At 41.0% G+C, this 144,179-nt stretch overlaps 2 protein-coding genes across 2 annotated transcripts in view; both read left to right on the forward strand.

The window, feature by feature from the left end:
* The first annotated feature begins 54,501 nt into the window (after positions 1-54,501).
* On the forward strand, positions 54,502-115,030 carry mmp2 (matrix metallopeptidase 2). Its single transcript, XM_034186324.1, has 13 exons — positions 54,502-54,809; positions 57,296-57,522; positions 61,434-61,582; positions 63,170-63,298; positions 65,886-66,059; positions 73,115-73,288; positions 75,782-75,955; positions 86,226-86,381; positions 86,537-86,663; positions 101,942-102,078; positions 107,114-107,273; positions 107,536-107,645; positions 114,063-115,030. The coding sequence occupies exons 1-13, from the start codon at positions 54,660-54,662 to the stop codon at positions 114,164-114,166; spliced, it is 1,971 nt and encodes a 656-aa protein (XP_034042215.1). The 5' UTR covers positions 54,502-54,659; the 3' UTR covers positions 114,167-115,030.
* Positions 115,031-126,177: 11,147 nt separating this feature from the next.
* Positions 126,178-144,179, forward strand: part of lpcat2 (lysophosphatidylcholine acyltransferase 2) — a 28,010-nt gene continuing 10,008 nt past the window's right edge. The window contains exons 1-4 of the mRNA XM_034186334.1: positions 126,178-126,393; positions 126,512-126,654; positions 141,841-142,058; positions 142,285-142,397. Of these exons, the coding sequence (XP_034042225.1) occupies positions 126,283-126,393; positions 126,512-126,654; positions 141,841-142,058; positions 142,285-142,397 (585 nt within the window). The 5' untranslated portion in view covers positions 126,178-126,282. The remainder of the gene's footprint in view (positions 126,394-126,511; positions 126,655-141,840; positions 142,059-142,284; positions 142,398-144,179) is intronic.

Below are 144,179 nucleotides of genomic sequence, written 5' to 3' on the forward strand. Positions count from 1 at the left end.
TCAAAACAATCTTTTTTTTTTTTTTTTTTTTTTTTTTTAGGAGAAGAAGAAAAAACTGTTTTTTGCAAACTTAGATACTCCGAGTCCTCACTATGCTTTTCAGTACAATCAGGACGTACACTGATTCCGCAAAGATCATAGCATCATCTATGTTTCCTTTTCCTTTTTAAGAGGAAATATGTCCTAAATCAATGGGGTTTGAACATAAACTCTACCCTTAGCTACACCTGTGCTTTAATAGCTCATATTAGCTAATTAGCCTCCACACATCAAAGCAGTCTACTCTGTCATTGAAGTAATTGCGGTCATTAGCTATTCATGTTTTTAATAACAAATTTGAAGGGGCTTAGTGTGATTACATTGTTGTGCTATGGTCCTTTGAAGACACAAATCCACTGCAGCTTTAAGCCTTGTACAACAAATATAGCAATCAAATTCCAGGTACAGGATGATGAAGAGTGGCTGAATGGTAAAAGGGGATAGTAAATCCATCTGCCAGGTTCCTTTTCATTTCTGTTCTTGTGGTATTTGAAGCATGGTGGTGGTGCACTGCTGTGCCTTTCATCAGTTGACGGAGACAATGCAGCTCTCCTCAGCACCATGGCACGGGGTTTACCTGCTGCTAAGTCAGGTATCACAGTCGGAGACCTGGCACCTTAAAGAGGCTTTCACCCTTCTCTCGATCAGCCTGACTGATTCATGCGGGCTGGGTGTGGATTTGAGTCCCTGCTGTGGCACAGCGTCTTTCATGTCGGGCTGTTTATGAGAATATGGAGATGGGTTTTGCGTGCTTGCGGGTGTTCCTTAAAGCATCGACACGACCTCAGGCAGGGCTTGATCCCTGACGAGTCAGAACCCACCTCTCGATGAATCTCTTGTAGCACACTTAATACCTGTAAGAACATGGTGCACGAGGTCCCACATCTTGGTAACATAAAGGAATTTGAAAGCAGATTAATATTATGAACAGTAATATTCCCCCGGCGGCATCTGCATGCGCCTGGGATTACAGGGCTCTGGGGTGATTACCGGCAGGGGAAGAGGGGTTACAAGTCCAAAAAAAAAAAGTTTTCATCTTTACTCAAGGCATCAGAGCATGCACACAGACAGACACAAAAATATAATGTCGGTATGTGTGTACATATGTGTGTACATCATGTTATGTTTGTCCCAACTTCTGCAACAATCTGCATGATTCACAATACCTTTGCACGGTTTTTTAAGAATATTTTGGAATACAGAAATTGATTTTTGTACATAAAACAAACCACAGATGCTGATTTCCATCACCTTATCAACCATTTATCACTGTTATTCACAATATGAACTAGAAGGGACATTCAGAGAAGGCAATATTTGAGCCTTACATGTCTGACACATACAAATTTATTCTTTGGGACCCTGTTACATCATAATGGCCTTGATATTTAATCATTTCTGTCCAAAACCAATTTATCCTTAACTAACGCACAATCATAGACATCAAAATGACTGAAGGGGACAAAAACATATTCCAGAGATACTTTTGTCTGCCATTTTGGGAGCGGGTTACCTAGTAACTAGAAGTAAATACAGCATAAGCAAACACTGTGCAGTTCACGTAGCTTCTCTATCAGCCACATTTGTCAGTGTTTTGGGGGTATAAATCAATTATCATTCATGTTTGATTGATTGATTTGATTTTGCCAAGACACACACACACACACAAAAGAAACTGTAAAAATGCCACATAATGATCCAATGAATTTCGGGTCATTGTGTGGCTGGAGTCAATGAATTAATACAATTGAATTTTACTTCATATTTGTAATAGACTACTGTACATGAACAAACTGTTTCATGAATCAATAAAAAAAAAACTATCAGTGGCAAAGGTTAGCAAGACTAATCTCCTAGTGGACAGCATCAGAAATCCCTCAAGGTTCCATGTCTGGCCCACTGCGGATATCGGTTTTCAATGAGACATGAGGGCATGACGGGCTTAAGACCCTGCTCATGCTTAGCCTCATTATTCCCCTCGCTACCAGGCTGACGCCAGGCCACGCGTGCAAACCAAGCATAGGAAATCTCCTTCAAGACTTGCCTTTTGACAAAACACTCAGCAATTTCCTCAGCACCTTTTGCGTGAGGCTAACTCATAGTCCACTTTGGCCATGTGCAACCAATAAGTCAGTCTAATGAAGACCAGGCTGTGCAGGAGAAGAGAGGACTGAAACGGGCCTCTCATGTGTCTGAAATGATCCACAGGAAAGTGGTCTGACACGCTGTTCTGCTGCTATGTGGCGGCGTGAAAGAAAAGAAACAACACTGTTTCCATTTAGAGTTAAGTCGGAATCACAGAGCGCCAGAGATTGCACACATTAGTGAGGGGAAAGCAGCAGGCTATTTCCCTTCTTTAAACTACAGTGTTGACTTTGTAGATTCCATGGGGTCTTGGGGATTGAGCGGAAGAAGGAAGGCAAGGGGCACTGCAGTATGCCGCCATGCCAAGGCTGAGTTTGTCAGCAGCATATAAGCCTGAAATTCAAAGAGCAAGCTGAGAGAAAAGCTGTCTTGGCAGCGGTTCCCTTCCATGTGTTTACTTGCAGACTGATTCCATCAGATTGCACCCAGTAGTCATCAATTAGAAAACTGAAAGATGCCATCCACACACAAGCTCAGCTACTGTTTGGATATTTGCTGTGAAGGGAGAGTTTACACAAAGGGCTACACAACCGACTCACAGCAATACTATATCATACATGGAGCTGCATTATCGACAAAAATATCTTCACTGCTTTTGTTGATTCATAATTGTGCTCTGACAAAACACCACCTGTAAAATATGACTAAATTAAAAAATAATAAAAAATGCTATATAGTTTTGATATGTAGCTTTGGCCTTATAATTTAAAGGAAAGCAGGGCTGTCCTCAGACATTTACAGCATGATGGTGCAGTATGTCTGGGAAGGGTGCAAAGAACCCATTGTGGTGTGTTAAAAAAAAATAAATAAAAAATTCAAAGTAATGATTAAAAATAGCACATTTATTCTTGTTCTGTGACTTTCCTCTCAGTGATCATCATTCAGTTTCTTAATAGTAGTTTTATTTTCAAAATGTTTTTTAATAGTGACTGTAATATTACACTTTGTGTTTTTAACAGCTTTTTTTTTTTTTACTTAATTCAAAAATAGAAAAGAAGCACTCATTTTTAAAAATCAGAATAGCTCAGATTATGACATGATGGCACTGCGCCATCACTCTGTTGTTTGGGTGGAGCCTGGGAAAAGAATGGGTGGACTTCATAGTCTTATACATTGATAATAATTTTTAAGTTGCAAAAATTAAAATAGCTTTTTTAAATTGGCCCTTTCAGCTGAAAATGAAAAAGTCTGCATGATTTTATATATATATATATATATATATATATATATATATATATATAACAATTGTTTTAAAAAGTTTAAATCTAAGTTTTTTATTAAATACAGAATAATTTGTTGCTCATACTAGCTGTGCCTCATACCAACAGATGCCCATACATTTAGATCATCATCAATTTGATTTCCAAATACATCTAATATTGTATACACTGTATGCAAATTATAAATGTCATCTTAACAGAATAGTCCATACTGTAATTTATTTATTTATTTATTCATTCATTCATTTATCAACATAGAACTCATAGCAGTTGGGAATTTAATTATGTTCATTTTTTTATTTTTTTCTGCGTTAAGGTTGATGAACATTGTAGCATCTTAAGAATATACTTTTTTCAGTAGTTTGTTGCTGCTGTTGTTTGCCTGTTTGTTTTTTTGTTTGTTTGTTTTTGTTTTTCCCCCTTGTTTTTGTTATTGTTTTATGAACAAAGCCTATTCTGGTTTGATTTTACACCCAAATTAAATGTGGAAGGTTTGACAGTTCTCAACGTGAGATACAAAAATTAAATATTGGTTCTGCTGTTTCACGTTATTTTAAAGACAATAGCCCTGGAACTGGAGATGTGGCTGGAGAATGTGGATGGCATTAAAAGACAAATATAGCTGTGAGAGCAGTGATGCTGCAGAAATCAATACAATGATGCATTTGCATTGCTTTGATCACATAAAGCAGCACGATAAGATTAAGTAATACAGATTCAGTTTGACAGGCCGATCATTAACACCACTTTGCAAACTGTGCATCCACTCATCCTGTCTTACTCCTTTGGAAAGACAAGTGTTCTACATAAGTGAATTTAGGAGAGCACATGTAAGGCCATGGCTATAACAAGCCCGACAGCATGCTGGATGAGTCTTGTCTGTGCAAATTATCACCTGACTTAAATCAACCCTAATCTAGGTTTGCTTAAATAAAGACAGCAGTGAGATAACACACTGCAATTTTCTGGGGAAGTAAGAATTGGCTCATTGTAGAGGAGGATGGATGAAATTTGGGAGAACAGTGACCAAAGGGCATGATCACTTTCCCCACATCCCCTCTGCAATAGGCTTTTGTGCTTAAATGGTATTAGCACATTTCTCCAAAGATACAAAATACAATTTCCTACAATACTGATATTGCTCAACATAGTATGACTTTCATGGCAGTTATCTCCCTCTCATTTTGGCACATATGCATGTGCATGCAATTATACTGTAAAATAAATCAAATCTCAACATGACCCAGTTGTGCAAATCACAGTGCCTGATCCATTACAAAAACATCAAATACAATGTGTTGGATTATGTCCTCATATCAGCTGTTATGTGTGTTTGGGAAAACCACCTGCCCTCTATCCCATCAGGATCAGCAGATTAATCTTGGTAAAATGTAACACACAGATGGTTGGAGTGGAAAAATAAATAAAAAAATGCAATATGAATATATTTGTCTTGCATAATATCAGGCAATATTCATCTGTCGCAAAGATAATAGCATGATGCATTGGTGTACTTAGCGCAGAGACAAAGTTAATTTCTTTAAAGGCCACATTCCTGCCAAGATCCCCCTGTAATAAAATGATTCTTTGGGGAATAATATATAAATTAAATTGCAGCCATCTATCTAGTTTGCATGGTAACATTGGTTCATTCCACATTTCATAGTTGCAAACAATGCGGTTAAGATGATATGTTACTCCCTCCCTTGTGTTCTACAGTATATTATTTTATACAGCAATGCATGCAGTCTGGTAGAAATCCAACCTGTGGCTCAGAGGCTACCCATCTTTTATGGCTGGTTTTAAGATTTAAAGCACATCAAAAGTCTCCAGATCCATGCGTCACCCACTAGACTGTACGGTTTGGGTGTTACCTGCAGTCAGAAAGGTGATACGGTAAAATGGAGCAGCATGATCACTGTTCCCCCGACTGCCCGTGGGCCTCTGTTTCCTGACAAAGGTCTTTTTCAATATCCTGAAGATATATGGAGCTGGTTGGCAGTGGTGTGAGGTCTTTCCTGTGCATTAAACACAGGGGGCTTCAGATGCAGCCGTGCAACACAACTCAGATCACAGGTAAAAGCAATCGGAGGAAGCGTGGCTTCCATGGGCGGAACACTGGCTCACGCATTGACACGCTTTTGCTGCCACATTGCTCAACAATGTTGTTTTCATCCACTGGAGTCTAGACAGTGCCATAACAGAAATACAAGTCATGTTTTAGTGAGTGAAATGATATCAGTCATGAAAGCTGTTTTTTTTTTTTGTTTTTTTTTGTACGTTTTCAGTTTGTTGTGAATGTTCAGCTGTTGTAGTATTGCATGTATGAAAACTGACCTAATTCCAAATTACACAATCAAAATCTGCAGATATGTAAAAAAAAAAAAAAAATACTATTAGGTCTTTCATGAATGTGTAGCGAAAGGGGTGGATTTTTAGTTTAAACAACCCCTGAAAATGGTGCCTTTAGCTCAGCAACCTTGACCTAATGACTACATCCCTACAGTGAAGCATGGTGGTGGCAGCATCATGCTGTGGGAATGTTTTTCAGATGCAGGAACTGGGAGACTTTTCAGGAGTGAGGGAAGATGACTGCTGCAATATACAGAGACATCCTGGATGTAAACCTGCTCCACAGCTCCCTTGACCTCAGACTGGGGTGACAGCTCCTCTTTCAGCCAGACAATGACCCAAAGCACACAGCCAGGATATCAAAGGAGTGGCTTCAGGACAACTCTGTGAATGTCCTTGACTGGCTCAGCCAGAGCCCAGACCTGAATCTGATTGAACATCTCTGGAGAGATCTGAAAATGGCTGTGCACCAACACTCCCAATACAACCTGATGAAGCTTGAGTGGTGCTGCAAAGAGGAATGGGCAGAACTACCCAAATATAGGTGCACCAAGCTTGTGGCATCATATTCAAAAAGACCTCAGGCTGTAATTGCTGCTAAAGGTGCATCAACAAAGCATTGAGCAAAGGGTGTGAATACTTACATACGGGTGATTTCTTAGGTCATTCACTCATCTTCAACCGCTTATCCAGGACAGGGTCACGGGGGCAACGGCTCCAGCAGGGGACCCCAAACTTTCCTTTCCCGTGCCACATTGACCACCTCTGACTGGTGGATCCCGAGGCTTTCCCAGGCCAGTGTGGAGATATAATCTTTCCACCTAGTCCTGGATCTTCCCCAGAGTCTCCTCCCAGCTGGACAAGCCCTGAACACCACCCACGGGTGGCACCCAGTGGGCATTTTTACGAGATGCCCGTACCACATCAGTAGGCTCCTTTAAACATGAAGGAGCAGCGACTCTACTCAGACCTCGTCACGAATCGCCGAGCTTCTCATCTTATCTCTATGGGAGACACCAGCCACGTTCCTGAGGAAGCCCATTTTGGCCATTTGTACCCATGATCTTTCGGTCATGACCCAACACTCATGACCATAGGTGAGAGTAGGAATGAAGATTGACCAGTAGATTGAGAGCTTTGCCTTTTGGCTCAGCTCCCTTTTCGTCACAAAAGTACAGCAGAGCGAATGCAACACCGCCCCTGCTGCACTGATTGTCCGGCCAGTATCACGCTCCATTGTCCCCTCACTCATGAACAAGACCGCAAGGTACTTATACTCCTTCCCTTGGGGCAAGACCGTATTCCCCACCCAGAGTAGGCAATCCATTGGTTTCCTGCTGAGAACCATGGCCTCAGATTTAGAGGTGCTGATCCTCATCCCAGCCGCTTCACACTCGGCTGTGAACCGATCCAGTGAGTGCTGGAGGCCACAGGCTGATGAAGCCAACAGGACCACATCCTCTGCAAAAAGAAGTGATAAGACCCTGAGCCCAAGAAACTGAAGACCATTCTCCCCTCGACCATGCCTTGATATCATGTCTATGAATATCACAAACAGGATTGGTGACAAGACGCAGCCCTGGCGGAGGCCAACCCCTACCGGAAACGAATCAGACCTACTGCCGAGAACCCAAACACAGCTGTCACTTTGTGAGTACAGAGATTGGATGGCCATGAGAAGGGACCCCTTCACTTCATGCTCCCACAGTATCTCCCGGGGTACCCGATCATATGCCTTCTCCAAGTCCACAAAACACTGGATGGGTAAACTCCCAGGCACCCTCCAGGATCCTTGTGAGCGTGAAGAGCTGGTCGATTGTTCCATGGCACCAGGGAGGCTGAGTAGTGTGATGCCCCTGTAACTGGTACACACTCTCTGAGCCCCCTTTTTAAATATAGGGACCACCACCCCAGTTTGCCACTCCTTAGGCACTGTCCCAGACCTCCACGTAATGTTGAAGAGACGTCTCATCCAAGACAGTCCCTCCAAAAAAAGAGTTTTTCATGTTGTCTTTATGGGATGCTGTGAGTAGAATTTTGAGGGCAAAAATTAATTTATTCCATTTTCTAATAAGGCTGTAACATAACAAAATGTAGAAAAAGTGAAGCACTTTGAATACTTTCTGGATCCACTGTACGTACGTGAGCATTTCTAAGTTGTAAGATGTACTGTAACGTGAGTTTTGGTGCTGAAGAATTTGGTGATTCTTAACTTGATTTTGTCACCTGCACCCTTAACCTTAGATCTTCATTTACAAACTCATCCGAAATCTCATGCCGGGGTACACAGAACCAAAGTTTTATGCAATTGCTTCAGAAAATGAGATGTTTTATTTCAAACACACTACAGTGATTTGGTAACATGAAGTGGTTTTGTAACTGACGCATAACCTGTTCAACCCCTGAAGTGAAGAGTTTGATCTGGCTGAGGATCTGGTGGGTTGCCTTGAGTTACTAAATCCCCAACAGCTCCAGTGCTATGTGAAAAGGGACTCCCTGGAAAAGAGACTAAAATCTTCCCTGAATGCATAAAAATGATTAAATAAAAACACTAAATGGATCAAATACTTCAGAAAATGAGTTTGTTTTTGAAATACGTGACACACTCAAAGGAACAATTGCTTCATAAAATGATTTAATGTGTCAAAATGTTCCAAACATGAGCCAAAGCAATTATTTCAGAAAATAATTTTATGTTTGGAAATGCTGTTAACACAAAATAATTGCTTCCAAATGTTACCAAATTCATTTCAAAAGTGTAAGCACTTAATGAAGCACTTATCACCAAATGATTAATAGTTTGGATACTGGTAACTCCAAATAAAACAAATGTGTGTGTGTGTATATATACACTCAACAAAAATATAAACGCAACACTTTTGGTTTTGCTCCCATTTTGTATGAGATGGACTCAAAGATCTAAAACTTTTTCCACATACACAATATCACCATTTCTCTCAAATATTGTTCACGAACCAGTCTAAATCTGTGATAGTGAGCACTTCTCCTTTGCTGAGATAATCCATCTCACCTCACAGGTGTGCCATACCAAGATGCTGATTAGACACCATGATTAGTGCACAGGTGTGCCTTAGACTGCCCACAATAAAAGGCCACTCTGAAAGGTGCAGTTTTATCACACAGCACAATGCCACAGATGTCGCAAGATTTGAGGGAGCGTGCAATTGGCATGCTGACAGCAGGAATGTCAACCAGAGTTGTTGCTTGTGTATTGAATGTTCATGTCTCTACCATAAGCCGTCTCCAAAGTCGTTTCAGAGAATTTGGCAGTACATCCAACCAGCCTCACAACCGCAGACCACGTGTAACCACACCAGCCCAGGACCTCCACATCCAGCATGTTCACCTCCAAGATCGTCTGAGACCAGCCAGTCGGACAGCTGCTGAAACAATCGGTTTGCATAACCAAAGAATTTCTGCACAAACTGTCAGAAACCGTCTCAGGGAAGCTCATCTGCATGCTCGTCGTCCTCATCGGGGTCTCGACCTGACTCCAGTTCGTCGTCGTAACCGACTTGAGTGGGCAAATGCTCACATTCGCTGGTGTTGGCACGTTGGAGAGGTGTTCTCTTCACGGATGATGCGAAGGAGATGTGTTGCACTGCATGAGGCAAATGGTGGTCACACCAGATACTGACTGGTATCCCCCCCAATAAAACAAAACTGCACCTTTCAGAGTGGCCTTTTATTGTGGGCAGTCTAAGGCACACCTGTGCACTAATCATGGTGTCTAATCAGCATCTTGGTATGGCACACCTGTGAGGTGGGATGGATTATCTCAGCAAAGGAGAAGTGCTCACTATCACAGATTTCGACTGGTTTGTGAACAATATTTGAGAGAAATGGTGATATTGTGTATGTGGAAAAAGTTTTAGATCTTTGAGTTCATCTCATACAAAATGGGAGCAAAACCAAAAGTGTTGCATTTATATTTTTGTTGAGTATATATATAATATGAAATTCCAACAGCACTAAATGACTAAATGAATCAATGATTCAGTGTTTCAAATGAAACAGACATCAGAAATGATTCATTATTTTACAGCAGTGAAAACAAAATAACCCACTTACTTCAGGAATTGTCCAGTGTTTTAAAACTCTCAGAACACTATGTTGGTGACATCTAGTGGACAGTAGGACCCCAGCAAACACTATTCCTGGCTCCGCCCCTGGTCTGGTGTGAATTTAAACAGGCCTTCAAGCCTTTGCTGTGGGGGAAAAATTCAGACCTGTTCCAAGCAAGATAATGTGCATCAAACTGAAAAAAAAAAGAAAAAGAAGTTCAAAGTTCTCAATTATAAAAAGTTACACAAGCAAGTGAAATGAAATTAAGGGGACAAGCCATAATAATGACAAATTGAGATTTAAAGACATGACTTATCCTTTCCAGGAAACAGCTTCAGTTAGGTGACCGTGAGGTTTTGGTTAAATTGCTTCAAATATGGGGGGTAGAGCAAAGCAGAAACTGAGAAGAAATGAAGTCCAGCTGTTAAAATTAGCTGTTTGATGTAAAGTCGGCATGCTGATAGATATAGATCAAATTAAATTCAACCTGTTAGCCTCTTTGCGTCCTTGAATCAGATTACGTATTACACATTTTCAGGATGCAAACCTTCTGGCTCTGATGAACCTCGCCTGATTCTTCGGCGCCCAAATTTGATAGTGTTCTTGCATGGCAAGTCACAAAATACAGTGTGACAAACAATACAAGGAGCAACACATTGGTGCTAGTGCTTTTGTCATTTTCGAAACTTGGTTATTCCAGTTAAGGGTCGTGGGGATGCGGGAGCCTATACCAACAGCCACTGGGCAAGAGGTGGGGTACACCCTGAACAGGCAAGTACTTGACCAGATAGACCACAGTAATTCTGAGTTCTAGCCAAAAATATACAGTAATCAGCTTCATCAAACACAGCACTCAAATCTAATGCCAGTACACTGAAGTGGAGTCTGCATCTACAGCCAATAAGAAACAAGTTCAAAAACATCATTCAATGACAAATATTGAAGAATTTGACGAGAGATGACTTTCGAGAATTTTTGATCAGACAGTAAATGAGAATCCGGGCTATGATTTGGCATTACTGCAAGATTGAAGGTTTCTTAAGAAGTGCTTAAGCATTGGTCTTGAGACAAGAGGATCCTCGGTTCAAACCCCAGCCTGACTGGAAGTTGCTCCCTGTGTGTAATGAGCGCCTTGCATGGCAGCACCCTGACATCGGTGTGTGAGTGTGTTTGTGTGAATGTGAGGCATAATTATAAAGTGCTTTGAGCATCTGATGCAGGTGGAAAAGTGCTATATAAATGCAGTCCATTTACCATTTAAAAGATCTTTCAAGGTCCAGCCTTGAAATAGCTCCTAGTGGCATTATTCTAAGAAAAATCTTTCAAATTCCTCAAATTCTTAGACATTTCTTAAAATTTTCCCTTGGTAAAATGAAGGTTGTCTGCAAAGCACCTTGGGCCTTAAGAGAGCTCCTAAGGTGCCAAACTGGTAAGAGTAGGGAGGAGGACTTTTAAGAAGCCTCAGAGTATCTTAAGCAGAGAAGATGTCGGAAAAGACAGAGAGGAAGCAGATATTCTTCGTATGCAGGATGACAGTGAGTCAATAACATGCTACCAGCTTGATCTGCTTGATCAATCTTAATGTATCTATAAGTTATTTAGGTTTTTGATATCATATACACAATGTTAATATTATCATTATTTTTATTGTTGTTGGTGCTATTAACATTGTTATTTTCTTTTATTATCAATTCTATTTTGTCATTTGATTTTAAATGAACCACAATGGAGTGTCATGCATGGATTTTTAATGTATTTACAATTAAGTTACATATTCACAATGAACGTACTACATCTCACGCTTTTAACAGATAGATATCTGGCTTGTGAATAAGGTATGTTCAAACATTTTCAAGCTGTGTGGCAATTAATTTAATTTTGCTGGGTTTCATCATCATAATAAAGTTATGTAGTCCTCACGATTACACGTCTTAATGCAGTTCAGGTTATATGATCGGTTGATTTCACTGTCCATTCATAACAAGGAGGGCGGAGCTCTTGGAGGACTGAGTCATACCTAGCAATGGGGTCAACCCCGCCTCATCACAAAGATAGGAGTTTCTGTCCCCTCCTTGCGCAGACGTGCTCTCAGGCACCTACTGGCTCACTCTTAGGCTGAGATTCCTTGCCAGGAAATTTTAGGCTAAGTTAGGAGCTCTTTGAGTTGGTTCGCAGTTACAGGCCCTGGTTTTCTTAAAATGAGTTCTTTGGAGGTTCAGAGTTTCTTAAGACAAGGTCATTCAAGGTTCAGTGTTTCTTAAGATGAAGTATTTCAAGGGTCAAGCTTTCTAAAGAAGAGGTCTTTCAAGGTTCAAGGTTTCTCAAGATGAGTTCTTTTGAGGTTTCCTAAGAAGAGGTCTTTCCACAGCAGTTCTAAGAAAGTAAGAACAGCTCCAGTGGTGAGTTATAAATTAATCTAATTTAATATAAAACCTCCCAGTCATGACCACAGAGCTTGAAGGAGCCAAAGTGGCAAAGAATCAAGAATAGAAATAGTATATTTAACATCCATAAACAAGTTTGATATGTTTGAAGGAAAATCGTGTCAAATTCAGACACATATCCTAAAGAATTTCCAAGCATGAATAAGGAATTCTGGGATATTTTGTTTGTAATATTCTTGAGCATACTTTTAAAAAAATTGTTTTTTTGTAAAGACCAAAAATTATTAGCAGAATTTGACATGTTTGACAGTTCCTTCTGAGAGACTTCTTTTCAGAAAAGTTGGAGACTTTGTGGATGTTTGTTTTATTTTGTTTTGTCTGGCTAAAATAACGATTATTGTCAGTGGTGTCACAGAAACAGCAGCACTTTATTAATCCTTTCACTCACATTATGCAGTATTTTATTTTCAGGCCATAAATCTCAGCAAGGCTATATTTACAGTTAAGTCAGATCATTCCTGAAAAATTCATTCTGCACACTACAAGAAAGACATCACTCCAAAACTCCATTTTCAATATGTCAAATTTACTAAAAGCAATTCATGGTAACTATTCTGATTTTGTTCACGTGTTCTCCAATAATTCAAAACATGTTTGGGAGCAGGAGTGATACCAAAGGGGGTCAGAGGATGGGCAGTAAAATTTTAGAAAAAAAAACTTTTTTCATGTTGTCATTATGGGGTGTTGTGAGTACAATTTTGAGGGAAAAATGAAGAGTGTCAGCTGCCATCTGATTTAAAAGCCAGAGTGGCAGGGGTGTTATCAAGGGGAAAAACTCTGCACACCCAATGAAAACTCAAGATAAAGTGATTTAGTACTATTTGACAGCAAACATACAATATCCCATGTGATTCACAGCTGGAGGTAGACAGCCATTCAGAGAGAGGTTTACGTATGCTTCTTCTACTGTATCTAGCACGATCTGTGATTGGTGGATTCCTGTTACCAGTCTATTCTGATGTGAAACTACCCAATGGGCACACTCAAATTACTAGGGACCATCCCAATCGTAGTTTGACTGCTGTCTTCTCACTGGTGTTGTTGCAACAATAATTCTGGATAATAAGCACATTTCAGTATTTCATACATCTGTATCATAAACACTTCAAAGATTTACCAAGTTATACCAAAAGAAATGCATAGGTGGCTCATTAAAAAACCAACCTGGTCTTACAGCAAGTCGTGATTCAACAGCATGAAATATACATTAATCTATTGGTTCGTGATATTGTGACGAAAAACGCCTCATTTTCGTCACAGCAGCGCAAATTCATTCTCATTCATTCCGTGATGGCTGCATGAAATTAAAAGTGAAGCGAGGGGGTCAGGGTGGTTATGGTTAGCGTGGGGGGAAACAGTAAGATTACGTTATGGTTAAGGTTAGGGTCGGGTGTAGGAGTAGGGTTAGTAATAGTGAGTTTAAAAAAACCCTGTCTCGAAAATTTGACTCATTTCGTCACGGGAACACGAAAAAAAAAAAAAAACATGAGATTGGGCTGTAAAAAAACAAGCAGCTCCCACAAGTACTGTCTCTACCAGCAGCCCTGCAACCACAGAGTGTTGCATCCATGCCAGGGTTCGAGACTGCCTGTGATCACCAGCAGATGCACCATGCTCCAGCAGCTCTGCTAGGGGATCAAAACATCTGTGCTCCCCATGTTCAGGGCCCCGGCTCTGCTATGTTCACTCTTCCAGACTTAAATATGGTTCGCCCATTTTAAGTGGTTAATCTAAGCGGCCATTTGGGTAAATTCAGAGGTGTTTTAACACAGCAAGGTATGCAACTCGACCATGGCTTGAATATTCAGTATTGCGCGATGCCAGCTTCTGACTGGCTTGTCGCTAATTTAGTTCTAATTCTTATCGTGAGGACATATTTACTCAGTGTGGCTACACTAATAGGAAAAAAAAACACTCTATAAAGACCATGGCTTTTACAAACACGCAGCAAGCATCTCACCCTCCAGGGCCATGGTCGCATGGCAGTGCCGGTCAGAAACAGGGGAAAATATTGTCCATCTGCGGGGTCATACTTCAGTAGAAAAGAACAGATACTACATTAAAAGCATGGGTGAGGTCATTCAGTTTCTCACTGTTAGTGAACTCGCTCTGTGTGGGCACAATCCCAGGGATATGGATGAGGAGAGACTGTTTACTCGGCTCACTGATTACACTGTCAAAAAGATTCTAAACTCACAGATATCACAAATTTCATCCAGAAAAATAGCAAATATGCTCATTTTCCACACTGACCTGCATGCTTATCCCTCTCTGCAGATCAATGCTGCATCCAAGGAAGGGAGATGTAGTCATTTTGGCCCATAAAAAAGACATAACAAAAATTGCCTTGAGTTTGCCAAGGCTAGCCACAGACTAGCCCTATTTGCTCACCTCTATTTGGGAGTAATTTGTCTCTGATGTGAGAAACATCCATATTTCAATTTGTCACATCACTTAAGCCTCTCTTACAGCTTACTGTATGTGCTGCTACAGGCAGTCTATGGGTGAAAAAATGGCAAAACCTTGCATGAGGCATGAGTGTCACTTGTGTGTACTCAGCACCATAGAAGGTTGCACCATAGAGAGCTTCACTGCTGCACATGCAAATTCTACAGGTCTTGTGAAAGTTCAAGAACTCACACAGCATGGATGGGACTCGTACTACTATCTTATGCCATATCCAAGTCAGGAGCATGGCTAGTATGGGCCGTGTGATGACAGTAACCCGCACGGACTTTGCACAGGTGTCATGTGTCAGACGTACTCCACAACTGCTATTTGTATGGCCCACAAGACAGAAGTACATCTCACGCTCTACTAGGGATGGGTATTGAAAACCGGTTCTGCTGCGTACAGCGCTGTGACCCCGCTGGTCCTCTGTTTTGCTGCTTTTCAGAAGTGGCAGGTCCACAGTTTCTTCACTAACCCCCCTCAAAGCCATTTAAAGATGTCAATCGTGACTCACCTTTGTGCTGATTAAAGTTACTAACTGGGACTCTCGTCTTGTTGCGGGCAAGAAACGACAATCGTTCTTCGTTCCTCATTAATTTTTCATGGGGCAGCACACGCACTAGTTCTCTGGCGTGAGCTGGACCCACTTCACCAGTTCATAAACTGAAGTTGCTCCCCCTCAGGTAAAGGAAATAATAATAATTATAATATCATCTGTGTTGTGGGACTAGCTGCATGGCTCCAAACGTTTATGTGCATATCGCTAGTTCTTCCATCATGAAGACGTCCAGGATATCTGGCATCAACCACGAGGCCTCACAGGCGGCATTCTACCAGACGGTGGTTGACAGGATGATGCAGGTGACAGGAGACCACCATCTGACTCTTTGATGCTGAGTCGAGCAGTTCTCAGTCTGGTAACGTGGACAGCCTTGTTACCTCGGATAAAATAGTATTTAGAGTAAAACAGAAATCATCAGTATTTACAGAATTGATTGAGTTAATTTTGTAAAATCAATATAAACACAGAAAGGTGAATATATCAATGATACACAGATGACACAATAAAACAAACCTTTATTTCCATTGTGGTCCATGTGAGGCTAAAACTTGACAACACTTGATTAAACGTAAAGATTACAAAGACATTATAATCTCATCACTTAATGTAAGTCGCAGTAAGTGTGTAGTTTATACACTCAACAAAAATATAAACGCAACACTTTTGGTTTTGCTCCCATTTTGTATGAGATGAACTCAAAGATCTAAAACTTTTTCCACATACACAATATCACCATTTCCCTCAAATATTGTTCACAAACCAGTCTAAATCTGTGATAGTGAGCACTTCTCCTTTGCTGAGATGATCCATCCCACCTCACAGGTGTGCCATATCAAGATGCTGATTAGACACCATGATTAGTGCACATGTGTGCCTTAGACTGCCCACAATAAAAGGCCACTCTGAAAGGTGCAGTTTTATCACACAGCACAATGCCACAGATGTCGCAAGATTTGAGGGAGCGTGCAATTGGCATGCTGACAGCAGGAATGTCAACCAGAGCTGTTGCTCGTGTATTGAATGTTCATGTCTCTACCATAAGCCGTCTCCAAAGGCATTTCAGAGAATTTGGCAGTACATCCAACCAGCCTCACAACAGACCACGTGTAACCACACCAGCCCAGGACCTCCACATCCAGCATGTTCACCTCCAAGATTGTCTGAGACCAGCCACTCGGACAGCTGCTGAAACAATCGGTTTGCATAACCAAAGAATTTCTGCACAAACTGTCAGAAACCGTCTCAGGGAAGCTCATCTGCATGCTCGCCGTCCTCATCGGGGTCTCGACCTGACTCCAGTTCGTCGTCATAACCGACTTGAGTGGGCAAATGCTCACATTCGCTGGCGTTTGGCACGTTGGAGAGGTGTTCTCTTCACGGATGATGCGAAGGAGATGTGTTGCACTGCATGAGGCAAATGGTGGTCACACCAGATACTGACTGGTATCCCCCCCAATAAAACAAAACTGCACCTTTCAGAGTGGCCTTTTATTGTGGGCAGTCTAAGGCACACCTGTGCACTAATCATGGTGTCTAATCAGCATCTTGATATGGCACACCTGTGAGGTGGGATGGATTATCTCAGCAAAGGAGAAGTGCTCACTATCACAGATTTAGACTGGTTTGTGAACAATATTTGAGGGAAATGGTGATATTGTGTATGTGGAAAAAGTTTTAGATCTTTGAGTTCATCTCATACAAAATGGGAGCAAAACCAAAAGTGTTGCGTTTATATTTTTGTTGAGTATATATATGTATACAATTTAAATAAAATAAGTAGGTGAACCCTGGGCACAGTGGATCAGAAATGTTGTTTCGTGGCAGCATAAACACATTATGCATACGTTTAGGTCATTCTATTGTGGATTTAATACAGCAAGTTATTGTTTATAAGACTGTGTTATTTATTTCTCTCCAAGTGTAATTTACAGGTGTTTAAAATCAATTTTAAAATTTTTGATTCACTGTGCCCATTCATGGGGCAAGGTGAATCAGTGTCTGGGACACAGTGAATCAACTTAGAATATAATGAAAAAAACACATGATTTTAAAGATTTCTTGAAAATTATTAAATTATTAAATATATGCTGATGCATATTCAAACTGTAATCCAGCAAACCAGCTATGTAATGTGTGAGTGTCTTATATAGTGATATAAGTCCTTTAGAAACTACTATAAATACAACTTTCATCATTTCTGTTCAAATGTGAAAACAGTTCTTTATATACACAAATTCTAGAAATAATTCATGGAAAAATAAATATATAAGATTCAACAAGTAATATTTGTCATCCACTTGATACTGGGGCTTAGTAAATCACCTTCTAGACTGATTCACCGTGCCCCGAGTGCATGTGACACACATGAGTCATGTTATCAAATAGGAGAAGACATAACACATGCTCATCCATTGGATGGGGTAGTCTTCTAACTAATAACAATTTTTGGGCCACCTTTCCTCTGTTGTGAGAAATAAATACAAAGACACTGACATACACAAAAATTTACTTTTGACAGGAAAAAACTGATTTCACTTGCCACTTAGTTTTACCCTTAATGTATCCAAAAACAAAACACTAATTTATAAGGGGATGTCTTTATTCGCCCTATTGACATATCCCATAATCCCTTGCACTCCAGAGAGTCGCTGCAGTCATATCAACATAGAGAATCCACATGATGACAATTGTAAATGAATATTATACTACAAAAATGTAATTTTTTTATGCTTTTCGTCACGTTAATAAGAGGCTGCATGCATGATACTCTGAAAACTTGCTAAAACAATTATAACAAATAATCCGTATCTGCTACGTTTAATCTGCGTGGAATTTAATAAACGCAAACCGAATTTCAGACATATTATATATATTAGTCTGGAACAAAGAGGACAAACAGTGTTGTAAAGAACAATAATCAAGACGTTAAAGAGCAAATGTCACTTTCCCAGAACGACATGAACAGGAAGTGAGCATAGCTCACAGCAGCTCCCATTGAAAATAACAGAGAGACAGCCTGTGATTCTCACGTTTACATAAAACAAATGCAACAACAATGTCTATAAACCCAGAGAATATATTCATGAGAGTTTTAGGCACAATATAAAATAGTTTTATGTTAATGGTGTTGTCTGTGTGCAGCAGTTACAGTGGAGCCCGATCAGAGCATCTCAATGCAGTTCTCAATGTTACTGAGATCTCGCAGCGCGGTGAACTCTTCGAAGTTTTGCGGGATTTGAAATGTCAATAGGGCGAATGCATAAAAATATGGCATAACGGCTGCAAATATATATGTAGTTTTGCAGATATAGCTACTGATTCACTGTGCCCCGTGATTCACGTGCCCCAGTTTCCCCTACAAATTGAGCAGAGAACAGTAAGATCTCAATAAATTAAACAGCAACTGTATCCCTGTAGTGTAGACAACAAATTTAGCACCACATTTTGGACAAAAAAATAATGGACTAGAAGAAAAGCTCATCTTTTGGACCAGAAATCACATTAAAAAATAAAAATGGTGGCATGATCCTCTTCCCTTAGCTGACTGAACTTAACTTTAACTGTCTTTTAAAACTTGCCTTGTTGCTAATCGACTGCAAGATCTATATTTATTTTTATATTTTATATAAGATATATTTTATCTGAATAGTTCCTGATGTGTGGGATACGTGGGTTATATCTTGATCTTTCAACCTAACCGGTTTTTTGCAAACCTTCGCAGCAATAACAGTTCGGCACCAACGAAGCATTTTCATTCTGAGAGCAGACTTTGTGAGCGATAATCGGGGCAACGACAAAATGTAAGGCTCGGTAAATTATTCAGATTAATTTATCAAAACCTTTAACCTTATTTTGTGATGTTTGATATCATCAATTGCCAGCAGAATATTGGAGTTTATAATACCTGTGAACGAAGCACTGGCTGCAGAGCGAAAGACCAGAAATGAAGAACCCAAACTCCTCTCACGCATATGTGGCACAACCTCAGACCCCGAGATCAGAAGTTGATGTTCCATCTCTCTACTTCTATGGTTTGCACAACGTGTTTAAACACTGAGATCCTGGTCTCAAGGAAGGAATGCTCAGCTCATATTTGGTGTGCCAGTGGTTTGGAAAGAACCAAAAAACCACTTAGATGATTGCTACTTCTGCCTTGTAAATGTCAAGGGATTTAATAAGAAAAACAAACAGCACTTTCAATACCCCAGCGTACCATCTGCTATACGACCGGTTCTCCACAGTGATGAAATCTGTACTGAAGCTCCAAGACATTGATGACAACAAGTTTACTTTTTCCACATCTTCATCCACTTATGATGATGAAGAAGAAGAGGATATACTGTAGCACATGAGACATGGGATGCAGATTGAGCTTCTCTGTATAGCCAGTCCTACTACTGATTGTTTTAAAGTGACAGCGTTACTTTTTCATTGATTTTGGTTTAAAATTGCAAATTTAATTATGTGAGACACACAAAACTAAGAAAAAAGTAGCTTTGCAGTGGTGCCTTACCTGTGATGAGCATAATGCTCCAGATTGTATTTTTTCAATATATTTCACTTATTTAGTACGTATTTGTATACTGTGGTCAATAATGCTACATTAATGCAATAAACGTAGCTCTGGAAATGCATTCTTGAAGGAGTAGATGCCATCCATTGTAAATATTATTCCATATATGGGTGCTGAAATGCAGTGTCAATTTTTTTTTTTTTTTTTACTTTTGGCAAAAAAATATATATATATATATATATATATATATATATATATATATATATATATATATATATATATATATATATATAAAATTTGTTTTCATATCTCAGAATCAGTTTTCATATCCTCGACCCAACTCCAGATAAAGTGGAAGAAAATGGATGGATGGATGGATGGATCTCAGAAATGTGATGTGACTGGCAAAAAACTAACACCAGATTTGGATTCAGTGCCCCCAAATTACCCAAAATCCACTGAAAAATATGCAAAAAAAAATCGTGTTGACCAGTTGAAATTTGATATGAAACATGCCCCAAGTACTATGGTATAGTAGTACTATGATCATGTCACTTCGGAACAAAAAGGGTTTTATTTTACAGGTTTGTTTATTTATTATTAATTACAACAGTTTTATACAATAAGATTTACATTCTAAACGTATTAAAGGTATTTTATTTATTGATTGGTTTAGAGTTATTCTGGCTACCACAGCTGCCAGCTTGCTTGTTTGTCTTTCTGTTTGTTTGTTTCATAAAACAACTGATTTCTTTTTTACAGATGTTTATGGAAAACTGCTGTCTTTGTTGGCAAGGAAGGTTTCATGCTCTTTTATCAAACTTTAAAAATCCAAGCTAAATGGAGTTGATGTTAAATGTCTTATTAATGCTTCACATCCCCTCTGTGCCTCAGTGTTATTTCGATCTCCAAAGTGAAGCCTGGTTCACATGGCAAGATAATTAGGCCAATATCAGACCCGATCTGTGACAAAGTTAATCTTATCAGATATTCCTGCTGTGTGTGCTGTGTTAAGAATGCTCTGATCTGCTCGAAAGTACATCAGGGGTGCTCCGATCGCAAATCGGGGATATTCAATTTGTTGGATTGTCTTGGCCCAAAATCACAGTGTGTGTTGTGTCCTCCGACCACAATGAGCACGTAGCCTGCTGAATGTGACGTGTAGCCAATCAGAAAGTGAGGTGACGGATGCACAGAGTGGAAAATAAAATCAAAACAGCTGTTATGGCTTACCAGAATGTCCGGTGGTTGCACTGTCTCCAATCCTTTTAAAGAACGCCTTTTCTTTTTCTTTTTGTATCGTTTTTTTATCCCTCTGTTTTAAATAGTCCACAAACTATCTCTGTCTGCTTACTCTGAAGTCTGTCTGACCTGGGAATGTTCATGTGTAAAATCTGTTCATGTGTGGTGTGTTGACTTCACCATGTGGCTGAACACCACACACTGTACGACCAAGCCTGTTAGATCTATGATTTTTTTTATCTCCACGTGTGTGGTCTCTCAGGTATTAGAAACCTACAGACAATTTTAAAATCCTGCCATGTGAACCAGGCATTAGCTAACTGAAAGGAAGCCTCAGTGAGTGATTTAACACTGCAACATCACTTTATGGGAATTGTACCTATATTGGGCCAGTGTTGCCGACTGAATGGTCCCCCCCTAAAAATTGGTCCATCCTGCCTTCACTGTGCATACATCATTTGGGACCACAGCAGCACGTCTGAGATGGATTCTCTTCACCCAAAGCAATCAAATGGATTAATGGGATTATTAACCATCAGATGGCAACGTAAAACGTCTTAAATCATTTTCAAGTCAGTTTTGAGCAGAAACAAGGCCGTTTTAAGCAGAAATGAGGCAATAATCTGAGTTGTTACTGACGCTCTGAAATGATGTAGGCACCACGGCAGCTGCTGTGCATTCTGATCGGCCTGCCGACTTTTATTACAACCCCAATTCCAATGAAGTTGGGACGTTGTGTGAAATGTAAATAAAAACAGAATACAATGATTTGCAAATCCTCTTCAATCTATATTCAATTGAATACACCACAAAGACAAGATATTTAATGTTCAAACTAATAAACTTTATTGTTTTTGTGCAAATATTTGCTCATTTTGAAATGGATGCCTGCAACATGTTTCAAAAAAGGTGGGACAGTGGTATGTTTACCACTGTGTTACATCACCTTTCCTTCTAACAACACTCAATAAGCATTTGGGAACTGAGTACATTAATTGTGAGTGTCATGACTGGGTATAAAAGCTAAGATAATCAGTGAATCGCTGGTAAGGCTCAGAAATGATGCCGCAAATGGTTTGGACCTGGACAGCTCTCAGACAAAGGCAGTATTTTTGACAGTGGTTAGATGACAGACACATACTTTGCAGTGAAATTTATGTGAACCAAAGAAACTAGCCAAATGTGAGTTGAAAGATTTGTTTGACTTATTAAGGAAACATTTTGTTCCAAAGACTAACCACATTGCCGAACATTTTCAATTTCACACCAGAAAGCAAAAGACAGATGAATTAGTGATTTTTTTTTTTTCTGGCAAGTTTGTGGAAATTGGCAACAACGTGTCAATTTGGATCTTTTTGAGTGAAGCTTTAAGAGACAGATTCATTTGTGGTTTGAGAAGTAAGAAATTATGTGAACATTTGTTAACTGCTGCTCAAACTAAGGACTTAACCCTTGTAGAAGCTAATGAAATAAGCTTGACTTTTGAGATGTTGGAGAAAAAAGCAATGAATTTTGAAGACAAAATTGGCAATGCTAAAGCTGTTTTTAAGGAAGGAAAACAGAGCCAGCCATGCTTCAGATGTAAACGAAGTGGACATACACCAGAAAATTGTCATTTTAAAAATACACAATGCTGAAAATGTCTGAAAATGGCCATATTGAGCCATAAATGACAACCAGAAAAGGTGGAACTTCAGTGGAAAAGAAGGGCGGGGCCAGAGTGAATGCAAATTATCTGACAAGAATGGAGACCGAAAGCCCGCCAGAGGAAGAATCTGCACATGGTGACAGCCCACGAAGGGAGGGAGGAACTGCACAACCCGATAGTTTCAGAGGAGTCATCTGATGACAAAAGCGCTGCAGACAGGTGTGACTTCAACACTGCAAGGAGAAAAAGGAGAGGAGACACCCAGCGAGAGGTGGAGCTGCCAAAGACGCAACGCAAGGACGTCAGCAACTTCCCATGACATCTACAGTCATCAAAGGCACCAAAGGTCCAGGTTAAAGTGAATTCAGACTTAAGGGTTAAACCACAGAAAGGTAGAAAGAGCAGTGATATGAATTTTTTTGAAGTAAAGACACATGGTGAAACAAAACCATACTTTGCGTATCTGGATGCAAGTGGTCAGAAGCTTAAAATGGAGCTTGATACAGGTGTATCTGTTTCCATAATGTCTGAAAAGATGTACAAGTACAGGTTTTCAAAGTTTAAACTGGTACCAACTAACTGTGAATTGGAGACATACAGTAATGAACCATTGGTGGTTAAAGGGCTCCTTCAAGTGGCAGTGAAGTGTAAAGGTAACACTCATTCATTGATCTTGTATGCTGCGAAAGGAGTTAATGGTCCAGCTCTTTTGGGAAGGGACTAGCTTAAAAGATTACAGTTAACCCTCTGGGGCCGACGCTGTCGTATACGACGGCGAAGACCAAGCTTTACTAAATTATAAATAACTTTTTAATGATATGAGATAGAAATTTACTTTTTTTTTTTTTTGCTTAAAAGTTAACTGTGGACTTTCGAGCCAGCCATCGGCCATCTTTGTACTCCTCATAGAAGCTGTGTGATGACAGGCGCAATGTGAGTGTCCAATCGGAATTGGTTCACCGTCACATGGTTTTCCAAAATCCAATCGTAGGGCAGATTTACCTCACATGAAAAGCCAAAGATCGTTTTCAGGAGTGATATGTTACTAGTTGGCCCATTTGAATAGCCCCCTGGGTGCTCCAATGAGTACATACTATTAGGCGCCAGTGCGCCCTGCGCCATTACGCACAGTGATCAGTGAAAGCAGACGGAGAGCCTCTGATGACAATCTCACATGCTCAAACAAAGAGTGTGTAACTATCAGGAATGCTCCACTAGTTTACATGTGAATGTTACTGGATAGCTCTGTTGCTTTCTCAGCATAAAGCGCTGTTTACCATATCAATGGAGCGAGGGGGAGGGCCGCTCCTCAGACTGTAAGGAGCCAAAGTGTGAATGAAAGCTGCTTTAGGAGCAGCACAGAACACTCCAAAACACAGTAGAAGTTTGTGATGTAACCTTTGTGTAATAGCAGACAGAAATTGCTTTGAGATGAAGACAACAAAATGCATAGACCATTTTGTATATACTGTTGAAAATGTGCATTTGTGTTTATTGTAGAGAAGCTCGAATCTTCGACTGAACTGGGTTGATTGACGCGAGGACATTTCACTTCAAATCGCAGAAGATGAAGTGAAACTGTGAACTCTGAAGTGAACTGAAGTGAAACGTCCTTGCGTCAATCAACCCAGTCCAGTCGAAGATTCAAGCTTCTCTGCTATGGAAACCACCTGGACAACTGAGAGCCTACACAGAAACATTTGTGTTTATTGTTTGAACCTTTTTGTTGTACAGTCTTTCACACAAGACCTCAAATTACCTTTATAAAGTGTCAAAACAGTTGTTTATTATAATTTGCTGTGTTTATTTTCCGCTTTACTTTTTCCTTTCTTATTTCTGATTGTAAACCTTTATCACACTTATAAAACACAACAAAAGCATATAGATTATGAAAGCACAGGTTGTCCTGAAAAAGGAGACATAAAACTTGATTGTGGGATGCAGGGAGAGCTGTTAACGGCAATAATAAAACATTTATGCCAGGCGAGTAAGTAAGTCCCTTCAGCTGCTCCCTTGTTTGCACTCGGGGTCGACACAGCAAATCCAAGGTGGATCTGTTATGCCAGGTGAGTGAACTGTCCAAAAAATGCCCTCGGACCCCAGAGGGTTAAACTGTTTTTTGTAAAAAGAGTGGCAACTGAAAGTGTTGAGGAACTGTGTGGGAGGTACTCAGCGGTGTTTGATAAGAACTTGGGGAAAGTGAGTGGCATCAAAGCCAAACTCCAGTTACACCTGGGGCCATTCCAAAGTTTTGCAAACCTCAATGTGTGCCTTATGTTTTGAAGGATGCTGTGGAAGCCCAGTTCAATAAAATGGAAAAAGACAGTGTTATAACCACAATAAATTACAGTGAGTGGGCCTCGACCACAGTTAACATTCCCAAGGTGGATAATTCTGTCTGGATTTTTGGTGATGATAAAGTCTCCATAAATCCATGGTTAGAAGTACTCTATCAATACCCAATACCAAAACCACAGGATTTGTTCACAAAACTGGCAGGTAGTGACAGATTTACAAAACTGGGCCTGTCCCAATCTATTCAGCAAGTTGAGCTGGATGAGGATTCGAAAAGTTCCTGACAATTAACACACATAAGGTTTGTACAAAGTAAATAGACTCCCTCATGGAGTGGTCAGCGCACCTGCCATATTTCAAAAGCTGATGGAAGTGTTGCAAGGGTTAGGCAGTGTCATATGTTACTTGGATGGCATATTGATTACAGGAAAGGGCCATGAACACCACATGCGAAATTTGGAAGAAGTGCTGAAAACATTGAAAACTCACAATCTTACAGCAAACAGTGACAAATGTGACTTTTTCCAGCACAGTGTGTCATATTTGGGGCACGTGATCAATGCAATTCACCCTCTGAAAGACAAATACAAATGTGAGGCTATTTCTCAAGTGAAAACTCCAAGTACTGTGACAGAGTCAAGGTCTTTCCTGTCGTCGTTGAATTACTATGGGAGGTTCATACAAAATTTGTCAACAGTGATAGCACTGATGACTGGATTTCTACAGAAAGATGCCAAATGGGACTGGTCAGGGTCGTGTGACAGGGCTTTTGAAAAAGCTAATAAACAACTCATTTCAAACAGAGATTTAGTTCACTACAACACTGATCTACCGCTGATTCTGGCATGTGATGCATCACCTGCGGAGGTGGGTGCAGTAATTTCTCATAAAATGTCAGTGAGAAACCTATTGCTTTTGCTTCACGAATGCTAACAAAAGCCGAGAAAAACTATTCACAAATTGGAAAGCTCAGGATTAGTTTTTGAAGCACTGAAATTCAATGACTGTTTGGATGCAAATTCACGTTGATCACAAGCCTTTGTTGAAGATCTTAGGTCTAAAAACAGGAGTTCCACCATTGGCAGATGCTAGAATGCAGAGATAGTCTTTAATTTTAGCAGCCTATTTGTATGAGATAAGGTACAAACCTTCTGAACAGCATGGAAATGTAGACACATTGTCTAGATCACCAATTGTGGATGATGACTTTCCAAGGTTAAATACAATGCTTTGAGTTTCTTATTTAGACACTCTGCCAATCACAGCTCAGCAGATTGCCAGTGAAACTGCAAAAGATCCTACATTGGCCAAAGTAAAGCAGTTTGTTTTGTCAGGATGGCCAAAACATGTGTCAGATGAAAACATTCAGCTGTATTTGAGGAAAAAATTTGATCTAACCGTAGAAAATGAGTGTTTACTCTCAGGATTTCGAGTAATCATCCAAGATAGTCTAAAAGATAGGTTATTGGCAGAGCTACATGACAGCCACTGGAGAATGGTGAAAATAAAGTCTCTGCCTAGGAGCTTAATGTGGTGGCTTTCCTTGAATGAGGACATTGAAACGGAAGTAATGTGAAGTCTGCAAATATCAGTGTCGTGCGCCTGATAAAGCACCAGTGCATACTTGGAAATGGGCATCAGGCCCATGAGGACTAATACACTTGGATTTTGCAGAATCAAAGTGTCAGATGTTTCTGGTATTGATTCATGTATCTGCAAGATGGCCAGAAATTTTCCCTATGACGACTACTACCACGTGTAAAACCATCGAAGTTTTGAGAAACTTGTTTGCAGCTTAAGGGTGACATAAAGAGGTGGTAACTGATAATGGACCTCACTTAATTTCAAGTGAATTTGAGACATTCCTAAAATTGAATGCAGTCAAACATTTCAAAATTCAAGCATACCATCCAGCATCAAGAGGTCTTTGGCAAAAAGCAAAGCACTTGGTGGTCAGTCCCTGTAACACTGTGTTGCAATTTTTTTGTTTGGTCAGAGAAATGTACCACATGTGACAATTGGGGAAAACTCCAGCTGAAATGTTTTTGAAAAGATAGGTTCGAACAAGGTTGTCTTTGGTAAAACCAAATTTCTCTGAAATGGTCCAAGATTGATGGGCACAGAAAGAGTCCAAGAGTAAGGGCAGACTCAGGAACGTCACTGTAGGACAAGCGGTTCTTGTTAAAAACTACAAGGGAGGAGAGAAACTGGTGATTGGAGAGATTACCCAAGTTCTGGGTCCGGTGACTGATTTAGTGTCTGTGAATGGGCCATGTATAAAAAGACATGTAAACCAGCTTTTAGAAAACAAAAACAAACAAAATGTGAATGAGGGAAGTACCGTAATGTAAAAAAAATGATGCTTCTGAAGTTGAGTTTGTTTTTGATTTTGGACTGACTGAGAAAAACGCATCTCAGGACACGGAATCTGAGAACTGTGGGACAGTAACAGTGGAACCAGTTCCTACAGCACATACTGCTGGAAGACCAAAAAGGGTGATTAAGCCTCCAGAGAGACTGAACTTATGAGAAAAAGGGATTACTGCACCAACTGTTTAAAAAAAAAAAGTTTTGTGTAAGGTGCAGTAACAGGTTTTCAGGGGAGGACTGTGGTATCCAGAAGGAACCAGTAGGGGGCCTCAGGCCTATATAAGGCTGGGTTTTGCTGCACTGCGGAGACGGTGTTGGTGACGGGATATGAGAGCAGCAGGAGAAACACCACAAGAGTGTTCTGTACTGTATTTGTAATAAAGTTGGCATTCTTTTCCTTAAGACACAGTCTTGCTTGCTTCCTGGAGACTTAAAGACGTGCTGTTAAACACAACAATTATGTCATCATGACTTCAAAATACCATGCAATGAGGGATTTCATATGCTTATGTTGTTGATATTTTAAAGTCACAGTGATGCAATAGCCTTATATGGAATTGAGAAAACCGGTGTACCGGCATGGGTGGCCGAGGTCGAGCCAATTCCACGCCTCGATGGGCCAGGCCTGTTTTGGTGGAAAAAGGGGGAGCCATATCAGATTAGGTAGGTGGCCGCAACGTTATGGCTCATCTGTGAGTTACACTAATCAAGCACAAAAATTTTACTGATCAATATGTGAGTTTGATCAAATCTCTCACCACATTGGTAGTGGAGATATTATGGTAGAGGTGGGTTTTTTTGGACTATGTTTTACGTCTTCTTGATCTTTGAACAATTTGGTCCAAAAGTTAAACATCTGGTCTGGAAACACTAAGGGCCCCTTCACACATACCACGAAAGATGTATAAACCGGAAGAAACCAGCGAACCAAACACGAAATGGGGAACCACGAACCATCTGCCTGCTATTGTGAGGGACGCATGGTCGCACAGGCGTGCACGACATATCAGCAACTGTTTTTTGTGCACGCGCACGAAAGGGAACACAGTGTGAGCAGCTGGAATGTGTTGCACCACATCACGCTGCTGATAATTGCTGTATAATTAGTGAGAATCACTGGGTTGATATCAATAACAAATAAAAGGGGATGCAATACAGAACCCTGAGGTTAGATAACCCTGGTTAAATAAAAAATAAATGCCATTCGCGTGATTTGAAACGGCAGTTTACAAAAGCTCAGATCACCAGATGGAAACTTTACCACTGTGCTACAATCACTGTCTTATAACAGGAGTGGAAAATGACTAACATCAACAAGGAGATAAATGTATTTTTTTTAAAGAGAAAAAAGTGCCGTAATAACTGTCAAAACAGCAATTGTTATGCCGTATATTTAGTGATACATGACTGAAAGTAGCATATTTGTTGTTATGTGCCGACGCGGGTTGAGGAGCAGACCTGCGTCTGACTGAACCCAGCGCTAAATAACCAGAAAGCGGTTCCAAAAACAAAACACTTTTATTTCCCCTTTTGTGCAATACTTGGTGTACAACATAAAAGTGCGTTTGGCTTGGCTGGTGGAGTGAAGGACGGCGCACTCTCCAGCGCCCAAAGGGATCGAAGCCCGGCGCTTCTGGACTCACATTCACCGCCAAACACCCCCAGGTGGACACGACAAACTGACTCTGTGAAGGATAGAAGAGGTGAGGTAAGTCAACAGCTACAACTAATATCCTTCAAAGGCACACACTATCAGCAACACATTCAGGTCTGAATTTAAGCTTTATGTAAATGAGCAGCTTCTCACAACAAGTGGAGGATCATCATTCCGCACGCCACGGCAGTGAGAAGCGAGCTGCACAATTCTCATCAATGTTCAAATATACTGCGTAACAAAATACCAAATTACTGTGAACATTTATTCAGACAATCACCTCTGATGTGTGCTGACAGCATGTGTCCCTCACCCGTCCTCCTTCACAGGCACGATGTGTCAAACCCAGGCGCGGTCCTCAGCGTCTCACAAACGAATGTCACAAGGTCGAGTTCCCGGCAATTCTGCTTGAATCACTCATGGCTTAAATGCAGAACGCCATCTCATTATCTGCTTCAGCTGAAAGTCTTTAAGTCTGCACGTGAGCATCATCCACAGGTGCTGCGAGTCATTAGGCCTGCACATGAACATCCTCCACAAGTGCAGCCAATAATGTTGATGAGGGTGAAGGATTCTTCTGCCAGCACCGTCTCCACAGACAAAAACCAGTTTGCATACCACCTGGAGAGCAAAGAAAAGAAAACAACACAAAAACATCCAGCCAAACCCCCCAACACACAACAGTACCCCCCCATCAACAGGAAGCCTCCCGGCGACCGAACAGACCAGGCCCGAGAACAGCACCTCCCTCCGGGGTCCATGACAGCAAGCAGACGGCGTAACGCTCCCAAGGTCCACAGCAGACAGCAGGACAGGGCACCGCGGCTGGAAGGCCGGCTGGCATCAACAAAACCCCAAAAAAGTCCCATATACAACCCAACATACAAGAAAAACACAAAACCCACCCAAAACCTCCCCAGGGGACCGTCCCATCCAACCCCGGGAAGAAAAGAAAAACTCCCAAATGCAAAAACCCAACACAGCCCCAACAACACAATACAAACACAAATTCACAAAGAAAAATAACAAACAACCCCCCCCAGAACGATATGCAGAGCCAAACCCCCCCCCCCCCCCCCCAGAAGACCTTTACCGCCAGTTCCAGGAGAGACAACCAAAACCGGAATCCCACAGAGGTCCCCAGGTTTACATGGAGGAGCAGCGCCCCCCAGAGGACCGTACCATCAACCCCAGGAGGCCCCCTCCCCACAACCCAGGAACCCCAGACCCGGCCACACTTGGTTAGTCAGCCCCACAATCAATTCCCCCCCCAGAGGACCGTCCCATCAACCCTGGAGGTGGAACCTGGAAGGAAGCATAAAAACACAAAAATCCAACCCCCGGCGGACTTCATTAAAACACCCCGGGGGCAAATAAAACAACTGGAAAACCCAGTTACCTCCCCCAGCACCCCGAAAGACCCCAGATCACTCCCAGAGCCAGTCGTTAGCTCCATTTTGGCGAACGGCACAAAATTACTAAGCCGGGGAAGGAAACAGGAAAAACTAACCCGGTCCCAACCCCGAAGCGCAGCGGAAAACCGGAAATACGTCCGGTGCCCCTACCCAACCATACCACCAGCCTATCGGGAGGGGTGGAACTACCGAAATGGCGAACGGCAACAGATCGGCCCACCCCTCCGACTGAGGTATGTTCCCGCTGCACCACACCCCGGTAACACCAATGACGAATGGTCAAAGGCCCACCGAGGCTGGAGTGGAACCGGGCCCTAACCAAACCCAAAAAAATGCCCCTGACAACCCCCCCAGGTGCAGAGGACTTCTGAGAAACACTCAGCGTGACCAACCTGCACCAACCCACAACCCACAAGAAAAACAGTCTTAGGGCAAGTGAGGTTGGGGTTAGGGAAGCAGGGAAATAAAAACAACAAAACAAAATGACCCAATCCCAAACAGAAAATACCTAAGTTCAAATGATAAAAACCAACGATTGGCTGAGTCCAGCCGAGCTCCGAACCGCCAGTCGTTCACTCCACCAGAACCGCCTCTAAACACCCAAATAATTTATAACCCCTTACAAAAAAACAAAAACAGCCCACATAACTAGTTTTTTTTTTTTTCTCTTTTTTTTCCCCATTATTGTGCCTGTCCAAGAATACCTGGAGATATCCTTGAAGGGTCCTAACAATGGAGAGTCATTACTCCACAACGCAGTGACGCAAGTTAAGGCGTCACGTCGGAGCAAATTTGTCACATATGAGACACGGCTACCATCAGAAGAGAAGGAAGCCGGTCGCTGAGCAAAAACCAGAGAACATTGCATCAAAAATGGAGCACAGGCTTCAACGTTTCCCGCATAAGGCTCCGGATGACAAATAATTGGTTCGGAAGCCGAATCTCTGGGTGACGGAGTTATCTGCACCGGTATCGATGGTGCCGCAGCTGGAGCAGCAGGAAGCGGAACGGCTTGCGCTGCAAGCTCCGTAACGCGGGCATCTGTTTGTTTAATTTGGTTTGCGAGATGCTGTAATTGCTCCCATATTTTCTTCAAGTGTTCTTGAACTCTTTCGGCAAATGGAACCGCTTCTGCCGCTGGGTCCATTTTAGAATGGCCGGGAACTACTGTTATGTGCCGACGCGGGTTGAGGAGCAGACCTGCGTCTGACTGAACCCAGCGCTAAATAACCAGAAAGCGGTTCCAAAAACAAAACACGTTTATTTCCCCTCTTGTGCAATACTTGGTGTACAACATAAAAGTGCGTTTGTCTGGCGGAGTGAAGGACGGCGCACTCTCCAGCGCCCAAAGAGATCGAAGCCCGGCGCTTCACCACCAAACACCCCCCAGGTGGACACGACAAACTGACTCTGTGAAGGATAGAAGAGGTAAGTCAACAGCTACAACTAATATCCTTCAAAGGCACACACTATCAGCAACACATTCAGGTCTGAATTTAAGCTTTATGTAAATGAGCAGCTTCTCACAACAAGTGGAGGATCATCATTCCGCACGCCACGGCAGTGAGAAGCGAGCTGCACAATTCTCATCAATGTTCAAATATACTGCGTAACAAAATACCAAATTACTGTTAACACTTATTCAGACAATCAATCACCTCTGATGTGTGCTGACAGCATGTGTCCCTCACCTGTCCTCCTTCACAGGCACGATGTGTCAAACCCAGGCGCGGTCCTCAGCGTCTCACAAACGAACGTCACAAGGTCGAGTTCCCGGCAATTCTGCTTGAATCACTCATGGCTTAAATGCAGAACGCCATCTCATTATCTGCTTCAGCTGAAAGTCTTTAAGTCTGCACGTGAGCATCATCCACAGGTGCTGCGAGTCATTAGGCCTGCACATGAACATCCTCCACAAGTGCAGCCAATAATGTTGATGAGGGTGAAGGATTCTTCTGCCAGCACCATCTCCACAGACAAAAACCAGTTTGCATACCACCTGGAGAGCAAAGAAAAGAAAACAACACAAAAACATCCAGCCAAACCCCCCAACACACAACATTTGTGGCACTATTGACTTGTCATATTGTCATAGTTCTGCGATGCTCGTGTTCTGCCGGACACGTGTGTTCGGCCAGACACACGTAACAATCATATCGCTTGTTGCGTGATCTGACGGTCCATTTCATATGCAGCAGTCTGCCGAGGTGTGCTGTGTGCGGCCGCTGCAGCCTGGCTGTGTGCACTCAGATGTGCCTGTCTGGCCCCCATGTGATCATGTCTGTAAATTGGGGGTACGTACTTCAGTTCTGAGGTTACGGTTCGGTTCATTTTCGGTACAATATGGGAACAAAATGCAAAACCTAAATTTGCTTGTTGTTTAAACCAACAATTTATTGTAACATTATACAAACAGGAAAATTAAATAATTGCAAAGTGCTGTCTGGTAATAAGTTAAATAAAATGTTCTCAAATAAACGACAAATGTATGAAATATTATAAAAAAATAAACTAGAAAAGTAAAGAACAGCACAATTGTTCCAACATGAATCCCTGTTCAGTTTTATTCAATCTTTATATTTTTTGCCAGAAAAATTAACTTGTCCAAAACTGTCACACTCCATAAGGGATTTTTTTTAAAGTGAATTAATGTTAAAGAATCCCTTTACTTTTTTACAATTTACAACCACCTTAAAATATTTAGAACCACAAATAAACTTGATTCTTGGTTTGTTTATTTATTTTGCCAATAAAATTGGCTATCACTTATTAAAATAAAATAACTTCTCAAGGCCAGGGCTTCTCAAACTCTGGGGACTATTTAATCACAGTGCAGCAAACGAGGTCAGTAGGGTGAGCGAGTACGAGTGATGAGGATTGTAGATATCCCTCCGCTCAGTGCTTTACGGCTGCAGCAGGTTGCGGAGGAGGAGGGGAAGACCCGCTGCCACTCGGTGACAACAGAGACTTTCACTTTCAGTCACCAAACATCAGAAAAGTCTCTGGTAATGCCAGAAAAAGTAGCTAGATTTGTCGCTAGTCGCTTTTGAGAAAAAACATCATCAAGAGGGTTTGGAAAGTTGCCAGATTTAGCGAGAAAGTCACTAAGTTGGCAACACTGAATGTAAACACATGCGATGCGAACTCACCCGTGAACAGCCCTGTACAGAACCGAACGTCCTGTACCAAAATGGTTCAATACAAATACATGTACTGTTACACCATTACTGTAAATACATATCAGCATGTCATGCAAGTGTGCTCTCCCCCTGCATGCCACATGTGCTGGGGAAGCGTGAAACACGCACATGCCACATGTTGGGGGAGTGGGGGGGGGGGTGCAAAACACACACACCACATGTTGGGGGGGGTGTGACACACGCACACGTGTGATACACATGCACGTGACGTGTGTTGCTTTTTGCAATGCCATACTCATGGGGGCACTTAGACAAATTTCAGATCCAGCTCAAAAGTGATTGCTCACTATTTTCATGCTGACAGCACGAATGGCCACACATGTGTCCAGCGAGTGGTGTTGCATGTTTATGTGTGTCACCTGGAATTTGGCCGACACCTGCCGTGAGAGGGATCGAATGGGCTCTAACAGGGCACTCCCTGTCTTTCAGCCAATGGTGTGCGTGAATAGTTGTAGCGTTGCAGCTCCAGTTTTTCACAAATGGCATGCAATTCCTCCTTCGTACGCTAGTTGGCTTCAATCGGGTTATGTATGAAGGGGCCCTAACACAAGTAATGTTCCCACCTAGTTGGATGAAAATCTGAAAATCAGCCCTCTTTACCCTGCGAACAGACAAAGTGGAAAAGCAGGGTATTGTAATTGGTTCTGTGTGTGTGTCTGGATGTGAACAAGATAACTTAAAAAATTTAAAAAATTTAAAAAAAAAACAGGTAGACAGATTTTCACCAAACTTGGTGGAAATATTCATTTGCCAGATATCTTGAGATATTTAACTTTTGGTGAGGCTCGAATAAAGGTCAAGGTCAACAATAAGGTGGTGCGAAAAACATATTTTCTGCTATATCTTGACAACCAGTAGGGCAGAGATGATATGAAGTTTATATTAATCTGCAAAATATTTATGATTGATTGGTAACATGATATTGGACATAACTATATTCCAGTGTGCAGACTGTGCAGGGTTTGCATCAGCGCGCTGATGCCTTTCATTTAGTTATTTTGCTCACACACACACGCACACACAGAAGAGTGATTGCAATACCCTCCTTCTCTGTGCACGCAGGGTAAAACAAACAGAAATGAAGAGCTGAAAAAGAATGAAAGCATAGAAACTGAAATGTGAGAGAGAGGTGGAGAAGTGCTGCAGAGGGGTCAGCCCTCCCCTCTCAGTTATTTCCTTGTTGTTGTTGCCAGCCTCCTCCACAGAGTGGTGTTGGCACTGCCGTCTTGGAGTGAGGCACGGCCAGCCCCGTGTCCTATAAACACACACAAATCATTTACATGCTGTACTCATCAAAGGAAACTCTTCCTCAATCCCCGCTGAGATTTGCTGATGATCTGAGCTTCCAATATTGCATCTCAGTGTTGCGGCTAACCTTTGCAACTGCCAAGAATGTAATTAATTTTTTAAATACAGCTGTTGACCTATTATTGAGAGCCACTGGAGACACTCCTCTCCTCTGTATAATGGAACGCGTTATTGCATGGGTGTTTACAAGGCTTGCTTAAAGAGAAACAGAACGAGGGAGAAAACCTTAAATAAAGCAATTTGCCTAATGTTGCTCTGGGCTTTGTGCGTGTCAGTCAAAGCTCGCCGTTCCTTGATTCATTGTGGTTTGTGCTGGCAGTTGCATGTGAGAGGAGAAGTGGTGACACGGTGTGGAACAATAATTACCCAGCAGTGTTAAAGTCCTCCGGTGTCTTGGCGCGCTCATAAATAAAATATGTCTGAGATAATGGATTTATGTTCAATAATTCATCATTGGAATGTTTCAAACCAAGTGATATAATATGTGTCGCAGTGTTCTGTAACACAGTGCTTAGCCAAATGAGGTTATCTTGAAACGGATTTATTGACAGGGCTGTTGCTGCATACGTCTTCTCAGAAACCATTGCTTAATTACTTCCTGCAAAGTACATCAAGCAAACAGAGTGATTTTAAACCACTAACTGTCAGTATTAACTATGCAGATGAGCTCACTGCGCATTCAGGCTGGACCAGACGGACCTGAACGTTACACGCTCTGTCCTCCAAAGGGGCCAAACTTGCACCTCTGAGTCTGATCAAGATAGTAGTCATTCATGATCCTGGTGCCCATCCCGCTTGGTCGGGGGTTTGGTTTGATGTCCCATCAGAGAACCTGGTCTCATTGAAGCAAGAGGACCAGGTTGTGGGAAGAAGGTGACATCCAGGGTTGCGGTCTGTTCAGCTGGACCAGGGTCAATCAGAGGGCCTGACGAGCCAGAGCCAGTTGGACAGCTATAAGACTGGCCTTCGTGTCCAGAATGTCCCCCTTGTAGTCACAGGAGGAGGCCAGGCTGGCTGGCTCACTCCTCCTCATAATTAATGACATGGGTTTGTGCAAATAGGCATGTTGCATTAAGTGACATTTACATTGCACATGTAAATCCCTGCAAGTAATTCAGACTATAGCATTGCTTGTGAAATCTGAGATCTTTTACGTAATTGTTAATATAAGTCGACTGTCAAAGTTTGTATCTTAAAGTACAACATAGACACAAGTGATCCATCTTAAAAGCAAGATGACACTCAGAAAGCATGTATCTACACCAAAGTCCCACCGTATCTGGCACTGGGGGTCACAGCCTTGGCCTTGACAACAACACCTTCATTTTAACCTAATCTTCAATCTAACCTTAACCTTACATTAACCCCTAACCTGAACTTTTACATTCAATTAACTTTTAAATTTCAACCTAACCTCCAACTTTAATCTAATTTTAACTTTACATTAACCCCTACCTTTAATCTAAGGCTAACCTTAATCTAACCGTAACGTTAAAAGAATCCCATGTAACCTTAAATATTTCTTGCATCTGTTTTATAAAAATGGGCCCTGGTTGTTTGTGTCTTTTTTTTTTTTTTTTTTCCAGTAAAAATGCCAAATTCTGCTTTTGTGGCTTTATTTTGAAAATACTACAATACAATAAATTGAGGTTGCAGAACTAAAATCCACAATGTGTGAGCTATAATCCCATATACCAACCAGATCAACTAAGATGTAAAGCAAACTGTGAGGATTGTCACCTTAAGATGAAATTTTAACTTGGTATATCTTTGACCATTGACATTCTGCAGTAATCACTGACAGCCTGACTTACAAATATCAATTACATGGGCAATCCAAAAGTGCACGTTGAGGTGGACACAGGTTTGCTGGTGTTTTACGAACATCAACTGCACAGTTGATAGTGGGCAGCGATGTAGACAGCATCATGTAAATGAGAATTTTGCTCAGGTTAATGGCCATAATCGTAAACCGAATTTAAATAAGCCCCTTATGTAAGTATCTTTTACGTTGTTATGCACAAACTCTGACACATAACTGAGTTCACATGCTGGCAATTAAAAAAAGAATCTCGTAATTCAGATATTTAATTGCTGTTCTGCCTCTGTGTGTGTATGGCTTCGATCACAGAGAAACTGGGGAAAGCTGATGTATGCTTATGAATTTTGGGTCAAGGATGAACACTAAAAATGGAAAGTTGATAGGAGTAATATTTTTTGGAGAAATTAGCGATATTAGCTAACAGTGAACAATGGACATTGTGCTGAAATGCACCATGGGAGTTTGGGGTTTTAAATATTGTTATTGTGGTTCATGTTAGGGTTACTGATTTACTGTGTTTTGGTAGGTTAATTGGTTCAATCAGTTCAGTTAAGTGTCATGTTACTGTGACCATGAGTGAAAACTCTACTGCATTTGATGTCTTCCGTCACTGTCTCCATTTGTGAATGTGTAAAAATAGAAGCACCTGCTTGAGGCAAAATGCAGAAAAGACAAAAAGCTCTCCGTGCATGCTTGCATATAACTTCGATCATGGACAAACTGGGGAGAGCTAACATTTGCCATTTGGTATGCTGATGTATTTTTGGTCAAGAATGAAGGCTGCCAAAATGGAATGTTTAAAGGACTCATATTTTTGGAGAAACTACAGATATTAGCTAACAACAGTGAACAGTAACTACAGATATTAGCTAACAACAGCGAACAATGTGATAATTGTATTTAGTACTCAGGCGTGTCGTCACTCTCTCAGAGCTGCGTGTCGTCAGAGCAAGCTGCAAAAAGTTTGTACCTGAGTTTTCTGAGGTGGTGTTTGTAGTTGCCATCTGCCACGCCGGTGTTTGCCAACCCGGACAGTGGGAATACCACCTCAACCGGCAACTTAGCCCCGCGACTGGACAGCAACAACGTCTCCATTTTTTCCAGTTTGTATAATAAACACTGTCCATTTGTTGACAAAATATATAGAAATCAATATAGCAACAAACCATGGATAACTAAGGGGCTTCAGAGGGCATGTAAAAAGAAAAACGTACTATATAAACAATTCATAAAACTACGAACTAAGGAAGCTGAAAGTAAGTATAAAACATATAAGAATAAGTTAATCAATATCATGAGACTCAGTAAAAAAATATATTATAATGAGTTACTTGTCAAAAATAGAAATAACATCAAAAACACATGGAACATATTAAATGAAATAGTAAAAAAGAATACAGTAACTAGAGATTATCCTTCATTTTTTCAGAGTAACAACTACATCATGATTGATAACGACAAGTCTATTGCTGAACACTTTAATGAATACTTCGTTAATGTGGGTAAAAATCTTGCCAGTAAAATTGACTCATCAACTAATAACTTCTGGGTAAATAATTCAACGTTTAACAAATCTGTTTCAATGTTCATTGGTGGTACTCATGAAAGGGAAATACTTGATCTGGTTCATGGTTCAAAAAGTAAGAAATCGACTGATTTTAATAATTTGGATATGGCTTTATTAAAAAAGTTATTGATTGTATAGTAAAACCGTTCAATTATATTTGCAATATGTCACTAAGTACTGGTAAATTTCCTTCTCAAATGAAAATAGCCAAAGTAATTCCTCTGTTTAAAACTGGTGACAAACACACATTTTCTAATTATAGACCTATGTCACTCCTGCCACAATTTTCCAAAATTTTGGAAAAAATATTTGCTAAAAGATTAAATGATTATTTACTGAAGCATAACATCATTTGTGAAGAACAATAAGGATTCAGAAGGTCTCGAACTACATCACATGCTTTGATGGACTTTGTGGAAAGTACAGCAACTGCAATTGACAATAAACAATACACAATAGGTTTTTTTTTTATTTACAGAAAGCGTTTGACACAATTAACCATGGAATACTATTAATTAAACTGCAGAAATATGGAATCAGAGGTCTGGCATATGAATGGATAGCTAGTTATTTACAAGGCAGATTTCAGTATGTTCAATTCAATAATACAAATTCTGAACTCAGGGATGTCACATGTGGGGTGCCGCAGGGCTCAGTGCTGGGTCCTTTGTTGTTTATAATCTATATAAATGATATAAGTTGGGTGTCGAGTTCACTGAGATGTGTCCTTTTTGTGGATGATACAACTGTGTTCTGTAGCGGTGAAAATCTTGAACAGCTTCTGGACATAGTGGAGAAAGAACTGGAAAAATTTAAGGTTTGGTTTGACGCTAATAAGTTGTCACTCAACCTTGGGAAAACTAAATGTATTATATTTGGAAATAAACAGGCACCCAAATGTAAAAATTTAACTATAAACAATAAGGAAATTGAGTTAGTAACAGAGAATAAATTTTTAGGTGTTATAATTGATAATAAACTTAGCTGGAAACCACATATAAATTATGTGAAATCAAAATTGTCAAAAACTATAGCCATTTTGTATAAAGCCAAAGACCTACTGCCGCAAGAAGGGTTACTTACTTTATATCATTCTCTGATGGTACCATATATGACATATTGTGTTGAGTCATGGGGAAACACTTACAAATCAAATACCAATCCAATATTCCTTTTGCAAAAACAAGCCATACGAATCATCTGCAATAAACAATATCGTGAACCAACTCATTCTCTATTTGTGTCTTTAAATTTATTAAAATTCATAGATTTGGTCGATTACATTACAATTCATACTTTATTTCGAGCGAAAAACCAAGCCTTACCGAGACATGTCCAGAGTCTGTTCTGATTGAAGGAATCCAGATATAGTTTAAGAGGTTGTGCAATTTTTATGAAACCACCAGTAAGAACAAATGTAAAGGGTTTTTGTGTGTCTGTGGTTGGGGTGAGGAAATGGAACAAATGTTCAACAGAGGTTAGAATGAGTAGTACCTTAGTAAGATTTAAGAAACTACTCAAAAAGAACATTATGTCTAAGTATCATAAAGAAGCAAATATAATTTGATTTATATGGAATGTTCAATTTATAAGTGGGACTTATTGTATATTTGAATGTGTGGGTATGTATATGCGTATGTAGATATATAGATATGGGTAGGTGTATATGTATATAAGTGACTGTGTATATGTATGTATATATTTATGTTTGTAAAGTATATACGTATGTATATAGGTATATATGGCACAGCCCAAGCAGAGGGTCACCCCCAAGAGCCTGGTCTGCTTGAGGTTTCTTCCTTATAGGGAGTTTTTCCTCACCCTAGCTGCCTAGTGCTTGCTCTGGGGGTTGGTAAGGTTAGTCCTTATTGGCATAAAGTGCCTTGATTCGATTTTCTTGTGATCTGGTACTATATAAATATAATTATAAGTGAATAGTATATTGATGTGTATGTCTGTGTGTCGACATGTAGTAGTGAATTTGTATTTATGTAAATATGACTGATTAGAATTGTTGGACTTTACTAGCAGGGGTGGGCGCTAATAAGCTTTGCTTCAGCCCACACCCTTTCGGACTCACTAGTTTTGTCTGTGTTTGTTTGTGGAATTGTTCTTTTTTTCTATTTGAATATTTTGTGTGCCGAATAAAAAAAAAAAAAAAAAATTACATTCTGAACTCACACGCCATTCCAGCAGGGGGGTGGTAAATCACCTTTACGCCTGTGTGTGCTTTTATTTAGTAAGTTCAATGTAAGCACATAATATAATTGAAAATATGTTTAAAAAAAATACATGGATAACATGAGAAACTGAAAACACTTATTTCCATTGTGGTCTATTTAAAAATCAAATGACAATAGTAATAATAAAATGATGATGATAACAGGGTGTATATAACAAGAACCTAAAAATGTATAAATGGATTAAGACAGTAAATTAACATTAAAAAGCACAATTAACAGGATATAAAAGGGTTGAGTTCTTCCTCTATAAACTGTTGAGATCTAAAGTTTTAAAACATTCTGGACTTACACACCATTCCAACTCATTAGAGAAATTTTGAATAATTTTTTACCACCCTTGAAAAATGTCAGGCACCTCTTTTTTAAACACTACCCAATCTAGAACCCATGGGAAATGTGCTAGTATTGTATAATTTCACCAAAATTGATCTTCAGATTAGGTGCACCCCTGCAGTGTCCCTCTGAGGGGCGCCAAACTGTCTCAACAAGCCACATGCACAAGACTGTAAATGTTTTCACCGATACTTATTGATCATGTGAACACCGCTCAAAAGGCTATGCCACAGATCAAATAGGAGGTCAGATATGTGATTATGTAACAGATTATCCCATAGCAGTCTAAAGCCAGATGTTTCGGGCTAAATGTTGTTTGGAGCAGGAGAGCTTCTAAATGCACAAACAGAACTTTGATGTTCAACATGAAACCCCAAATATGTTGGAGTGTAAAAGGTAGGGGGAAGAAAAACTATTTTGCACAATACAGCCCCTTTAACTCACCAGCAACCAGACACAAATGGAAGAGATGCAACGACAATGTTTTTCATCAAAATACACAGAGCAAGGTGCTTCAATCTAGAGGATGCCAAAGCACTCAACAGACAAAATAAGAAAATAATTTACATGCAAATCAAGAGGTATCACTTCAATCACTTTTTGCATGTAAAATCGTATTCATATTCACAAAGCCATTCAATTACTGTAGCTGTGACTCAAATTTTCCCATCTTGGTGTTTGGTGTTTGGAGAAGCTGGCCCGTGTACATTTAATAGGGAGCAATTCTTTTGTGTGGCTCTGAGAGATCACCGTGCGTGTGTCAGTCGGAGAAGATGGCAGCATGCATCAGTGCATGAAATAAAGCTCCTGCTGCAAAGTGACAGGCTCTGGGTACTGTTGGCAAATGGATATTAAATTCACTCTGCAAACACCAACAGCAGCTCCGGCGATGGAAAAATTAACTAGGGAAGGGAAATGGAGTTGCGAGATATACCGCAAAATCCTGTTTGTGATCTGTCCGTCTGTCAAATCTCTATCAGAAAAAAAATGAAATTGTTCAGGTTTCTTTTTTAAAGAAGAGTCTACTGTCATATACTGTTCAAAGAAATCCATAAACAAAGGGATGTCAAAGAGAGTTAGGAAAATCTATGCACTCAGTGAAGATCAGCAGCTCCCGGACCTTCATAGCGGACAGACATGCAATGCAAAAGATAAGCCGCTAGAGGGGGTCATGTTTTTAACAATATTTCAAGCACAACTTGTGTGTGCATGTTGTGTGTCAAAAGTGCCTATTTTCATTATTACAGAAGAAATTGTTTATCTCTCTATCTATATCTGTTCAGAGTGCATATGTTGATTTGCAGTAGTTCATGAAGCTCATAAAATTATTGGAGGAATTACATTTACATTTCTGAACATCCTATTATGTACTTAGACCTCTGATCAAAAATCATACTTTCAAAATCCAAATGTGTGTGAAATTCTATTTAATAAGCAAGAACAATCAGAGATTTCTGACGTCCGCCAGTCCGGATCCAGATCACCTCCAAAATTCAGTGGAGTCTTCCATGCCCTAATATCTATCTGTGGTGTAAATTTGGTGATAATCCGTGAAGTAGTTTTGATGTAATCCTTTAAAGCCTATATAAAGTGGAATCTTGATCCAGAATCTGGAGTCAGATCCAGATCACCAACATAATTTAATGGAGTCTTCCATGCCCTAATATGTATCTGTGGTGAAAATTTCATCAAAGTCCATGCAGTCAAAATCCCTGCAGTAGTTTGATGTAATCCTTCAAAGCCTATATAAAGAGAAATCTTGATCCAGAATCCAGATCTAGATCCGGATCACCTCCAAAATTTAATGGAGACTTCCATGACCTAATATCCATCTGTGGTGAAACTTTTTTCAACATCTGTGCAGTAGTTTTGACGTAATCCTGCTAACAATCAGGCAGAGATATAAATAAATAAATTAATGCCCATGAATTTATTACGTCCTTGGCGGACATAATAACAAGACAGAAAAAACATTCAGTAGTGATAGCACTACTTTTATCCTTATTATTACTAATCTTTGATTGTAGACGTTTGATTTTATTCATTTTGGTCCTGATTATTTTTGGGGTTCGGTTCGGTTGAGGTGTTTTTGGTGTTCTTTTTATGTGGTTCCTGTTTCCATGTCCTTTTATGTCTCTGGTCACCTGTCCTGTCTCTCCGGGTTCTGTGGGTGTAAGTGTGGGCATGGGTTGTCTGTCCTCGGTGTTCTCCTCCTGTCGGTCATGCGAACAGAATATTTGGGAACAGAACTCCCAAATGTAATTGAATTTGTTGTAATTTGTGTCTGATTGAGATAACTTGGTGACAAATTAACTAACTAATAGACAGAGACAAATGGCAAAAACAACAACCTTGGTGCAATAACATTATTATTATTAGTAGTAGTAGTATCACTCACTCATCTTCAACCACTTACTCCAATTAAGGGTCCCAGGGGGGCTGCAGCATATACCAGCATTCATTCATAGGGTGTAATGCGGGTTACACCATGTACAGGATGCCAGTCTGTCACAGGGCATTGTTATTATTATTATTGTTATTATTATTACTTTATGTGGGTAACTTTATTGGACTTTTCCTACATATGTAACTTCCTACATTGACCACCAGATGTCAGTACAACACCTTGAATATATTCTTTGTCTGCAGCTGGATGAAGCTGGCCTACACTGCTCCAAAAAATAAAGGAAAACTTTTCAGAACACATCAGATTTTAATGGGGAAAAAAAAAAAAAAAAAATCATGCCGGATATCTTTTCTGATATGTATTGGCTGGGTAATGTGTTAGGAATGAAAGAATGACACATTGATTGATGTAAATGAAAATTGTGAACTTACAGAGGAGCTGAATTCAAAATCCAAAAATTAAAGCAAAAAAATTATGCAGCAGGGTGGAATATTTTGCAAAAATTTTATTGCAACAACTCAAAATGATCCCCAGTAGTTTGTGTGGCCCCCACGTGTGTATACATGCCTGACAATGTTGGTACATGCCCATAATGAGACGACGGATCCTGCGGGATCTCCTCCCAGATCTGGACCAGGGCATCACTTAGCTCCTGCTGGACAGTCTGAGGTGCAACCTGGCAGCGTCCAATAGACTGAAATATAATGTCCCAGAGGTGTTCTGTTGGATTTAGGTCAGGTGAGTGTGGGGGCCAGTCAACAGTATCAATTCCTTCATCTTCCACGAGCAACTATCTACTATCTCCACATAAGGCTGGGCATTGTCGTGCACCAGGAGGAAACCAGGACCCGCTGCACCAGCATAGGGTCTGACAATAAGTCCAAGGATTTCATCCTGATACCAAGAGCAGGCAGGACGCCATTGTCTAGCCTGTAGAGGTCTGTGTGTCCTTCCAGGGATATGCCTCCCCAGACCATTACTGACCCACCAACAAACCAGTCATGCTGAATGATTTTGGATGCAGCACAATATTCTCCACGGCATCTTCAGACCTGTTCACATCTTGTCACAGGTGCTCGGGTTGAACCTGATCTCATCTGTGAAAAGCACAGGGCACCAGGGGCGGACCTGCCAATTCTGGTGTTCTATGGAAAATGTCAATCCAGCTCCACAGTGCCGGCCAGTGAGTACAGGGCTCGCTACAGAATGTCGGGTCGTCAGGCCACCCTCATGAAGTCTCTTTCTGATTGTTTGGTTAGAGACATTCACACTAGTAGCCTGCTAGAGGTCATTTTGTAGGGCTCTGGCTGTACTCATCCTGTCCCTCCTTGCACAAAAGAGCAGATACCAGTCCTGTTGATGGGCTAAGGACCTTCTATGGCCCTGTCCAGCTCTCCTAGAATAACTGCCTGTCAATCTCCTCCATGCTCTTGAGACTGTGTTGGGAGAGACTGCAAACCTGGTAATGGCATGTGCTCTATACATGTGCCATCTTGGAGGAGTTAGGCTACCTGTGCAACCTCTGTAACATCCAGGTACAGTGCCAATGCTTCCAGTAGTGACACTGACCCTAGGCCAGTGGTGTCCAAAGTATTCCAGAAAGGCCCGAGAGGTTGCAGGTTTTCTTTGCAGCCACTGACTCCAGCAGGTGATTTCACTGATTGTCACTTTGAGCAGTTAGGATGAGTTCATCAATCAAATCACCTGCTGGAGTCAGTGGCTACAAAGAAAACCTGCACCCTCTCGGCCCTTTCTGGAATACTTTGGACACCACTGCCCTCGGCAAATGCAAAACTAGTGAAAATCAGTCAGAAAAGATGAGGGGGAAAAATGTCATTGGCCTCCGCTTGTAAAACCGTTCCTGTTTTGGGTGTTGTCTCATTGTTGCCTTCCTAGTGCAGCTGTTCTTAATTTCATTAACACCAAAGCAACTGAAACTGATTAATAACCCCCTCTGCTACTTAACTGACCAGATCAATATCCCAGAAGTTGAATTCTAATCCAATTACATTTGTTTTCATGAATCTGATTGGTTCAGCGTGTGAGATTTCAGACCATATAATATCTGGGTAACGGTGACAAAATATTCGACCGTTTCACATTTGGATGTATTACTCTGCGCCCTGACCGGTGTTCTGACGAGATGTCATTCCTGTCGAATGTCATTCCTGTCCTCCTCGCAACTGCTCATTCGCAATACTGTCGGGACACGGAACTGTCGATTTAAGCGACGAGACACACAATTCAACAGAACATTGGCTGCACGTGTTGTTAGCTGTTAGTGCTGTTAGCTGAGACAGAGAAAGTCGTGTACAGATGCTGCTGCCGAAATGGGTGAATTTCAGCTACCATACGAAAGTATTGATGTGGATTATGATACAGAATTACCGTTTCACATTTGATAGATTTTCACGTTTGATGGATTACTCTGCGCCCTGACCGCTGTTGTAACAACGCTGCCTCGGCTCAACAGTAAGCCTCACCGGCTGAATTACCTACAGAAAAATAAACCGTGCAAACGATGGAATTGGATTAGAATGGGAATAACCCCCTTGTGTCTGATGATTTGCGGACATTCATGCTGTTATATGATCACAAATACCATTTTGGTAAAGCTCAATTTGTGACCGTATAACAGCATGAACATCTGCAAATGATCAGACACAACAGGTTTATTCCCTAATTGACTTGTTGCTATAATCTGATTAAAAAGTGTTCCTTTACTTTTTTTGAGTGGTGTATTTACATTCAATAACCAAAGAGACATTAAAGTGTTGCATGTGCTGATAACTATATTTGTTAGCATTCTTTGTGTTTGCTAGTGTTTTTATCAATTTGCAGTTGATTTTTAATGCAACTACCTCTCACTGAATTGATGCAGATGTATTTTTTGGATTTGTAAGCATTTCTGCATTTGCTGGTGCTGTCTTAATTCGGAAGTGCTGTGGCCTTCCCACCATGCATACCTACAAGCTACAAGTAAACAAAATCTCATATCTGATCCCAGTGTAATTTACCACTGGGTTGGCAGGAAGAGATTTTATCAGGTTATCTGACATTAAAATGGTATCAGATTCACACAGGAAAAACAAATAGTCCCAAACTTGAAGAAAAAGGCCACACTGAGGAACAGACAAGAGTGAAGAAGCAAATAACTAACTACAGTACCAACAACATATCTTACAAACAATGCCCTCCAAAAGTCTTGGAACACTTGGTATTTCACACATTTTAATTTGTTTCTGCAATTTCAACTACCAAAAAAAAAAAAAAATACATACATTATCTTCCTTAAAAAACTGAAAGCAAAGCTCTACAACTTGATATAAATGAATTAAAAATATGAAAACCAAGATGATGGGTTGCATAAGTAATGGAACACTTTGGTATAATACCTGTATAATCCGCTTTATTGCCAGTTTTCTTCAGACAAGTCAGGGGATGGATACATGAACATTTCCAAGTCACTGAATATGTCTTGGACTTTATTTACATCAGTTACAAAGAAATACAAACAGTATGGCACTCTATAGTAAATCTGTATGGAGTAGACAGTTCTCAAAAACTGAGTGGCTGTGCAAGAAGAGTGAGGAAAGCCATCAAGAGGCACAGGCCAGTCAGAAGAAGTTACAGGCCTCTGTGACTTTGATTGGAGAAATTGTGCACAGTGCATGTTTTGCATTTTGTATCAACAGTTATACAGCTTCATGATGAAGTGGTACAGAGGAGGATTTTCTTAAAAAAGAAGACCTGAAAGTTCACCGACATTTTGCCAGAACATACATCTGAGATGTAAGCGTAGATTTGATGTTTTGGTGAAAGAAAATCCTCATTTATACCACTTCATCATGAAGCTGTATACAGTGTGACCAAAAAGTATTTAGTCAGTCCCTGATTGTGCAAGTTCTCCTACTTAGAAAGATGAAAGAGGTATGTAATTTTCATCATAGGTACACTTCAACTGTGAGAGACAAAATGAGAAAAAATAATCCAGGAAATCACATTGTAGGATTTTTAAAGAATTTATTCGTAAATTATGGTGGAAAATAAGTATTTGGTCATTAACAAAAGTTCAACTCAATACTTTATAACATAATTTTTGTTGGCAATGACAGACATCAAACATTTCCTGTAAGTCTTCACCAGGTTTGCACCAGGTCTCCTCTAGAGCAGTGATGTTTTGGGGCTGTCGCTGGGCATCATGGACTTTCAACTCCCTCCACAAATTTTCTATGGGGTTGAGGTCTGGAGACTGGCTTGGTCACTCCAGGACCTTGAAAGGCTTTTTACGGAGCCACTCCTTCATTGCCCGAGCGGTGTGTTTGGGATCATTGTCATGCTGGAAGACCCAGCCACGTTGCATCTTCAATGGTCTCACTGATGGAAGGAAGTTTTGGCTTAAAATCTCACAATACATGGCCATGTTGATTTTTCCCTTAAAATGGATCAGTCGTCCTGTCTCCTTTGCAGAAAAACAGCCCCAAAGCATGATGTTTCCACCCCCATGCTTCACAGTAGATATGGTGTTCCTGGAATGCAACTCTATATTCTTCTTCCTCCAAACACGACGAGTTGAGTTTTTACCAAAATGTTCTATTTTGGGTTCATCTGACCACATGATTTTCTTCCAGTCCTCTTCTGGATCATCAACATGCTCACTGGCAAACTTCAGACTGGCCTGGACATGTACTGACTTAAGCAGGGGGACACGCCTGGCACTGCAGGATTTGAGTCCCTCTCTGCGTAGTGTGTAGCCTTTGTTACTTTGGTCCCAGCTCTCTGCAGGTCATTCATCAGGTCCCTCCATGTAGTTCTGGGATTTTTGTTCACCGTTCTCATGATCATTTTGACCTCACGGGATGAGATCTTGCGTGGAGCCCCAGATCAAGGGAGATTATCAATGGACTTGTATGTCTTCCATTTTCTTACAATTGCTCCCACATTTGATTTATTCACACCAACCTGCTTGACTATTGTAGATTCACTCTTCCCAGCCTGGTGCACATCTACAATTTTCTTCCTGGTGTCCTTCAACAGCTCTTTGGTCTTGGCCATGGTTGAGCTTGGAGTCTGACTGTTTGAGGCTGTGGATAGATGTCTTTTATACAGGTAACGAGTTCAAACAGGTGCCATTAATGCAGGTAACAGGTGGAGAACAGAAGAGCTTCTTAAAGAAGAAGTTACAGGTCTGTGAGAGCCAGAAGTCTTGCTTGTTTGTGGGTGACCATAACTTATTTTCCACCATAATTTATTTCACTGGGGTGGTGTCTCAAGGGTACAGCAATGGTACCCTTTGTTGTGTGGGCCGCTGAAGAGGAGGTACTGCTGGCCCACCACCACAAGATGGTGCCCTGCTTGAAGTGCGGGCTTCAAGCACGAGAGGGCGTCGGAGCGACCGGGAGTGACAGCTGTCACTCATCATCCGTACCAGCTGTCACTCATCCACTACTCATCACCACCACCATAAAGGCCGGACTGCAACTCCACCTCCCCGCCGAGAAATCAGCTACCATTCAGGTAATTTTCTCTGCTGAACAAAACATTGAGTAATAGTCTGAACTTCCTTGCAGCCGTTTTCCTGTGGTGTGTCCTTATCTGTGGGATTGGTGTTTGGTGTGATCAGCGACAGCTTCGCCTCACACCCCAAACCAGATAAGTGGTTAAACAGGAGCTGCACAAGTGTGTGATTGGAGGTGGAGGTGCTCCCTCCTAACTAAACACTGACTGTGGGATTACTGAGTGTGCAAACTCACACTCATCAGGACTGTCTCTGTTCTCTGCCAGCAGTACCGGTTCCGACTGCTGAAGACAGCGGCCACCTGGGGCGCAGGGCTTGGCAGCTCCGGTGTTCTTCAGCTCCGTTGGTGGTGGAAGCTGTGTGGGATCCGGCTCTTCTCTCGCCAGGCGTCTTCTATCGTCGAGCCTGCCCACACGTCACCTGGTGTATAATTGACATTCCACCATATTGTTATTGTCTGTACGTCGTTGTGCGATTCACAACATTAAATTGTTACTTTTGGCTTATCCATTGTCCGTTCATTAACGCCCCCTGTTGTGGGTCTGTGTCACGACACTTTCACAACACCCTTACCATAGGTACACAGTTGTACCCTTTTATACTGTACCTTTTAAGAGACAATTTTGTACCTTAGCAATACATTTGTACCTTAATCCACTGGTACAAAAAGGTACCCCATTAGATGGTACAAATTTGTTCTTGTTAGGGGTACCACCCTAGCGATGATGCCATTGTACCTATAAAGTGGCAAAAAATGTCCTTGTTAAATAGAAAGGAATGAGAGCAAATGAAAGCAATGTTTTGTTTTCCCCACAATCAATTATTTAAAAGAAGTACAAATTTAAATACTGGGAAGTAAGTAATTTCCGAACACCACAATCTTCATTTACAATAAACTTTAATTAATGAATAAAGTTTTTACATTTAAATCCCAGGGGAAACAATTTAAAATGCTTAAACTCATCTGTTTATAAAGTAGAAAGAGGCAACATCAAAAGATTAGTCAATACACAAGTACTAAAATATTTGTACAATGTGAATGTCATTTTTAACTTCTTACATGGTATTTCAATGCCACAAAGACATAAAAAGGACATTTCAACTGTTCTTACACACAAAATTTCATTACCACAAAGACATCACCATCAACTGCATATACGAGTACTGCATATATATCGTATATCAAGAGCATTAAAATCTAGCTCTGCTCCAGGCTGTATCACAGTCCATTCCTGTTCAAATCTGACTGAATAGGCATAAAAGTTCTGGCTAAAATACTTTGGAAATATCAGTTTTCCACAAAGAATCCACGTAGTGTCCACATTAAAAAATGTATTTCACTTGGAAAAAAGAGGAATTCTCTCACCATGCAGCACATCCACAACAAAAACATCGTGTGGGGCATACTTGACATTGTTAACGGTTACTTCTGAAACACGTTGAATAACTTTATCTTCACTAAAAGAAACATCAGTAAAATATTGTTCTAGACTCTAGAGCACACTGGAGTGTAAATAGTAAGAAACAAAATGGAGTGCTAGTACTGCTTCTTGGTACCTTCTCAAAATCATCAAAGAAATTATTTGAAGAAAACTCTCAACATTGTTTAACTGGTACCAGTTGCTCACAGTGGAAGCTATAAAAATTACGACAATTACTTGCAACATTCTTAAAATACTGGTGTTTGGCTTCAAACCTCATGCACCAACGAAGAGGGCCAAACATTGACGTCAATGACATTCAGAATAATGAATTAAATAATGGCACTTTGGTGGAATAACATCTCCAAATACAGCGTTCCACTCAGTCAAAAATTCCTGCACAAGTACTCATACATCTAAAAGAGGAAGGTTCTCTCTTCTCACTGTGGGAGCTAGGACAATATCTACAATTTCTCGGCACACCAGGTATACACGGCAATATTGACACTCAGGAGGAATACGATGTGTGATCAAAAAAGGAAAAAGTCGAAAAAGGCACCATTTCTGAGATGCCGAGCCCACAATGCCTCCTCTTTGTAATAGTCTTTCAGACAACTGTACTGGCTTATTTGCGCTATCATTTTGACCTATTGTCATTCTCTGTAGTTCTTCGTTTACTTCTTGTATGCTGATATGTTTCTGTTTATGAGCTTGGCACAGGACATGCTTCAAAACTAAAGGTACGACACCCTCTAACAGATCATGCATTACGTCTGGAGGTAAGGACTTAGTAACATCAAAATAGGGAAGCACATTAAACGGACAACTACACTGTACCCCATAAGTTGCTCTACTGTCAGGATTTTGCTGGATACATTCCAGGTGATACTGGTGAACATCGGATGTTCTTAAGACATAACTATCTTCCTGAAATTTCTCTTTTATATCTGTATATGTTCCCATACAATGTCTACAAACTCTTCCTGAGTTAAATGACATATTGAATCCACCAATCATGTGAGCTGAAAGGTTATCCCCTGAAAAGGTAACTAGGGCTGCATGAACGTTCTGCTCAACCCCTCCAACAGTGAGGGTGAACCCATCTGTTGAGAGCACTTTAAGATCATCTAGCAGTGGTTTTAGGATAACTTCTAAGCCACACTCCTTTAAATGGGAATAAGCACACCAGTAATGCTAAATGAATATGCTTCACTTGAGACCTGTACCTTCCATGTACATTACCTACAGTATAGTAGAAGGGCACAGTTTGTGTTTTGTTTTCTTTGAACCCAAAGGGTTCACTACCTCAAATTCATCCTCACAGAAATGCAGTCGTAAGGCATTTGGATATTCTTTAAAGAAAGGATGCTCCTTATAGTACAATCCATCACAAAAGTCAGTCAAAACCTGTTCATCTTCAGTATTTACAGAGACTATATCATCCCACACATCCTCATGGGAACAATATTTTTTCAAAACATCAGAAATGGGAACATAGGAGAAGCTACCTATTTTATGTCCTGTAGACCCTCTTAAAGTGTATTGAACTGGTTCGGTCAAGTCTAACCTCGACTTGCAATATTCTTTCAGTTTGAACTGAGAAGAGCTTCCTCTTGATGCTTCCTCAAAAAAATCATTAGACTGTAAAACCTGCTGAAGTTCAAGACATCCTTAGACATCAAAACCATTTTCTTTAAGATGGTAAGATATACTGTAAATTCATCGTAATTCTGTTTTTTGTTTGTTTTTTTTTTAAACAAAATAGAAAGTTTACATCACTAAGTATTTCTTGCTGAACAGATTCTGGTAAATTGTTTTTCCCCCTGCATTTTAGGATGAAGCTACAAAGATTATTTTTAAAGTTATATAAAATTGTATCCATACAAGGAGGGGGATGGACATCTGCATCATCACACATAACCCGCTCATGTTCATCTTCAGAAGCAGGCTCCTCACTAGCAGGATCATCAGTAGGTAAAATGCAAGATCTTTGTTTTGAATAAACGTGACATCTGAAAGATGGGTAATTGGAAAAAGTGGATTGGCAGTCATTGAGTCCACATGTGATCGAGAAGCCTGCCTCAAGGGCATGAACCAACTTCATGAGAGTGAAAGTTTTTCTTTGGCACTTGGGGCATTGGTGTACACGAGGCATTTAGAAAAAAAAGATTTAGTAGATGAGGTTTATCACTCTGGTTACAGTCGTTGGCAGAAGCCGGTCTCCCTTCACATTAATTTTCACAATACATCACTGGAGGAAGGTCAGAGTGTTCTTATTTTTGGGTTGGTATTCAAGATTGAAAACACTGGATCAATGAAGACATTCACTGTACAAATTCAATATAATATTCAATTTGTTTTTAACAAATGATACAATCAGCAAGCACCACATCTGCTGTTCTGTGTAAATAAATACACTTCCACGGGTTGAACCTAACAACATTTGAACATTATCATATTCCAACATTGTTGCCATAGACATTGTGACAGCTAAAGATTCTGAAAAAAATTTAGTCAAAACACAATACACCAAAAAGCAACGCTGATTCAGAAAACAGAAACATATTTTTTTTTAATACACGACACATTTGTAGAATGTTTATGTTGCTGTTGACTTGCTTTGGAGCTGTGTATCCAGTCAATCTAAGACAGGAAAATAAAATTAAGAAACTCTGCTCAACTGAGATTTTTTTAAGCATTTCATTAATTGTATTTTTATCTATTCATTTGTGATGACAAATGTATAGATTTCAGTTCATTGTTGATGAGCTGTAATGTGTCCACTCCCTCCAAGACAGATAGGGAAATACAGTCTTTAAAAAAATAAAAAATTAAATGTTTTTATTTAATTATAATGGCAAATTTGTAGGATATTTTCATTTATTGTTAACTCACTCAGGAGCTGTATTGTCTCCACTCCCTCCGAGACAGACAGTGAAAATACAAGTATGAGAAACTCTGTGAAACTGAAATATTTTTATTCCCCCGGGCTACTTAGAGTGCCTTTATTAGAGAGAGTGGTGACATGATGAGTCGAAAAAATTGGTCACGTGACTCATGGTGCCATCTTGGGGCAAAAATAGCGTTGGCTGTAAATGTGTCTGCATGTAAATCTGGCTATTTTATTTATTTATTCACTGAAAATACCGGGTTGCTGTGCATTTGGATGCCAAATAGTCACAGCAAGGGCTTCAAGATTTACAAATTCCCTTCACATCCAAACAGAAGAAAAATTTGGGAAAATAAAGTCAGCCATGTGGGATGGAAGCCGACATCATTGTTATTTATTGTTCAGTCCCACGTACAGTAAAACTCACCTAAACCGTTGTATAAACCAGATATTCGCAGTCACCGGACAAAAAAGTCCCAAAGTTTTTGTATTGTTTTCCATGTAATAAACACCGCATATAACGGATTTTGTACAGCAGATTTTTCACTCACATCAGATAAAATGACCCATCCGATCTTAATGTATTTCCATTAAGAACTCCGAGCAGTCCGGACGTGCACCCTAATAACGGTACAAATTAAAGTTCAGCTCTGACACTCCCCGATTTGTGGAAAGTGGGACCAGAGTCATTTCTGTGATTAAAAATCCGACTGTTTATTTTTTTCAGTGTTCAGACTCAGACCTGTTAAATCAAACACAAAAAGCTGTGATTTGATACTTACTTTTCTGCTTTTAATCCTTCGTCTGCCATCATATTATAAGTTTTTATAGCGCGCAAGCTGATAAATGGATCAGAAAAGTCCACACATTTACAGCATGAAGTCAGTAAAAGAGGAAAATGTACAGCTTACCTTGAATTTGGAGGTGAAGATTGTAGAAAGAAAAGCTTGCTGAGGGTCAAATTAGTTCAGAATAAAGCATAATCGAGAGACGGATAACTTTAAAACTGTCTCGCACGTCATTGCATGACTCGGAGTTAAAGAACAGCAGCTGCATGAAACAGACTTTAAAGTAATGAAATAAATCATCATAAATTGTAAATTTGATAGCTTAACTATTTTAACATTTATTTTGATGGCACCTGTACCTGGGTGTGTTGCTGTATGTGGTTAAATGATTTTAAAAAATATTGAAAACATTAAAGGTTCATTCAGTAGTTCAGCGCAGTTGGAACCAAAATGGCGCCATGTTCTGAGATGACGTCACTCTCTCGATCAAGGCACTCGAGTTCCTCCACTCTGCTCCCGCCTCCTAAATTGGGGGCTCCGCAGAAAGCGTGAGGGAAAAGTGCGTGTGTAAGCAGAAAATGAAAAAGTTTATGGAGCCGAGGAGGTGCAGAGTGTCCTGTTGAAGAGAGAGAGAGTGAGAGAGAAAGAGAAAACTGCAGAGGAGCTCAAACCCGCCGCCACCGACAATCACTCCGCTTCAGATTTTGTTCACCTCTGGGAGAAAAAATGGGTTTTCCGACATGTAGTTGTCGAATTGTTGTCAAAGTGTTTCTGCTTCATTGTTTCGTCGCCATTCAGCAAATCTCCGCGGCTCCTTCTCCCATTATCAGGTTTCCCGGAGACGATACCCCAAAAACAGACAAAGAAGTTGCTCTGGTGAGTTTATTCACTTATTTATTCTTGAAGCAGGAGGTCGTGATACTGAGCTGGGAAATAGTAACAGCTTTTTTTCTCCACCCTTAAAAACAAAGAACCCACTGTGGGTTTTGATTAGTTTTATTACTGTTTTTTTTAAAAGCAACAAATAAAAAACAATTATGCTCTTAATTGGGTTAAAACCTATATATCCTCATCAAAATTAAAGATTTAAAACAAAAAACTGCATTGCATAAGTATTCAACATACAGTATAAGTACTTACCCATGATCACTTTTACAGCAAATTGGCTTTATTGACATTGAGATCATCTAGAGCACCCTTTTTATATTTACAAAATCCTGCGGCACACCACCAACCAAAATAATATTATAATGCTATTACCTCTGGTTTTGCGCAAAACCCAAATATCATTATTATTATTATTAATAGAAAATCAATACAGAAAACACCACATTTCGAAAATCCTCAAGCATTTTGCGCTCTTATCTCAAGTAGGGCTGTCACGATTAGGAATTTCTGGAGACGATTGTCAAATAATTGCGATTGACGAATATATTGTATTTTTTTTTTCTTTTTTTCCCCTTCTTTATATTCTACTATTGTAGTATAATTACACAACTCTGGAAGAACGTTTGGCTTCTGTGAGTGGAGAAACTGGGAATGGTGCAACATTTTTATTTTTATCTTCATTTTACATACAGTCCCAACTTTTTCTGATTTGTGGTTGTTTCTGTTGCATTTCTGAAATTGTTTCTCCTCATCAGTCACGTTTTGTGCTTAAACACTGCATTAAGCTCAAGACTGAACAAATAAATACCTTTAGAAAATAACAGCTGTTAAAGTTCAGAGTTCTCACCTGCTTTTTGTGATCTGTGCGTCTGAACATTTTTTTTTTTTTTTTTTTTTGTGGCTCAGTTCATTCATATATTCTCATTTTTTAAATATGTTTTTAAAGATATTTGACCGTTTATTTCATCTCATGATCTCATAAATTCAGCATACGACGCGCACATGGTGTGAACAGGATGGTAACGGCAGAATCACACCTTTAGAAAAAGTTCAGAGAGAAGTAAAGGCAGCTTCACGTTTCCGTTTTAACGTTCACTCGGGTTAAAATCCTCTCTCTGCTCCGCGCTCGCTGCGCACTGAACGTGTCGCGCCTTCATTCAGGAATCTCCCTCACCCACCCCCTCCCCTCCCTCGCAGTCTGCAGCCTGTTAACTCCGCGCGCGCGCACACAGGCACAGACACACACACACCGACAGCTCCGCATTTTAGACGGCTTTTGAAGGAGACGGCACTGTTTTAATCGGCCGTCAGCCTCCTTGTTATTGTCCCGCCTTAAGACGAGAGCGAGGCTGCAGCACGTTTGACATCAGATTCTGTCGTTTTATGCTTTGTGGATAAAATAAATAATTCACGGTAATCGCGAATATGAAAAATAATCGCGAATATGAAAAATACCCACGGCACCCCTGACGATCGATCACCCCGGTTGAGAATCACTGATGTAGGGTATCTCAGGGGTTTCATTTTAGCATTTTTCAAATTTTAATGAGGCAGTCTTGTGAAATACTGAAAGTTTAACATTCAGAGTGACTGAAAAGCACAAGTCAGGGGAAATCATCCGTGCCATTGAAGATCCATTGCATTGTTGTTCATGAATATATTCATGTTTTTATGACCCAATCATACAACTGTAAAGTTTTAAAGAAGATTCAGCATCCACCTTCACAGTGATAGAGAGAAAGAGAGCGATACAGTGATTAGTTTGGTTCATTTCTAAGACAGGGACAGGGTTGATATAAACCAGTCAATTTGAAAACAATACAGGATAAATCCCAAATCTGCCTCAGATCACCAGATTTCAGAAAATGTTCCCCACTGACCATTGCCAAGAAATGTTTCATACTTTCATAAAATAATGTTATTATTCCCAGTAAACACCGTACAAAACTTCAGCGTTATATCTTTATGGGTTTTTGAGATACTGGGGTTTTAAAAATGGGGTGTGACAGATTTTACTGCAAAACTGAGTGGTACAGAAAAAGTTACCCATTTAAATAAGTCATTATCTATTCTTGCTACATTCATGAAATTTTCAGGAGTTGTTCTTGCTTATAAGATGTCTTTAACCACTATAAAAGAAGATCCACAGTTGAATATTTGCCTGTGTTTAGCTTGCAGAAATCTGTAAAAAAAAAAAAATCAAGCTATTAACTGATGAACTGCAACTGTGTATCCTCTTTTGTAGCCTTTAAAGAGATCTAGTATCCAAGAACAACACCTGAAAATGTCATGCAGCTAGCATGAATAGTTCAAAAGTAATGACTTACTGAACTTTGCATCTTTTTTTGCAGTAAAATCTCTGTTAGTAAGACATTACCTTGTAGGCGTGAATACTTCAGTTGAGTATTTTATGTTTTGAGTTATACAAATTCTTACTGCATAACATTATTTGATTTTTCACTCGCCTCTTTCAGCACTACCTGAATAAGTTTTATGGATGCCCACAAGACAGATGCAACCTTATGGTGCTCAAGGACACTCTCAAGAAAATGCAGAAATTCTTTGCACTGCAAGAAACTGGGGAGATTGATGCCAAAACTGTGGAGATCATGAAAAAGCCCCGCTGTGGCGTGCCAGATGTGGCCAATTACAACTTCTTCCACAGGAAACCCATGTGGCAAACGAAAGACATCACCTACAGGTTAGAGAAATACTTTGAGACTCTGCTGGAGGTGTACGAGGTCTGTCAATAAAGTAACGGTCCTTTTTATTTTTTTCAAAAACTATATGGATTTCATTCATATGTTTTTACGTCAGACATGCTTGAACCCTCGTGCGCATGCGTGAGTTTTTTTTCACACCTGTCTGTGACGTCATTCGCCTGTGAGCACGCCTTGGGAAGGAGTGGTCCCGCCCCCTCGTCGGATTTTCATTGTCTGGAAATGGCGGAATGAAAAGGACTTTTTTTCCATCAGAATTTTTTCAGAAGCTGTTAGAGACAGGCACCTGGAAACCATTCGAAAAATTTATCTGGCTTTCGGTGAAAATTTTATGGGCTTCACAGAGAATAAGGTCTGTTACTACAGCTTTAAGGACCCCTTTAAGGACGCTCGGCGCACCGCGCTCCGAGCTGCGATGACGCGGCACAAGCCACCGGACCATTTCTAAACGGATGGCTCTGTGGATACGAGACCATCGTGTGCTCTTTCTCTGGTTATCACAAGAGCTGGACATCAGCCATTTTCCGGCAGATTTCACTTTTAACAAGAGATTTTGTCATGGAAAGCCACGCGGAGGCTTCGCGCGTAAAGACAGATTCGCTTTGGAAGCGAGACAAAGAAACACCTCTGTTTCGGCGTGTCAGAGGACAAGTTTGGACATGTTCAGCTCTCCACAATTTCTCTGATACTTACTGGACTGGTAAGCATTGAAAGCCGAGATAGGCATGTGAAAATCCGACGAGGGGGCGGGACCACTCCTTCCCAAGGAGTGCTCACAGGTGAATGACGTAACCGACAGGTGTGGAAAAACTCACGCATGCGCACGAGGGTTCAAGCATGTCTGACGTAAAAACATATGAATGAAATCCATATAGTTTTTGAAAAAATTAAAAGGACCGTTACTTTATTGACAGACCTCGTACACTCTTGTGATTGTCTTGGTTTGTATGTATGTAACTAAAGGGTGGATATTTTAAGAATGCCTAGTGATTTTCATTAAGCTTGGCGGGTAGATTGAGCTTATTTCTGGGAAGAAGTTTGATCATTGATCAAGGCTAGATGTCAAAGTCAAATTTACCGTTGATAAGTCTGATGTATACGAGGTCTATTAGAAAAGTATCCGACCTTATTATTTTTTTCAAAAACCATATGGATTTGAATCATGTGTGATTACATCAGACATGCTTGAACCCTTGTGGGCATGCGAGAGTTTTTTCACGCCTGTCGGTTACGTCATTCGCCTGTGGGCAGTCTGTGAGTGAGGAGTGGCCCACCCTCTTGTCGTTTTTTTCATTGTTTAGGAATGGCTCAGAGACTGCTGCTTTGTTTGATCAAAATTTTTTCAAAACTCTAAGGCACAACTGAGTGGACACCAATCGATAAATTCAGCTGGTTTTCGGTAAAAATTTTAACGGCTGATGAGAGATTTTGGTCTGTAAGTGTCGCTTTAAGGACGGCCCACGGCGCCTGACAGCGATCTGCGCTTCGAGGCGGCAGCGTCTCGCCGTTTCAAGTTGAAAACTTCCACATTTCAGGCTCTGTTGACCCAGGAAGTCGTCAGAGAACAGAGAACTTTCAGAAGAAGTCGGCATGAGGAGTTTATTCGGACATTCCATTGTTAACGGACATTTCGTAATGAAAGAACGTGCGGGCAGAGTCGCATGTCGGGCCGGACCCGACCGCGGGGGGTCGCGACAGGAAAAACACCTCCGTTGGAAACCTTAACGGGCAAGTTGGAACATGCCCAAGCTGTTAAACAATTTCTCAGTTACTCACTTGTTGAAAGCCATCAAAAGCCGACTGAATTTTACAAATGGTTTTCAACACGGAGGTGTTTTTCCTGTCGCGGCGCACACAGATTCGCCAAGTCGTCACGGAAACGACTCAGCGAATTTGCGCGCACGTCTTTCATTAAAAAATGTCCTTAAACAGTGGAATGTCCGCATAAAGTCCCCATGCCGGCCTCTTCTGAATCTTCTCTGTTCTCTCACGACGTCCTGGGTGAATTAAGCCTTAAATTAGGATCTTTTCAGGTCGAAACAGGCCGACGACGGCGCCTGGAAGCGCTGCAGGACGTCCTGCTCTGTGGGAAGTCCTTAAAGCGACAGAAATACCCCATAATCTCTCATCAGCCGTTAAACTTTTCACCGAAAACCAGCTTAATTTCTCGAATAGTATCCACTCGGATATTCCTCACAGGTCCAGAAAAAATTTTGATAAAGCAACGCACGCCGTCTCGAGCAGCGTGTGAAACAAAGGAATTCAGCCGAGAGGGCGGGACCACATCTCACTCAAGGCCTGCCCACAGGGAAATGACGTCACCGACACGTGTGAAAAAACTCACGCATGCGCACGAGGGTTCAAGCATGATTGGTGGAATCGCACGTCATTGAAATCCATATAGTAAAAAAAATAAAATAAAAGGTTCGGTTTATTGTCTAATAGACCTCGTACATAGGGCTTCCTAGCTGGGAATCATCCCTAGATTCTTTTTTACGAAGCAGCTGAGAGTTTTGTCTGCTATGAGTTTGTGAAAATTTGATGTGCACATGTTAACTAAAGTCAAAATACCACAATGCATGCATGTGTACAGGGTGGTGGAGATCAGCCTTTCTTAGACAGTAGTATGGAAAAAAAAGTATGGAAAAAATTAGAAGCCACTGGCCTAACACATCGCACCAAATAGAATTATAATTATTTTACCCTGATTTGGTGCATGTCATGCATGTATCACACATCCAGATTATCAACCATATGGTAATGTGTTGCAACCCACCAGCTGCCTCAGTGATTGAGATCAAACCATAAACATATTTCTTTGGCTCACAGTGTAAAATTTCTGAGTGTGTATTTCATTCCAAAAAGCTCACTTTGTTGAATGCAGGAAAGTAGAAATACAAAGCTGGAGTTTGTTTGCTTTTTTTTGTGAGATAGACCTCGTCTTTGCCCTGCCTAACCTCCCCCGCAGCGCGTGCACACACACACATGCACTGTGATCTGAAGTACTCGCGTCTTGTATCCTGCTAACAGCAGCATTCCTCAGCAGCATGCGTTAGGTCTTTTATTTTGGCTCTGTTTGAGGTCTACAGCGATGTGAAATTGGTTTATTTACATCAGCGACTTTGTGCGTCTTGATCATTCCTGTTCGTCTCCCCGTGTGTTTGTCATGAAGCCAAAGACCATAAGAGCGAGAAGATGTTAGACTGTTTAGAGAGAGGAATGTGTAGACTTGGTTATAAGAGGATTTGCGGCTGAAGTACATTTTCAAGAGATGATTCACATTCTGCTGCTGGATGGCTTTTGGCTGGATTCTGTTCCATGATCTCAAATAGAGAAAAGAGACTGGAAAAAAAAGAAGAAGAAATAAGGGAGTACGCATGACACAAGGTCATTCGAGGTAACACTTGACCTGTAAGTGCTCGTGCGTAGGAGTTCAACATCAGAATTTTGGTATGTCAGAGGAAATGGGAAAAAAAGAAGGAGACTGAAGGTCCACGGAAAGGAGGAGGAGCTGGTTGCATGAACTTTGGCAGCAAAGCAGCTAAACGCCGTCCGAGTTAGTGACCAAACTCTAGCGGATTACAACAAGAGGCCCGGGCCGGGCCTCTTGTTGTAATCCGCTAGAGTTAAACACAGAGAAGTACCGCATCCTGCGAGCACAAAGCCCAGCCCGTGCCTTGCAGTCGCAGGATGCGGTACTTCTCTGTGTTCCCAGGGTGAAGAAGAAGTCAGCAGGTCAAAGAGCATTTTCGTATCGTGCTGGGTTGAAACACTGAAGTGACCATTTGTCTCACTATGCATGTTCCATGTGTTGATTTCACCTGGTGTTTTAGGTTTTTTTTTTAATATTTTGTATTCATCTTTGTGCTAACTCAGCTGTTGTTAACTTCAGAATCCTGGGACACACTCCTGATCTGGATGAGGAAGTCATAAATGATGCTTTCTTCAGAGCCTTCAAAGTATGGAGTGACGTCACCCCACTCTCTTTCACCCGTATTATGGACGGAGAGGCCGACATCATGATTAATTTTGGCCGCAATGGTATGGTGTGGTATAATACTTAACATACACCAATTATAAAAAAATTATGCACTCTTATCTTAATGTGAAAAAAAATCTTTACAACTTGATGAAAACTCAGATGAATGGATTGCATAAATACGCACCCTCAGCACACCGTCATCAGCAACCAGAGGAGCCTCTTCAGCCACAGTCTGCTCCTTCCCAAGTGCAGGACCAACAGACTGAGAAACTCCTTTGTCCCTCAGGCCATCAGACTGTATAACTCCTCACTCAGGAGGAGGAGGAGTAACAGGAAGACAGATGACGGGAAGAAGAAGAACAGAAGTAGCCAGTAAACCAGTAGCGAGCAGTATTTCCAGTATTCATATTTGTGTATTTACATTTATATTTGCAAATTGTTTTTTGCTTTCACTTTTGATGCTCTGTGTGCTTCTTACCCTGTGTGCTGCTATACAATGCTGCTGGAACCTCAGTTTCCCTGAGGGAGTCTTCCCGAGGGATCAATAAAGTTCTGTCTAATCTAATCTAATGGATTGCATAAGTATGCACTCCACTTTTACATCCATACATCCATGTCATTTTTTGAAGCACTTTAGTTAATTTAATTCAGTCATTAATAAATAGCAACAGTATATTAATCTAAGCTAAATCAGTTTGGAGCAGGCCATTCTCAAAAACAGGAAGATTGCACTAGAAGCAGCCTAGTGAGGCAAGCCACCAAGATGCCGGCGGTGTTATATAGGCTTCAGTGGCTGAGTGGAGACAGTGTGCACAGAGCAACTTTTGCGAGTGATTTTTAGCCCTCACAGGTAGCCCTCCATGGTAGGCAAGCATAGAGAAGGTCTTTGTTTAAAAGAAGACATAACAAATCTGGGCTAACATTTCCCTTGTGCCTCCTGGAGAAATAGCTAATGACCCTTCCAAATAACCGACAACACTGAAAACAAGCAAACCAAAAAAAGTTTAGTAAACAATTGTGCGATAATTGAGTCACAAGTGCAGGGTTTTTGCAGAATTTTTGAAATTCAAAATGCATTGATAAACTGCAATCTATTTTGCACGCTAATGCTAACAGCCACACACTGTAAGTGCCTAATGGTAGTAAAGGCAAAAAAGCAAAAAATAAATAAATAAGATGACAAAGGCAACAGCATAAGTATGACATTGACCACAAACATAAAATATTAGAATCACATTGCAATTTTGCATTAGATTAGATTAGGTTAGACAGAACTTTTTCAATCCCTTGGGAAAATTCCCTCAGGGAAATTGAGGTTCCAGCAGCATTGTATAGCAGCACACAGAGTATCAAAAGTGAAAGTAAAAATAAAAAAATACATATATAAAATATACATATAAATAACTATCATATCAGTTTTGCCGCACATACCAGAGAAACACAAGGTTTGTCAAATGTCAACAAATCATATTAATCCCGATTTTGCAGAATTCCTAGAAGTTTCAGGTAAACGTCATGTGCAAGGTGTAAACTGCATAGTTGTTTAAGAGGCACCACTTGTTAAACTGCCAGGATTTGTTTTTAAAATGGCAGGTTTTTTTTCTGCTTTGTCCTGATGTATGAATGTTGAATGTTGTTATGAACAGAACATGGAGATGGCTATCCCTTCGATGGCAAAGATGGCTTGTTGGCTCATGCTTTTGCTCCTGGGCCAGGAATCGGGGGAGACTCACACTTTGATGATGATGAGCAGTGGACGCTGGGAGAGGGCCAAGGTACTGCAAACAGATGAAGCAACACAACAGAGACACAAGTAGCTTTATTCCATAGTGGTTTTTTACCCAGGCAGTAAACTCTGGCTCTGCAGAAAGAAGAAATGCATAAGTGCCAAAATCTGCAGTTCCTTCAATGGCCACTTGAGGCTGGATCCAAAAGTAGGTCAATCTCCATTGAAGCCAATGTTGCAATGCAAAAGTTACAGGAGAAATAAACATTTTTACAGCTAAGCACAAACTATTTTGGTCTCTATTGCTAGTTAACCCATTTGTGACAACTGTATTGATGGTTTTAGAGTATCTCAGAATCCTTTGCACGCTGGGGAGGGAGGCTTGAGAATGGTTCAGCTTAATGCTAACTTTAACATTGAAAATGCCATAGACAACCTACCATCCCTAGTTCTCGAGACCAGGCACCTAAGTGGCTCTACGCTATTCTTTTCTACTCTCCTATTTTACTCTTCCTTTTTAGATATTTAGATATACCTTTGTATACTGGCATAGTTCCACCTTAGAATTGGAATATAAAATATAACATATACCTTACTGAATTTTCATGCTAATGCATTAGCATCAGTCCCATTTTTAAGTTATAAAATACATCTATCAACTGTTTCAGAAGACCATAACAGGTCAGTTTAACATAAAAAAGGTAAATATTACTCACAGACATATGCTTTTTAGGGTTTTAGCGGGGAAAAATTAAGATAAAGCGAAATAAAACAAAGAACCTACAAAGCAGCTGATCGAAGCACTGCTTTACTGGTTCAAGGTTCAAAGCAAAGCCGCGCTGCAGAAACGCATTATTACAGACCCGCTGCAGGGTCTGAAATCAATGTAGAGAAATGATAATTTTCCTGACAAACACCCCCAAAAAGAACGGCCGCTCTGAAGGACTGATAAGGGAATTGTTAAGCAAAAAGACACACAACCCTAACAGCAACATGCTTTTTTTAAATTTATTTTTATAAAACTCACATTAAAGACTCATGATTATCTTAGTTAAACATCTAAATACATATTTTGGTTGAACTCATCTCCATAACTACGCAATGTTGCAAACAAGTGCCGCAAACGCTTGTTTACGCTGACAGTGAAATCTCAGCCTCCCCAGCGCGAACGTGATTATGCGCAAGATTTGACACCATAAAGGCATCAATAGAGTTAGAGGACTTAGCCAAGGATATGGACATGTGGTCTACTGCCACCATGATTCAGACCTAAATAAGCAGCAGAAAATGATTGAATGAATCACCAGTTCAAGATATTTTAAGCCACAAAGGTATGAATAGTGTATGTGCCAAATGTGCCAAATCCAGCAGCTAGCAGAACTTACTACTAATTGTGACTAGCTGCTTTGGACACAGTCATGCTTGTTCTTTCTCTATTAATTTAATACAAATTTCTAAGATAACATGGCAAACCCATACAATTAATCATATGAACAGGCTTACTGTACAGTTAATCATATGAACAGACTATCTAAGAAGTCTGAGTTAAATTTTAGCATTATTTAATTTCATGTTAGCATCATTAGCACAAATTAGCAGGTATCAGTAACTTGGTGAAGTTAGCTAAACTGGTGTTGCCCAGACTCAGTCACTTGTGATAAGAACCAATGATCAGTCCTCAAAAATATGTGTAATCAGCCACCCATATCGAAGGTGACCTATCCTGTTAGCCTTAGCTAGGTTGGTAACTTAGGTGGGTGGGTGTGTACGGTCTTCATTTGCCAGGCCAGTCTTGCCCACACTCCACATCTTTATCAATTTATGGGTTAGCCTAGATCAGCCTTACTTAGAGACTGGTCCATTCACAGCTGATGGTATGTGAGCGACCCCTAGTGGTACATACGTATATTGGCAAAATATCACATTTTAAATTACTGCTTAAATAGTTATTTGTTATTTTATGCAGCATTAGCATGTATTTATTATTATTTTAAATATGTTTAAAGTGCCACATACATGACATTTGCAGTTACACACATAACGTATGAAAGTATTTAACAAAAGCAATTCACGAGGACTGCCCAGGAACGAATGATATCAGTTTAATTAAATGTTGTTGGTCTTAACTTTGTCTTAAATTTCTGGTGTTCAGTTTTGCGAACTGCAGCCATCTGAATTCTGAATAAACAAAATTATACTAGTTTTAATATTTTGTGCACACATTCCTTGTCCCTGATACAGCAGTTCTGTGTATTTCCCATTTACAAATAAATCACACACTTCCAGTTCTGAGTGTACTTGCTTTCTAAATGCTTTTCCCACATTTAAAACACCCTCGTCAAAATATGAACATCCGATAATGTATCTGTGTAGGCTCTCAGTTGTCCAGGTGGTCTCCATAGTAGAGAAGCTTGAATCTTTGACTGGAGTGGGTTGCTTGAAGTGAAACGTCCAGTCGAAGATTCAGGCTTCTCTACTATCTGATAATGTAGTTCATTCCTGTGCTGGTGGGAAGTTTAGACATCTGTCTCGTCCCACATTTGTCAGCTGCCAGTTTTCCTGTGCAGGCTGGCTTTCATGCTGTACTCCTCAGGATGTTGGGCCGCACTTCACTGGAGACTTTGTCTTTTTCACAGTGGTGAAGGTGAAATTTGGCAACGCTGATGGAGAGTTCTGTAAATTCCCCTTCCTCTTTATGGGCACTGAGTACAAGAGCTGCACATCGCAGGGTCGCGATGACGGCTTCTTGTGGTGCTCCACTACGTACAACTTTGATGAAGATGGCAAATACGGCTTCTGTCCACATGAGTGTAAGTTCAACCGTGGCCTTTGTATGATTTGTGTCCTAAATCTGTTCTTTCTGAATCTTTGTGAACCACAGAAATATGAACTGGTTTGGTAAAATAAAGCAGTTTCTTCTTGGTATTAGCCAAGTAGTACTTCAAAACCAATTCTGTATTCCAAGCTGCTGTTGATTTTGGATGGAAGGGAAGTGGGCTGGGAAGTAGGCCAGAAAGAGTGTTGTTTTGTTTGGAATGATGACAGAATGCTTCCTTTCTAAGTTGTTGCCCCACTTTAACATACTGGGCATTGTCAAACACTTTTGTTTATCTCTTCAGAGTTGGTGTCCTTGGTAGTAATATGCTAATTATAACTACTGAAGTACACATGCAAGATGTTTTCTGTGGAGGGAACATACGAGTTAAGTGTGGCTAGTTGTTGCTGGAAAGATATTTTGTGAAAGTGCCTACATTTTCACATTTAGACTACTTTTCATAGATATTAGGAACATTTTTAATGAGAGATGTGACAGATTCCAAGCCCATGGTTCAGCTCGGCTATGGTGTTTTGTTTTTTTTAAGCCACAGATCAGATCATTTTTGGATAAACCAAAAAACAAAACACAAATATGAACTGACTTGCAAAGCTGATCTGAGTTCAAAACTTCAAATTCTTATTTATTTATTTATTTATTTATTTATATTACAAGGGATTTTTCAGATTAATTCATTAGTCCTACCTTCTGATCCAAATTCATTCAGGTCAGTTGTCCTGGAGAGCAGACGCTCAGAAAAGGTCAAGAATACTTATTATTTTCTGGAGCTGTGAAATTTTAGCAAGCTCAGTTGTGTGTACAAGCACAAGGCTGGTTTTAACAGGCTACATTCATGATTGCATGACATGCACACGTAGCTGCTTTAACCTCCACTCAGACAGTGATTTTACCATGACTTTATCAAAACTAATGGAGTTATCTTTTTAAAAACAAGTCCCCATAAAAATCACACTTACGTAAACTTTGCAATTAATCTGCAGTTCACATTCTTGCTGAAATGTGGGGGGATGGTCCGTACAGATCAGTTAAGCCTAGTCTACACTAGCAAACATTTGTTTGCAAACACCACCAAACTTCATGTTTGGTGGTGTTTGCCATGAAAAGTTTGCCCGAGTTTGGTAGTGTGGACGTATTGCCAAACACCACCAAACTAGTTTGCAAATGTTTGGACATGTTCATTCTTGAAAACATGTTTGGTGAAGTTTGCCAACAAACAATCAGAGAAGAGCTGGTGATCATGTGAATTATTAGTTGGACAAAATGGCAGCCTCCAAGAAGGAAAGAGTGTGGGGATTGAAGAGATACAAAATTTAATTGAGGAATATGAGAAACATCCATGCCTATACAACACCATAATCAAGTGTGTGTCTTGCTTTTGTATCAGTGGCTCCACCTTCTGAAGGAGTTCCTCGAAAGCTGCCTCATCCATCCTCAGAAAGTTCTTATAACTTGGTTTGTCTGAGGACTGTATTTCTTTAAGAAGGCAATTGTAGGCCCCATACTTGTGTCTTTTCTTAATCCAGGATTTGCACCACAAGCGAGGTTTGTGTTGTTTTTGGCGGCGGCGGCGACGTTCCACAGCAATTACACATATTACTGCTGCAGATGCCCTGATGACTGTTATATGGCTGGGGGGGGCCTGGCTGCCGGTTTGTTTGTCTGTTTGTTTTCCTCCCAGGTGGCGTGCATTTGGGACTGAGTGGCTGTGTTGCTGAGGCTGTCAGGACCTCACCCTGATCACCTGCGACTCGTCAGGATTCACAGCTGAGGTGCATCTGGATGGATTGGAGCATGTTGGCATTTAAGACTGGAGTGCACAGTGTGTATTTGCCAGAGACTCGACCTTGTGACCAGACGGGTGAGATCGTCGTCTCGGGAGCCATCTCATCAGCAGCGGATGCTGAGAAACGTCCAGGTTTGATGCACAGTCTGTGAAAGAGGAGGGGGTGAGGTCTCACGCTCGTCAGCACACTTCCTGAGGTACGTTAGATTTTGTGACTAACAGTTATACAGTCAGTAAATGTGGTGTCCCTCACACCTTATTGTATTGAGCTGTTTGTTAGTCATGTATCAGCTTCCACTGCAGTGGAGTTTTGTGAACGGGAGGTTCCATGCCTGCAGGTTGGGAAGCTGATCAGCAATCAAGCCAGGAAGTGTTTGCTGTTTGTACACCTTTAAGTGTTCTGTGTGTAGAGTGTGGACTCACATAATGGTTCCTTCTTTCACAGACTCGGTTGTTGCGGCCACCTGGGGGGTGTCGGCGGGGTCCTTGGGTCCGAAACAGCTTCTGGCTCCGGACCGTTAGCGCTGCTGGGAGCGCACCACGCCAGACCGCACCTTTCTTTATTATCACTGTTATGTATTAAATTCAGTTAGCCTTTGTACCGTGCTCTGCTTATTTCATACTGGGTCCTTCAAACGCTGGTCGGTTCTCCGAGCTGCGTCCGACACATAACAATGACTTCTCTCTTGAATTTTGCCATTGTTTCTGATCATTTTTAGAGGGAAAGTACAAAACATTGGAAAACGTTACCAAACATTTGTTTGGTAATGTTTGGTACTGTTTCATAGTATGGATGCCCAAGCCAAACATAAGCAAACGCGGTGTTTGGTAATGTTTGCAAACAAAAGTTTGGTCAAGTTTGCCAGTGCAGACTAGGCATTATGATCCACTTCACCACTAATTTTAGCATATGTATAACTGTTATCACCAAAAGCTCTTTTGATTTCTCCAAATTGTTTTTCTTACAACCTGCATTACACAATAATGAAAACTGAGTGAAATACAAAAACAAAAACTTAGAAGGTCCTGTCGGAGAGTGCAGCAGTTACATGAAAATTAATTATTTGTGATTCGGTGACACAATAATAACCGGCTCTGTGTGGCCTTAAAAGCCAATTAATTCTGTCCAAAACTTAGCGACATATAACCCTTCAACTGTGTTTAATCCATATTGGCTACAGACTGTTAGAGTTGAACACTTGCTTTTATTAATTTGCAGATAAATTTCCTTCTTGTGGCCTTGCTGTCACAGCCATGGACACATTCTTTTCTCTTGGTAGATCTCTGGTTTATAGGATGATGACTGAGAGAAATATGACACCCGGAGGAAAATGGATGTAGAGAGGCTTAGCTGCAAAGCTGCGTTATCATTAAACTAATTATACACCCATGCGACTTCAAATTGTAGTGTCATTCAGCAAACAGTCTGAACTGTGGAAGTAGGATCCCAAAGTGCTGAAACAGATCCTTGCTTTAGAAGAAATTTTAATTAAATATGAGACAGTGCCACATGACAGTGCATCTGGAAAGTATTTAACGCTTCACTTTTTCCACACTTTGGTACAGCCTTATTCCAAAATGGAGTAAATTCATTTTTCACCTTAAAATTCTCTTCGCAACACCCCATAATGACAACACGATTTTTTTATTTTTGCAAATTTATTAAAAATAAAAAATGAAGAAATCACATGTACATAGGTATTCACAGCCTTTGCTCATTTTTGTTGATGCACCTTTGGCAACAATTACAACCTCGAGTCTTCTTGACAGGGTTCCCGCGGGGTCTAAAAAAGTCTTAAAAAGTCTTAAATTCAGAAACTAAAATTTTAGGCCTTTAAATGTCTTAAAAACACCCACATTTTCACCGCAGGTCTAAAATTTAATTTACTCAAGTCTTGAAAAATTACATTCGCTCCGTCCATTCCGAGAAGTGTCTGTAGAACAGAAAAATGAAACGCTTTCCAACGCGTCGTGACGTCAGACGCGTCGCTTCGGAAGCGGCAAGGGGGCGGAGATTGCGGCCATGTCACACTCTGGCTGTTTCACAACCTGAAAAAAGTTCAGCGATCGCTATCTTGAATTTACGTCGCCTGAACCACAAAAAAGCTTTAAAAAAACAGCAGTAGAACGATTCTCCCATCACCCTGCTGGGAGAAGCTTTTTTTCAGCTACTTTTCAGAGGGACGTCGACCGAGGGAGGACTGATGACTTGGTGGGATATGGATCGAACTGCGACAGCGGGCCGACCCACACGGAGAAGCCGGCCTTCAGGCATCATTCCTGGGCAGACCGAGGCAGGCAGCCGGCGGGATGGAGCAGACCCCTCAGTCCGAAATCTCCCACTTTTTGGATATAGGCGAAGTCCCAGTTTGCCCAACGGAATTTACTTCTGCAGCTTTATCGAGGTGAGAATAATGTAAAAATAAAACGTAACGTTTACTGAACTGCTGTAAAGGTTTAATGATCGGCTAACGTTAGCGTAGCCTTTTAGCACAGTTGATCTGAGTGAATGCGTTAATTTCTAAATGGTTCAGTCTTTTTTATTTTTTACCAAATAAAGCTACAGCTTTTTTCAGACACCACAAAAGCTCAACTTTAAATAACTTATTTTTTCGGGCGTTTTTTCTCGTTTTTTCCCTTTTTTATATATAAACTGTTTAGTGTTTCTTTATATTTAAAAGAATATTTTTATTTGTCCCAATCAGGAACATTTGCTGTGCAGACAACCAAACTTCCATTGATGAGCTGAACACCACAAAGTCCAGTCGAAAGAAAACATCTCTGCTTTTCAGCAACACCACCAGAGGTCAAAGCTGCAGAAGAGACCTTCATCTGGTCCCGGGAATCCAGCAGAACATCACCTGCTTCTAAATAAAAGGCTCTTTGAACAGCAACTATTTCATTATTTTTTAAAAAGCTGTTTCATTTTATATTTTAACAATAAGTGAACGGATCATTAAAAATGTCCACAAATCAAAGTCAAAAGACATTTGCACAGGTAGAAGCTCTCCACTTATTGTGCTCAAATTCATATTTTAGAAATGACTCTGTCCTGATAACAACATTAAAGCCAATGACATATTTTGACGAAATTACAAGTTTAAATGACTATAGATAAAAAAATTCATCATGAGGTTTATGTCACAGAAATCCTACTTTACAATCACACTGCAGTCATTGTTAAATTATTTCCTGTTGCATTTATAATAAACATTTGTATTTATTTAGTGTCTTTTTCTGGTTGAAATGAGATACAAAAAAATCTACCAGACTTTAAAAAATGTACAAGTTTACATGTTTTATTTGTCTAAAAATAAATGTCCAAGGTTCCTTATGTTAAACAAGAAATTATCTAATCTGAAATAACAGGTGGTTTTAGTTTACAGATGAAAGGTTTCTAAATAACCATTTATTGATTTTAGCTATTTTAATTACAAGTGTTCTAAACTTTTTTTTAACAGTAATCAGAAATTTTGAGGTAACAACAAAAAACATTTCCAATGATTTTTCTTCAGAAAACTGCTCTATAAATGAGCAGTCCTGTCACACGTTAATGTTTTGTACAGATCAGTCGTTTCCACCGATCTATTTTGTAGAGATCAGTGATTTCTGAAGAGAGCTGGCTCAAAGATGGCTCAGCTGCTTTCGAAGTCGAATGCTCTGAGAAGAGCACACAAAGTCGCTGAAGTGAAAGCCCTTGAGGCTGAGATTAGCGCAAAAGGAGATGAGCTGAGATATATGGTTGTATAGCGCCTTTTGAAAATTTAACTTTTTTCCGGTTGGTCAATGTTGTGTATTATCACTCAATCTTGTTTTCTGCTTTCGGTGTACTTTGACATGTTTGAAACCAATACAAAATGACATGGTTTTGAGAATCAAATGTGATTGTCCTTTTTTTTTTGGGGGGGGGGGGGGGGGGGGGGTGTCTTGAGGTTGGTCTAAAATTTTTCTCATAATGGTCTAAAAAGGTCTAAAAAAGGTCTAAAATTTAACTTGGTGATTCCTGCAAGAACCCTGTCTTGAATATGATGCCACAACTTTGGTGCATCTATCTTTGGGCAGTTTTGTCCATTCCTCTTTGCAGGACCTCTCAAGCTTCATCAGGTTGGATGGGAATTGTCGGTGCACAGCCATTTTCAGATCTCTACACAAATGTTCAATCGGATTCAGGTCTGGGGTCTGACTAGGACACTCAAGGACATTCACAGAGTTGTCCTGAAGCCAGTCCTTTGATATCTTGGCTGTGTGTTTAGGGTCATTGTCCTGCTTGAAAGATGAGCCATCACCCCACTCTGAGGTCAAGAGCACTCTGGAGCAGGTTTTCATCCAGGATTTCTCTGTACATTGCTGCATTCATCGTTCCTCAACCCTGACTAGTCTTCCAGTTCCTGCCACTGCAAAACATCCCCATAGCATGATGCTGCCACCATTATGCTTCACTGTAGTATGGGTGCCTGGTTTCCTCCAAATTTCACCCAATTTATTTTCTCCCTTCAAGGAACCAAAAAATGAAGAAGCATCTTGAAATAGTTGAAGTTTGTTTTTAAGGACCACCCTAACCATACAGGCCTGATTGGTGGATTGCTGCAGAGATGGTTGACTTCTGGAAGGTTCGCCTCTCTCCGCAGAGGAATGCTGGAGCTCTGACAGAGTGACCATCGAGTTCTTGGGCACCTCCCTGACTAAGGCCTTCACCCCATGTGATTTCTTAGTTTGTTTTTATGATGATGATTGTTATTCAGAATAATAATAATACATTTGCAAAAATCTAAAAGCCTTTCTCACATTGTCATTATGGGGTATTGTATGTAAAATTTTGAGGGGGAAAAAAAATCAACCATTTTGGAATAAGTCTGTTACATAAAAAAAAAAAAAAAAAAAAGTGGAATAAGTTCAGTGCTGTGAATACTTTCCAGATGCACGGTATTTGCCATTTCAGACTTGTTTGCTTTTGATGCTGAAATTTCTAAATTTTAAATCACTCAGGAACACAAATTAACTGAAATTCAACATGATGATTGCTCGGAAGCGTTTTGTTTTCCTGATTTTCTTGATTCCAGGACTTTAAACCTTTTTATTAAACTGGTGACATTTTGGCATAACAACACACTACCACAGCTGTGGGCTGGTTGCTGACAATAATGAGTGTTTGAGCTGATGTTGAAAAACATGGAAATATTTTTAAGTACTATATGTAGTGTTGATATTTTGTCATTTGACACTTTTGTGTCTTTCGTGTGTTGCAGTGCTGTTCACTGTGGGTGGAAATGGCAACGGGGCTCCATGTAAATTCCCCTTCAACTTCCAAGGGGAGAAATATGATGGCTGCACCACTCAGGGCAGAGATGACGGTTATCGCTGGTGTGCCACCACTGAAGACTACGACCGTGACAAATCGTACGGTTTCTGCCCTGAAACCGGTAAATCAAAAGCTACAGTATGGAGGACTAAGGAGAAATTGAATCTAGCCTTCTTGACTGTCTGTTCATTTGTGTATGATTACTTGCATCAATGAATTGATGTGTTTTCATGAACTTACGAGGGCAGGCTGAAAAGTTCTAAGGCTCACTATGATGCTGTTAATGCATTAACTGTATCATAGTGAGCCTTAGAACTTTTCAGCCTACCCTCGTATAATGAGGACGTCACATCTACATAAGAGCAGGACCCTCATCGAGGCCACCATGTTGATACCGTAACACAGAAGGGACATGCTTACTTCATCTTTAACATTTTCCAGCAACTGAAGGAAGACTGAAAGAAAAAAAAGAGGAATCAGTGGTTGCCCCAGGTTGCTAGCGCAGGGTAACAAGTTTGAGAGCTCTCATATTTTTGTTGAGGATCATACTTATTGCTTTTTACAAAAGAAGGAAAGGGAGCATGAATCCCTGTCACCAAAGAAGCAAAAACATGGCCAGTGACAGCATAATGCAGTCTCCAGCCTCACCACTAAACTTTTTCTAAAATGGGTGACATATCAGAATCGGAATTGAATTTATTGCCAAGAGGCATTATTGTAAAACGCTTTGAGCGTCTGATGCAGATGGAAAAACGCTATGTCAATGCAGTCCACTTGCCATTTGATCTGGTGTCATTGGTGCATAAACAACAACAAAATACAATATTTCTGTAAGACGTAATAGGTACATAAACAATAAAAAGAAAATACTTCTGTAAGAAGTAATAGGTGCATAAACAACAATAAAAAGAAAATAATTCTGTAAGAAGTAATAGGTGCATAAACAACAATAAAAAGAAAATACTTCTGTAAGAAGTAACAAGTGCATAAAGAACAATAAAAAGAAAATACTTCTGTAAGAAGTAACAGGTGCATAAACAACAATAAAAATGAAAATACTTCTGTAAGAAGTAACAGGTGCATAAACAACAATAAAAATGAAAATACTTCTGTAAGAAGTAACAGGTGCATAAACAACAATAAAAAGGTGCATAAACAACAATAAAAATGAAAATACTTATGTAAGAAGTAATAGGAGCATAAACAACAATAAAAAGAAAATACTTCTGTAAGAAGTAACAGGTGCATAAACAACAATAAAAAGAAAATACTTCTGTAAGAAGTAATAGGTGCATAAACAGCAATAAAAAGAAAAGCAGGCCTGATAGTACATATAATTTACATTTTTTTGAATGCATTGGTGATGTACTAAAACCCCATTTAACATGGCTCGAGATGTCTTCCTTTCCATTATAACTAGCCCAAACAGGTTTTGAAAAGTTACAGAGCAGTGTTTCAGGTTATTTGCAACTGTTACTGCAAATTAGTATTTTGGCACCATCCACAATCACACATTCTATCAGTTCACTAATGTTGGGTTTACTTTCCTGTTCTGTTGTATATTTTGTGCCAAATTATGGATGAAATCCAGGGCAGAATTAGGTTTCTCCCTGTGGTTGCCAGCTTGTTAGCTGGGTGGAGCCGACAGAGCACAAGTGTTCAGTGTTTTGCACTACATGCATGTTCAACCACAGCTCTTCAGAATTTTTGACAATTTATCCAGCATCTTCAAAAAACCCAGTAGGTGGCAGTCAGGTCTATGGGATATTACATTGGCGAAACAAATTTGATTTGATGTTTGAAAGTTTACTAGCTCTAGTTGGGTTCTCCTCATTATCCTCATATGTTCTTTACAAGACGATAGCATTTATAGTTTATGAGTTAGTCTACGCAGGATGGCTTTGTTGGACCTGTTCTCACTCACTCATCCTTTCATCTGAATTTTTGATGTCCAAGCCCTGCACTGTTACCATGACAGGGAATAAAAGATTACCCTGACTGTTGTGCAGACATTGGTATTTTGTTTCCCTCTGCTTGTCTGCACGGGGTATGTGCTTGTTTAGATAAGCCTTTTGTGGCTGTGTTTGTTTGTATGGGAGCTATATGACGCCCTGCTGTGTGTTGTTCCAGAAGAATGCTCCATTTGGGTTTTTAATCTTTCCTGTGGTCTACTAAAGGACTGTAAAAGCATTTTAATAATGTGCAATGGCAAATTTTCTTTTCCATTCAGTCAGTGCGACTGGTTTTAGAGTTGAACTGGCATTGGATAGAAGTAGGATTTTATCTGGATCTATTTGCCTTTATGTAATACCTCGATCTGAGTAAGACATAATTTTGTGCTAGACTGAAAAATGATCTGTCTTTGAAAGTAAATCATTTTGGGTGGATTTTGCACCTGATATATTCTTGATTGATGTTAGGTGTATGGTGCCAGTTGATCCTGTTTCATCATTAGTTGCACTCATTTCATAGATATATATATATATAATGGTTACCAGATTATTTCAAAGGAATAGTTTGATATTTGAGTGCATTAGGTATGTCCTAAACCCTGCATTTTACTTTAGCAAATTTTGCTTCATCTTTGACACGTATTATTTGGTGCACCCCCCAGCCATGTCAACAGTGGGAGGTAATGCTGAGGGAAGCCCCTGTGTTTTCCCCTTCACATTCCTGGGGAACACGTATGAAACTTGCACATCATCTGGACGCAGTGATGGAAAGATGTGGTGTGCCACAACCAAGAGCTATGACGACGACCGCAAATGGGGTTTCTGTCCCGATCAAGGTATGAAGCACTGTTCTTACACACAGAGTGGTGCATTTGAGGTGGTGTCTTATTCAAAGTCCAGGACGTGTTAACAGGATTCATAAAACTTTAAAAATTTTTCCCATTTTTCTTCTTCTGCATGTCCATCAAGTTCTCATGAAATAAACAGAGCAGGTAGCTCAATGGATAGAAGTTGGTCTACAAATCTAGATCATTGCCGTCACACTACCTATCTGTGTTCATGGACAAGACACTGAATCTGCATTGTCCCAGGCCACCCAGGTGGAAATGTGAACCAGCTTTGGCTGGGGCAGTAGACTGCGATGGACTGGTGTCCCATCCAAAGGGAGTTGCAGGCTCTCATCCACTTCACACTATCAAATCTGGGTATAAGCACCAAAGCCATTGGGCCCCAGGGCCTATATAGGACTTACTTCTTCTTTTTCATGAAATAATGCATGAGCCTCAATATTTAAAAAAAAAAAGGGCCTTTTTCACTTTTCATGTCTATAAACATTCACATTTTTGTGCCAGTCTGGAAAGTGGTGTAGATTCAATGTAGACGAGTGAAACTTAGTTAGTTATGGGTAATCTGTAGTTTTAGACGTCAAAAGATTGTAATATGTCTTGGGGTCAATATGATTGGAAGACCTGTTGTCAGAGGTCTTGACCAAAGAGAAAATAATTCCTGAATCCGCCCTGAATCTGGATCCAAAGCAAAACTTTACCAAATCTTTCTTGGTCCATGCTCCATTTCTCCACTGAGCTTTATGAAAATTCAATCCATAAGATTTTGAGTAAACCTGCAGACAATGACACAACCAGTAGGCATTGGTCACAACATAATGGCACATTTCCCCCAATATACATGATAAATTATTAATCCTTGAACACACAATGCACAAACAATGATGTACACTAATGAATAAATATCCACATTATGTAAACAGTGTAACCTCCACAGTAGATTTACTGTTAGCATAAAGTACCGCATACTTCAGTCAGCTGTAACATTGTGGCCACTTGCCTAATATTGTGTAGGTTGTAGGTTGACTCAGTTGTATAGCTATTACAGTTGACCCCATTTCAAAGCCATTCCAGAGGTAGAGAAATCCACTGGTCCGAAGACACGGACCACTAATGTTTGACCTATGGCTAGTTGATATTTTCCCCTGATAGACCAATGTCTAGTTAAATATCTTGTCGGTATAGTGATTACAAATTTTCGACAAGACCAATGAATTTTTTTTTTTCAATCTTGCGCCTTAAATAACTGAGCTGTTTGCAGATTACAGTGACCCGTGCTGTGTCGCTCAGTCACACCACTGACTTCATGAATGACACTGAGTCAACAAAGGAGAATCGTGTAAAAGTATGCGGTGTCCACACGCTACTTTTAGTTTAAATGGAACATCTTTAACTGGAGCAGCACACAGAAAAAGTAGCAGAGCAGAGTTGGTCCAGACAGACTCAGCAAGAGTTACCATAGCAGCACTACATGCCCATACATGGCACACATAAAAAAGTTAATGTAGATCAGCTGATGTATTTTGTTGCAAAATCTGAATGTGATATGAAATTTTAACATGATTTTCTTAAACAATCCATAAAATTTTAATCATACTCCTCTGAGAAGCAATAGATATAATTGTTGCCCCCCAAAATCAGAGATATTATGGAGCTTACACAGCTGTTTGGGCTGCATAAGATGAGCACAAGGCCAGAATTACAGAGCGAAGTATAAGGTGCGCAGTACAGTCACATGAAAGCAGAGGATCATACAAGCAAATGTTTTAGTTTACACACATTTAACCAAAAATGAAAACATTCTATCATGTTATATAGATTTACAAATACAATATTAATTTAATACATGCACGATGTGATGAATAATGCTACGCTGAGGCTCACCAACGCGCCGTCAGAGGCTCTGAGCTTCCAAATACCTGGGGCCACTACCTTGGACCAGGAGGACCAATAACAAAATTGGTCCTACTGGTCCTGAGCAGTTGGCTCAAAAAATATTTCTCCAACCCTGCATGCAAATCTTTATGCTCTTCCATATGTCCTGTTTTCCACACATCAACTTTAAGGACACAGTGTTAACTTGCTGCCTGACATGCTTTTAACTTTTAACCCACTGACAGGTGCCACTGTAATGAGTTATTCAATTCACCTGTCAGTGTTCACAATGTTATGGCTGGTGGGTGTATAAGCACACACACACCAGTGGCGGATGCTGGTCTTTCAAGGAGGGGAAGCTCAGTTTCAGCCTACATCATAAAATGTGTCGGTTTATTTATACGTAAATTCTACCCTCCGTTCCTTTTCAAGAAAATGATCTGTGACCCTGTCGTACCAACAAGGCGTCTTTTCCAGGGACTTGACTAGTGTTCTCTCAGTGGCCAGCAGAGCTAGACTGCTTAAACGGCCTTGGCCCATGGTGTTGCGGGTGTAAAGCTGCGTTCACACCGGGCACGACACAAGCGACTGCAGCCACAGGTTGCCATGTAATTCCAAAGTAATGACACGTTTTGGCTCCAAACCACGCAGCACGACGCGATGGACGCGATGGACGCGAGTGAAGCGACGCGAGTGAAGTGATTTTGAGCGTTTTGCGCATTTGTAGCGCGATATTGCGTTGCGTCACGTCATGTTGCCCTCCTCCCCAACTTGAAAAATATGAACTTTTTCATCTCTTCGCGCCGCGATGACCAATCAGGGACTGAATATGTAGTGACGTGGAGATGTCTGGAGTTTGACTGAAGATGTGAACATGTCCAGTATCTGGTAGCAGCCTGTGAGCAGGACTTTTGTCTCTTTTGTCCTTTATTTCACAATTATGAGAGAGTTTTTGAGCACCACAGCAGGGGGAGCGGAGTTTCTTTTTGTTTTTATTTTACGTGCGCGCGCGAGGGAATCATCCATGGAGATTATTTTACTTATTAACTAAACAGATGTATAATAAAGCAAATGGTGACTGGTTTCTAAAGACAATTATGACAGAGTTTTTTTGGGAAAGAGCGAGGAGCAGCCTCACAGCAAACAGTGGAGTTTCTTTCTTTCTTTTTTTTTTTACGTGCGCGCGAGTGAATCGTCTGTGGAGAATATTTTATTAATTAACTACACAGATGTATAATAAAACAAATTGTGACTGGTTTCTAAACACAGTTATGACAGAGTTTTTTGGGGGAAGAGCGAGCTGCAGCAAGCAGCGGAGTTTTTTTTTGTTTGTTTGTTTTTTTTTATTGTTTACATGTGCGCGCATGAATGGGACAGTTGGTCCTCAAACTGGGTCCCGCAGAGGCGGAAGGACCGCTGAAAGCGGCCGTCATCCAGACGCAGCTCCTGCAGCAAATAATGATACTCTCTGTATTGGGAGCTTTTCACAACAACTCGCTCCGTGTGATCAAGGTCCGTCATGATGACTTGACGCTGAGCGGAATGGAAGCTCTTCCTATTTGATGATGATTTGATGATTTGATTTGGCACATTTTCGCAGCGAAAGTCCATCCAAGCAGTTCGACACACCGGGCGAAGGAGGCGCGTCCGTCGCCAACCCCTGCGAATTTGTAGCGTCTGATCGCGCCCGGTGTGAACGCAGCAGAAGACTTGAGCCACTTTAAACAGGAGAAGCTCCTCTCTACACCTGCAGATGTAGCTCCAATCATTGCCACTAATGACAATAGTTTGTACACCTGAGGCATTGCACTGTCCAACTCCATGTCTTTCAGAAACAGCAAGAAATCACATAGCTTTCCCCTGTTGCCCTGCAAGTCCTGGTTTGAATATAGGACTTGAAGTTCAGACCTCAGTCTCCCTGAATCAAAGAACTGGCCAAAACTTTTCAGGATACTCTGAAATGCCTCCTCTGGAAACACTTGTCTCATCTCATCAAATTTCCCTGGATTGACCAATTCCAAGAAGCGCAGTCTTTCCAAATTTGCAAAATGCCGAGGTAGCTGCTCTGTGAGATTGTCTAGGATGGCCATGTACAGATTTCTGTAGCGCTCCTTGGTATCCTGTAGTTGTGACAGACAGCGTTTTCTCAAACACCACATCAGTCTCAGAGAAGATTTGTTCACATGTGTACAACATGAACACAAACTCAAAATCAGTTCAATTTCAATTTATTTTCATTTATATAGCGCCAAATCACAACAGAGTTGCCTCAAAGCGCTTCACACAGGTAAGGTCTAACCTTAACAACCCCCAGAGCAACAGTGGTAAGGAAAAACTCCCTCTGAGGAAGAAACCTCAAGCAGACCAGACTCAAAGGGGTGACCCTCTGCTTGGGCCATGCTACAAAACATAAATTACAGAACAATTCAAGGACAAATATACAAGAAATACTATTGGCGCACAGGACAGGAGGATCGCCAACACAACCACAACTCCCATCTCTGGATGGAGCTGCACCTTAAACAGAGAGAAAAAACAGAATCAGCCATCAGAAAGACAAGAAATACTGTATAATTTGTCAGCATTAAACAACAAGAAAAACAGAGAAATACTAAGGTCATCGCTGGCCACTAGCCCTAAACTTCACTAAAAGACCCAGAATTTAGGTAAAGTTGAGGCTGTGGCCCGCTCCAATTACTAATAAAATGAATTAAAAGAGTAAAAAGCGTAAAACAAACTGTACCAGTATCCTAGCCATATGAAAGGGAAAATAAGTGCGTCTTAAGTCTGGACTTGAAAGTCTCCACAGAATTTGACTGTTTTATTGACGCAGGGAGATCATTCCACAGAACAGGGGCACGATAAGAGAAAGCTCTGTGTCCCGCAGACTTCTTATTCACCTTAGGGACACAAAGTAGTCCTGTACCCTGAGAACATAAAGCCCGGGCCGGTACGTAAGGCTTAATTAGGTCAGCTAGGTAGGAGGATGCCAGTCCATGAATAATTTTATAGGTTAGTAGCAGAGAACCTTAAAATCTGATCTCACTGGAACAGGAAGCCAGTGAAGGGATGCCAAAATGGTTGTAATGTGGTCGAACTTTCTGCTTCGTGTCAAACGTCTGGCTGCAGAATTTTGAACCAATTGGAGACCTCTAATGCTAGGCTGCGGGAAACCAGAAAATAGAACATTGCAGTAGTCCAATCCAGAAGAGATAAATGGCATGGATCAGGGTCTCAGCATCAACCATAGACAGGATGGGACGAATCTTTGCTATATTTCACAGGTGGAAGAAAGCAGTCCTAGTAATATTTCTAATGTGAAAATTACCCCAAGGTTCCTCACTTTGTCAGTGTGATGTATGACACACGAGCCGAGGCTGAGCATTAACTGGTCAAATTGATGCCGATGTCTCACTGGACCAAGAACCATCATTTCAGTCTTATCAGAGTTTAAAAGTAGGAAGTTTCTAGACATCCAACTTCTCACTGCTGCAAGGCAATCTTCTAAGGATTTTATGTGAACGAGATTACCAGCAGTTATTGGCATGTATAACTGAGTTTCATCTGCATAGCAGTGAAAGGTAATCCCAAAACGCCGCAATATGTGCCCAAGGGGTGCTATATAAAGGGAGAAAAGCAGGGGGCCTAAGACAGACCCCTGCGGAAACCCAAATTTCATGTCACTAAGGTTAGAGGTAGTGTTACTGTACAAAACACAGTGAGAACGACTGGTCAAGTATGACGTCAGCCATGCAAGGGCACTCCCAGTAATCCCAAAATGATTTTCCAGCCTATCAAGTAGAATATGATGATCCACTGTATCAAATGCAGCACTGAGATCTAACAGCAACAGAACCGTAGTGGTGTCCGAATCCATTGTAAGCAGAAGATCATTCACCACTTTAGTGAGAGCCGTCTCTGTGGAATGATATTTTCTAAAAGCAGACTGCAGTGGTTCAAAGAGATTATTCTCAGTAAGATAGTCTACGAGCTGCCGTGACACCACTTTTTCCAGAATTTTAGAGAAAAATGATAGATTTGATATCGGCTGATAGTTTGTCAATACACTAGGGTCAAGATTAGGTTTCTTAAGTAATGGTTTAATCACTGCAGATTTGAAACATTTAGGAACAGATCCAGAAGTTAAAGAAAGATTAATCATTTCTAGCACAGTCGGCCCAAGAGTGGGCCACAGGTCCTTAAACGGTTTTGTTGGTATAGGATCAAATAAACAGGTTGTGCTTTTTGTTGACATTACGAGTTTTGTCAGCATGCCTAGTGAGATACTGTCAAATTCTGTAAATCTAGGTAATACCTCAGTAGTGGCGCCCACATCAGTATCAGGGTGTGGTGGCTGGATTAAGGCATGCCGGGATATGTTTAACCTGATGTCTTCTATTTTCTTCCCAAAGTAATCCAGGAAATCTTGTGCTGTAAAAGGAGAGCGAACTACAGGTGGTTGTCCATGCAAAAGTGTTGCCACCGTGTCGAACAAGAACTTTGAATTATGCTTGTTTTTGTTGATCAAATCAGAGTAGTAAGTCCGCTTTGTAGCCAATAATGCATGCTTATAGTCTAAGATAGCATCACGCCACGCAAGGTGAAATACTTCTAATTTTGATTGACGCCATTTCCATTCTAGACCTCTTGCTTTATGCTTGAGGTCACGCAGATAATCATTGAACCAAAGTGACTGTGATTTGGGGGAGCGCGGTTTTAACACTGGTGGTGCAATCATGTCGAGTGTAGTTTTGAGCACTGAGTTTAAACTATCCACAAGTCTGTCTACTGACTGGGTATTTGTCAAATGTGAAGCTAAGACATCAGGCAGTCTAGCTTCGAGTTCAGTCTTAGTTGAGGAGTTGATGCATCGCCGTAAAGATATATAAGGTTGTTGTTCCACTAAACACGGCAGCGAAACTGTAAACTTAATAAGTGAGTGATCAGACACCACTGATGTAAGAGGCATGATGTCAATATTCGTGACAGCAATACCATGTGCGAGAACCAGATCCAGGGTATTTCCACTAATGTGCGTCAAATCCCGAATGCATTGCCGAAATCCTAATGCATCCACAATTTCCATAAATGATTTGCAGAGGGGATCAGAAGGCTTATTTATATGAATGTTAAAGTCACCAATGATCAGAATGTTATCTACACTAGTTGACAAGTTAGAGATGAATGCACCAAATTCATCTAAGAATTCAGAATATGGGCCAGGAGGCCTATATACAGTGACAAAGTAATACGACTGATTTTTATTCTTCTGACCTTGGCAATGTGTAATATCCTGAGCAGAGCAGAGAATCAGATGCTCAAATGAGTGATATTTGTAATCCCCAACAGCTAATAAGCTAAACCTAGATTTATAAATAAGAGCAACACCCCCGCCTTGCTTCGCATCACGAGGGACGTGACTAAATATATATGCTGGTGGGCAGGCCTCATTTAAGGGGAGGACAGCTGTAGGTTTAAGCCAGGTTTCACATAGCCCAAATCATATCTAAGTGATGATCAATAATTAGATCATTGATCAACAGTGATTTTGAGGACAGTGATCTTATGTTAATGACACCCAGTCTAAGGACCTCCAGTGGGGTTGACAGTTGAACTGTTTGGGTTTAGGGGTGGTTCCAGAGTAGCATATATAAGATGCCTAGAAGTAGGTTTGGGTTTAAGACATTCCACACGCGTTGTAGGTAGCAGACACAAAATCGTTGTTATTGCTGGAACAACCACTGGGCCATCCTCAACTTCAACATCATTCAATATAGTAATGGGTATTAAGTTCGGAAAGCATATCCCTCTATGATTTTTATGGACACGACTACTGAAGCAGGCCACAGTCTCAACTTGTTGAAATTTCCTTCCTGGCAAATAAACTGCACTATCACCATAGTGGATTTTCTGCACTAAATTTCCCGCTAAGCTAATGGATTCCACACCCACATTTGTCATAATCCTTGCAGGTCTCTAAAATCCACCAGTTTCATCAGAAGTCCTTTGGCACAGTCTAATGTGTCATCATCCATGGACTTATATGCAATGATCATCTCAAAGGTTTGCAGGAGGGCATCATAATTGTTTGCCACAGTGCTCACTATCCGTGATGTGAAATTCCATTGAGTAGGAGCATTTCTGGGCAACCTTGAGCAGCCTGCAGACTCAAGAAAAGACATCCTCTTTGTGGATTTTGAGAAAAATGTGGCAAACCCAGAGAGTGATGCAAAAAATATTCTGCACTCAGATAAGCATTTAGCCCCCTGAGACAGAACCAGATTCAGTCTGTGTGCATAGTAATGCACAAACATTGCACTGGGGGCTATTGCTTTAACTTTGGCCTGCAAACCATTGAGAGCTGAAGCCATGACAGCAGCCCCATCATAGATTTGCACCACAAGTTTCTCCCTGAAATTGTAGCCCTGCATGTTCTCATTCAAGACTTCAAAAACAGACTGAGCATCTCTTCCCCCAGAAACATCAAAAAATCCAATAAAGCGCTCCTGAATTTTACCTGCCCTATCCACATAGCGAACAATGACAGAGAGTTGAGCATAGCAAGCTATATCAGTTGTTTCATCCACCTGCCAAGCAAAAAAGGGAGCAGCCTGGATTTCATCGTTGATCTCATCAGAAACAGTGGCTGAAAGAGCAGAGATCAAGTCATTTTGGATTGCATGGGACATACCAGAAAACACAGCTGATGACTGGAATTGTGTGGCCAGGACAGAGTCATATTTAGCTAATGTTTCATTAAACTCCCTGTAATTCCCCTTGTTGGATGATTCAACACTCTCATCATGCACCCTAAATGACAGCTCCTGATGGCCAAGCAAGGAAGTCACATCAATAAGGCGGTTTAGGAAAGCTCTGTTTTGTTTAACTGCTTCATTATGTTTTGCCACTTGAATGCGAGTGCCTTCATTGATTGCATGCTCAATCCTGACTGCCGAGGCAACTTAACCTTGCACATGCACTCACATGTTCATTGCTTTTTTCATGCCTTTTGTATGCCCTGTCAAAGTTGGACAGATCCCCAAAACCCACTTTTGACCAGACAACACATCCCTGAGATGGTTTCATCAAGAGGCATGGCCAACAGTACATATTATTTGTTACAGCACTTCCAGTCAGCCAGCTTACTTTGTCATACCAGGACAGCTGAAAAGACCTCTTACTTTTCCCCACCTTTTGCACCAAATTAATCTGAGGAGTTGATCTGCCCTGCTGTTTAACTCTAAGTTTTTCTTCATAAGGAAGACTACCAAATGGCTTTGCCAAAATCTGGTCCACAACATTCAAATTGTCTGCCATTATGTGCAGCTAGCTACCTAGCTAGCTCGCTAGCTGGGATTGGCGCGAGGCTAGTGTGAAGTGTGTCCGCCTGTGAGTGCTTTGTGACGGTGGAGGAGCTCAGCAGCACCTGCTGCTCAGTAGGGACAGAAACTGCGATAGAAGTCAGAAAGAGTGATAGAAGTCAGTCTCCAAACACAAGCAGCTACAAAAAAAAAACACCAGAAATAGAAGCTCGATTTGTCACTAGTCGTTTTTAACAAAGAAAATGCCGCTAAGAGGATTAGGAAAGTCTCCGGTTTAACTCAGAACAGAATGAAAATTAAAAAATGCTCCCACGGATGTTTACACCAAAAGATCGCTGATTCGCTCATTTCGCTGTCAATCAAAAAGGGATTCAGCCTCAGACAGATCATCCAATCATCATGCAGAAGCCGAGGCCAGCCCACTGCCCCATAGACCCTCAGAGACACTGAGCGTCCGATGGGCGGAACAAAGCCCAGCATTTATCCAATGACTCGTCTCGTTTCGCTGCATGCTTTGCTTTGCTATTGAACTCTGTGGACGCTCAGCGTCCACACTGTTTAAAGTACTGTGAAGCTGCGGGTTTGAGTGAGAGGAAAGCCGCGTCGTTACTAGTGATAAGAAGCTGATTCTGAACAAAAGTTGAGCGCATTGTAGCGCATATTTAGTCAATGACATGTACACACAACAGTATATATTTGATCACTTCTTTTTTGACATTTTAGGGGAAGCTGAGCTTCCCTTGCAGTCTTAGAGCAATCGCCTCAACTTAAAATAAGCATTTAAGATGTCCTTTTGAAATTACCTGATGAGTCACGTACATAATTAATATAAATCTGATGGGTGTGTCTTATTATTACGCTGTAGTTGTATAAGCAGTTATCGGGTAAATAATTGAAAAATTCCCCCCAGTTTCTTATTTCTCTTAAATCAGTGTTTTGTAAAATGCATTATTTTTTCTTTACACATGTAAGTCGTAATTATCATTTCAAAAAAACAGTTCAAGATCTGATTTTAACCATATAATGAGAATAACATCTATGATCATTGTACTTCACTCTTCCAGGCTATAGCCTGTTCCTGGTGGCTGCCCATGAGTTTGGCCATGCCCTCGGCTTAGAGCACTCTCAGGACCCCGGTGCACTGATGGCCCCCGTTTACACTTTCACAAAGGACTTCAGACTTTCTCAGGATGATATCCAGGGCATCCAGGAGCTCTATGGTGAGATTGAATGTGTTTTATATCTAGTTTAAACAGAGATTAAGGCCATTACTGACTAAGTGAAGAAAGAAAGTTTTTTTTTTAATTTTAAGAAATGCCAGGAAAAAAAAATCATACAAAATTAATGAATGTTCACTCTCTCATTGATTGAATAGGTGTACCGACAGATAAGCCTCTGCCTCCAACCCAGGGGCCTGTTACTCCGATGGACATCTGTACTGAGCCAGTTGTCTTTGATGCTATAGCACAGATAAGGGGAGAGACCTTTTTCTTCAAGGACAGGTAAAGTTCTGTCAAAAGAAGCTCAGATTTTGATGTATCATGAGCTAGACCTTTGCAAGTTTGTCTTTGCCAGATTAAAGCCAAATGAGTTAGAAACCATGAGGGGGAAAAAGCAGTATGCACCGGTGTGTTTTGATTTCTTGTCCAGCACATTACAGAACCAGTTTGAATCACATCCACTCCTGCAAACCTGCAGTCCACTCTCATCACTTGACATTAAACACAGCCAGTTGTTACCTGGGTATCCACTGGGCTTGGACCAGTCACTGGGGTCATCGGTAATTAGGCGCCTTCATGCTGCACCATGCACAAAAAAATATGCCAGATGACCATAATGGTGCAGGTGGACACATACAATGAGTCTCCCTATATAACCATTCACTGCTGAGTTATTCTGGAAACACCTATTCAGTACCAATGACATCCAATTATTGCTTTAGCTCAGTGAATGTCAACCAGGTCTCATAATCATACAGTATGCTCAGAAACACTATGTGGACATTCGCCCTTATCAGACACATTGTTTGTGCTGAATAATTCTTAAATTTATTTTAATTTTCACTTATTGTGTGTCAGGGTTATGCTCTGTAGTAATCATACGTTACCCCTGTACAGAGAGGTCCAAAATAATGACTAAGGTGTTGCAACAGGGTAGAAAATAAGACAATTGCCTTGGCCCCAAGCTGGGACCCCCCCCCCCCCCCCAAAAAAAAAGCAATTTAATAGATTATAATCACTAAACAGTCCACACCAACAACAGTTTTGTGAGAAAGCAGCCCATCATGGGGCGATTCCACAGAGCACTGTTCCTTCCCATTTATACCCGAATAGCAAATAGGGGCACCGTTTGAAGCATCACAATAACTTCTTGATCCATCTTTGTCAATCTTGAACAAACTTGGTATACATAGTAGTTAGAGCCATCATCTGCACCAGATTTGAAATTGGGTTTGAACGGTTCAACAATTTCATCCCAATTATCAAAATTCTTGAAAGTACTTGGTAACTTCCGAGTATTTGCAGTCTTAATGGCTTCAGTCATGTTTGAATGTCTTTAAATGAAGTATTCATAGTGACTATGGCTTGAAATTTGTTTGATCACTCTCCACTGGCGTAAACATTTGAAGCCGCAGCAGTGTTTGCTGCGGTTTCTGATCACATATGGCCAAGGCGCAGCTCCTTTCTTTTGTTTTAGGGAGGGTTGCCGGGTCTGCACTTTATAAGCCAGACTTTTAGGAAGCAAGCCCTATTAAGCCATTTCATCCCGTTTTTTTTTTTTTTTTTGCACTTTCTGGCTCGTGGGTGATCATAGTAGCATGTTGCCCTGTGAAATAGCCATGTTAGATTCTGTGGTAATGTACATCTTTGAAGGATGCAACAGCATGCCCAAAACTGCCCCATGCAACAAATTTACTCTCAACCAGTTTATAAAATTTCAGAGCAGCAGCCCACCCAATAGTGCTATGTGATAGATGATATATGTCTGTTATTTTATATTATGTTTTATCGTTGATTTTGTGGTGTTACATTCCCTTTTGAGAAATGCTCTCATTTTGCCCTGTTTGATACTTGCTGCACATCTGCACTCCCAGTGTCACAGTTACGCTGCTCTGTATAAAATTACAGGGTCCTGCTGTGTTACACATCACAGAGATGAAGCAGAAATTCTTAGAAGCTTTTAATGACATTGATTCCACAAAAAGGAAAAAAAAAAACTTTCCACACAGTTTTCTGTGTTCATAACTGCTGTGAAACATTCAATAATTAACAGTTTATTTCACTCGATAACTCCATAAATGCTCTCTCATTCTGTGTTTCATCTCTGGAGCAAACAAGTAGTACATTTTCACATGTTTTGGAGGTGTGGCCTTGAAGGGAGGCCTGAAAGGCCTGAATGGGGTGAGGGGTGATGTGGTCTTGTGATAGGGTGAGATGTATTTAGGGCACCCAAGGTCCCTTGAAATGCCCCTGGATATGACAGTGGTGTTTGAGTGCTGCTACGTACATAAGTATTAGTATCCGTACATAAGTACTGGCACCATTTGGCCTCAGTGCCTTTATAGGAGATATGGCCATCAGTGTTATGTTCCTGTTTGAGTAGCCTCAGATATGTTTGACATTTGCAGTTTTATTTTTAAAGCCTTCTGACAATGGTGTATTCTTTATTTTTGGGAAAACATAGTGCACGGTTATGATGTAGTCACACTGAAAGTTGCAGAAAGTTTTCAATTCACTGCATGTACAGGAATGAAGTGCACCTTACAGTAAGACATTCTAAAACCAAAACACCTGGATGTTTTATAAAGTTCAGCAGAAATACTTTTTTGTTGACTTTCTTTGAGAACTACAACAACAACCACAACTATCCCACTTAGCCAGGTAACTCAGTGGAATAGGATTTGGTCTACCGCTATATAGACTGGGGTTTGATTCCAGATGTGTGCATCATGCTACCTGTTTGTGTCCTTTGACAAGACAATGCTGTATTGTCTTTGTCAACTCAGCTGTAAATAGGCATCGGCCTTGGTTGGAAAAGTAAACTGTGATAGACTAGTGGGAGTCATGGACTGTAATCCATTTCACACGGTGATATCTGGTGATAAACACTGGTACATTGTGCCCAAAAGCCTGTATAGGACTTACTTACTTATGTAATTACATAATGCTTTTCCATCTTTTATTGATTTGAAATGCTTTGATTTTAATTTGCTACATTTCAATTTTTCAATTTATTTTCATTTATATAGCACCAAATCACAACAGACTTGCCTCAAGGCACTTCACACAAGTAAGGTCTAACCTTACTAACCCCCAGAGCAACAGTGGTAAGGAAAAACTCCCTCTGGGGAAGAAACCTCAAGCAGACCAGACTCAAAGGGGTAACCCTCTGCTTGGGCCATGCTACAGACATAAATTACGGAACAATTCACAAAACTAATATACAGGAAATGCTGTTTGTGCACAGGACAGGAGGGTCTCCAGCACAAATACAACTCCCATCTCTGGATTGAGCTGCACCTTAAACAGAGAAAAAACAGAATCAGGCATCAGAAAGACAAGAAATAATGTATAATTTGCCAGCATTAAACAACAAGAAAAACAGAAGAAATACTAAGGTGATCGCCAGCCACTAACCCTAAGCTTCACTAAAAGACCCAGAATTTAGGTAAAGTTGAGGCCGCGGCATGCTCTGTTTCCTTATAAAATGAATTAAAAGAGTAAAAGTATAAAACAAAACTATACCAGTATGCTAGCCATACGAAAGGGGGAAAAAAGCGCGTCTTAAGTCTGGACTTGAAAGTCTCCACAGAATTTGACTGTTTTATTGATGCAGGGAGATCATTCCACAGAACAGGGGTATGATAAGAGAATGCTCTATGACCCGCAGACTTCTTATTCACCCTAGGGACACAAAGTAGTCCTGCACCCTGAGAACGCAAAGCCCGGGCCGGTACATAAGGTTTATTAGGTCAGCTAGGTAGGCAGAAGCCAGGCCGTGAATAATTTTATAGACTCTTAGCAGAACCTTAAAATCTGATCTCACTGGGACAGGAAGCCAGTGAAGGGATGCCAAAATGGGTGTAAGGTGGTTGAACATTCTGCTTTGTTTCAAAAGTCTGGCTGCAGCATTTTGAACCAATTGGAGAGCCCTAATGCTGGACAGCGGTAAACCAGAAAATAGAACATTGCAGTAGTCCAGTGTAGAAGAGATAAACGCATGGATCAGGGTCTCAGCATCAGCCATAGACAGGATGGAACGAATCTTTGCTATATCTCGCAGGTGGAAGAAAGCAGTCCTTGTAATATTTCTAATGTAGAGGTCAAAGGACAATGTAGGATCAAAAATTACCCCAAGGTTCCTCACTTTGTCAGTGTGATGTATGACAAACAAGCCTAGGTTGAGCGTTAACTGGTCAAATTGATGCCGATGTCTCACTGGACCAAGAACCATCATTTCAGTCTTATCAGAGTTTAAACGTAGGACGTTTCTAGACATCCAACTTCTCACTGATGCAAGGCAATCTTCTAAGGATTTCATGTGAATGAAATTACCAGCAGTTATCGGCATGTACGTGTAACTGAGTATCATCAGCACAGCAGTGAAAGGTAATCCCAAAACACCGCAATATGTGCCCAAGGGGTGCTATATAAAGGGAGAAAAGCAGGGGGCCTAAGACCCCTGTGGAACCCCAAATTTCATGTCACTGAGGTTAGAGGTAGTGTTACTGTACAAAACACAGTGAGAACGACTGGTCAAGTATGACGTCAGCCATGCAAGGGCACTCCCAGTAATCCCAAAATGATTTTCCATCCTATCAAGTAGAATATGATGATCCACAGGATCAAATGCAGCACTGAGCTCTAATAGCACCAGAACCGTAGTGGTGTCCGAATCCATTGTAAGCAGAAGATCATTCACCACTTTAGTGAGAGCCCTCTGTGGAATGATATTTTCTAAAAGCAGACTGCAGTGGCTCAAAGAGATTATTCTCAGTAAGACAGTCCACGAGCTGCCATGACACCACTTTTTCCAGAATTTTACAGCAAAATGATAGATTTGATATCAGCCGATAGTTTTTCAATACACTAGGGTCAAGATTAGGTTTCTTAAGTAATGGTTTAATCACTGCAGGTTTGAAACACTTAGGAACAGATCCAGAAGTTAAAGAAAGAGTAATAATTTCCAGCACAGTCGGCCCAAGAGTGGGCCACAGGTCCTTAAACAGTTTTGTTGGTATCGGATCAAATAAACAGGTTATGTTTTTTGTTGACATTACGAGTTTCGTCAGCATGCCTAGTGAGATACTATCAAATTCTGTAAATCTAGGTAATACCTCAGTAATGGCACCCACCTCAAGAGCAGGGTGTAGTGGCTGGGCTAAGGCATGCTGGGATATGTTTAACCTGATGTCTTCTATTTTCTTCTCAAAGTAATCCAGGAAATCTTGTACTGTAAAAGGAGAGTGAACTACAGGTGGTTGTCCATGAATAAGTGTTACCACCGTGTCGAACAAGAACTTTGAGTTATGCTTGTTTTTGTTGATGAAATCAGAGTAATAGGCCCGCTTTGTAGCCAATAATGCATGCTTATAGTCTAAGATAGCATCATGCCACGCAAGGTGGAATACTTCTAATTTTGAATGACGCCATTTCCGTTCTAGACCTCTTGCCTTATGCTTGAGGTCATGCAGGTAATCATTGAACCAAGGTGACTGTGATTTGGGGGAGCGCGGTTTTAACACAGGTGGAGCAATCATGTCGAGTATAGTTTTGAGCACTGAGTTTAAACTATCCACAAGCCTGCCTACTGATTGGGTATTTGCCACATGTGAAGCTAAGACATCAGGCAGTCTAGATTCGAGTTCAGTCTTAGTTGAGGAGTTGATGCATTGCCGTAGTGATATATAAGGTTGTTGTTCCATTAAACACGGCAGCGAAACTGTAAACTTAATAAGTGAGTGATGAGAGACCACTGATGTAAGAGGCACGATGTCAGTATTCGTGACAGCAATACCACGTGCTAGAACCAGATCCAGGGTATTTCCACTAATGTGCATCGAGTCCTGAATGTATTGCCGAAATCCTAATGCATCCATAATTTCCATAAATGATTTGCAGTGGGGATCAGAAGGCTTATTTATATGAACGTTAAAGTCACCAATGATCAGAATGTTATCTGCACTAGTTGACAAGTTAGAGATGAACACACCAAATTCATCTAAGAATTCAGAATATGGGCCAGGAGGCCTATATACAGTGACAAAGTTATACAGCTGATTTTTATTCTTCTGACCTTGACAATGCATAATATACTGAGCAGAGCAGAGAGTCAGATGCTCAAACGAGTTATATTTGTGACCCCCCCAACAGCTAATAAGCTAAACCTAGATTTATAAATAAGAGCAACACTCCCGCCTTACTTTGCATCATGAGGGATGTGACTAAATGTATATTCTGGTGGGCAGGCCTCATTTAAGAGGAGGACAGCTGTAGGTTTAAGCCAGGTTTCACATAACCCAATCATATCTAAGTGATGATTAATAATTAGATCACTAATCAACAATAATTTTGAGGACAGTGATCTTATGTTAATGAGACCCAGACTAAGGACCTCAGGGGGGGTTGACAGTTGAACTGTTTGGATTTAGGGGTGGTTCCAGAGTAGCATATATAAGATGCCTAGAAGTAGGTTTAGGTTTGAGACATTACACGCGCGTTGTTGGTAGCAGACACAAAATCTTTGCTATTGCTGGAACAACCACTGGGCCATCCTCAATTTCAACATCATCCAGTGTAGTAATGGGTATTAAGTTTGCAAAGCATATCCCTCTATGATTTTTATGGGCACATCTATGGAAGCAGGCCACAGTCTCAACTTGTTGAATTTCCCTCCCTGGCAGATAAACTACACTATCACCATAGTGGATTTTCTGCACTAATTTCCCCGCTAAGCTAATGGATTCCACACCTACAATTGTCATAAGCCTTGCAGGGTCTCTAATCACCTGCTCTGTGGCCTGCTGTAAATTCCTAATGTTACCCTCCCTGTAGAGCTCTGTCTATGTTTGCAGACACCCTAGTAGGGTGGAGACTGTCCGACATCAGCAAGCCACGGCGGCCCCAGAACGAAGGCCAGTTATCAATAAAGCTAAAGCCTTGCTGTCTACAAAATTGCACCAGCCACCTATTTAACAATGTCAGCCTGCTAAATGCCTCATCAGTCCCCCGGGAGGGGAGGGGACCAGAGACTGTTAATCGATGCTGACACATCTTTCTGGCAAGGTCACAAGTGACCTCTGAGTGCTTCATCCTGACATCATTGCTGCCGATGTGAATAACCATGGAATATATCTCATGTCATGTTCCTTAATCTGTCTTGACCCTAAGATGGGCTGCAGTGTCGGGAGCTCTGGCCCCAAGAATACATTTAATGTCAGCCGGCGTGTGTAACCTGACTTTGCGGGTGATAGAATCCCCTATCACTAAAGTCCAGTGTTTCGGCCTGGAGACAGGAGTGGAAGTCACTTGTGGGTTCAGGGAATTCATATCAGGCAATTCCAAAGGGGAGAACCAATTCACAGTTTGCAGTGGCGACTGTGATCTGAGTACCACAACCGGGCACCAAGCTCTACGGGGCTTCCTCCGCCTAGCCACTTTTCGAAAGCCGTCCTCCACACCTGGCGTTTCTAGGCTGATGCTCATGGGCTCGCTAGCCAGCCCAACACTAACCTCATCTGGAATGCCCGTAACATCTAACTCCACTGAGCTAAGAAGCTGCTCTAACTTCGGACACGGCTCTCTAAGAGAGCCACCCTACCTTACAACATCACGCAGGATTTATGGAGGGTGTAAATTGGTTAAAGTAGTGTACTTTGTGCACTAAGAAATTCAAGCGTATAGCCAAGCAAGCACGAGCTACCATTAATGGATAAGCTAACCACTCCCAAGGCTCACACAGGATTCACACAGACGTAAATAAATGAATTAAAATTCACAGCAGTTACACTGAAAAAGTAGCAGAAGTATTAGACTTGTAGGAACAGTACAAAAAAACAAAACAAAAAAACTCCTTATAAGTAAACCACTCCTAAGAGTAACACAAGAGTAAAGTCCAACCGCTTAGTTGCTAAAATTCAGTTACACTAAAAAACTAACAGAAGTATTAAAAAATGGGGAGCGGGGGGTTGAACTAGCTAACGCAAGCTAACCGCTAGTGAAAATGCTAGCCACTCCTAAGATTTACACAGGAGTAAAATAATGACCTAAAATTCACAGCAGTTACACTGAAAAACTAACAGAAGTATTAAACAGGTAAAAAAAAAAGAAGAAACGGCTATAAAAGTAACGGCGGGGAGAGGGGGGAGTCGGCCTAGCTAGTGAAAGCTAATCGCTCGTGAATGCTAACCGCTACCGATTCACAACAGGACTGTAGTTAAATAAGGTTCAGAGTAGATACACTTAACAACCAGAACAGTGCTAAACAGAAATAAAAGAAAGGTATACAACCGTGTAAAGTTCAGAAGAGCGTCACAACAGCAAACAATCCATCAGAAGCAAGTTGCCAGATCTGTGAGCCAGCGTTACGCGTTCTCCCAGCAATGTCCAGCCACTATTCAGTCTCACCTCAGATTCACCTCACCTACATCAGCATATGCCGGACATGCAGATATTAATGTAATGCAGGAACAAAGGATCGGGGAAGATCTGAAGGGACTGGCAACAATGTACAATATTCTCAGTTGAGCCAAAGTTTGAGATGCGGTATGGGACTGTTGTTGTGACCTTCACTGAGACTTCATTAGTTTCCTGAAGATCACATTAGGTGTACAAGACCTAGTCATCCAGTACCAAGACAGTTTTGCGGTTTCATATCAAACATAGTGCCCTCCAGGTTCACATTTGTAAATGGTAAATGGATTCTATTTATATAGCGCTTTTCCATCTGTATCAGACACTCAAAGCGCTTTACAAATAATTTCTCACATTCACCCCTATGTGAGGGTGCTGCCATACAAGGTACTCTCTACACACCAGGAGAAACTAGGGGATTAAGAACTGGGATTTGAACTGAGGATCCTCTGGTCTCAAGCCCAATGCTTTAACTAGTAGAACATCACCTCACTTACATTTGTGTTGTAAAAAGAGGTACACTTTTCTGTTTTTGTTTTGCCTCAGCATATTTACAGTCAGATGTCAACATGATGCAATGAGCAACACCTGATCCCAGCACAAAAAACATGTCTGTCTGTCTCTCCAGAGGCTTAAGGATAATTATGTAGTCTGACAGTTGGCCAACCTACCAATTACGTGCTTTACTTAAGTGAGACCTGTTGTGTTTCATTAGATCAGGCTGACACGTACATGTGGCCCATGTGTCCGTACAGTTGTTCTAAACATTGTGGGTACTCTTTAATTGCTTGATGGCCTTTCTAAAGTTTTAATAAGTTCCCAGCTGACAGCAATGACACTGATCAACCAATGTGTCATACAGCCACAGATTCACATCTATTTAATGCATACCAATGCATTTTTGTTTTTAGGGTCTTTCATATTAAGTTTAATGCACATTTGATGAGATTATTTTGCCATTTGTTAGGTTATAGGGTTTTGGGATAAGACTTTGGGATTCAAAGTCAAACAACATATATACGAGGTCTATTAGAAAAGTATCCGACCTTATTATTTTTTTCAAAAACTATATGGATTTGAATCACGTGTGATTACAACAGACATGCTTGAACCCTCGTGGGCATATGAGAGTTTTTTCACGCCTGTCGGTTACGTCATTCGCCTGTGGGCAGTCTTTGAGTCAATTTTTTCATTGTTTAGGAATGGCTCAGAGACTGCTGCTTTGTTTGATCAAATTTTTTTCAAAACTGTAAGGCACAACTGAGTGGACACCATTCGATAAATTCAGCTGGTTTTCAGTAAAAATTTTAACGGCTGATGAGAGATTTTGGTCTGGTAGTGTCGCCGTAAGGACGGCCCACGGCGCCTGACGGCGATCTGCGCTTCGAGGCGGCAGCGTCTCGCCGTTTCAAGTTGAAAACGTCCACATTTCAGGCTCTGTTGACCCAGTAAGTCGTCAGAGAACAGAGAACTTTCAGAAGAAGTCGGCATGAGGAGTTTATTCGGACATTCCATTGTTAACGGACATTTTGTAATGAAAGAACGTGCGGGCAGAGTCGCATGTCGGGCTGGACCCAACCGCGGGGGGTCGCGACAGGAAAAACACCTCCGTTGGAAACCTTAACGGGCAAGTTGGAACATGCCCAAGCTGTTAAACAATTTCTCAGTTACTCACTTGTTGAAAGCCATCAAAAGCCGCCTGAATTTTACAAATGGTTTTCAACACGGAGGTGTTTTTCCTGTCGCGGCGCGCGCAAATTCGCTGAGTCATTTCCGTGACAACTCAGCAAATCTGTGTGCACGTCTTTCATTACAAAATGTACCTTAAACAGTGGAATGTCCGCATAAAGTCCTCATGCCGGCCTCTTCTGAATCTTCTCTGTTCTCTCACGATGTCCTGGGTGAATTAAGCCTTAAATTAGGATGTTTTCAGGTCGAAACAGGCCGACGACGGCGCCTGGAAGCGCTGCACGACGTCCCGCTGCGTGGGAAGTCCTTACACCGAAACACCCCATAATCTCTCATCAGCCGTTAAACTTTTCACCGAAAACCATCTTAATTTCTCGAATAGTGTCCACTCGGATATTCCTCACAGGTCCAGAAAAAATTTTGATAAAGCAACGCGCGCCATCGCGAGCAGCGTGTGAAACAAAGGAATTCTGCCGAGAGGGCGGGACCACATCTCACTCAAGGCCTGCCCACAGGGAAATGACGTCACCGACACGCGTGAAAAAACTCACGCATGCGCACGAGGGTTCAAGCATGATTGGTGTAATCCCACATCATTCAAATCCATATAGTTAAAAAAAAAATAAAAGGGTCGGTTTATTATCTAATAGACCTCGTACATCTAAGTCACACCAACGTATAAGTCACACCTTTTGTTCTACACTCAACAAAAATATAAACGCAACACTTTTGGTTTTGCTCCCATTTTGTATGAGATGAACTCAAAGATCTAAAACGTTTTCCACATACACAATATCACCATTTCCCTCAAATATTGTTCACAAACCAGTCTAAATCTGTGATAGTGAGCACTTCTCCTTTGCTGAGATAATCCATCCCACCTCACAGGTGTGCCATATCAAGATGCTGATTAGACACCATGATTAGTGCACAGGTGTGCCTTAGACTGTCCACAATAAAAGGCCACTCTGAAAGGTGCAGTTTTGTTTTATTGGGGGGGGATACCAGTCAGTATCTGGTGTGACCACCATTTGCCTCATGCAGTGCAACACATCTCCTTCGCATAGAGTTGATCAGGTTGTCAATTGTGGCCTGTGGAATGTTGGTTCACTCCTCTTCAATGGCTGCGAAGTTGCTGGATATTGGCAGGAACTGGTACACGCTGTCGTATACGCCGGTCTAGAGCATCCCAAACATGCTCAATGGGTGACATGTCCGGTGAGTATGCCGGCCATGCAAAAACTGGGACATTTTCGGCTTCCAAGAATTGTGTACAGATCCTTGCAATATGGGGCCGTGCATTATCCTGCTGCAACATGAGGTGATGTTCTTGGATGGCACAACAATGGGCCTCAGGATCTCGTCACGGTATCTCTGTGCATTCAAAATGCCATCAGTAAAATGCACCTGTGTTCTTCGTCCATAACAGACGCCTGCCCATACCATAACCCCACCGCCACCATGGGTCACTCGATCCACAACATTGACATTAGAAAACCGCTCACCCACACGACGCCACACACGCTGTCTGCCATCTGCCCTGAACAGTGTGAACCGGGATTCATCCGTGAAGAGAACACCTCTCCAACGTGCCAAACGCCAGCGAATGTGAGCATTTGCCCACTCAAGTCGGTTACGACGACGAACTGGAGTCAGGTCGAGACCCCAATGAGGACGACGAGCATGCAGATGAGCTTCCCTGAGACGGTTTCTGACAGTTTGTGCAGAAATTCTTTGGTTATGCAAACCGATTGTTTCAGCAGCTGTCCGAGTGGCTGGTCTCTGACGATCTTGGAGGTGAACATGCTGGATGTGGAGGTCCTGGGCTGGTGTGGTTACACGTGGTCTGTGGTTGTGAGGCTGGTTGGATGTACTGCCAAATTCTCTGAAACGCCTTTGGAGATGGCTTATGGTAGAGAAATGAACATTCAATACATGAGCAACAGCTCTGGTTGACATTCCTGCTGTCAGCATGCCAATTGCACGCTCCCTCAAATCTTGCGACATCTGTGGCATTGTGCTGTGTGATAAAACTGCACCTTTCAGAGTGGCCTTTTATTGTGGGCAGTCTAAGGCACACCTGTGCACTAATCATGGTGTCTAATCAGCATCTTGATATGGCACACCTGTGAGGTGGGATGGATTATCTCAGCAAAGGAGAAGTGCTCACTATCACAGATTTTGACTGGTTTGTGAACAATATTTGAGGGAAATGGTGATATTGTGTATGTGGAAAAAGTTTTAGATTTTTGAGTTCATCTCATACAAAATGGGAGCAAAACCAAAAGTGTTGCGTTTATATTTTTGTTGAGTGTATATGTGGGAATCCCCTTTTTAACACAGTGTTTCCCCTTCACACATAATATGACTAAGTACAAATCAGGGCGAATCACGGCAGAACAGCTTGTATGAGTGAACCACGAAAACATCGAGCTGACGGGCAGGCGTGCACGATGCCGATACGACAGTTTCATGCATACGGAAACACAGTGCGAACAGCTGCAGCATGTGTAACCACATTGCGCAGCTGCTGTGAAAATAAAAAAATAAAATAATACATGCCACCCAAAGGATTTGAACCTGCACTTTCTAAAAGCTCTGATTGCCAGCCAGAAACTTTACCACTGAGCTACCATCACTGTCCTGTAAAAGGTGCAGGAAAATGCCTGATATCAAGAAGGACATTGAGGTATTGAAAAAAAAATCCACACACCATAAAAAAAACATCACATTTTATTGGATCCCTCTTATTAATACTTATTAATATTAAAGCATGATCCATCTGTTCCTCTGTAGATGACCCATGGTCACATGAAATGACACGAATGAGAAGCAGGGTGCTCTTATCATGTCCACATCTACTGGCGGTGTGTCCAGCCGGCCCATGTGTCTTGTGGATGGCACGCTGCAGGACTGACACTGCATCGTGTGGAACAGAGCTTACGTGGGTGGCGTGACATTCAGATCGCCCACTGCATGTTATGATCAGACGGTCCGTTTCACCTGGGGTAGCCTGTCAATGTGTGCGGCGTGCGTGCGCGCGCTCGCTGCAGCCCATTGCAACAGTGATATGTTTTTAATGTATGTCCACTGCAGGACAGCAAGCAGACACGTGCATCACAGTGGCCAGTTGTTAGTCCATGTCCATCTAAAAATTGTTGGTAGACACACCCCCTGTTAGTTCAGCGCACACACCAACATGTCACTGTGTCTGTTTGCAAAGCCACAAATTGCAGGGGCTCTGAGACAAATTTCACATCCAGCTCGACAGTGTTTGTCTGCTGACTGTTGGCATGCTAATAGTGCGAATGGCCACACATTTTCCAAGTGCCAAGCGAGCGGTGTTAGATGTTTGTGCATATCACCTGGAATTTGGCCTCAAATTCACTAACACAGTCTGACGTGTTAACTTGCCAGAAAACCTCTCACTTGAGTCTCCTTTCTTGAAAGGAGTGTGCCGCTCTAGCTCTTAAATCAGATGACACTGTTCTCCAGTGCATCCAGAAAGTATTCATGTCACTTCGGTAGAAGCGACATGAAATCAGGTACAGAGGGACGTTGCTTCACATTTAGACACTGTTTTGGATTTTTTTTAAAAAAGGACGCATTATGTGGATTATTTATTCAAATGAATTTAAGTGGAACTAACGGGTAAGAATTTATATTTACTGCGTGTATTTTACTGTGCCAATCAATGCATTAATGGACGTATTTTGGTTGTTTAAGCCGCAGAATTCAAAGCGTGTGAAAAAAGCAGCAGCTTTTTAGTTCATAAATGACGGTATATCTAATACTGAGATAAACTATGACTTCTAATACTGTTTTACTGCTTTTGAAAGATGATGACAGTGTTTGGGGTTTTATTTTTTTATTAATTCATTTTTCGTGGTAAACATACCACTGTTCCAGCTTTTTTGAAATGAGTTGCAGGCATCCATTTCAAAATGAGAAAATATTTGCACAAAAACAATAAAGTTTATCAGTTTGAACATTAAATATCTTGTTTTTGTGCTGTATTCACTTGAATATAGGTTGAAGAGGATTTGCAAATCATGGTATTGTTTTTATTTACATGTTACACAACATCCCAACTTCATTGGAATTGGGGTTGTGTGTGTATATATATATATATAAATCTGCAAAATTCTCAAAAAAAAAAAAAAACCTTTTTCACATTATCATGATGGGTATTGTGTGTAGTAGTTTGAGTTGAAAAAATTAATCCACTTTGGAGTAAGGCTGTAACATAAGAAAATGTGGGAAAAGTGAAGCGCTGTGAATACTGTCCATATGCACAGTATTTCAGGTTGGGTCCAAAACACACTGATGACAAATAATGAAAAAATACAACCTCTTTGTACCCATGTACCCTATTTTTAACTCAGATTAATCATGTAAATAGCCAACTTTAGTTGGACATGGTCCAAAGGCACTTGCACTATGTGTCTGTACTTGTATAAGGACATGATGACTCAAAAAGTAGAGAATGTGGTTCAGATATTGTGGAGAGATTATACTCTGTTAAAGAAAATGTTTAACTTTTGAGAAAGATCTAGATCTGATACACAATCCTTTGGTCTCGTAGATTTTGATTTGTCTTTCCTGGTATTACAAGAAACACTTTTATGACCTCACTAATGTAGACACAAATTTTGCAGAGACATAATGAACCAAGATTAAAACCACTCCTGGCAGTATTAATGGTTGACCATTATTACTAGATTGAGGTATTAATGGTTGGCCATTATTAGTAGGATGAGGTGTGTAGTCTTTGAATGCACATTCTGAATTAGTATTATTTTGTCCTTTCGCAACAAACAATCCATTGCAGGGCTCTCATTGTGTAAGAGTCAGAAGATTTTGGATTGTGGGAGGAGGTTTGAGCACCTGGAAGAAACCCATTCACATGTGGAGAGAATATACAAACTCAACACAAAGGGCCCCGACAGCATGAGGGCGGGTTCAGTCCCAGGAGGTTCTGACTGTGAGGCAAAAGTACTAACAGTTAAACCACCCTCAAACATAGTCTGACCTTAAAAACAAAACCAGAAACTAAGCCAAGTCATTGATATTTCATTCATTCAGACAGAGTTAGATCTTTATATATATATATATATATATATATATATATATATATATATATATATATATATATATATATATATATAAAGGTCAGTGGAAAAGAGTTTGGGAAGTTGGCACTGTTGTGTAGCTATGTGTTGGAAATCCAACAAGATGAGTCTTGTTTTGCAGGCATCTGCAGCCTCAGTCATAACAAGAACCAGATGTTCATGAATCAGGCCTTTGTGAAGCACTTGGACGAAAATCCCACCTTAACCACACCTCCCCCAACCTCCCGATCACTCATCTGTACTGCTATTTCACTTTTCACTCCCTTTTTCCCCTTCTTCGCCTCATCTATTCTTCCCTATTATTGACATTCTGTTTCCCTGTGCCAGGTTCCTGTTCAGGTCAGTCAACTTCAGAAACAGGCCCACTGGCCCCATGCTCGTGGCCACCTACTGGCCGGACCTGCCTGCCAAGATAGATGCTGCCTATGAAAACCCAACAGATGAAAAGACAGTCTTCTTTGCAGGTATGTTGGAGAAGTGGGTAGTTTATATTGTGGTGAATCACGTGTGATGAATCACAAGTGATCTGACATCATGTTTGTATCATATGTGCTTTGATGCTGTTGGGAGAATCAGACCTTTCTACTTCCATGATTAATGAAGACATGGCATTAGCCTTCTTATCCCTTGAAACTTTCAGAAAAATAGGAATGTTGACTGAGCATTCTTCTATGTGGTGTGTGCTCTTTGGGCACATATTCCACCATAGTTATTAGTGGTTTTGAGTGAATTTTATGACAACTTTCCTGAATATTGATTAGGTTTATGTAATATAATTGTCAGCTTTGACAACAAGTAGCTTAGTGGGGTCAAAGCTGGCTCTCACTGTGTAGACCTGGGTTGGATTCCCGGTCACACTACCTGTATGTGTCCTTGGACAAAACACTTCATCTCCATTGTCCCAGTCCACCCACTTGTAAATGGGTGCCAGCCTTGACTGGGGAAGTAACCTACTGGACTTGTGTCCCATCCACGGTGAATGGTAGACTCTCATCTGCTTCACGCTTTGGTAAGCACAGGGCACCAGTGGGCCTCAAGGCCTCTACAGGACTTACTTGTTCTTCTTCTGTAGGTAATACTGCATGGTTATCTGAGAATACCACAGGAATGACAAGCTTCCGAACTCCATCTGGTGTCTGAGATCACAGGTGTTCAGCTTAGGCTTTCATTCTTGCCCTTTACGCACTATTTCTCCAGATTCCTTAAACCACTTAATGATATTATGCACAGTAGCGGAAGAAATATGCAAATCCCTTTCCATCCTTCTTTGAAGAACGTTGTTTCTAAACATAATAGCAGTAATTTTCTTTCACATTTGTTGACAAACTGGAGATCCTCTGCGCATATTTGCGCCTCAGAGACTCAGCCTTTTGTCGATACGGCCTCCATATCGGTGTGGGGAAAACCAAGGAACTGATGGTGGATTCCTGCAGACACAGACACTCCTCCCTTAACAATGGTGAATATCCAGAGTTGACATTGAGATGGTGCTATAGCTTATAAATACGTGAGTATTTGAGTAAACTGGACTGTACTAATCACTCATCTGCACTGTGCAGGAAGGGCCAGAGCGGGCTCTATCTTTGGAGGAGACTGAGGTCATTTGGAGTGAAGGGAGTGGTCCTAGGGACCCTTATGACTCTTATGACTTTTTTGGAGTGGTCTGCTGGTGCAGTGGCACATCAACAGCAAACAGGAAGAGACAGGATGAGCTTTTTAGAAAGATCATTTGAGTCCTGGCTTACCCTTTTGTCCCAGTGCAGATGGTGGGTGAGAGGAAGATGGTAGCTAAGCTATCATCTCTGCTGCATTCTCAGTCTCACTTGCTGCAGGACACCATCACAGCACTGGGCAGCTCTGATTCAGTGTCTGAAGTAGAGGTATTGTAGGGCCTTCCTTCCTGCTACTGTTAGGCTATAATCTGCACTGTTCCCAGTGACTGTATGAAGTGTGTGTGTGTGTGTGTGTGTGTGTATATATATATATATATATATATACATATATATATATACAAGGTCTGTGAGAAAAGTATCATACCTTTTTATTTTTTTCAAAAACTATATGGATTTGATTCATATGTTTTTACGTCAGCCAAGCTTGAACCTTCGTGCGCATGCGTGAGTTTTTTCATGCCTGTCGGTTGCGTCATTCGCCTGTGGGCAGGCTTTGAGTGAGCACTGGTCCACCCCTCTCGTCGTTGTTTCATTTGGAGGAAATGGCGGAATGATTTGGGCTTTTATTCCATCAGAATTTTTTCAGAAACTGTTAGAGACAGGCAGCTGGAAACCATTCGAAAAATTTATCTGGCTTTCGGTGAAAATTTTACGGGCTTCACAGAGAATAAGGACTGTTACTACAGCTTTAAGGATGCCCCACAATGGCGCACGGCGCACCGCGCTCGGAGCCACCATCGAGAGGCAGAAAACACCACATCATTTCTAAACGGATCGCTGTGTGGAGCCGGGACCATCGTGAGCAATTTCTCTGGTTATCACCAGTGCTGGACATCAGCCATTGTCCGGCAGATTTCACTTTTAACAAGAGATTTTGTCATGGAAAGCTGCGCAGAGGCTTCGCGCGTCAGGACCAATTCGCTGATCGAGCGAGACAAAGGAACACCTCCGTTTCGGAGTGCCAGGGGACAAGTTGGGACATGCCTATCTTGGCTTTCAGTGCTTACCAGTCGAGTGAGTATAAGAGAAATTGTGGAGAGCTGGGCATGTCCCAACTTGTCGTCTGGCACTCCGAAACGGAGGTGTTCCTTTGTCTCGCTCGATCAGCGAATCGGTCATGACGCGCGAAGCCTCCGTGCAGCTTTCCATGACAAAATCTCTTGTTAAAAGTGAAATCTGCCGGAAAATGGCTGATGTCCAGCTCTTGTGATAACCAGAGAAATTGCTCACGACGGTCCCGGCTTCACACAGCCATCCATTTAGAAATGATGTGGTGGTTTCTGCTTCTCGATGGCGGCTCGGAGCGCGGCGAGCCGTGGGCCATCCTTAAAGCTGTAGTAACACTCCTTATTCTCTGTGAAGCCCGTAAAATTTTCACCGAAAGTCAGATAAATTTTTCGAATGGTTTCCAGCTGCTTGTCTCTAACAGTTTATAAAAAAAATTCTGATGGAAAAAAGTCCAAATCATTCCGCCATTTCCTGACAATGGAAATCCGACGAGGGGGCTGGACCACTCCTCCCACAAGGCGTGCTCACAGGCGAATGATGCAACCGACAGGCGTGGAAAAACTCACGCATGCGCACGAAGGTTCAAGCTTGGCTGACGTAAAAACATATGAATCAAATCCATATAGTTTTTGAAAAAAATAAAAAGGTACGATACTTTTCTCACAGACCTCGTATATATATATATATATATATATATATACTAGGTTAACAAAACGGTGTAACTTTTGTTAAATTCTGCCTCACTTCTACTTCATACTTTGTATTTGTGTCCTGCTTACAGTATATATTGCATTTATCTGTTTTTCCTTACTCTATTTACCTTGCCTTCTATTTGGACATTTTACTGTGCTGTACTGTTGCACAATTTCTTATCTTTCCTTTTGACATCACCTGTTTGAAATAACGTAATAATAATAATAATGTTTTATTTACATTTTCCATATCATCCCAACATCTTCCGATTTGGTGTTGTATTTCAAGGTAAATAATGGTACTTTTAACTTACAGTCATTTATCATGCAAATAGAATGTCTTCATGAAAGAAAGAATTGTGTCCAATTGCATCACATGACACTGAATCAAACTGCATTCAATTGTTCCATAATAAAAAAAAGTATTGGTCCTGAATCGTATTGTGTAGCCCATGAACTGAAATAGTGTGTGTCTAGAAAGTATTCACACCACTGCACTTTTTCCATATTTTTTATGTTGTGACCTTATTCTAAAATGGATTAAATTCAGAATTCTACACAAAATTCCCCATAATGACAATGTGAAAAAGTTTGTTTGTTTGTTTTTTTTGTTTGTTTTTTAGATTTTTGCAAATTTATTAAAAATAAAAAAGCTGAGAAATACATAAGTATTTACAGCCTTTGCCATAATGCTCAAAATTGAGCTCAGGTGCATTTTGTTTCCACTGATCATCCTTGAGATGTTTCTACAACTTAATTGGAGTCCACCTGGTCCACCAAGCATGAAGTCAGGGGAATTGTTTATAGACCTCTGAGAGAGGATTGTCTGAGGCACAAATCTGGGAAAGGGTACAGAAACATTTCTGCTGCTTTTAAGGTCCCATTGAGTACAGTGGCCTCTATCATGCGTAAATGGAAGACATTTAGATCCACCAAGACTCTTCCTAGAGCTGGACGCTCGTCTAAACTGAGCAATCGGGGGTGAAGAGCCTTAGTCAGGGAGGTGACCAAGAACCCGATGATCTCTTTGTCAGAGCTCCAGCATTCCTCTGTGGACAGGGGAGAACCTTCCAGAAGGACAGCCATCTCTGCAGTGATCCACCAATCAGGCCTGTATGGTAGTGGCCAGACAGAAGCTACTCCGCAGTAAAAGGTACACGCCAGTCCACCTGGAGTTTACCAAAAGGCACCTGAAGGACTCTCAGACCATTAGAAACAAAATTGTCTAGTCTGATGAGACAAAGATTGAACTCTTTGATGTGAATGCCAGGTGTCATGTTTGGAGGAAACCAGGCACCATCACTACAGTAAAGCATGGTGGTGGCAGCATTAAGCTGTGGGGATGGGTTTCAACAGAAGGGACTGGGAGACTAGTCAGGGTTGAGGAAAAGATGAATGCAGCAATGTACAGACACATCCTGGATGAAAACCTGCTCCAGAGCACTCTTGACCTCAGACTGTGGCGACGGTTCATCGTTCAGCAGGACAATGACCCTCGGCACGCAGTCGAGATATCAAAGGAGTGGCTTCAGGACAACTCTGTGAATGTTCTTGAGTGACCCAGCCAGAGCCCAGACCTGAATCTGATTGAAGATCTCCAGAGAGATCTGAAAATGGCTGTGCACCTATTCTCCCCATCTAGCCTGATGGAGCTTGAGAGGTGCTGCAAAGAGGAATGGACAAAACTGCCCAAAGATAGGTGCATGAAGCTTGTGGCATCATATAATACTATACATATAAGACTTGAGGCTGTAATTGCTGTCAAAGGTGCATCAACAAAGTATTGAGCAAAGGGTATGAATACTTATGTATGCGTGATTTCTTAGTTTTTATTATTATTATTATTATTATTAATACATATGCAAAAAAAAAAACTTTGTTATCTTGTCATTATGGAGGGTTGTGAGTATAATTTTGAGGTTTAAAAAAATAAATTTACTCCATTTTGGAATAAGGCTGTAACATAAAAAGTGGCAAAGGGGAAGTGATGTGAATACTTTCTGGATGCACTGTAGGATATTGTTTTGTAAAGGAAAGATGCACATTGCACATCCTTCGTGTTTTTTATATTTTCACATGTGTGGGCCATACTCCTAGTTTTTTGTCTATCTTTTTGGCATATCTAGGTAATGAGATGTGGGTCTACAAAGCAGATGTGTTGGAGCAAGGCTACCCCAAGAGGCTGTCCAGCCTTGGCCTACCAACTGATCTGCAGCACATTGATGCTGCTTTCAATTTCAGGAGGAACAGGAAAACCTACCTATTTGCTGGGGACAAATTCTGGAGGTGACGCACAATGCTTACTGAAACATTTTAGCATAAAAATGGAGACTGACAAACCCTAGTTTAGCCTGATGTCATAGAGTTTTATTGCAGTAATTAGGTCTGGATTCTTTTCAAGTGCTGAAAGTGACTTAGCTTTTCTGTAAAACATAACATATTTGATGACCACTGTTTGTAGCTGTTTAATCTACGTGGAAATGTTTAACTTTTGTGTGTCTATGTGTATTTGAAAGAAAAATGACACATTGCTATAATCTCTTTGTAGATATGATGAAGATACGCAACAAATGGACCCTGACTTCCCCAAACTTATTGCTGATTCCTGGAATGGTATCCCGGATGACATTGATTCTGCCTTCAGTCTTAATGGAATTGGTAAAAAAAAATTTTTAAACCCATTTTGTGAATTTGGTGTTGTGTTACGGGCTGCACAGTGACACAGTAAACCTGGGTTTGAATCCTGCTCATGCTACCTAACTGTGCCTTTGGACAAGACACTTAATCTACATTGTCTCAGTCTACCCATGTGTAAATGAGTACCAGCCTTGGCTGGGGAAGTAGTCTGTGTTGGACTGCTGTCCCTTCCAGGGGAAGTCATAGCTGTAGCACCAGCACCAACAGGTCTCAGGGTTTACATAGGACTTATTTCTTCTTTAAATGATGCAGACTGTAGATGGATTTAAAAAAAAATGTATTCTAAAATAATATAACAACCATCCCTGGGCTGGTTGTAAAGGAAAAATCAAAACAAAGTCCCAAAACTCATAATGTGACTACATCCCTAGCTTTAGTTTGGATTGTTTGCTTTTTAAAAAGGCGAGGAGGAAGGTGACTCTGACAATAGCTATGGGACTTTGATGAGCATGGTTGGCACTCTTTAATGTAGACTGCCGTTAGTTATTGTCATACTTCAGACAAATCCAGCCATCTTCATCTGTATAAGTTTGACAGAGAAGTAAGCCTCCACATATAGCAGAATCCAGCAAGTGGTGATGATGCCTTCTAACCAGAGATGCATTCCATAGGGGAACATACCACACAAAAATTAAGGCAGGAAGTAGTTCTGACATTAGGGAGTTAACTGTGGCCTTATGGTGATAGAAAACAGTCAAGCTGAAGAGAATTTTTCTCATGTGAGTCATTGACAGCAGGATACAGAAATGGGTAATCATTATATAGACCTGGATTTGTTTCCTGGTCACATTACTTGTCTGTGTCCTTGGGCAACACAATTCACTTGCATTGTCCCAGTACATCCATCTGTAAATGGGTGTTTGTTGGGGAAGTGTCCTGCCTCACACTGTAGTATCATCCATACGGAGCTGTAGGCTCTTATTTGCATCACGCTCTATAATCTGGTGGAACCACCAGTACCACAGGCCTCTGGGCCTACTGTATATAGGACTGGAACTTGTGGCTGTTCTTTCACATTAAGTTTTGTTTTAATTAATGTTGTTTTAATGATAGCTAGTACCTCTATTCCACAGAGCACCATCGTTTCTGTTTCATCCCGAATAGCAAATCGGGGTGCATTTTGAAGCATCACAGTAACTTCTTGATCCATCTTCTGTCAATCTTAAACAAACTTGGTATACGTAGTACTTATGGTCATCATAAGCCAGTAGCCTCTACTGGTGGTTGGCTCTCACTGCGGTATTGTATCACTTCCTGTTCCGGAGCACAGCGGTGTTTTGCTGTATCTGTTAGCTGTTTAATCTGCGCAGTTAGATTGATCTAGTTAACTAGATAACGATTTGTTTCACAGTGTAATCTTCACGTGCCTTAACTAAAGCACTCCCTCTGCTGAATTACCTCTAAATTATTTACACATTATTCACTTTGTGTGTTTTTAGGAATCCGCTAGCTTAGCGCAGCAACTAGCTCTTAGCAGATTTAGCATGGCAGCTTCTCCTGTCTCTCCTGCACTTTTCTGCTCTGGGTGTGAAATGTTTAGTTATTCCTCGGCCTCCTTTAGCAGTAATGGTACTTGTAATAAGTGTAGCTTGGCTGGGCGAATTGGAGACTCGGCTCCGCACCGTGGAAAATTCTACAGCTAGCCAGGCCCCTGTAGTCGTTGCGGACCAAGGTAGCTTAGCCGCCGTTAGTTTCCCTCCGGCAGATCCCGAGCAGCCGGGAAAGCAGGCCGACTGGGTGACTGTGAGGAGGAAGCGTAGTTCTAAACAGAAGCACCGTGTACACCGCCAACCCGTTCACATTTCTAACCGTTTTTCCCCACTCGACGACACACCCGCCAAGGATCAAACTCTGGTTATTGGCGACTCTGTTTTGAGAAATGTGAAGTTAGCGACACCAGCAACCATAGTCAATTTTCTTCCGGGGGCCAGAGCAGGCGACATTGAAGGAAATTTGAAACTGCTGGCTAAGGCTAAGCGTAAATTTGGTAAGATTGTAATTCACATCGGCAGTAATGACACCCGGTTACGCCAGTCAGAGGTCACTAAAATTAACATTGAATCGGTGTGTAACTTTGCAAAAACAATGTCGGACTCTGTAGTTTTCTCTGGGCCCCTCTCCAATCGGACCGGGAGTGACATGTTTAGCCGCATGTTCTCCTTGAATTGCTGGCTGTCTGAGTGGTGTCCAAACAATGAGGTGGGCTTCATAGATAATTGGCAAAGCTTCTGGGGAAAACCTGGTCTTGTTAGGAGAGACGGCATCCATCCCACTTTGGATGGAGCAGCTCTCATTTCTAGAAATCTGGCCAATTTTCTTAATCCTCCAAACCGTGACTATCCAGGGTTGGGACCAGGAAGCAGAGCTGTAGTCTTACACACCTCTCTGCAGCTTCTCTCCCCCTGCCATCCCCTCATTACCCCATCCCCGTAGAGACGGTGCCTGCTCCCAGACCACCAATAACCAGCAAAAATCTATTTAAGCATAAAAATTCAAAAAGAAAAAATAATATAGCACCTTCAACTGCACCACAGCCTAAAACAGTTAAATGTGGTCTATTAAACATTAGGTCTCTCTCTTCTAAGTCCCTGTTAGTAAATTATATAATAATTGATCAACATATTGATTTATTCTGCCTTACAGAACACTGGTTACAGCAGGATGAATATGTTAGTTTAAATGAGTCAACACCCCCGAGTCACACTAACTGCCAGAATGCTCGTAGCACGAGCCGAGGCGGAGGATTAGCAGCAATCTTCCATCCCAGCTTATTAATTAATCAAAAACCCAGACAGAGCTTTAATTCATTTGAAAGCTTGACTCTTAGTCTTGTCCATCCAAATTGGAAGTCCCAAAAACCAGTTTTATTTGTTATTATCTATCGTCCACCTGGTCGTTACTGTGAGTTTCTCTGTGAATTTTCAGACCTTTTGTCTGACTTAGTGCTTAGCTCAGATGAGATAATTATAGTGGGCGATTTTAACATCCACACAGATGCTGAGAATGACAGCCTCAACACTGCATTTAATCTATTATTAGACTCAATTGGCTTTGCTCAAAATGTAAATGATTCCACCCACCACTTTAATCATATCTTAGATCTTGTTCTGACTTATGGTATGGAAATTGAAGACTTAACAGTATTCCCTGAAAACTCCCTTCTGTCTGATCATTTCTTAATAACATTTACATTTACTAGAAGTCTTTCAGAAAGCACTGTAACTAGGTTTAAGGATATGATTCCTTCTTTATGTTCTCTAATGCCATATACCAACACAGTGCAGAGTAGCTACCTAAACTCTGTAAGTGAGATAGAGTATCTCGTCAATAGTTTTACATCCTCATTGAAGACAACTTTGGATGCTGTAGCTCCTCTGAAAAAGAGAGCTTTAAATCAGAAGTGACTGACTCCGTGGTATAACTCACAAACTCGCAGCTTAAAGCAGATAACCCATAAGTTGGAGAGGAAATGGCGTCTCACTAATTTAGAAGTTCTTCACTTAGCCTGGAAAAAGAGTCTGTTGCTCTATAAAAAGCCCTCCGTAAAGCTAGGACATCTTACTACTCATCACTAATTGAAGAAAATAAGAACAACCCCAGGTTTCTTTTCAGCACTGTAGCCAGGCTGACAAAGAGTCAGAGCTCTATTGAGCCGAGTATTCCTTTAACTTTAACTAGTAATGACTTCATGACTTTCTTTGCTAATAAAATTTTAACTATTAGAGAAAAAATTACTCATAACCATCCCAAAAACGTATCGTTATCTTTGGCTGCTTTCAGTGATGCCGGTATTTGGTTAGACTCTTTCTCTCTGATTGTTCTGAGTTATTTTCATTAGTTACTTCATCCAAACCATCAACATGTCTATTAGACCCCATTCCTACCAGGCTGCTCAAGGAAGCCATACCATTATTTAATGCTTCGATCTTAAATATGATCAATCTATCTTTATTAGTTGGCTATGTACCACAGGCTTTTAAGGTGGCAGTAATTAAACCATTACTTAAAAAGCCATCACTTGACCCAGCTATCTTAGCTAATTATAGGCCAATCTCCAACCTTCCTTTTCTCTCAAAAATTCTTGAAAGGGTAGTTGAAAAACAGCTAACTGATCATCTGCAGAGGAATGGTCTATTTGAAGAGTTTCAGTCAGGTTTTAGAATTCATCATAGTACAGAAACAGCATTAGTGAAGGTTACAAATGATCTTCTTATGGCCTCAGACAGTGGACTCATCTCTGTGCTTGTTCTGTTAGACCTCAGTGCTGCTTCTGATACCGTTGACCATAAAATTTTATTACAGAGATTAGAGCATGCCATAGGTATTAAAGGCACTGCGCTGTGGTGGTTTGAATCATATTTATCTAATAGATTACAATTTGTTCATGTAAATGGGGAGTCTTCTTCACAGACGAAGGTTAATTATGGAGTTCCACAAGGTTCTGTGCTAGGACCAATTTTATTCACTTATACATGCTTCCCTTAGGCAGTATTATTAGACGGCATTGCTTAATTTCATTGTACGCAGATGATACCCAAGCTTTATCTATCCATGAAGCCAGAGGACACACACCAATTAGCTAAACTGCAGGATTGTCTTACAGACATAAGACATGGATGACCTCTAATTTCCTGCTTTTAAACTCAGATAAAACTGAAGTTATTGTACTTGGCCCCACAAATCTTAGAAACAGGGTGTCTAACCAGATCCTTACTCTGGATGGCATTAACCCTGACCTCTAGTAATACTGTGAGAAATCTTGGAGTCATTTTTGATCAGGATATGTCATTCAATGCGCATATTAAACAAATATGTAGGACTGCTTTTTTGCATTTACGCAATATCTCTAATTTTAGAGAGGTCTTGTCTCAGAGTGATGCTGAAAAAACTAATTCATGCATTTATTTCCTCTAGGCTGGACTATTGTAATTCATTATTATCAGGTTGTCCTAAAAGTTCCCTGAAAAGCCTTCAGTTAATTCAAAATGCTGCAGCTAGAGTACTGACAGGGACTAGAAGGAGAGAGCATATTTCACCCATATTGGCCTCTCTTCATTGGCTTCCTGTTAATTCCAGAATAGAATTTAAAATTCTTCTTCTTACTTATAAGGTTTTGAATAATCAGGTCCCATCTTATCTTAGGGACCTCATAGTACCATATCACCCCAATAGAGCGCTGTAGGCTTACTTGTAGTTCCTAGGGTTTGCAAGAGTAGAATGGGAGGCAGAGCCTTCAGCTTTCAGGCTCCTCTCCTCTGGAACCAGCTCCCAATTCGGATCAGGGAGACAGACACCCTCTCTACTTTTAAGATTAGGCTTAAAATTTCCTTTTTGCTAGAAGCTTATAGTTAGGCTGATCAGGTGACCCTGAACCATCCCTTAGTTATGCTGCTATAGACTTAGACTGCTGGGGGGGTTCCCATGAATGCACTGAGTGTTTCTTTCTCTTTTTGCTCTGTATGCACCACTCTGCATTTAATCATTAGTGATTGATCTCTGCTCTCTTCCACAGCATGTCTTTTCCTGGCTCTCTCCCTCAGCCCCAACCAGTCCCAGCAGAAGACTGCCCCTCCCTGAGCCTAGTTCTGCTGGAGGTTCCTTCCTGTTAAAAGGGAGTTTTTCCTTCCCACTGTCGCCAAGTGCTTGCTCACAGGGGGTCGTTTTGACTGTTGGGGTTTTTCCGTAATTATTGTATGGCTTTGCTTTACAATATAAAGCGCCTTGGGGCAACTGTTTGTTGTGATTTGGCGCTATATAAATAAAATTGATGTGATTTGATTTGAATCAAATACTTATTTGTCTCACTATACTTAAATGAGTTGAAATTTGCTGAGCAATGTTGTCCAAAATGCAAGTATGCCTGCTTTACAGTTACTGAGCGTTGACTTGGTACTAACGCTGCTGCAGTGGTGAGAGGCGTTTACTATTTAACGGTCATGTTGCATGTTTATCATAGGACAAAGAGCCTCTGACTAATTGTCAGTCATGTACCGTGTGGATTTGAGATGGTTATGCAGATTTTTGTATGTGGCAAGCTTCCAGGGATTTTGCCATGAGTGACCTACTTCTTATAACTTACACAGCACTGTAGGCATCACACACTGCAGCTCCTTCCTCACACTGTGTACAAACACATTTATATAAAGCAAGTCTGTAACCCTCTACAGAGGCGCTTCTGTTAACGTCTCAATTAACATACGCACAGATCGAGTCTCAAATTTATGTTCAGGAGACCCTGATACAATATTTTGATTCCAGTCATGTGTAATGATACAAATTATACTCATTATTTCACACAAGGATTCAAACTTTTAAATGCACTGGAAGTTCAAACTGCCTAAAATATTTTAATGCTGGATGCACTGTTTGTCTCAACAGATTCCAGCTACTTCTTCAAAGGCAACCACTATTTCACATTGGAAGACAGCAGCCTGAAGATTGTCAAGTTGGGTGAAATCACAAAAGACTGGCTCGGTTGTTAAGCATTGTACAGTAATCTATCAACTGGCTAATCTGTATGATGTCATCTGGCTTTGTGAGGACATAAGAGTCCACTACAGTGTACACTGTTGATTCAGCACATATAACCAGCATCCAGCTTTGCAGGAAGGCACGGGCTGAACATAGGCAACTGGATATTTGCTATATTACTATGTGATATTGACATTTTCTTTCTTATACCAATGCAGATTTATTAAAATGTATACCCCAGTCTTTTTAAAAATGTTTTAATCAGACATCAGGTATGTCAACACTGCATGAAATGATGCAGTCTTATACTGTGCTGTGAGATACTGCCATTTTTGCAAATTCAATTTTCAATGTTTTACATCATATGGGTAATTCATGTTAATTTAGAGCTAAGTCTGTGTTCAGTGTATTAAGTGCAGTAATGTGTCACATTTGTTTGTCTTTTGTTTTTCATTTTTGTGAAATACATTATGAAACGATGAATTTGCACGTCTCTGACCGAAAATGGTGCTTTAGAAACTGCTTTTTGCATATAGTCCTTTGTATACATGCATTTCATATTAATTCTGTGTGTGTCTGACAGGATTATTTATGATCCTCTGGATGTCATAGTGATATTTACAGGCATACATTCTTCATTTGGTTAGCACTTTGTATAGAACTACACAGCGGACTGCACCATATGGTGACCAAATTATTTTTGTGGCCTCTCCCTTTGTATGTCCCTCCCTTGTTGGTTCAGAATGATTAAAGGCACAGGTTGCCTCCAGAGGCTGTACAGGTTTGCTGCATGTTAGAATCATGGTATGGTTACCAGAGTAGTATTGTGTAATATTGTTGTTTCTTTTTTCTCTGGATTAAACGCTACAGTCAGTTGTGTGTTTTTTATTGCTTTTGCACTTTGTCACTGTCTTTAATTAAAAACAAAATGATTTAGTGTAATGTGAATGTAGCCTGACTGTATACCTGAAAAAAAAAATACTGATGGGTGACAGTTACAGATTCTGTGACCACGCAGACATTATGCTCTATTGATCAAAGTCATTTTCAAACTCTAACCAAGAACAGCACACAACAGGGACTAAGGGTCCCCACCTTCTGGAACCCTGTCCTGTTTCAAAATAAACTGTATTTCTGAACAGTAATTTAGAAGCACATAGCTACGTTGTAACAAAATATATATATATATATATTTTTTTTTTTTTTTTTTTTGCTTTTATTTTTGATCCGCCAAGGCCATGGGCTCACTGACGCTACAACATCTACACGCCGTGGAATCATTGAACCTAAAAAAGTCTAACATTGATGTTTGCTCAGTAGTAAAAAAAAGTTTCATCTGCTGTGACTGGATAGCATGTATCCTTAGCGCTTGGCATCAGTTTATTGCAACTTGCACCTTTCCCAGAAGCTACTGTCATCTGAGCACTGATATTGAAATTGCATGTGCTTATAGACAAAAACAAATGAGACAAAATTCAATTTATTATTCAACTAAACTGCCAATATATGATTTTTTTAACATTTATGAAACACTTCTCTAAACTAAGGCACACCTGTGCACTAATCATGGTGTCTAATCAGCATCTTGGTATGGCACACCTGTGAGGTGGGATGGATTATCTCAGCAAAGGAGAAGTGCTCACTATCACAGATTTAGACTGGTTTGTGAACAATTTGAGGGAAATGGTGATATTGTGTATGTGGAAAAAGTTTTAGATCTTTGAGTTCATCTCATACAAAATGGGAGCAAAACCAAAAGTGTTGCGTTTATATTTTTGTTGAGTGTATTTCTGTTAACATCTCTGATTGCTGTGTTATTTCTGATTATGGCAGATGCCAGTGTTTGATTCTGTTCCATAGCCGAAAACTTTAATCAATTTACAATGTTTGTTGTATTTTTTTGTCATTGTTCATATTTTTCTGTCATGACATTGAAGAAGACCAAGTTTTCTTTCCAGAGGAGAGACGATAGCACATAGAGCTATCACTGCTGTGTACCCAAAATGTACAGCTTTTGCGTGGTGTAACTCCATTTTGAGTTTTCTTTTCTCTTTCCCGAAAGATGCTGAGCAGCAAAGGAAATGGGTCATAAATATTCAGAGAGATCATTTTGTAGTAACGAGTAACACCAGAGTCTGTTCTCTGCATTTTCTACCTGCTGATGTGAGCCACCCGTCAAACCACACCGGGGCACCGTTTGTTAAAAAAAAGGAGCCGTCCCCCTTCATTCCGAATGAAACAAATCCTCCATTCCTGCCCCTCGTCCCGGTATTTGGGAGCGAAGAGAGCGACTAAACCCTCTCGCTGATCACCTGGAGGAACTAGCGATGGAGGTAACTTTGCCTGACCACGATTACTGCTCTTCTGCGGAGCAAGCTGCAGTGGATCTGGGGCTTGACAAGACCGAAGTGCTCCGGTCAGGGCTGTAGGAACAAATAGAAAATTTAAATCCTTTCTCCATCAGGCTCTGTGGAGTTGAGGTCGCTAAACAAACAATCTGCCTCACATCATTTATTGAGACTTTGGGAAGCTCCAGTAAACAGCGAGTTATCTCAGAGGACTCTGAGGCCAACTGCACAGTACAGTGCACTTCACACTATTGTCTCCCACACACTGGAAGTTACAGTGTCATCATAGGCATAAAATGCAGAACTAATGCGTGCATATAGTCCATAGTTAAATGAATTGTGAGATATTTCTTACGACAGCATTCAGACAGTAAAGTTGAAATCACTAGTTTACAGAATACGGATCAACACAACAAAAATAATTTTCTAACCTTTTTTCAACAATTTTAGTCATTTCCCCACATCATTAATATTACACATAATACTCACTTATGAAAGTTCACTCCATAATCCTTTGTCAGCTTGTTGCTGCACACAAACACTGCACAAAAAGGCATTTTCAGATCACTTTTAAGATCAGGTTTAAGTGAGCGCAATATTGATTTCTATTTAATCTCATGCTTGACAAAGCGTAATAATTCTAAGCAAGATGGCTGCTGCCTGGCAACAGCCCACGGGCTGTGTCTACCATCTAGTGGCAGCATAGTGGCTTAATGGTTAGCACTGTTGCTTCACAGCAAGAAGATCATGGAATCGATTCCCACCTGTGGCCTTTCTGTGTGGAGTTTGCATGTTCTCCTCGTGTTTGTGTGGGTTCTCCCACACATTTAAAGTCATGCAGGTTCGGTAAATTGGAAACTTTATAATTGTCCAGGTGCTGCGGAACAGTGCAGCATCTTTAGTGATGCGGTCGCTGTATCGGACCATCGTGGTGAAGAGAGAGCTGAGCAGCGGGCAAAGCTCTCGATTTACCTCACTGGAGAGGTGTTCCGGGCACGTCCCATTGGGAGGAGGCCCCGGGGAAGACCCAGGACAGGCTGGAGGGACTATATCTCACAGCTGGTTTGGGAACGCCTCGGGGTTCCCCCGGAGGAGCTGGGGGAGGTGTGTGTGGATCGGGAGGTCTGGTCGGCTTTGCTTGAGCTGCTGCCCCCGAGACCCGACCTCGGATGAAGCGGAAGAAAATGAATGAATGAATGAATGAATGAATAATTGTCCAGGTCTCTCTTGCAAAAGAAATCTCAAGCTCAATGGGACAAACCTGGTTAAATAAAGGTTAAATTAAAATTAAATGAAACTTGTATAGTAAATAGAAATTGATGGTTTGATGTCTTCTGCCACCATTTCTGTGGGTGTGTAAAAGTAAAAGCACCTGCTGAAAATACAGAAAAGACAAAAAGCTCTTGATGCGTGTGTCAGGATCTCAGACCAGAACTGGCTGGACACAAATGCAAGACTCAGACACAAAAAGTTAAGTTTAAAAGGACTTTACCTCTCGTTAACTGGCAGGGTTCGGTTCACAGGATAGCAGATCAAGAAAAGCAACAGTGTCCAAAACATGAGGCAATAGGCGAGGTCAAAACACGAGTGAAAAAACAGTACACAGCAGGACACGAATGACGATACTAGGACACTGTGAAAAAAGGCTGGAAACGCTGGCATGGAGCACAAACAAGCTGGCGGTGACAAGAGGGAAACGTGCTGCTTAAATAACAGGTGTGTTGAGGGAAAATCAGACACAGCTGCAGCACACAAACAGGACCAGACACACCCAAACCAAACTCTTAAGAGCAAAACAAGAATGTGCAGACATAGAATACCGACCAGACAACAAAAACCCCACACATGAAATAAACACCATGACAACATAAACATCCCCACAAACCCCAACCATGACAGTACCCCCCTCTAAAGAGCTGATCCCGGGTGGCCAAGGAGCATCAGGTTGAGTGGCATGGAAGTCATGAACAAGGGCAGGGTTCAAAACAAACTGGGACGGCACCCAGGAGTGCTTTTCTGGCCCATAACCCTCCCAATCCATGAGGAACTGGACACCCCGACCCCACCGATGAGAAGACAGGAGCCACCGCACCGCAAACACAGGACCACTGTCCACAAACAGGGTGGGAGGAGGGGGATCGGCAGGAGGACAAAGAGGACTAGACGAGACAGGTTTGATGAGGCTGATGTGAAATGTGGGATGAATCCTCATAGTCCAGGGGAGCTTGAGGCAGACGGAGACAGGGTTGACCACTTTGGCTATGGGAAATGACCAACAAACTTGGGTGCCAGCTTTTTGCATGTTCCTTGAAGGGGCAGGTCTTGCGTGGATAACCAGACCCTCTGACTGGGGATATAAGAAGGAGTGACCGATCTCCTGTGATCTGCAGATGCCTTGTACATGGTAGTGGACTTCACAAGAGCATGATGAGCTTGCTCCCAGACCTTCTTGCAACACCTCACCAAGGCCAGCACCGATGGAACTGAAGAGTCAGAGTTTATGGAGGTGAACAATGTGGGTTGAGAGCCATGGATGACATGGAAGGGTGAGAACCCAGAGGACGAGGACGGAAGGCTATTATGTGCTAGTTCAACCCATACAACCTTTTCAGCCCAGGAAGCAGGATGCTGGGAGGAGACTATCCAGAGCCCTTTCTCTAACTCCTGGTTGACACACTCAGATTGTCCATTGGACTGGGGGTGGAAGCCAGATGTGAGGCTGACAGTTGTGCCCAGGAGCTTGCAGAACTCTTTCCAGAAGTGGGATATGAACTGCAGTCCCCTGTCAGAGACTATGTCCTGCAGAACACTGTGCAATTTGAAAACATTAGACAACATTATTTCTGCCAATTCTCGGGCCAAGGGAAGCTTCAACAACCGTAAGCACTACAGTCTTGCCTTGGGAACCCGGAAGACCTGTAACAAAGTCAAGAGAAATGTGACTCCTAGGCTTTTTAGGAACAGCTAGTGGCATCAGCTCCCCCTGTGGACTCCGAGTGGAGGTCTTCTGAGTGGCGCAAATCAGACAAGCACTGACATAGTCAGCAACATCTTTAAACAATTTAGGCCACCAAAACTGTTGTTGAATTACAAAACAGGTTTTATGAATGCTTGGGTGACAGGAGAAGTTGCTACAGTGAGCTCACTTAATAACCTCCTCCTCAAGGCTTCTACCACAAACAGTTTAGACTGAGGACAGTCTGATGGCACCGAAACCCCTTCCAAAGCAGTTCTAACCCTGGTCTCAATATCCCAAGTAAGAGCTGAAATGAAACAAGAACGAGGTAGAATGGTCCTAAGCTCGGATGGGGAAATATCAGGATTGAACTGGTGTGTTAGGGAGTCTGGTTTGCCATTCTTGGAACTGGGTCAGTATTACAACACAAAATTAAACAACCAAAAAATAGGGCCCACTGGGCCTATCTAAATGGTAAATGGACTGCATTTATATAGCACTTTTCCATCTGCATCAGACACTCAAAGCACTTTACACATAATGCCTCACATTCACCCTGATGTGAGGGTGCTGCCATACAAGGCACTCACTACACACCGGGAGCAACTGTCTAGCATTTAGTCTTTTATCAGACTTCAAATACTCCAAATTCTTGTGACCAGTCCACACCTGAAATGGCAACTGTGTCCCCTCCAGCCAATGCCGCCACTCCTCCAGGGCCACCTTAACTGCCAGCAGCTCGTGGTCACCAATGTCATAATTTCTTTCAGAGGGTGAGTTTTTTGGACAAGTAAGCACAAGGATGCAACTTACCATCCCAGGGACAAATTTGGGAGAGGATGCCCCCCACGCCAATGTCGGATGCGTCAACCTTGACCACAAACTGCTGGCAGGGATCCGGGAGGAGTAGCACGGGCACGGAGGAGAACCATCTCTTCAGCTCTCTGAATGCAGCTTCACAATCTGCGGACCAAACAAAAGACCTGTGAGTGGAGGTTAAGTTGTGCAACAGCGAGATGACAGAACTGAATTTCCTGACAAACTTCCTGTAAAAGTTGACAAAACCTTAAAAAAGTTGAACCTCCTTACGAGTGCGTGGGGAGGGCCAGTTAGCCACCGCCACCACCTTGCTAGGGTCCATCCTGATCTCCCCCTCAGCCAACACAAACCCCAGAAAAGATACTGCAGGTTTGTGGAATTCACACTTTTCAGCCTTGATGTACAGGTAATTTTTCAGCAATCGCTGCAGAACCATTCTGACGTGCTGACTGTGGGTTTCCTCATTGGGAGAGAAAATCAGGATGTCATCGAGGTAGACAAAAACAATCTTATTTAACATATCACGTAGAACATCATTAACCAGGCCCTGGAATACTGCAGGTGCATTTTTTTAACCTGAAGGGCATGACCAAATATTCATAATGACCTGAAGGTGTGTTAAAAACGCTGTTTTCCACTCGTCGCCTTCCCTAATTCTAATGAGATGGTAAGCATTAATCAAATCCAATTTTGTGAATATTTTCACCCCCTCCAGTAACTCAAAGGCAGAAGCAATCAACAGGAGGGGGTACCGATTTTTTACAGTTATGTCATTCAGTCCCCTGTAATCAATACAAGGGTGCAGAGTCTTGTCCTTCTTTTCTACAACAAAGAAGCCAGTCCCGGTTGTGGACGAGGACTGGTGAATGAGCCCTGCCTCCAGAGACTCAGTAAAAACAAGCCCTCTAGCTGATGCTGCTAGCATTCCTCGATGGAAAGAAGTGTGCGTCCCAGCTGCATGGGTTTGTCACCCTTATCGCTAGGTGTCCCACTGTCAGGAGGAGTAGACTGAAGAAGATGATAAGGGAAAACAGCACCACTCCTGCGAGGTGGCGAATGGTGACTGCGGGAACGCGCCCCCCCCCCCCCCCCCCCAATGCCTGTCGCTTGTCAATCTTGATGGATAAAGAGTCATTAGGTCAGGGGTGGGCAACTTGTTCCAGAAAGGGCCAAGAGGGTGCAGGTTTTCTTTGCAACCACTGACTCCACCAGGTGATTTCACTGATTAACTGATTCCACCTGCTCAAAGTGATATTAACCAGTGAAATCATCTGCTGGAGTCAGTGGCTGCAAAGAAAACCTGCACCCTCTTGGCCCTTTCTGGAACAAGTTACCCACCCCTGCATTAGGTAAATCTACAGCGATCATGTGATCCTGTCAGAGAGTCCTTAGAAAAACATGTCAGTGAGCGCTGCCACGTTCCAATTGTTCTGTGTGAGAACATGGAAGTCGATTGCATAATCACACACTTTCCACGAGCCCTGCCTCACCAAATCAGGGGCCTCGCTGCGTCTCTCCCAGGACAGCTGTGTTTAAACACCTGTTTTAGGGTGATTCTTAGACTACGGGCACTTATTATGTCCTTTGATCATATTGTATGAAAAACAGAAAAAAGGGGAAATTTCACACTTTTATAGTTATCTTTACAATGAAAGTGTGTTAAGAAATTTGTTCTAGTAGTCTATGATGACTTTTTCACCTTTTTTCAGCATCATTATATGCATATATTGCCGTTTTGTGCTTGTCCCACACCCAGACTTTTGATCTTCAATGATAAAAATGAATGGTAAAGAAACATTTTTTCTAATGTTTTAAAATATCTCTGAATAAAATATCAGTAAAATAATCAAAACATAAATGGGGTATTCAATGTCATACAACTGTTGTGATTTTTTTAAACAAAATGTAGTTGTCCCACACTAATGCCGTAATTTCCACCATAACACTGTAATGTCCCTTTAAACAGTTTGTATGAAAGATTGTTTGGGTAGTTTCTATGGAGATAAACAGTGACATCAGAGCACATGTATATAGCACCAAATCACAACAAACAGTTGCCCCAAGGCACTTTATATTGTAAGGCAATGGTGTGGTGGAAATTACATTTACAAGGCCAAAAGTGCCCGTAGTTAAAGAATCACCCTTTAATGCCTGGATCAACCGATTGAGTGTCTCACAGGATGCGACCCTGCTGCTCCACTCTGCGGTGGCCCATGTACTTGCTTGACCCGACAAATGTGAAATCATAAAGCCGATTTTTGATTGATCTGACAGAAAGACTGACTTCATAAGTTTAAAATAAAGTTGACACTGTGTAATGAATGGCGGAACATCACCAGAATCTCCGGAAAAACGTTCCAGCTGAGAGAGCTGAGCGCAAAAAGAACTGTCCACCATGGGGGGGGGGCGTTCCTATCCCAGTGGATCCTGACTCCCGATGGGAGGAGGATTCAGGCAGTGTGGATGACAGCGTTCTCTGCTCACGCCCAGCCTGTGACTCGAGCATGGCCACCAGTTCATCTTGGCATTTGGCCAACTGACTGAGTCCCGAACACAGAGCAGTTACCTTCTCTTCTTGCTGCGCTAATTGCTGACCATGAGCGTACAGCGTCAAATTAACCATCCAGAGTCCGCTGTGTCCATGTTTGGGCCAGATTGTTCTGCCAGGATCTCAGACCAGAACCGGCTGGACACAAATGCAGGACTCAGACACAAGAAGGTCATTTCAAAAGGCTTTACTCATTTAACTGGCAGGGTCCAATTCACAGGAGAACAGATCAAGAAAAGCAACACTGTCCAAAACATGAGGCGATAGGTGAGGTCAAAACACGAGCAAAATGGTACATGGCAGGACATGAATGAGGAGACGAGGACACTGTGAAAAAAGGCTGGAAACTCTCGCATGAAGCACAAATTAGCTGGCAGTGACAAGAGGGAAATGTGCTGCTTAAATAACAGGTGTGATGAGGGAAAATCAGACACAGGTGCTGGGGAACAAGCAGGAGAGGGCGTGGCACACAAACAGGACCAGGCAGACCCAAACCAAACTCTAAAAACAAAAACAAAAATGTGCAGACATAGAATACTGACCAGACAAAGAAAACCCCACACATTAAATAAACACCTTGACAACATAAACATCCCCACAAACCCCAACCATGACAGCGTGTGTGTGTATAACTTCAATCACGGATAAGCTGGGGAGGGTTGACATTTGCTTTTGGTATGCTTATGTATTTTGGTTTGAGGATGAATGCCGCTAAAACGGAACATTGATAGGCCTAATATTTTTGGAGAAATGGATATTAGTTAACAACACTGAACAATAGGCATTGATAATTACATTGTGGACTCACATGCCATTCCAGCAGGGGGCAGTAAATCATCTATATATTAGAAGCGTGTGTGTGTGTGTGTGTGATTTACAATACGTTAAGAATACATGGATTACACAAGAAAGTGAATACACATTTTCATTGTGGTCCATTTAAAAAACATGATAAAATAGAAGAAATGATAAATAAAGTAATAATACGAGCGACGCGACGCGCTCTTATGGTAGACAAAGGCACAAATTGGAAATGGCACAAAAAAATCACCCCAGTGGAGAAAAAGCCACAAACCGATGGTAGACGAAACCGCAAACCAGAAATGGCACGAAGTGATTCGATCCACCGACATCAACAGCTTTTTTGATGAACAATTCCTTTATCGGACTTTCAGAGCGGCCGTTGTTTTTGAGGGTGTCGGGAAAATGATCATTTCTCTACTTTGATTGCAGAGCCTGTGGCGGGTCTGTAATCAACTGCTTCTGCAGCAGCTGTTCTTGAAGCTTGAACCAATGAAGCAGTGCTCCAACCCACTGCTTTGTTGGTTCATTGCTTCGCTGCTTTTCAGAAGCGGCAAGTCCTCTTCTTAATTCTCTCTCTTAACTCTCAAAGCCATTTAAAAATGTCAATTGAGTCACTATCGTGTGGATTAAAGTCACTAACTGGGATTCGTGTCTTGTTGCAGGCAAGAAACAAGAATTGTCCTCCTTTCCATTTGCACAGCTCTAAACACTGCGGCACTCTCTGCCAAGTCACGTTGGAGTCCAGCCAGAATTAATAACTTCAAAGCAAATCACTGTTTTAAATCAAATGACACCTCTTTCCAAATGTTGTAATACAAACAATAAACTACAATTGACTAAAACGTGTTTTCCTCCCAAAATGAGACATCCTGCATTCTTTATTAATTACATTGATGCTGATGTGCAGCCGGCTGAGCTCAGCTCAGAGGTATGGAGTGACATTCATGCCATTAACGTCTGAAAGGAAATGCTTTTGACAAAAACTACAGATTTTGTTTTTGTTATCAAGGATCCACTGTGTAGATTTTATTTATGTCCAGAGATCAAGGATCCAGTGACCAATTTCTTAAGACTCAATAAAATGTTGACATAGAAAACCTGTAAAGCCTAGTTTTAGTACACAGAAAATTCACAAGAGGTACTGATAAGGAATTGGATCGATAAGCGGAATCAATAATGGCATCAATATCAATAAAATCTTATCAATACCCATCCCTAGACCTAAATTATATGGTGAGATGCTGAAGAGCTTCGCTCATTCATGTCCACGAAATATACATATTACTGATAATATGAGCGAAGCGCCGCAAAGATCACTATATGGTAGATGGAGGCACAAACCGGAAGAGGCACAAAGAAACCCACCTCCCCAGTGGGGAAAAAGCCACAAACCGCAAACCTGCGGCTGCCATCTTGGACCTGTCATCGTAGTGATTCTATCACAAGGCCGACGGTAGACAAACATAGACATTATAAAGAGGAGTAGATGCCGCATTGGTTGTTGAGGCACAAGAAATGTGACCGCCATCTTTGACCGGTCATCATAGTGATTCTGTCACAAGGCACAGTGAAGGTTTGATTTTATAATCTTATTTTCTTTTAATAATATGTGTGAAATGTCAAGTGTTCCAATACTTTTGAAGGGCACTGTATCCTAAGCTTATGATGAGTGCAAAATGAGTGTGGTATTATTACTGTTTTGTTTAAGAATGCTTAACTTTCACTGTTGCTGCACTTTGTATGAACTCATTGTCATATCAATGACAATATTGCCATATGATAATTTGGCCATACTGTAGGCAAAAAAAAAAAAAAAAAAAAGAAAGAAAAATGCTTTAAAAGGCCATGCTCATGCTCCACCGAAGCATTTACTCAAAAAGGTCTGAAGGACCTAAATGACATGGTGAGATGCTGAAGAGCTTCGCTCGTCATGTCATATACATATTAAGAATAATAATAATGATGGTAATAGTGTGTACCCAAACAGTTTATAAATACCTTAAGACAGTAAATTAACATTAAGAAATTTCGTAATTAATAGGAAATGAAAGGGTTGAGTTCTTCTAAAAAACGGTTGAGGTCTAAGGTTCGAAAAACATTCTGGACTGACACACACCATCCATCCATCCATCCATCCATCCATCCATCCATCCATCCATCCATCCCAAAAAAAAAAAAAAAGTCTCGGCAGAATTTTTTGTAAAATCTCGCCATCTTGTGGACATTTGACTCGGTCAAATACGTTGTTTATTCGGTAGCTCATTTTTAATTTAACATCTCTGATAACCTTGAAATATTTGTTTCACGTTAATTTCTGAAATACGTGTTGTAAAACCAGAAGTCACACCATATTAATGAAAAATTAAAATCAATTAAATAATTTTAAAAAATGTTAGAATCCTTGTACTTTTTTCTTCTTTTTTCCAAATAACTGGATGAAAACGATAACACCCAGAATTTTTTTTTTATGTTATATCCTGGGTTGGGGGCGGAGCTTGTTGTGTCGCTGCGGCCGTTCTGGTCTGTTTGATCGCCTGATAACAGGGAGGTGAGGCCGACATCGGAAAAGGCCATTTTTTACGAGGAAGTGAAATGATAACGTAAGACCTGCTCGACCCGCCGCTAGTCCCTGGTTTAGTTTACTGCTCTGCAATGCAGCCGAATCGCGTGTTCGCCCTGCCGAGGCAGCAATCTCTGCTGCTGCCTGCCGTCATCAATCCTTTCGTCCAGGACACCAAACTCAGCAAAGCCGCCATATGTAAGGTGAGCGGGGGGTCGGCGTATATGTTCAGTTGGTGGGCCGAGGCCCTTTAATCCACTGCAACGCAACGTGGATATGCGTGGATTTATTCGTGCATGTTTGTGTTGTGCGCTCCTGCAGTGTGTCCTCCTGGGTGTCTTCCTGGTGCCTGGCCGGCTCATCCTTCTGTCTCTGGTTCTCATGGTGACATGGCCCGTGTCTGTCATAATAACCTTCAGGCGTCCTCTGAAAGGAGCCGTGGAGCCCCTGACAGGCTGGAGAAGGTAAGAATAACAAGAATATATATAAAATAAGGACTGTATAACCTCCAACGCAAGCTGCTCACCAGGAAGCAGACAAGACACGACTGGTAGGAATGAGACTCAGTCGGCCCACCCCTGCCCGAGGTGCATTCCTCTGATTTAGACATTACCCAAATTTAAAGGGGACTTTTTTCAACCAGGTTTTTTTTTTTTTAATTCATCATGTCACTCAGGTGAAAAGCAAATTTAATCAGTGCAATATTTATTTAGAATTTAAACATCCTTGCTGGCTAACTGGCTACTTAATCTGTGAGCCAAACGCTTCTTGTTGCTAATGAATGGGTGAAAATGTCATTAGAAACATGGTTTTATTAAAAAGAAGACCCAAAAGTTCAGACACAATTTGCCAGAAGGTACAAGCCCAGATTTAATGTTTTGGTGAAAGAAAATCCTCCTCTGTACCACTTCATCATGAAGCTGTATAACTGGGGATACAAAATGGAAAACATGCACTATTCGCCCTCTTGAGATATCCCATAATCCCTTGCGTGGCAGAGAGTCGCTGTAGTCAAAACATAGAGAATCCACATAACAATTACAAATGAACATTGTACTACTAAAATGTAATATTTTTATGCTTTTCATCATGTTAATAAGAGACTGCTACATGAGACCCTGAAAACATGGTAAAACAAATATTCCAAATAATCCTTGTCTGCTACGTTTAACCTGCTTGGAATTTAATAAACTCAAACTGAATTTCAGACGTTTTATATCTTTTACTCTGGAACTAACTGGGCAAACAGTGCTGTAAAGGACAATAATCAGGACGTTAAAGTGTAGGTGACATGTAATGCCATGTTTTCATGAATATTTAAGACTAAAATTAAACAATAGTTTGAAATTTGAAATTTTGAACTCAGCACCACTAAAAACCAGGAACTTCCCAGTGTGCCCACATTGGACAAGAAGGAGGAGGAAGTGGCGTCAGCACGAGAACCATTATCATAATAGCCCCATTAAATTATGGATTGTTACAGGCTACTGACAACCCCGTTTCTACTGAGCGGTTCGGGTCGGAGCTGCACCATGTTTTCTGTGTCAGAACAGTTAATTTTCACTGGATCAATGGCAATTGGAACACTTATATTGATGAGCATGTAAGCACGGTGTCCATGGCTTCTCTACTCGATACGGAGACAAAACCGAGTATTTTCAGATTATTTTATTGTTTTGTGGATCATTGGGATAATGTTGCGTGCAGACTGAGATGTTATGAGCACATGAGGCGCTGCAAGTCTTTTTCTTGCAGCGCAAAGCGGCTCGTTGACAACAGACTCATGGATCAGCCGCAATAACAGATTACAGGTGGCACTGGAACCTGACACCAAACTCCCGTGTGACAAATGAAACTTTTCTCAGCCAAGACAGAAGGAATTAAATTATTTTCAGGTGTTTTGTAAAGGTGAATAAGTTTAAAGATGATCTCACTGAAACGGACAGGTAAGACTATATTTACTCCTTCTGTGAATGGTTTTAATATTTACTAATAATGTGTTATGCTACTAATGTACAGTACATTAAATGTATTCAAGAAGGAAACAATATTTATTTTAAAAATAGCTGATATTTTCAGTCCCTCATGTCATTTTTTAGATTTGAAATTGTATTATCAGTTGATTACAACTAAAGAGCTGGCAAAAAAACAAGTTTATCATGCCGAAATCGCTTCCAAAGTTTATTGCCATCTTAATAAGGCTCAAAACTATAAGGTTGTGTCCCCCACAGCTGCTTCAGAAACACCTTCAGACTGGACTTAAAAAAAAAAAAAAAAAAAAAAGCTCCACACTAGAAAAAATAATCATCTGAAACACCTCGACCTCCGCTGTGTTTACAATTGGTTTGGGCTTGAATCAGCAGGTGCCGTTCTGGTGATAACGTAGCAACAATATGGTTGTGGCTGAGGGCTGAAATAGAGCGCAGGCTTCAGACAGCTGTAGTTTTTCCTTCACATGCGCACTTGTCATTTACTTTTATTGTTCAGGATTTTTTTTTAAATATCAAAATTTCATAATTTTTAGTGATTATTTGTGCACATTTTTTGGTGTCACCTGCACTTTCAAGAGCAAACTTCAGTTTCCCCCAGAATGACATGAACAGGAAGCGATCGTGGCTCAGCAATTCTCGTTGAAAATAATAGAGGAGCAACCTGTGCTTCTCCCATGTTTACATAAAACAAACATAATAACAATGTCTAAAAACCCAGATAATATGTTCACAAGAGTTTTAGGCACAATATACAAAGAGTTTTAAGTTGCGATGTTAATGCTGTTGTCCATGTGCAGCAGTTAAAGTGCGGCATTATCAGAGTGTCTCAGTGCATTTTTCAATGTTACTGACATCTCGCAGCGTAGCGACCTCTTCGAAGTTTTGCGAGATTTTGCGGGATTTGAAACCTCAATAGGGCGAATGCACAATTTCTCCAATCACAGCCACAGAAGCCTGTAACCCCTTCTGGGTTGTCTGGGTGTCTTTGTGGCTTGCCTCACTCTTCTTGCACAGTCACTCAGTTTTTGAGAATTGTCTACTCCACACAGATTTACCACAGAGTGCCATACTGTTTGTATTTCTTCATAACTTTGACTACTGGGGTTTTATCTATCGTGATTCTATTGTATGTGCAGCACTTTGGAACATTTTTGTTGTTAAATGTGCTATATAAATAAAGTGGATTGGATTGGATAACTGATGTAAATAAAGTTCAAGACATATTCAGTGACTTAGAAATTGTCATGTATCCATCCCCTGACTTGTCTGAAGAAAACTGACAATAAAAGTGATTATTTACAGGTATTATACCAAAGGGGCTGATTACTTATGCAACCCATCATCTTGGCTTTCATATTTTTAATTAATTTATATCAAGTTGTTGAGATTTACTTTCAGTTTGAGTCTAAGGAAGGTCATTTTAAAAATATTTATATTGGGAAGCCTGATTTACTTTTTGTATTTGAAATGCCATAAACAAATTAAAATGTGTGAAAATACCAAGGGGCTGAATTCTTTTGCAAGCCACTGGATGTTCAGCTCATTTCAGGGAATTTCACTTCCTGTTATGACATTCCTATTCTCAGAGGCAGCTTCCGTGCTTTGTTCAGTTTGCCAAGTGATTTTTGCAATGGAGGAGAAATGCCACTGATGGTGTATAACGAGAAAGGTTGAGATTTTACCTGTTTCAGTTAACTTGCTGTGCTAGTATAAACCACCGTGATCTTAAATATCATTATTGTAAAAGAATGGGTAATTTGGCCATCAGAAATTTGTTTTATTGCAAACTATATAGCTGGTCCATATGTATTTGGGCAGTGATGTAATTTTCAGTTCAAGTGGTTTCACAAAAATGCTGCAGTATTTACAGTTGTATGCAAAAGTTTGGACAAGTTAATTTTCATGATTTTTATTTATAAATTATTGGTTGTCTGGATCAGAAATTGCAGTTAAATATATCATATAGCAGGCAAACACACTGATATTTGAGAAGTGAAATGAAGTTTCTAGTATTTACAGAAAGTGTGCAATAATTATTTAAACAAAATTGGGCAGGTGCATAAATTTGGGCACCCTTGTCATTTTATTGATTTGAATACATTTAGCACTAATTATTGGAACACAAAACTGGTTTGGTAAGCTCATTGACCCTTGTCCTCCTTACACAGGTGAATCCAATCATGAGAAAGGGTATTTAAGGTGGCCATTTGCAAATGTTTCCCCTCTTTGCATCCCTTCTAATGAGCGGCAACATGGGAGCCTCTACACGCCTCTCAAATGACTTGAAAACAAAGAAGGATACAAAAAGCTATCTCAGAGATTTCAGCTGTCAGTTTCCATGGTGAGGAAATGGAAGACCACAGGCATAGTACTAGTTAAGGCCCGAAGTGGCAGGCCAAGAAACATCTCAGATAAGATGAAGTGAAGGATGGTGAGAACAGTCATAGTCAACTTACAGACCTGCTCCAAAGACCTACAACATGATCTTGCTGCAGATAGTATCTCTGTGCATCATTCAACTATACAGCACACTTTGCACAGAGATGCTGTTTGATGCTGTAATGCAGAGGAAGCCTTTTCTGCATGCATGCCACAAATAGAGTTGCTTGAGGTATGCTAAAGCACATTTGGACAAGCCAGCTTCATTTTGGAATAAGATGCTGTGGACTGATGAAACTAAAATTGAGTTATTTGGACATAACAAAGGGCGGTATGCATGTCTGAAGAAGAACACAGCATTCAAAGAAATGCTTGCTACCTACAGTAAAATTTGGAGGGGGTTACATCTTGCTGTGTGGCCAGTGCAGGTACTGGGAATCTTGTTAAAGTTGAGGGTCACATGGATTCCAGTCAATATCAGCAGATTCTTGAGAACAATGTTCATGAATCAGTGATAAAGTTGAAGTTGTGCTGGTGCTGCATCTTTCAACAAGACAACGACCCTAAACCTGCTCAAAATCTACTGAGGCATTCATGTAGAGGAACAAGTACAATGTTCTAGAATGGCCATGTCAGTCCCCAGACCTGAATATTATTGAAAATCTGTGGTGTGATTTTAGGCGGGCTGTCCATGCTCGGAAACCAACAAACCTGAGATGTTTTGTAAAGAATGGCCCAAAATACCTTCAACCAGAATCCAGACTCTCATTGGAAACTATAAGAAGCGTAATTATTGCACACTTTCTATAAATCCTATAAACTTCATTTCACTTCAAAAATATCACTGTCTGTCTGATATGTGATATATTTGACTGAAATTGCTGATCCAAACAACTAATAATTTATAAAGGAAAATCATGGAAATCATCAGGGGAGCCCAAACCTTTATATACAACTGTATTAAGAAATTACAGCTTCTTTTATATACGGACCCTCATCCTCTTAATATGACAGAGTCTGGGGATATTCTGGCACCGTTGGTCCTTGGGGCCGAAGTAAGACTTACTTCTTCTTGTTCCTTGAACAACAAGGTGTTCTGGTAATCCACACTGCAAGCACATTCTAATTGTCCTTTGAAATCCATTGTGGTGGTGTACAGAGACTACTTTTTCTTCATGTGGCTGCTCCAGTTAGGTGTTGCCACAGCAGATCAGTTGTTTCCATCTCACCCTGTCCCCTGTATCTTCTTCTGTTAGACCAACCACCTGAATGTCCTCCGTCAGCACATCCATAAACCTTCTCTTTGGCCTCCCTCTTCTCCTCCTGCCTGGTGGCTCCATCCTCAGCATCCTTCTCCCCATATACCCTCGGGCCCTCCTCTGCACATACAAACCATCTTAATCTCACCTCTCTGACTTTTTCTCCAAACCGTCCAACCTGAGCTTTGATATGTTCATTCCTAATCCTGTCCATTCTTGTCACTCCGAAAGTGAATCTCAACATCTTCAGCTTTGCCACCTCCAGCTCTGCCCCCTGTCTTTTTGTTAGTGCCACCATCTCTAAGCCCTACAACATATTTGGTCTCACTATGCTCTTATGAACTTTTCCCTTCGCTCTTGCAGATATTCTTTGGTCACAAATCACTCCTGGCACCTTCCTGTACCCACCCCACCCTGCCTGCGCTCCCTTCACCTCTGTACCACACTCTCCATGACTTTGGACAGTTGACCTCAAGTATTGTGTCACTGTCTGACTAGTTCTGGATCTGACTGTAACAGCAATCCATTTCATGTTTTCCTTTCATACACCCTTCCCAGCATTAACCTAGCTTACATAATAGGTCTGTCACATTGCAGGCTGCAAGAATGGTACAGATTCCCAAGTCTGGCTTGCTACATTGGTCTATTTCATACTGGGCAGTTCTATGATTATAGACTTACAATGAAAGCAAAATCTGGCCTATTAGTTCACCATTTAAAATGTTTGCTCTGACTGTAATTTTGCTTTCATAGAATTTCCCAACTACACTCTCCATGGTAGATTACGATGGTGTGTATAATATTGTGTTGACACTTCCGGCAAATGTGTTAATTTTAGAGGGAATGCCCAAGTAACATTTGACATGAATGTAGGGATGGAGCCGATCCGATCCAATATTGGTATCAGCTTCCGATACCAATGTAGTTTGCGGATCAAAAGTTTCGCATACAACCTGCAGAGTTGTCTGATCCAGGACCTGTCTGCATGTGTGTGCTGAATGTCTTTGGGTTGTGCTGTGGTCTGCTGCTGTGGGGGAGAGGGGTCCCTTCCTGCAGCTTCTAGCTAGAGCGCTAACACTGGTCGCTCTGACCAACTTATCATCAGGAAGGGTCCAATGTTTTACCCAGACTGACTTCAGATATGAGTAAATTAAGTAATTATGTATTTTATTGGTGGTTTTGTGGCATTTTGGAAACATGCTTGTTTCAGTGTTCTAAAGAGCTAATTTCTTGGAGAGAGAGAAGACAAACTGTGTACCCACTGCTCACAACACAAGGTGAGGAACAAGCTGCACTTCCTAACCACCTGCCCGCTGTACCAACACAACACAGATACATACTTTCCACACATTACAACCACCCAAAAAGATTTTGAGAGCATAAACCAATATCGACAAACTTCCGTATCTGTTGGGTGAAGTACTACAATGTGCAAACACAGCAGCAAGGTTTGTGAGCTGCTGCAACATGAAAAGAAGGAGCAATGGACATAAACCCAAAACAGGAGATTGAACTGCAATGTCACATTGGAGTGAATGTGAGGAAATAAAAGTACTAATTATTTCACCAAAACATCAGATCTAAGCTTGCTTGTTTAATTAAACATGTTTAATTTTTGTTTCCGTCCTCTGCGGATGCAGAATTAAGTGGTTTCACCACAGGTCAGAGCAACAGGACGGTACTCGGCATGACTGGAAGCCACACCTTCACAAGACAATGTTACCCGACGCCAATTTGATTCCTGCTGTATTCCATTTTTCCCGCAGTATAAATCACGCAGGATTGTTTTTATTCCGTGTACACAATGCAGTAAAACTACATGCTCAAAAAACAGCACAGAAAAAAAAAATGCAGATTGCAGCTGCAGCAGCTCCTAGCTTTTCTCTCACAAATATGTTTGTATAAAGACCATAAAAGTCCTGCTCACAGACTGATTGCCAGAGACAAGTATCAAGTATAATTCCAGACATCTCCACATTTACTCATGGACGATTCGTTCATGCGCGTACATGTGAACAATTAAAAGAACGAAAAAAAAAACTGTCTGGCTGCGGGCAGTTAGTTCCTTGTTCTCCCTTAAACTCTCTCATCACTGTGTTTCAAAAAAAAAAAAAAGGACAAAAAAAGCACATATGTCCTGCTCACAGACTGATTGCCAGAGACAGGACATGTCAACATCAAGTAGAACTCCAGACATCTCCACATTTACTCACGGGCGTGTGCGCGCATCTCACAGTCAAAGGAGGAAAGATAAACTGTAACAGAACTCAGAGCGCAGACCTGCAACTCAGCACAAGAACAAATATAACCTAGAAAAGAAGTCAGAAGACTGACTTCTCTGTGCAGAGAACCTGCAGGCTGCGTCCTCACCTCCTCTCTGCCCCCTGCTGCGCGCACCTGATGCAGATATTCCTGCGTCATCATGATGCAACTGGGAGCAGCCCCAGTCTGAAAGGGGCTTAACACATCGCTGCTCCTAACAATCTTTGGCCTACCATGTGAGACTGCTCTGCCCTACGATTGAATATTGGAAGACCATGTGGCGGTGAACCAATTCCGATTGGACTCTCACATTGTGCACGTCATCACGCAGCTTCTATGAGGAGTACAAACATGGTGAATGGCTGGCTCGAAGGTCCGCGGAGTTCACTTTTCAGCACAAAAAAAAAAGTAAGTTTCTATCTCATATCATTAAAAAGTTATTTATAATTTAGTAAAACTTGTACTCAGCCGTCGTATCCGGCGGCATCGGCCCCACAGGGTTAAGGACAACCTGAAGAATGATTATGCTTACTGGAAGTGTGTTCTTTGGTCACATAGGATAAAAGTAGAGCCCTTTGGCCATAGAGTTGTTGCTTATGTTTGGAGAAAGAAAGGAGAGGCCTATATCCCAAAGGACACTGTCCTCACAATGAAACACAGCGGTGGGAGTATTATGCTGTGGGGATGCTTCAGTGCATCTGGAATGGGGAATCTTCTCAAGGTAGAAGGAATCGGGAAGAAAGAAGGATATGTGAAGATTTTGAAAGAAAACATCAAGCAATCAACGGCAAATTTGGGTCTGGGTTGTTGCTTTGTCATTCAACACAACAATGACCAAAAATATGCGTCACTCCTGGTGAAGAACTCGCTCCAGGAGACCAAAGTGAACATTATTGACTGACCTGCACAAAACCTTGACTTGAATCCCATTAAAAATCTGTGGGGTGAACTGAAGACCGGCATGTCTGAGACATATTGAAAACTACAGCAAATGAATGCCAGCTATCATCCAGCAAAAAAGATACACCAATGTGCAAAGTAAAATAATGTAAGCATCCAAAATAAAACTAGGATGATTAGAAATGTTGGGCTGAAACTCCTTGCTCTGTTTACAAAAAAAGAAAAGAATTTTTTTTTTTTGAAGCAGAAGAAATTGTTATATTTCATGGGGGGGGGGGGGGGGGGGGGTAATAATTTTCTCCATCTGTATTCCACCAAAGATGAAAGTTTTCTGGTTATTCACAGAATTCCTTTTTTTTAATTTTTTTTTTATTTGCAGATCGATGTACAATAGTGTTCAGAATAATAGTAGTGCTATGTGACTAAAAAGATTAATCCAGGTTTTGAGTACATTTCTTATTGTTACATGGGAAACAAGGTACCAGTAGATTCAGTAGATTCTCACAAATCCAACAAGACCAAGCATTCATGATATGCACACGCTTAAGGCTATGAAATTGGGCTATTAGTAAAAAAAAAAAGTAGAAAAGGGGGTGTTCACAATAATAGTAGTGTGGCATTCAGCACCTGTTGAACATGCTTTTCTCTTTAAAAGCCTGAGGAAAATGGGATGTTCAAGACATTGTTCAGAAGAACAGCGTAGTTTGATTAAAAAGTTGATTGGAGAGGGGAAAACATACGCAGGTGCAAAAAATTATGTTCATCTACAGTGATCTCCAATGCTTTAAAATGGACAAAAAAGCCAGAGACGCGTGGAAGAAAACGGAAAACAACCATCAAAATGGATAGAAGAATAACCATAATGGCAAAGGCTCACACATTGATCAGTTCCAGGATGATCAAAGACAGTCTGGAGTTACCTGTAAGTGCTGTGACAGAAGACGCCTGGGTGAAGCTAATTCATTTTCAAGAATCCCCTGCAAAGTCCCTCTGTTAAATAAAAGACGTGCAGAAGAGGTTACAATTTGCCAAAGAACACATCAGCTGGCCTAAAGAGAAATGGAGGAATAGTTTTTGGACTGATGAGAGTAAAATTGTTCTTTTTGGGTCCAAGGGCCGCAGACAGTTTGTGAGACGACCCCCAAACTCTGAATTCAAGCCACAGTTCACAGTGAAGACAGTGAAGCATGGTGGTGCAAGCATCATGATATGGGCATGTTTCTCCTACTATGGTGTTGGGCCTATATATGGCATACCAGGTATCATGGATCAGTTTGGATATGTCAAAATACTTGAAGAGGTCATGTTGCCTTATGCTGAAGAGGACATGCCCTTGAAATGGGTGTTTCAACAAGACAGTGTTGCCAATGGTTCCAAACCAACAAAATTAATGCCTTGCAGATGTGAAGAAATCATGAAAAACTGTGGTTATACAACTAAATACTAGTATAGTGATTCACAGGATTGCTATTTGTGAGAATCTACTGAATCTACTGGTACCTTGTTTCCCATGTAACAAATAAGAAATATACTCAAAACCTGGATTAATCTTTTTAGTCACATAGCACTACTTTTATTCTGAACACTACTGTATTTTCCCTACAAAGGAAAAACCAGTCTGTCCTTTCCGATAGTGGTGTAATGGATCATATTTGATCCGTGATCTGTACGGACAACCCCCACAGTTAACCCATAGTTGAACTGCAGATTAATTGCAAAGTTGACATAAGTGTGAATATGCGACTTGGTAAAGTGGTAAATGCATTAATTTCGATGCAGTCACAGTACAAATCACCATCTGAATGGAGGAGCTGCAGCTGCACATGCACGTCTTGAAGGGAGCCTGTGAAAAACAGTCTTGCGCTGTGCTTCAGTGATGTTTCTGGGGCTGTGGAATGCGGCTTTTCTGCAGTGATTTTCCCAAAAGCCACATTGATAAATCCGCTCTGCCCTGTTTACAAATAAATAAAAAGGTCTTCAGTCTTTTTTGTATCGCCCTGATTTTATTGCCACAGTTTCCAGGGCAGTAAAATTGATAGGAAAAGTCTGATTTATCAACCCTGTTTTTTTTCTTGTATCTCATGAGGGCTGATTTATGAGTATAGGGCAGATTTCTGTTGTAATATGCGATAAAATATACAACGTACTATACTGACTTTACCTGGCATAAAGTTGAACAATTTCATTATAAATGAACATGATGAAGCATGTCATACAGCACATCTGTTTATGTATTTATAAAATAGACAGATGTGTGACGTTTCATCAGGATAAAAGAAAATTAGTCATTTTCTGTCATGATTAAAGATATGTGAGGTTAAAAGTGTTTCTTAGATTAAGATATCCTGTACATTTTTGTAAAAGAGAGTGACTGACACACACATTCTGATTCTGCTGTTCATATGTATACACATTTCAGAAAGAATATGGTCAAATATTTGCTAAAATCTTGGTATTCATATTTGTAATGATGAAACATTCTGTGGTAAAAGACAATGATTGATGCCAAAAGAAAGATTTCAGTGACGTTTTGACCATATTTCCTTGTGAGATGAGGACATATGAGCAACAGAATCTGTAGGCATCTTGACACGTGTAAAATTTCAACAAATTATGTGGCCGAGGTTCACTGCCCATAAATATCCAACTAAAAGTTCTGTTGTTTTGCAGAGCCAGTTGTTGAACTTCTGTGATGTAATAGACATGAGGGTGCTTTTGATAAATCTAGGAAATGTTATTGCACAACATCGGCATTTCATCGTCTGAGTGGTAGATGTGACAAACTGTTAAAAACATTTGACTTTTATTTCACACCTTAAGTTGCTGCGAGTACCTCTTTTAGCTTTGTTAACCACAGTGTCAAATGACACTTCCCCTTTATGCACCCTCGGGCATTTGCACAATTGAGTTTTTGAGAACATCAAATGAATTAAATAAATAAATATATGAAAATTCAGGCATCTTTATATAAAAATTTCTAAAATTATATCCTTTAAACTCACTGTGAAAATGAATCTCCACAACATTACACAAATCAAGGGAAAATATAAAAGCCAAAATAATGGTAAGCATAAGTATTGGCACCTTTAAGTACACAACTAAATGAGTGAGCACATATTTCTGCCTACATTTCACGCACATCTCTGTAACTATGAGAGATACAACCACAAAACTGGTTTTCCCAAAAGTTGGAGAAAGTGTGGGGTATGTGTCAAGGGTGAAACCATTAACTTTTTGGAAGAATCAGATTTAAGGGGGCAGATTCAGGAATTTTGTTTAACATTGCCAGAGGTGGTGTTTTTCAATATTTGTGACTAAAGAGATAATATTAGCATTCTACGTATGCCGGATTTTATTCATAAAAATCTGTGTGTTAGCAAACATATATATGTATGTATGTATACATATAAGCCAAGTGGCCTCTGTGTATGTGTGCATGCGTGTATATGGCTTTGATCACAGAGAAACTGGGGAGAGCTGACATTTGGTGTTTGGTATGTTTATGTACAACCCCAATTCCAATGAAGTTGGGACAATGTGTAAAATGTAAATAAAAACAGAATACAATGATTTGAAAATCCTTCAACCTATATTCAATTGAATACACCACAAATACAAGATATGTAATGTTCAGACTGATAGACTGTTGTTTTTGTGCAAATATTTGCTCATTTTGAAATGGATGCCTGAAACACATTTCAAAAAAGTTGGGACGGGGCAACAAAAGACTGGGAAAGTTGATGAATGCTCAAAGAACACCTAATTGGAAACAGGTGAGTGTCATGATTGGGTATAAAAGGAGCATCTCCAAAAGTCTCAGCCATTCACAAGCAAAGATGGGGCAAGGATCACCACTTTGTGAAGAACTGCATGAAAAAATAGCCCAACAGTTTAAGAACAATGTTTCTCAACATTCTATTGCAAGGAATTTAGGGATTCCATCATCTACAGTCCATAATATAATCAGAAGATTCAGAGAATCTGGAGAACTTTGTACACATAAGCAGCAAGGCCAAAAACCAACATTGAATGCGTGACCTTCGATCCCTCAGGCGGCACTGCATTAAAAACTGACATCATTGTGTAAAGGATCTTACCGTGTGGACTCAAGAACACTTCAGAGAACCATTGTCAACACAGTTCATTGCTACATCGACAAGTGCAAGTTAAAACTGTACCATGCAAAGCAAAAACCATACATCAACAACATCCAGAAACGCCGCCGCCTTCTCCAGGCCCAAGCTCATTTGAAATAGACAGACAAAAAGTGGAAAAGTGTGCTGTGGTCTGATGAGTCCACATTTCAAATTGTTTTTGGAAATCATGGACATCGTGTCCTTCATACAAAAGAGGAAAAAGACCATCCAGATTGTTACCAGCGCAAAGTCCAAAATGTAGCATCTGTGATGTAAAGAAAGGTGATGTAACACAGTGGTAAACATACCACTGTCCCAGCTTTTTTGAAACATGTTGCAGCCATCCATTTCAAAATGAGCAAATATTTGCACAAAACAATAAAGTTTCAGTCTGAAAATTAAATATCTTGTCTTTGTGGTGTATTCAATTCAATACAGGTTGAAGAGGATTTGCCAATCATTGTATTTATTCCATGAGCCAGTCATGAATTTTGACCTAATCAGTACCACTTAAGGGGAAAAAATGACACTTAGAACCCAGCCTCAGTGTATCATGGCCTACAGAAAAAATGTATGATAGCCACCCCAGGGTGGTCGCTGTAGCCAGGTAGGGGTCAATGAAGAATTACACAGAGGTCAAACTTTAAAAATGCTCCACTCATGTTGAAAACTACATCACATTATTTGTCTGATCATAACAATTCCAAAAAGGTATAGTTTGGACTATCTATGATGGAATGTTCTGGAGTTGTGGGGTAAAAACAGCAAAAATGGTGACAAAGGTCAGTTTCAGTTTGTGCAGTGGTCAAAAATTAAAGTTGCTCCAATTTCAGCAAAAAAATGATGCAAATTATTGGTTGCAATTAAAAGGATCAATAAATGGAATAGTTTTGACTGTGTTGAATGCTTTGTCTCCAAAGTAAAGGTCAAACAAGGTCAACATCCATTGCATTCTATGACATGTGACATATGTTACCCTGTAAGATGATAACTAAGCATGACAGATGGTGCAAACTATTCCTTTTTAGAGCCCCATTAACCCAAAAAATAATTTGCATAATTTGTTACTGAAATTGGAGCAACTATAGTATTTGGATAGATGAGTGGATGAGCTTTGTCATTGTCATTACAAGTGCAACAACAACGAGATTATGTCTACACTTAAATTGCCACAGACAAGATAAAGCAATTAATCCACAATTATTACTTGTTTACCGTAATAATGGCACACATCAGAATTAAGACAACACATATACATTTGACATTGTTTATGTGCACTAAACTTGAAACAGTCCGTTTTCCAAATTAAGGCTGTGAGTGTGTGGTAGTCTGCTGCAACAGGAGTCTCTCTGCCGTCAGCTTGGGGGGAACGGGGACCTGCCGCAGCTAAAACTGCGCAGCCCCCCGAGGGGAGAAGGAGTGGCTTGAGCGGTAGCCGGGATGGGGTGTGTGATGGGGGCAGGAAGGGAGGTAGGGGAGGGGAAGTGGAGCATGCTTCAGTCTTTGTCCATGTGTGTCAGTTACTGTCCTTGTATTGGAGTTAGAAAGATGAGGAGGCAGCCAATATTCCCCAAGGCCGTAGAGATTCTTCTGGAGGAAAACAATGGGGCATTTTATCCTTCATAGGCTGATAAGCCTGCAGTGTTTGTGGTTGAGCAGTGAAAAACACTTTTTCAGCTTCACATGACCAAACCAGATCTCAATTATGAAATCTTCACCTTCTCCTGCAAGGTGCGCATTTGCTCTGAGATGTTATCCAATTTGTGTCTGAGTTCAAGGGTTAACGCAGGCTGAGAATGCATCACCTTGCCCAACTCATTAATCATGACGGACAAGCGAGGGGTCATGGTTTTGGCGGCAGCTGTATTGCCAATTTTCCGGTAGGTCAGGGCAGCACGTAAGCCAATAAGTACCAGCCCTCCTACTATGAAACCAAATATGAATAAATCCTCAACGTCCTCCACATAGAATGGCGCAAAGCATGCGACACGCCATGTCTCCCAGGTGTCGAGAACATAGCCCGCAGGGTAAGTTCCATCCAGGCACACAGGGTCCCCCGGCCCTGATCTTCTTGTAGAAAAAATGGTGTCAGTAGCGTTGAGAGACCAGCTGATCAATTCCATGGTTAATCCAATATAGTTTGAAGAATTCACAGCCTGGTGAAATATGGACTTTAAAGATTGGAGCAGCGATAGAGGAAAGAGGAGGAGATGTGACCGCCCTTGCCGGAGTCCTAAGCTGTTTAACCCTGTACAACCTGAAATTGACCTTTGTCACCATTTTTGCTGTTTTGATCCCATAACTCCAGAACATTCCATCACAGATAGTCCAAACTATACCTTTTTGGAATTGTTATGACCAGACAAGTAATGTGTAGGCCTTGATACACCGAGGCTGGATTCTCAGTGTAGTTTTTTTTCCCCTTAAGTGGTACCGAAAACCTAGACTAGAGGATCCTCGGTTCAAACCCCAGCCAGACCGGAAAATCACTCACGGCTCTTGGTGAAGATCCTTAATCCCCTAGTTGCTCCTGACAGTACCCTGACATGTGCGTGAGTGTGTCTGTGCGAATGCGAGGCATAATTGTAAAGTGCTTTGAGGTTCTGATGCAGATGGAAAAGTGCTATATAAATGCAGTCCATTTACCATTTACACACATTTAACAAAAATAAAGTTTTTTAATTTAAAAAATGATTTATTTTTTATTTATTTTCTATTGCCAGGTTCATGTGCCGGAAGGTGATGGCTGCATTGGGGAGGATGTACTATTTCTGCATGGGCTTCAGAGTTGTGGTCAAGGGGAAGCAGGTCAGCAGTAGTGAGGCCCCCATTCTGGCTGTGGCCCCCCACTCGTCATTTTTTGATGGGATTGTATGCATTGTAGCTGGCCTGCCCTCCACCGTCTCCCGTGTTGAGAACCTGGCTACACCCATCTTTGGCAGTGAGATGGTTTTCATTTACTTTCCTTTATTGCTGTCTTATCTGCTTCCAGTGTAGGCTTGATGAATAAATGGTGACACTACTGTACTTTTCTCATTTAATAAGTTAATAAGGATGGAATCGGGAACCGACTCTTCTGTTTAATAGTTCCTGTTCTGTAAAACCATGGCGCCTGTGTGCAGTAGGCTACAACAAAATGATTGTGTGTCTTTGTGGCGGGAATGCAGGGTTTGTGCGCTGCCTTCAGCCAGTGCTGGTTTCCAGACAGGATCCAGACTCCAGGAAAAATACAATTCAAGAGATTGACAGCAGAGCCAAGTCAGAAGGTCGCTGGCCACAGGTCTGTCACAGAACACAGCAGAAAACATCACAGAGAACAAACGGGCTTGAGCATGGATGTTGTTTTTCATATAAGCAACAATAGTTTAAAAGAATAAGAGCTTCTTAAGGCACCTTGACACTTGCACGAATTTGATCCCCGCACCACTGCGCAATTTGTCGTGCCAGTGCATCATAATCAATAATAATCATTTCGTAGTTGATGACGCATTTGCTCTCAGAATTTGGCTGATGAAACATTCTCTCATCACTCCCAGAATCACAGAGAAATTATCTACAGCTGCAAGTTGTCTTGTGCGCATTGTGCGGTGGAAAACACATTTAGAATCTTGTCTCAAAGGTAATTATTTATAATATATAGTAACGGATTGGTAAAACAGTTGCACCCCTTGTCGTGAGTTAGATCATGTATCTGTAAAGTTATGTTTATTATAGCTGTAACATCTCATCATAATCGTTGAGATGCCCTGCACACAATGACACGCACTGACATGCAACGTTTTCAGACAGGTTGCACAATGTTCACGACTAGTTCACGCAAGTGGCATGAAATTAATGTGTGCCAGAAAGTTTGAGTATTTCAGCATTTTCTTTGCACACTGGCACACAGCTGCGCACAGTTCACGCACAGTTTGCAACAGTTTACAATGAGTTTTCTCATTGGCACGCTAGATTGCCAGTGCGCAGATTACATTTCTGCAAGTGTCGAGGTACCTTTAGTTTCAACAAATTTAAACTACTTGTTCTCAACACTTCAGGTGTAACTGTTAACATAATAATCACAGCTTCTCTGTAGACATTGCACAGCAGCAGTCGCCGGCAAGATGGCGGAGAGTGCAGTTACGCCGTAAAGAGCTCCGCGTAGCAAATCTCGTTAAAAACTAAACTATGACAACTTGACTCTCAAAAATCTAAAAACTTACAACGAAACACAAGGACTGTCCACTAGAAATTGAAGAACAAGGCCGCTTGAGACATTCGAAAGCTCCAGGTGAGAAAAAGAATGGAGAAGATGGCTAACACTAAGGCTAACGGCAAAACTAACCGGGATCTGCTGCTTACCCACGACTACCTTGGCCCAGAAAATATGGACACCAATGCAAAGGGAATCAAGAATGCTCTAACATCGCCATGCAAAACCCCAGTACCCAACAAGAAACAAAAAGGAGAAGATGATGCCGGAACGTATGCCTCCAATACTAAGATTTTAGCTGCGGTGGAAAATCTACAAAAAATGGAGAATTTTGGCGCGGAAATGGCACAAAATACGCTCTCCATTACCAACATCGCCAGAGTAGTCGACTTCAACAGCGCTGAAATCCAAGAATGCAAAGATAAAAACAAAGAGCTGGAAAGAAATAACACAACTCAAGACTATGAACAGTGAACTAACCAAAAAAGTTGAAGACGTAGGAAAAAAGTCGGCAGATTTAGAACGTTACAAGAGAAGATGGAATCTGCGCCTCAACGGCTTGAAAGAGGAGAAGGAAGAAGACACAAGACAGAGAGTCGCAGACATCATCGGGAAGATTATGCCACATTGGAAGGAGAAGATGGATCTCATTCTGGACACAGTGCACCGCCTTGGACCCAACACCAATAATCGCGCGAGGCAGATTATCCTGCAGTTTACCGGCCGAATCTTCAGAGATGAACTTTGGCGAGCCCATAAACAACACCACACCTGCAAAGAGCTCAACATCCGATTCTTTGATGAGGACCTCATCAAAGAAGACCGAGAAGCACGACTCGCTGTATGGCCAAAGGTGGAGCAGGCTCGGAG

This window comes from Thalassophryne amazonica, chromosome 2, assembly GCF_902500255.1.
Source record: "Thalassophryne amazonica chromosome 2, fThaAma1.1, whole genome shotgun sequence".
NCBI classification, from domain to species: Eukaryota; Metazoa; Chordata; class Actinopteri; order Batrachoidiformes; family Batrachoididae; genus Thalassophryne; species Thalassophryne amazonica.

Coding starts and splice junctions, on each gene's coding strand:
- mmp2 (XM_034186324.1), top strand. CDS start 54,660: ATGGGTTTTCCGACATGTAGTTGTCGAATTGTTGTCAAAGTGTTTCTG. Junction 86,664..101,941: donor ACCTTTTTCTTCAAGGACAG/GTAAAGTTCTGT, acceptor TCCCTGTGCCAG/GTTCCTGTTCAGGTCAGTCA. Junction 107,646..114,062: donor CTTCAGTCTTAATGGAATTG/GTAAAAAAAAAT, acceptor TTGTCTCAACAG/ATTCCAGCTACTTCTTCAAA.